Source organism: Cyrtonyx montezumae, unplaced genomic scaffold (assembly GCF_038088225.1).
Source record: "Cyrtonyx montezumae isolate F1298 unplaced genomic scaffold, pur_monq_1.0 scaffold_14, whole genome shotgun sequence".
NCBI classification, from domain to species: domain Eukaryota; kingdom Metazoa; phylum Chordata; class Aves; order Galliformes; family Odontophoridae; genus Cyrtonyx; species Cyrtonyx montezumae.
This window is the reverse complement of record NW_027071870.1, coordinates 13,642,201-13,786,379: the sequence shown is the minus strand read 5'-3', so window position 1 is coordinate 13,786,379 and position 144,179 is coordinate 13,642,201. Positions and strand designations below refer to the sequence as shown.

General features: G+C 37.1%; 2 protein-coding genes across 4 annotated transcripts; one reads left to right on the top strand and one right to left on the bottom strand.

The window, feature by feature from the left end:
* The first annotated feature begins 33,567 nt into the window (after positions 1-33,567).
* PFKP (phosphofructokinase, platelet) lies at positions 33,568-72,487 on the top strand. 3 transcript variants are annotated; one of them, XM_065731503.1, is made up of 23 exons: positions 33,568-33,785; positions 41,423-41,496; positions 45,589-45,666; positions 47,205-47,394; positions 49,837-50,002; positions 50,750-50,794; positions 50,875-50,983; positions 51,258-51,353; positions 52,548-52,640; positions 53,079-53,204; positions 54,164-54,228; positions 54,759-54,828; positions 56,816-56,962; positions 57,570-57,640; positions 58,077-58,164; positions 59,066-59,218; positions 64,620-64,772; positions 67,818-67,982; positions 68,745-68,806; positions 69,727-69,838; positions 70,665-70,764; positions 71,352-71,457; positions 71,954-72,487. In XM_065731503.1, exons 1-23 carry the CDS (start codon positions 33,701-33,703, stop codon positions 72,105-72,107), a joined length of 2,508 nt encoding a protein of 835 aa, XP_065587575.1. In that variant the 5' UTR covers positions 33,568-33,700; the 3' UTR covers positions 72,108-72,487. The 3 variants fall into 3 exon arrangements, with proteins under 3 accessions (XP_065587575.1, XP_065587574.1, XP_065587573.1); XM_065731502.1 differs by lacking the exon at positions 59,066-59,218; XM_065731501.1 differs by lacking the exon at positions 64,620-64,772.
* A 697-nt stretch (positions 72,488-73,184) lies between these two features.
* PITRM1 (pitrilysin metallopeptidase 1) lies at positions 73,185-98,755 on the bottom strand. The gene is made up of 27 exons (XM_065731500.1): positions 98,683-98,755; positions 98,246-98,348; positions 97,364-97,470; positions 94,932-95,083; positions 93,820-93,934; positions 93,574-93,670; positions 93,101-93,261; positions 91,718-91,844; positions 90,922-91,010; positions 90,331-90,459; positions 88,499-88,612; positions 87,974-88,070; positions 86,082-86,216; positions 84,141-84,279; positions 82,932-83,048; positions 81,915-82,047; positions 81,133-81,253; positions 80,247-80,323; positions 79,681-79,846; positions 79,460-79,560; positions 78,570-78,690; positions 77,759-77,830; positions 76,389-76,501; positions 75,783-75,908; positions 74,531-74,676; positions 73,834-73,936; positions 73,185-73,286 (listed from the first exon to the last, which is right to left on the bottom strand). Exons 1-27 carry the CDS (start codon positions 98,727-98,729, stop codon positions 73,193-73,195), a joined length of 3,102 nt encoding a protein of 1,033 aa, XP_065587572.1. The 5' UTR covers positions 98,730-98,755; the 3' UTR covers positions 73,185-73,192.
* Positions 98,756-144,179: the final 45,424 nt, after the last annotated feature.

Here is a 144,179-nt window from a genome sequence, read left to right as displayed (position 1 = left end):
TTGTATTTTGGGTGGGTGATGGAACCATTTCACAAGAAAACAAAGAATCGTGACAGTTCAACAGAAAAAAAAATAAAAATCCTTTCCTTTTAAAGGTAATATTGGGTTTCCACAGGCAGAAAGTGATCTGAGCCTGTTCTTCCCCAGAAACTTTAAAGTGCATGTGCTGTATAATTCCATGGATGCTTGTGTATTTAATGTTTTCCTTTCAAACTTGTATGTGACTGTGATTCAGATTGCTGCTGCTTAGTGGCACAGTGTGTACACTTGCAAAGAAAGCCATTATGTCCTAGTTTCCGGTTGTTAAATGTCTGAATTTCTATGTTCCCTTCTCAAGCAATCTAACTCCAGTTTTCCTAAGCCATCCCTGTGTTTACACAAAGCAATGACTTACTCTATATCTCACTGTTTTTACATGCCCAAAGGCTGGTTCAGGGCCATGCAAACTTCTGTGAAGCAAACATGGGATCAGTGGTCATCTGGCAGGCTAAGGAGTATGCATGATTTTGTACCACCTACATAATCTTCTTCCCACTGTGTATTATTGCTACTCTTCTCTTGACATGCTTCTGAGTTTCTAGACTTTAAGTGGAAATTCAAATGATAATAAAGTCCTGGCAGGTTCTTGTAGCCTACTATTCCCATGAATATATCACTGCCCATGCTCATTACTGGCCACAGTCTTGAACTGGCTTTCCTGAGGATCTGCCTCTTTCAGCTCATCTGGATGTAATAGCAATTCTTCTACTTGATCACATCCAGTTGTTACATCCAGTAAGTGCCATTTTTGCTTTTTGTTGTATGGTTTATCTTTTTCTATAGATACTAGTAGTAATTCCTCTTTGAAGAGTGAAGTGTTTATCAGTTCAGTGTAATGACATAGTGGTAGAGTGGTAGAGCACAGGAGTGATATGATAGCACTGAGCACACAGGAGGCTACGTAGAAGAGTTAGGCATTAGGGTAGCAAGAAACAGGCTGTAGGACAACAATGAAGCCCCCAGAGAGATAGACAATTCACCAGTGCTGAGTTAAGGAAATGGAGTTATGTGGCTCCTTACATATCTTACATACAACATTTTTGTGCAATATTAACTATGCAGACCAATTGACAATCAAAAGTGTGCAAAACTGTCAGAAAAACTGAAAATGACCTCAAGTGAACCCATAGTGAAGAAGTAACCATGAATCTCATACTACCCTGAGAAAAAGGAAGAAAAAACCACCACCAATATCACTCCAGGCAGCAACTCCCAATACAACTCTCTGCTACTTACGAGTTTTGTCAAAGATTATGAGAGCTAAGCCTTCCTTTCACAGCATCACTGTGGGTACTTTGGTATCAACAATCTAAATAGAAACACTAATTCGACACTAGAAGAAGAGGCTGGTGGATTGTTATAACTTATTTAATATGCATTAGGAATTTAAGAGAAAATGTCTAATGAAAGCAGTTAAGATTGGAATAGATTAGATATGGAAGTTGTAGAAAAGCTTCATAATTGGAGGTTTTTTTCATTACAAGTTAACCAGAGTTAACAAATGAATAGTTCAAATGGAGTCAAACTTAACTTGGGGCAGCGGGATGGAACAGATGGCCTCTTCAATCCTCTTTCAGCTGTTTTCTGAGATAATTCTACACATGATGCAGTAATATTTATTTGCTGGTTCATACTTTTTTCCTTTATTGCATCTTGGACTGAGGCTAAAAGTTTTTTATTCTATGCTAAAGAATATTGAAAACCTCAGTGACAGGTATGGAATCCATCTCACTGAGTGAAAAACAGCAGCTAAATGCTTCTGAAAGTGTCTAAAGTAAGAGGTTACTCCTGTATGTATAATTTTCCATTCCTTTAGTAGTATGTGATGAGTGTAGAACCTGTGAATATTCTGCTTGTAATGATGACACTGAGAAAGAATTTCATCAGGATGTTTCTTCTGTACTGCACATATTGCTGAAATGTAAGTTTAGGTGGATTCAGAAATATATTTAGTTAATCAGTATCCAATGTAACAGACAAAGGAAAGGAATAGAACATGTTAGCAACAAAAAAAAACAAACCACTATCAGTGGTCTCAAGAAAGACAAAATTTGTTATGGAATAGTTGTGGAGGACTATGGGACTGCATAAATTTTATTATAGGATGTTTTGAAGTCATTACACAGAAATATAAACCCCATTACAAGATGTCTGGGGAAAAAGCCAAAGGCAGTGGCAAAGAGCAAGGTGGGTGGGGGAGGAGCAGGTGTGAAGCGGAGGGATAGTCAAAGAGGGAACTTACAGGCAAGCCTGGCATATGGTCTCTGTATTGTTCTGTTTTTACATACTTTTTGTGCCAGGATGCTTTCTACTCTGTGGGTGTGCATGTGTGCATGTGTGTACATGCTCTGTTAGTGACCTTCAGGCTGGACTACGTAGGAAGTTTTAACTTCAGAATCTGGAAGAACTCAAGGGCTGAGCCTCTGACTGCATAAATGGAAGACTTTATAGGAATGGATCCCGTATATTTAAGAGATAACTGTACAGGTCAAACAGAATGAAAAAATTCAGTGAAATGTCTGAACATTTTGTAAGTCTTGCTTCAGTCTTTGCCTGCACTGTACATAAGAATCAATACAATTGAAATACACATTATACAAACAAGCTTGTAGACAGCTTCCAAATTTATGCATAAATCAATAGAAAGATAAAACATATTTCAGGTTTATGACAATATCATTAGCATCTGCATAGGCTCTACTTTGTTTTCATTAAAATGTATTGAAAAAGTGTAAGAAAATACTTAATATATGTTCAGTAAAGCAATGATAATGGGTTGTTACCTAGACAACTTGACTCATCTGCAGTACTGAAACCAAATGTTGAATGTCTTATAGGTGGAAGAAAAAGCTATAAAGAATATAAATTCTTAGGGCCTTCCTTTCTTTAGAGTTAACATTTAAAATATAGACTCTATAGTCCAAAAAAGAAAACATGTAAAAATAAGAATATTTCTTTTGTTCATGTGTAAAGGTAAAGATGTATGTTGTATATTTTATTTGTAGAACTGATGGCTTTTATGGGAATTTTTAATGCTATAGAATTTTTCCCTAATACAAAACATTTTTATCCTTTATTTTCAATTATTTTTCTTCTGTCACATGCCATCTTGAAGTCCACCATTTTACTGTTTTTCACACTGACTAGAAAGCTAAACATTTCTGTAAGAAAAAAAATATTAATCTAGGAACAGGATACTCAAGCAAGACCTAACTGTGCATTATAAGGTATCAGAGTTCCCTCTGCTGGAATGTTACGTTATTTCAGTCCTGAAATAAAACGCATACAAAAGTTCACTCTACTTAGTTTCAAACTGTTTCTGAAACATCAAAGAATTAACACTTTTGCTACTTTGAAAATAGTCATTCTTTCACTGCTGTAATGTGCATTGAAATGGAAGAGAGCAAACTAACACAGCCATTTTTGAGGCAAATGTTTTAGCAGTATTTGAGTTACAATAGAGCCACCTAGGTTTCTACTTCAGGAACATTTATCCAAGTTGCGATGCTTCTAAACCCCATGTTAAAGGAACTGGTATTAGCTGAGCACTTAAGATACTCCAGAGACCAAGTATTCAACTCCAAGTGTTACAAAAGCCTACACAGAAAGTCAGGCTCATTTGCAAAGTCTCCTATAGAACAACCCAAAATTCAAATTCCAATGGAACTTCAACATTATTATGCTGCACTAATCAGTATGATGCTAGACCAAAAAGTCTCGACAATGAGTTGAAAGAAACTTATGAGACTAAGAAATGGTTAAATAGCTGTCTTAATTGTATCACAGAAGTATAGAACTGCACAATCTTAAAAAAATCTATATATGTATGTATATAAATAAAATAAAACAAATATAGATAATGTGAGTAAAGACATCTGTTTGTGGGAAAACAATTTATACAAGCAGAATTAATAAACAGATTCTCCAGGAACAGCTGTGTGCTGAAGATTGTAGATGGGTACAATGAAAGGTCCTGCACCTGGATCATTGCAATCCCAAACTTGAATATATACAAGGCATGGACTGAGAGCAGCAACGAGGAAAAGAACATAGGGTTATTGGAGGATGAAAAACTGAAAATGAGCTAGCAGTTAGTACTTGTAGGCCAGAAGGTCAACTGTATTCTGGGCTGCACCAGAAGACAGCTGCCCAGCAGGGCAAGAATGGTCATTGTTACCTCTGCTCTGCTTTCATAAGTATTGCATCCAGGTCTGGGGCCCTCGGCCCAAGAAAGACTGTTGGATCAGGTCCAGAGGACAGCTGTGACTGTGGTTAGATGAGCACCTCTCCTATGAAGAAATGTGGAGGGAGCTGGGCTTGTTTATCCTACAGAAGAAAAGGCTACAGGGAGACATCGCTGAAGTGTTCCAGAACCTAAAGAGAGATTATAAGCAGAAGGGAGACCAACTTTTTATGTGGGCAGTGATAGGAAAAGGGGGAATGGTTTTAAACTGAAAAAATTGTGATGTTTAGATGGTATTTTAGGAGGAAATTCTTTACTTAGGCTGTGGTAAGGCACCGAAACATGATGCTCAGGGAAGCTGTGGATGATCTGTCCCTGGAAGTGCTCAAGGTCAGGCTGGATGGGGTTCTGGGCAGCCTGACCTAGTGGGAGGTGTACCTGCATACAGCAGGTTTTTGGAATTAGATTGTTTCAACTATCCATAATGCTATCAAATAAAGGAAGTCTTCTGGGAATTGGCATGATTAGAGGTAAGAAGAACACATACAAAGGACAATAAAAAATAGCCTAGTAAATAGGCTTATTTATCTCAGAAGAAATTTAGATTACTGAATTAACCTTCATACGGAATTAAGAGGCCCGAAGATGGAGTTATCTTGTAGTTTCTGTAATAGGAATACACTAGTAACAAATACAGAGAAGCTGAGATCTGCCAACTACTATGGCATTCTGTATAAAATGTTTGAGTAACCCAAACATAGTGTAGAACTGAGTGACTCTCTGTAGCACGGGTTCATTGCGAACACTGGCAAATATCAGAAAGAATACATTCAGTGTAAAAATGGAAAAGTATACATTTGAAGCAAAGTATCAAGTGGAATGTCTTGAACGGTTCTGTGTATATCTGAGTTCTTCCATACAGTTCTTGAAGTGTTTCTCCACAAGGAACTACTGATCTTGTGTTGGTCATGTATTCTCAGTGAATTAGCACTGTAAAAAGAATGACAGATTTCACCTGCATATTTCAACATACTAGACTGATGTTTTCCCTTTCAACATATGGCTCATTCCATACATTTACACCAGTTCAAGTTTCATTTCCCTCGTTTTATCCTGACATTTAAGGGACAACCTGTTCTGCTTCAGAAAGAATTTGTGGTTTTCTACATATTGCAACAAGCATGATGAAATATTTTCTAAGCTCTCATTTCCTGTATGATGCTGAATGTTTTATTCATTTCACCTTGAACAGCTTACGAAAGAGAAAAAAGTCAAAAGAAGAGATGAGCAGAAAGCTTGCTGGATGCAATAGAAAAGTACTCATTTAAGAACTGGAAATAACACTGTAATTCAGTAGCACTTTCATGTCTTTTTTCGGAGTTGTTAATTCTGCATTAACTTGTTACTAAGATATGTTTGTTTCTAGAAATTATAGTGCATTCCAGCAATAGCTGTATCCTGCCATTGGGAGTAAAATTCATGAGTAAATACCATTTAAGAATAGCCTATTGCTTCTGAAAACATTTTACCTGATTCTCATTTGTGAAGTAAACAACTTCTACATTTTTGCTTATCGGTCTAGGGCAGCTAGAGAAAATATTTATATTTAAGTTTGACTCCTTGTGGGAAAAAAAAAGAGCTGAGAAAACTCTTATGTCACAGTAAGACGTGCAAATAGAGATCTGGTTTAAAGAATAAGAAATCTTATTTCCAGGAGCATTTCACAAGGTGTCACAAAGGACAAGGCATAGGAACAGTACTGGCTGTTTGCTATGAAGTTCTTATCTGGATTATTATCAGTGTACCTAATGAGAATAAGAGTTACTTCTTTTCCCACATACATACTAATACAAGGCTTACAGTATTCAAGAAGACTGTTCCATATGACACTCCAACTCATTAAAAAAAAATATATATATATATATATATAAATTTATTTATTTATTCCCTATTAGAAGCACTTGAGAAGATAGGGAAAGATAAGTTTTAAGTACTAGTTTGGGGAAAAATATATCTGATAATTCTCTTAGGTTAGTGGTTACAGATGGGATTTTACAGCTGTCTAGGAAGCACTGACATATCTTCCTAAACAGTGAAGTAAAATTTTAATATCTTATTCTTCTAGGGTTTAAAATAGCATGTAACAACAGGAGACGTGTTCTACCTCAAGAAGCCAACACTCATGTGAGGCCTATTAATTACAACAGGTTAAGCCAAATAAAGTTTTCAAGTATGCTGGATCCAAAGATATCCTTTAAGTTTCGGCTTCTGTGAACACAACTTCTTCAAATGCAAAGAAGATTTTAAAAACAGAAAGGGAAATGGTGTTGCCTAATTAATTGCTGGTACAGATTAATTTCTTGTTCCAACATGGCTGAGGCATGCACTAAGAAGTAATAACAAGTAATCGCTCTGAGGTGTCTGAACACAGCCCAAGATATACATGAGTACAAGTTCTGTAGAAATGTTATTAACTTGAAGTATGGAATAGACCTTATAAATACTAAATCTTTTTCTTGTAAATTCAGTCTTGAAGTCGCAGTTAATCTGAAGATCTTTACCAAAAAGCATAGGATATTATCTTATTTTTAATTATTTAAATATAATAAGAATGCTCATGTATGGTAAGATTCAAGTCCTAATTTAATAGATACTGGATAAAAGAAAATGATTTCCTGACTGAAACTAGTTTGTTAACCTGGAATACGCATTCCACACTTAACACACTCGAAGGGAAAACTGTTGCTGTACAAAAGGATAAGACACTCAGTAAACACTGGGAGCTGCAAGATGAGACGAGTCTAAAGATGAATCACCAAGAATGTTTTGTTTAGTCTTTTAGTTGTATTCTCATTTATCTAGATCAATCAAATGGCAAAAAATCACAATGACCACATGCTAGTTTCAGAATTCAGCCAGTCACATTCTAAGTAATACATAACCTATCCAGTTCTCTCTGATTACACTGTTGTGCTTGCAGAGGTCAAAGCCTTTGTCTAAGAACTACGTTTATAATTCATTCAACTTATTCTAACAATAAGCTATACAGGAAGAAATGTAGAGGCCAATGATAATCATGAGATTTTTACAATACTGGTAATTATAGCCAGGTACCAAACTATCTGGGGCTCTTGTCTGAGCCAATTATATCTATAAATTACTGTTTACTAAAGAGTTACAAAGTTTAATGCAATACATCATCTTCAGCTTAACAGGCTAAGCTCTTAATTAAGTCAGAGAATCACACATCCAAATTCATGATGAAGATACTCTTGGCAAGCATAGCATTCCTGTCACATTTTAAATGTGTGTGTTTTTGTTTTTTTTTTTTTTTTTTTATCTTTTCTTTCTCACAGCACATCCTAATAGTCACACTGGAGAAATACAGTCTGGATATATAGGCCATGACATAAGTAGAAAATGAGTTAGACTAGTTCAAACTGTTGCAGTCAACAGCATGCAGGCCACCTGAACGTGAGGAACGGAGTTCCTCAGGAGTCAGTGCTAAGGTCAGTCTGCTTAATGATTTTTTTAATGACCTGAACAATGGAAAGCAATATAGTCCCAACAGGTACATAGAGAATATTATGCTGAGGGCTAGGGCAAGCTCACTGGAGGGTGGATCCCCAGTTGGAAGATTATCAACCGACTAGAGATATGGACAGATTTTATGAGCTTCAAAAAAAAAAACAAATGGGAACTACTCTAATTCGTATGGAATAACACCACTCAGCTGCACAGGCTGGCTGTTACCAGCTAAATGGCAGCTTTGCAAAAAGGCCTGTGGTCCTAGTTAGCATGAAAATGAGTCAACACTGAGCACTTGCGGTGAAGTAGACATACTGGCCTCTCTATTAGCTGTGATCAGCAAGGTCCAGGGAAATGGTTATTCTCTTCTAAACAACACTTGTGAGAACTCATCTGGAGTCCGCTTTTAAACTTTCCAGCACAAAAAAAGACATTGTCTTACTAGAACAAATTCAGCAAAAGAGTCACAAATACAATTAGGAGAACCGAACACAAAATTTGTAACTAGAAACTGTGAAAACTGGATTTGGTAGTATAATAAAATAAAATTGTACTGTGCTTTAGAAAAGTGAAACCTGAGTGACTTATGTTTTCAACTCAGTTATGTAACAAAAATATGAATGATAGCTATCAATTGTAACTTTCAACTGAATACCCCAAGATCAAGCATTGCCTTTTGAAATGCAGCTTTGAAATCAGAATTTAGACAAACTTAGTAGAGATTCTGAGATTAATTTGTATTACTACACATTGGAACTCCTCTAAATATGTAACTTCTACTGGATTATTCTAAAGATGTACTCACAGACAAAATCAGACAGCTGGCTTCCTGCCAGGATGCAAAGCTCAGTTCTTCCTTTTGAACTCAGCATAGCAAGGAAATGAGTCTGGGTACTGAGAAAGGAAAGAAACGAAAGTGTGTCAGATTTCATCTCAGTGTAGAGGCATGAAGTGTGGGGTAGCTGTAAAATTCCTCAATTCTCACTGTAAGGTCATATTTAGAGATGATCCATTTGTTGCCAGGAAGCACATATGGAATTTAACAAATAGCAATAATAAAACAATCCAGTCTGAAACTGGCAGCATTGAAATGTACAAATGATTGTCTATATCCTGAAATGAAACTAAGTAAGAACAACAAAAAAAACTGAGCTGTTCACTAAAAGGCTGTTGCTAGTTATTGTAAAGTGAAGTGTCTGACTTGTAGGAAGGGTGGAGTGTATCTCCTTGCACACTGTACTGAGAAAATTGAAACAACCCAGTGCTACTCTAAGTAAGAAAAATGAAAAATACTTAGCAACTTTGTGCTAAAGTTTAAACTCATCGGCAGTTCATTTTATGATGTTTTCTATGCAGAAATGAAAGTTTCATACAAATCATTTTCTAGGTTTTGTGTAAGGTCAGGTGCATACTTTCAAGGACAGTCTTTATACTGTGCCTTTCTGATGATGGTCAATTTTCTCATAATTACTCTGTAAAAAAAAAAAAGGAAAAAAAAAAAAGAAAGAAAAAGAAAGAAAAAGATTGTTACCGCAAGTCTAAAAAGACAAGCAGTGACAATCAGCTATACTGAGTAAACTGCATCTTTCAAATGACCATTTCTGGAAAATGAAAAATAGACTGGCTTTATTCACATCACATGTGATACCTCAGTTTCCCATTCATTTCGCACCTCAGCTAAGCTTTCCTAAAGTACAGTGACTGCATGGAAACAGAAATTGCAGAGTGTTTAATATATGTGGCAATTTTAAAATTATCCTCTATAATTTTGCCATTTGTAAGTGATTAAAAATATTAATGTCTATGAAAATCTCATTAATGTTTTCAGTCTTATGAAATAATAAGTGAGTGCACATAGTCCAAAACCCCATATGAATACTTCCCACAATAACTTGGTTCCCTTACCACATTTTGAAAAATCTGCTTTGAATATCATATTAATACATTTGCCTTGCGTGCATCACTCCCTAATTTAAGCACAATTTACCTGCACAAGGGCCATAAACCTAAAATATTTTATGACAAATTAGGCTTCCACTGATTACAAGATTTCACTTTACTAAGCAGAGATTATTTCTCCTACATGAAGCAAAATAATTGTTCTTTCCCAATAACTTTCTGAATACTTTGCATTCAAACAAAGAATCATAGAAACGTTGAGTTTGGAAGGGACCTCAGGTGGTCTTCCTATACACCACCCAGATCAAGCAGACACCTAGAACAGACTACCTAAGACAGTGTCTGTTAGTGTTTTAATATCTCCAAGGAGAAGACTCCACAGCATTGCTAGACAAGCACAGAATGCTTCTTGACAGAACCTCTTGTGTTTTAATTTGTCTTCTTCTCTTCTTGTCCTGGCAGTAAACATCACTGAAGAGAGCCTGGCTTCATCCTCTTTGCATGCTCCCTAATATCTTAAGGTATTTACAGACATTGATAAGATCTCCCCTGAACTTACTCTTCTCCAGACTGAATAGACCCAGGTCTCTCAGCCTCTCCTGATAGAAGAGATGGACATTTCTGTGGTCTTTCACTGGGCTCACCAGTATGACCAGAACTGGACACAGTACTCCAGGTATGGACTTGTCGGTCCTAAGCAGAGGGGAAGAATTACCTCCCTTGACCTGCTGGCAGTATTTTGCCTTGTGCAGCCCAGAACACTATGAGCCTTCTTAGTGGTAAGGGAACATTGCTAGCTCTTGTTCAACTTGATGTCCATCAGGATTCCCAGATCCTTTTCTGCCAGGTTGCTCTGCTACTGGCTGACCCATAGCATGTTCTGAGTGCCTGGAGTTGGTCTTATCCAGGTGCAGGAATTTCCACTTCTCCTTGTTGAACTTTATGAGGCTCTTGTCAACCCATTTCTCTAGCTTGCCTATGTCCTTCTGACTGAAAGAACCTTTGACTCATCATCCTCTTCTCCCAGCTTTGTGTCATCTGTGAACTTGCTGAGGGTACACTCTACCACATCATTCAGATTAGTGAGGATGTTAAACAATACTGGACCCATAACTGATCCTTTGGGCACACCACCAGTTGTTGGCTTCCAGTTAATTGTCACAACACTAATCACCATCCTTAACGACCAACTATTCAGACATTCCTACATTTGCTCATCCAGCCCATATCTCAATAGATTCTCTAAGACAATCATACAGAAGGTGTCAAAAGTCTTACTAAAATCTAGGTAGACAACACTACTAAGCCTTCAGAGTCCCTTTTGAAAACTCACTATTTTCAACATACACAAGCTTGTTTCTCTCTTTATTTGGTGGAAACCAATGGAATTTACTTTGTGTCTAGGAATCTAGCTGCCCCTGCAAGCTACATCTGCCCTTCAACTGCATAAATGAAAGCACAACCCATTAAGTTGCAGATGTTATCCATATGAAGGAAGAATATATATATTTTCTTGTTATCTGAATGCCTCAGTGTACCTAATGTACATTCCAAATACTGGTATGATAATGATAAATTTGTGTAAATCTGCATTAATAAGTCTAGAAAGATAGGAGGTATTTGAAAATAGATTTTCCCATTAATGGTTTCCTTGTAGCTCTACTTCAGTCTTAGCCTTTTTGCTATCTTTTATCAATTCTTTCCCAAAGCAGGAATTCCATCTGCCAAAGATAAAGCATGAGATCTTCTATTGAGAATTAATTGCTTTTTCAAAAAAAATATAGACATATAGGGCAATACAGATTTTTCATGTATCCTGACATAAATTCAAGACATCATTGTTTTCAACAATTTCAAAATTTTCAACATTGTTAAATCCATTCATATTCTAATAGTATTTATCTTTCAGTGTCTGTGAAATCCTATAGATGATGAGAATAAAACAGTAAATTGAACTGGATTGTAATCTTAAATACTAATTACAAAGTCACACTATACTGAATAGCTGAACTGTATAGACTAACAAAGGATTTTCCAAAAACAATTTTATATTTTTTTCAGACAGAATTGTCTTGAATAGAATAAATTGTTAGTAAGTGTTATGTTCATATATGCATTCATAGAAAAAGCAAATTCTAGCTGAACTTAAATTTCTTATAATTACAAGGAAAAAAAAAAGCGATTAGACATGGTCATCATCTTCAAGAGCAACAAATGAAAATGATATTTTAATTATAAGATCACCAGGTGATCTGCTCTTGCAGGAAGTCTTTTGAAAATTTCTCAAACTGGATGCCAAAATAAGCATGACTAAATGTTTCACAATACAATATTGTTAAATAGATTATATAAACCACAAAGTGCTATCAAACATTAACTCAGGAATGTCTGTACATAGAGCAGGATCTTTGCAAGAAACATCTTGCAGAGGATGAAATGAGTGGTAATTCTAATCGAGATACTTAACCTTCAGGAATAGAAAGCAATGATTATTAAAAGATATGGAAGGAAATGATACCAAAAGTGATAAGGAGGAATCATTCTCAGGTTCAACCTAGAATATTCACCTATTCCAATAGTTTGTATAATTATTTTAATTGTGGAAATTACAATTGTGAGAATGCATGAAAAAGAGGCAGCTTTTATTTTACTGAAATTTTGTGGATTTAAGACCACAATAATATTTGGTTAACAAAGAATCACAGAACTGTAGGGGTTGGAAGGGATCTCCAGATATCATCGAGTCCAACCCCCTGCCAGAGCAGCTCCCTAGCCCAGGTTGCACTGGTAGGTGTCCAGGTGGGTCTTGAACGTCTCCAGAGAAGGAGACTCCACCACTTCTCTGTGCAGCTGTGCCAGTGCTCTGTCACTGCACTGTGAAGACGTTCCCACACACATTTGTGCAGAATTCCCCATGCATCAGTTTGTAGCCATTCCCCCTCATCCTATCGCCACACACTGCTGAGAAGAGTCCATCCTCATCCCTTTGCCTCCCACTCCTTAGATCCTGAGTCGTCTTTTCTCAAGGCTGAACAGACCCAGGTCTCTCAGCCTTTCCTCATGAGAGGTGTCCCATGTCCTTTATCATCTCTGAGGCCATCTGATGGACTCTTCCAATGAGATCTCTGTATTTTTTTTGTACCAGGAAGCCCAGAACTGGACACAATAGTTCAGGAGAGGCCTCACCAGAGCAGAGTAGAAGGGGAGGACCATCTCCCTCAACTTGCTGGCCACGTTTTTTTTAATGCACTCCAGGATTCCATTGGCCTTCCTGGCCACCAGGATATACTGCTGGCTCATGGCCAGCCTGTCGTCCACCAGGACACCCAGGTCCCTCTCCTCAAAGCTCTTCTCCAGCAGGTCATCCCCCAACCTGTACTGGTGCATGCAGTTATTCCACCCTAAGTGCAAGACTTTACACTTGCTCTTGTTAAGCCTCATTTGATACCTCTCTCCTCACCTCTCCAGCCTGTTTAGTTAATAAATTCTGAAGAATTATTACTTTGAATCACACTTCAGAAAATACTACAAATTTCTAAAATCACCAAATTCAGCCTCAAATTCTGATATACATTATAATTTCCTCAAGTTTGTGTACTAGTTCAAATTATACTTTATCAATACCAAATTTCCTCTTTCTTTCACACTAAAATGTAGCACAATGATCAGGACAATAATGATTACTAATGACGAATAAATACAATATGATTTAAAAACTATTTTCTTAATGGTGAGTTACTGTTATCATTAGTCTTTACCACTCACCCTCAGTATTATATACCCAGTATCCTGATATTCACAAAAATCTTACATCCTGTTACAAATCTTCATTTAAATTGAATCGAGGTGACATAATACACACTTCTAAGCAATTAGAATATATTTTCCAATACATATAGCTGCAGCTGTCTCAACTAAGAATGCTACATATATTTAATTGTGATAGGAGTCTATCCATTTCACATTTCTGAGTCTCCTGTGTTACCTGCTAAGCTCTAGCTCAGTTATTTCTGCTTTAATTTGTAACAACTCCCTGCAAACCAAAAACCTTAAACTCCTCCAAGTCAATACAATACTGACTTTTCCATGGCCACTCTTTAACATAAGTTTCATTTTAGTTCTTTAAAGATGAGTTAGAAGCTGAATTTGTGTCAAGGTGAAGGTTTAAAGTAGATAATAAAGTCAAGGTTTCATAATTTCCGCAATATCCACTTTCTCAAACAAGTGAAAGTAAAATTTTTAGTTACGTTGCTATGTGGTTAGAGATTTAACATTATAACCTCAGTAAGTATTTTCAGATTACTTTTCCTGATTATCAGGAAATCACTTTCTTTTGTGTGCAGCTTTCACCTTCTGTGGATGTAAGGTACGTCGTTAAAAAAAAAAAAAAAAAAAAAAAAAAGAGTTCACACCCATGTCTAAGAAAAATGACAAAAGAAAAAAAAAGGGCTGGCATAGCAACAGTGTCAGTATTTAATTAACTCATTTGGGAAAACTAGCTTCATTTCCTCTGTCAAATCAGCACAAAAGGGCCAAAACACAACAGAAACTGTAGTTCTTATTCTCAGTAAAACTTCCATACCTTTTTTTATCTTTAATTAATTTTCTCTGCCATTTTTTTGTTTGAAATATTTTAATTAGGAACACAACAGAAGTTTAGTACCTTGCTGTTATTTTTTTAAAGGAAACACACAATAGAAGGAGAAAGCATTAAAGAAAGAAAACTAAATAATTTAAGATGCCTTGTCCTAGTCACTAGTAGAGTTCCAGTGCACAAAAGAAAATGACAAAATTGCCCAAAAGTATGAAAACTAATGTAGAAAGCTAAGCAGGAAGGAAATGAAGAAAATTTTCAAACAAAGACATCTTTTAGACATCTTCCAGACCATTCACAAGTCTATCATCCTGTCAGCAGCTACTGTCCATATTTTCACGATTAGGATTTTCCAGGGAAATATTACAGAGAAAAATAATAAAAGAAACACTAGTTTTGAAAGATTTTGAAAGATGATGTTTTAATTTCAGCCTCACTGCACTTGTTCCTTGAATATTCCCACCTCATCTATGTGATTCAGCTGAATGTTATTACAGGTACACTAATTTTTTCGGAAGAATAATTATGATTTAGTCACAAGATGCTACACAACAAAAATCTTGCATCTTCTATTGGTAATGGAAGAAAAGGGAGACAAAGATAAGGAGCACAGGCAATTTTCATGCAACTCTCCTCCTCTGCCAAAACACTTCTCAGAATTTTTCCCATGGAATATCCATGGAAGATGTATCATATAAATTACATTTTCCAATTTTTACTGATGTTAATTAAAAAGCCAACCTGAATTAAATATCACATATAAAGTTCAGGGTGCTACTGCTTAAAGATGCTTGCATTAATATTATTTGTATGTTAGAACCTGAAATTCAACCACCATGCTTCAGTATATAGAGAGTAATATGTGTAAGTCACTCTGAAAGTACTGCCTCCTATTCATTTCCATGGAAACTACAACAGATACAAAAGGCATAATAACACTGTATGACAGAGAATATTCTCCACTACAAAATATCAAACATCTTGTCTCTCACATAGCTGTTACCACAGATTAAATGCACCACAAACCATCTCAGTGTGCTATCATCCACCATTTGGATGTCAACTGTACATACCTATCCAGATACTTTACTTATCCACAGAAAAGTTACAAAGACCGTTCATAAGCCAAGATGTTAGGTGTCCTATGACAACTCCTGGGAGTTGTCAGTACTAAGTGTAGAGCAGACAAATCTCTACCATTTATAACAGAAAATTTGCAAAGAAAAGAAGTTATCCTGTAAAGGGACAAATTACAAAATGAAACATTAAAATACAGTCTTAACAAGCTTTCCAGAAGCAGGATGTTAGATATCTTGTCACTATTCAGAACTACTAATCTGTCAAAAAACTTTAAAAACTTGGTGCAGAATGTTTAATTTTCAAGTAGTGACGCTTAATATTTGGACATGCTATATTGCAGAGAAACTTAAGGTAATAGGATAAAGAGGTCAGACAGGTTTGAAAGAAGAAGGAAAATATATTTAAATGCCACAGTTGCTTTGAATTTTGAAAGGATTTAAAAGCCATAGGGAGAAAATGGAATGAAAAAGTATTATTATCGTTATTGTTGAATCAATTTTTAATTGTTGGAGATTAGCACTCTGAAACATAAATTCACTACCTTTAAATACTCCAACCTACAGCCAATTAAAGACTTCTGTAGATAACTTCATAGTACTTGATGTAATCTGGGGATTTTGTCTATACATACGTAGTTGTAGATATGCATGTATATGTGTGTGATGTATACGTAGATGACTGCATGTGTTTGCATCTTGTATTTATATGTAAATATAATTTTTACAGAACTCTAAAATAGATGTTCCATGGAACTTTTTTACTATGTTTGATATTACTTACACAAGCACAAATTAAAATTGTATGAAATTTTACATGTATTCATAATGTAAATACAGAAAATACTATTTATCCATATTGAAGAACAGGAAGATTTATATTTTATTAACTGTATGCAACTGTTTACAAACTATTAAGTGTTAATTATTAAGCTGGTGTAAAATTTCTTAAAACAAAAATTATTATTTTGTTCTTCTTCAGCTACCTAGTTTTTATCAGATTAAATAAAAACTTTAAAATGTGGCCTCTATGCCACCTACATATAAATACCTTCTTGACTGGAAATTGATGTACCTGAAGAAAAGGAATACTGAAAGAAGGAAGTTTCACTCTGCATCATCTGCTAAAAGGAGGCAGTCACATATTACTAAAGTGGGGAAAAAGTATTTAAAAGGGACTGAGACAGCTGATGGAATGGTACCCCAGGAGCTCTCTAGAAGTAGCACTGTCAGGAGCTGAATACAAGGTAGGTCCCTTAGATTTTATTTCTAATGTTTGTTCTACTAATTTCATTCTTCCATTATAATTGGAATGACAAATTAATATCACATCTTATTTGAAAAAAAAACACCTCATATTCAGAAGCAATTGCTTTAAACCATGTTACAAGTTATGGGTATTTATAGCAAATTTCTTAAAAAAAAAAAAAAAAAAGAAAAGAAAATAGTAGAACTTCCAGTAGTTTATATTATGTCAAATTTACAATAGTAGACAATGCCATTTTTTTTATAGACTACTCTTGTTTATCTATAAAGTAACATCAGGAAAATAAATGTTGTCTTTTTTTAACATTGTAATACAATTAACAAAGACAAAACAAAACACATCCAACCATTCATATATTGTATAGATAGTAGACTAAAAGTTTTCTTACTTTTTTTTTTCAGGTTATACACTGAATAATATACTTAGCTTCAAAATATTATACCATAAAATTTTAGCTCATCGGGCCTACCAAAGTCAATGTTATCTTCTACCCTCTGGAAACATTATGATTGCTAAAGTGCTGAGGCAAATTCTTATCAGGATAAAGTGGATATAATTGCACTAATTGGATTTAAGTCTGTGTTTAGGCATAGTTATGATCTTTATCTTTATTAGGAATACTACAGAGTGAAAGTGAACAATCGGGGTAAATGAAACCAACTATTCTTATACAACTTTACAACACTGTAAAATCATCCTGATTATGTTAGCCTACTGTTCAATTCTTTTCTCTTCCAGAGCTAGACAATGTATTGCCCCAGAAGCTTCTTCATCTTAACTGTCTGCTTTATTGCTACATCCCTTGGTAATCGACAAAGCAGCATCCACAAATGCTTTGAAATTGTGCAGTGGAGTGAGCTTTTAGAGGAGATCGAGAAACTTGTAAGTAATGTGTAAAATACCATCATAGTCTATATATGTAGTCTTCAGTCTTTCTTCAGTTTAGGTGTAAGATATTTTAAGTTATTTATTAAGTGCGTAATAATTGTGTGATCGCAACTTTTTTTACATTGCAAAAAGAATTATTTCCTTTCTCCATGAAGCCCAAAATCTTTTTTTTTTTTTTTTTCCATTCAAATTCATCTCAATATCTGGCAATTGTGTGTCTTCCATGAAAAGCTCCATGTGCTTCACAGAGGAGTGACAGAAGTCACATGTTTTAGAGTACAGTCCTCCAGGATTTCTGCAAACTTGCATCAGTTAAAGCCATAACACCATAATTTCACAGGGGTGAAAAGAGCTTCACAGTCACAAAGAAAGAATTTTGAGACAAATAATTTCTGATAGCAGTTTTGCCTTTTCCTCAGTACCTCCTCATACAAATTGAATGTTTGAAAGAAGTGAAATAGGTGAAGAGTCCTGCTATACAAGCAGAGATTTATTCCATTTTTGGAATGTGTAAGTCAAATGAATCTTTTTCACCCAACCTCATGATTTTCTCTATGGATGTAGTCTTTCATTGATAAGAGTTCGATTTATTATTTATTTAATGAACTCTTATATGACCTTTTTATGTGATAAAAATCTTACGTGTACTTAATGACACTAATGTTTTCTTTAAGAACAATAGAGGCTATTCTTTGGAGTGTGATGAAGTGAGCAGTGAAGTCTTGTGCTTCCCTGAGAAGATGCTAAAAGCAGTAAGTAGTAAAATAAATGTACTTGGTAGTATTTCATTGTAACAACTCTAGTTTACATAGATATGTACCTAGACATGAGACTTCACATTAGAGTTATGACATAACAAATTTCTAGTTTTAAATGGTAAATCAGATTCTTGACTTTTCACTGCAAATTCTTTTCCCTGAGAGTTTACTGGCCAATGAAATACACCTAGTCACATATTCTGGAAACCACAAGGGCTCTCTGCTATCCAGCATCAGCTGAAAACATAATACTCCATTCTACTTTGCAAGGAAACAGTCCTATTCAAAATAAGGTACTTCCACCATCACAAAGAAACTTTTCTTGGGCACAAATGATCTCAGAACACATTTTTGGAAATCAGAAATATCGAAGGAACATTTCCTTGCCTGTTTTGTCTCCTTTTGCAATTTGCCCTTTGCTCAAGACTGCAGAGATCATATAAAGTAAACTAAGTGATCATTTAGTCAGTAACCTGTTACCTTTTCAGTGTCAGATTCTGCAGTCCTATCACAAGCATTACACATTACAGTGAACTCTCATTTGCTTTCATAAACTATTCCTGAAAATATAAAGCGTATTGGGAAATAGGAAGAGAACAAAAAAAGAAAGGTGATAAGTTCTTGTTTATGTGTTTCCTAGCTTTTAAATTATCTTACTATGTGCAAGAAAAAGATAAGATGCTATTTTATTTAGTGTGCTGTTTATAGTAGAAAATTAGTTGCAATTAGTCTGGTGTTCTGGAATCTACCAGATCAGTATGTTAGGTTTGGTTCCAGTCAGAAATAGACCCCAAAGTAGCACAGATGTAATTTTAAATACTACTCTATACACACACATACTATGTGCATACAGTCCACATTCAGCTCAGATCTTCAATGTAGCAAAGTAAGAGGGTGTTTGTCTGAGGGTGCATCACCACATGAAAGCAGCTCATTCAGCCCACTTCCAGTTCACCTCTAATGAAGTCTCTTAACTCAACAGAGAACAAAAGAAGATACAATGCAATATTAGCCACTTTTCATGTTCCACCTCCTCTTAGAAAGACAGCTCCCACTCAGTAGATATGTAGTTGTGAGGAGAGAGCTGAATATTCCTACTCCCTTGGCTTGGATCTTAATATGTTTTTGACTGTTGTTCTCTTATGGATTATTCCTCACACATTGTATGTATTCAAGTATATAAAAGCAGATAAAAATGCAAGATATATTTACTTCATAAAATAGAGATTCCGTTTATGAAAGAGAAAATTTGGAAATTGCATACCTGATAAAAAGTGTTCAAGAATTAATTATATCAGGTCTCAGGCAATTGGAAAAGTTACCATTAACTGAAATTTAGGTGCAAACTTCAGAAACAAAGTTAGTCTCTATTTTTTTGTTTTTTGCTTTTGTTTGTGTAGGTTAAATATGATCACACAGCCATTGTTCATATACTGCATGAAATTGCTGAGTTTTTCAAGAGAGCAGATGCACCTTTTCAAAACAAGAACAATTTTCTACGAGAAATATATGAAGCTCATGCCCAGCTCAAGATTTGTGTAAGTACAATGTCTTACATGATATTCAAATGAGATTATAGTCTCTACTCAGCAATGGTGAGACTGCACCTAGAATATTGTGCCCAGTTCTAGGGCCTTCAGTATCAGATATATACAGATGTCCTGGAGCGTCCAGTGAAGGGCCATGAAGATTACAAAGGGTCTGGAGCATTTCTCCTGTAAGGAAAAGTTGAGATAGTTGGAATTGTTCAGCCTGAAGAAGAGAAGGATGAGGGGAGCTCTCATCAGTGTTTATAGATATCTGACTGGTTGGTGCAAAGAAGTTAGAGCCAAACCCTTTCCAGTGGTACCCATTGTTAGGACAAGAGGCATCAGGCACAAAAAAAAAAAAAAAACCATAAATATTCATGTCTGAACACCAGAAAGTACTTTTGTACTGTGCAGATGACTGAGCACTGACACTGGTTGATCAGAATGACTGTGGAATCTCTTTCTTGGATATATTTGTAAGCTGTCTGCATTATGCTATCTTTCACATTGACCCCTTCAGAAAGCTTGTAAGTGAGAATTGCATTACAATAAATGTCTATCAGATTTATCGAGTTATGACCATTTTAATAATCAGTTTTAAGTCTAACAGTTTGTTTTTTTTTTAATTTTCCATTAAAAATAACAGCTTAAGCCCAAAATTAACATTATCCACGAATCTATAGTGAAAGAGTGCTTCCAAAAAATGGATACGTTTGTGTCCAAGGTAAGTAGGCTGTTTCTCAATTCACATATTTTTTCTGCCATAATATGTTATGTCGTTTTTTATAAAATAGCTAAAAAACACTTTTTTATAACCTTTTCTTCACAGACAAATGATCACTGCACTTGGCAAGAGGTCCATGCACTATCAAGAGAGCTACTTCAAAGAATTGAAAACTACTCTTTCAGGAGAAGGTCAACACATTAAGAATGCTAGTTCTAATTAAATATTTTTAGGATATATTGTTCCATCAAGATAAAGTATCTTTTTTTTTTTTTTTTTTTAATAAAGGAAGTACTATACACATAGTTCTTATTTAAAAATACATGTTACTTATTTTTGTCAAGACGTTTTTTCTAACCTACTTATAAATTTGTCTTAATAAAAAGGATGCAAGAAAGCATGTAAATGTGTGATGTTAACTTGTTTTACTAAAAAAAAATGAGTGTATTTCATAATAAAAGATGGAGTAGGTATGGCACTCTCAACTTTATATTCAGGATAAACAGTGAGCATAACATCTCTGCACTTGTTTTGATTGTGCATCATAGGTTCATAGGTTCATTAGGTTGGAAAGGACCTACAAGATCATCTAGTCCAACCATCCTCCTATCACTATCTCTACCCAACTACTAAATCAAATCCCTTAGCACCTCATCTAAACGCTTCTTGAACAGCACTAGGGACGGTGCCTCAACCACCTCCCTAGGCAGGCCATTCCAGTGCCTGACCACTCTTTCAGAGAAAAAAAATGTTTCCTCAGGTCTAATCTAAATCTTCCCCGGCGCAACTTCTGGCCGTTCCCTCTCGTCCTGTCATTATTTATCAGGGAGAAAAGGCATCTATTTGTAATTCCATATCTGTCTGATTTCCTTACCACTACTAAATTTATTTATTTTCAATGCACTTCAAGCTTTCATGTGCAGCCCAGTACCTCACTTTAAAATTACTTTCCAAAATTGCCAATATTCAATTAATTCTTTCTTTCAAAAATGGCTAGGGAAGGGAGGGACAAACAAACAACAGAAAACCCTATGTCTTTTCCTAATGAAAGAGAGCTATTGGACAATCAACATTATGAAAATTAACCTTCTCAGATCTACATTTTATCTTCAAGTTCAAGGGCTAACATAGTTTTGATCATCCATTCAAGTTGGAAGTGATTTCCTCAGCTAAGTCCTCTCTATGCTCAGAGAGTGCAATCTTCCAGTAGCAAATTAATACCTCAAAATCACAGTTATACATGCAAGAATAAAACCTCTTTAATGAATTAAACTCAAACAATAAACAAAGTAAAATAATGCAAAACAAACAAACAAACGAATAGAAAACAACACAATTTTGAGCTAAGAAATTGCTTTTTTCTCTCACATCATTCTATGGAAGATATTGATATATACTGCAATATTTGGGACATAGACGCAAACTTTTCATCATGAAAGGTTCTTTGCCAGTACATTATATATAATGATAACACTGAGAGCACTGATAAATAAAATCTTAAAATTTCCCTTTCCATTACTTTTCCAATGAGTTCCTTGAATAGTTTTATTCCTTAAGCGTGGCCATTTCTAAATTGAGTTACCTTAGGAGGGTATAACTATTGTGATAATACATGTCTGAATATTTACTTTAACAGTCAGAATCCATTTTAATCAGATTAGAAAAGATACCTTCAATGCAGAAAATAGAAGTGAAGAAAAACAAGTCTGTGATAATAAAGGAGTTAACAGATGCACTGGACTGCAAATCCTCAGCTAATTAATCATTTAATGTTTCATATTAAAATATCTATCCAAATATGCTGCCACAGAGGAAGATTTATTAGGATTAGGAATTTTTTAGGCATCTTGCAATGACTTCCAAGCAGCAGCTACTGAAAGATATTTTAGTTCCTGCTGGAGAAATTATACAATTCTAACCTTTTTAGATTTTCAGCAAAAAGAACTGTCCCACTGTATGTGGGAGCATATTTTTTCCCTGTATTTATAGGTATGCTGGCAAATTAAAGCAATATATGAAACTAAGATATCTACCTTAGTTTAGTCATATATTATCTTATAATATATGAAACTAAGTTATCTGGAGGAAAACAATCACAAAAATCACTACAATACACTATTTGCGCCAGATGGTGCAAAATATTTTGGTCTAGCAAGGATAAGGTCTATATGTTAAAGCCTGTTTGTATGGAACAAGGCAGTACCTGAGGTAGCTTTTGAACTTTTGGTAATGACAGGATGATGAAAGCATAGGCCAGAGGTAATGATACCAGTTTTTCACTTAGGCAATGAAGAACTAATTAACAACCCTGATTTTATTCAGTACAAATGCAACATGAGTAAAAAAAGTACTAATGTGTAGCTATCATGAAGAGCTTACTTTCTTTTTCTCCCTCCCCCCCAGAAAGTAGCATTCAAATTTCTAAAACCTTTTATGCTTTTTGTAAAAGAGAAATATTACTCATTATCTTCTAGCAAACAAATTGTGTAGAATAAAACAAAGGGAGTTAGAAGAAAAGTTTTAAAAAGGAAGAAGTATAAAGGCCATAATATCTACCAGCTTTACTCAAGACTGATTCATAACTTACACAATCTGTTGTTAATACAGCAATAAAAAGAAAAAATGCCATCCATCTCAACATTCCAAATAAATGCAGCGTAATGCCCTCATTATGTTTCAGTACATGAGCATTTTGTGATTGTACCTGTTTCTCTGAAGCAACTAATACATTAGAGTATTTTTGAAGTGATGCATAAGGATTTCCCATCCTTATGAAAATAGGTTGGTTGATAAGTCTTTGAATACTAACGCCTCCATACTTTCAATAATACATAACATCCTCTTTGTGTTTCAGAGGTTGTTTTGTTTGGGCTATAAACCAACACTAAATGCTTTCCAAGAAGCACTTCAATTTATTCTGGTAGTGACTTGCAGAATTTATTCTGCAGATGTAAATGAAGGGGGAAAAGTCTTATTGAATAAATACAAGTTTAATTCAATGGATAATAAGAGCTAGTAAATAAAACAAGCTAGTAAATAAAAAATAGTAAAGAATAAAGTATTTTACATCTTTCCGTTTTCACGAATAACAAAATAATGAACACTCAAGGTTACTATAGAAATTAGTATTTTACAGTAACTTACAAAGCTGTTTCAAAATTGCCTTTCATATCCTTATACTTCATTAAGTCATAATTAATACTTTTTCACGCTTATGTATTCAGATTCCATTCTTTGGTGTAAATCCAGAAGCTATTTATTTCACAAAATTTATGAACACTTAATATTAAATAAATTAAATAATGACATAAATATACAAATTATGAGATCATTTTTCCTTATTCATTTGCTCAAGTGATTAATTTTTTAGTAGCTATAAATACTGTTCAAAATATGCTGAATGAAATAACTGAAATTATTGAGTTCAACTGAAAACAAAAAAAAGTCCAGAAGTACATCAGTGCTAACCAATAAACAATGTTTTGTCTGAATAGAAACTTCTATTACAGATGCCAAAGGGAAACAGGAATAGTAAGAAACGTTTTATAACTTCCAAGTAAGTGGTTGTTATCTTACTGTAATTAAGTTTCACTAGGAACCCTAACCCACATCAAAGTGCAGCCTGTGCTTCAGACATGATTTGCTACAAGGGTGGAATGGTTGTAAAACTGAAGTAGCTTAATTATAAATTAACAGATGATAAGTCTGTCCCATATGCCTTCTTATTATTGTTCTTGTGCTGGCCACATCTCTCCCTCCAACAGATCATGTTTTTCCAGTAAAGGATTGTTACTACATTTTGTATAAGTGGTTGCTGAGTTACTGGTGCCAGAAGATACCATGTAAGGCATTGCTGCTCCACACTTGGCTGCAGTAGTCAGACATACTCTAGAATTACCCTCAGTTTCGTTTTCAGTGCTAACCTGTCTCTATAGCAACATCATATCACTTTTTCATCCACAGCAATGTAGACTGGCCTCTTCCTGGCATGCCAGGCTTCTGGAGGAAAGAAAGTGACTGCAATTTCACTTATTTTAGCCTCTCCATGCTTCCATAGATTCTTTACCCTGGAAATCTAGGTAGCCCCTTGGATTTATTCTATCCAAACTATAAAGTACTCCGTGTGCTCATTAGTCGCAATCTTGCAGAGAGACATTATTAATTCCTCTGACTGTGCAGTAAATTTCCAATAAGGATTCCAAGTTTCTAAAGTTACACTGATTCTTTCTTAAAACAAAAAGATTTTTTGGAGCTGTTACCACTCAGCTGTCACCCTAATCAAACATCTAACCCCCATAGATGCTTTCATCATGTAATGCACACTATACATTTCCATGCAACATATTACACCATAATCACATGTATTACCACTTTCGACACCGGAAATCGGGGGAAGAAGTCAATAATTTCCATACATGGATCTTCTAACTTCCTGAGGAAAAAAAAGTATCACACCACTTAATGAAAACATTGTATAACTTGTGTTATATGTGTTCTAATGACTGAATGAATGAACCAAAATTTTACCACATCAATTTTTTGATGCTGGTAGATGAACATTTTCTCTGTTCTAGAGAAGGTTTCTCCATATTTCAGGGATTGAAGCACATGATATTATTTTTAAAGAAAGCTATTAGATCTTTTACAGATAAAGCAGTGCTTAATTAGGTGTATTGGACCTTTATTTATTTGTTTCTTATGATAAACTTCTGTTCAAATTTGGGTTCAAAACCACTGAGTTCAGTGCTAGCTAAGGTCTAAAGTGCAGTGAAATAATTCAAGCTGTTCTCATAAGAAAATTACAAATAGAAGCATAAAGTACAAAACTCAGAGCAGTAGTTTTTTAATAGTCTGGAAATAATTTTCTGCACTACTGTTTTGTTTTGTTTTTCACAGCTATAGTTTATCATGCTAGCACTCAGATACAATGAATTTTGAAAACTAGAAGAAAATAATATTTTCTGAATACTTTTAATAAATAAGATCTACATCTTTTCCAAAAGAGTAGTCAGAAATTTATGCCTTCGTTCATTTGCTTATTTGTAAATTAATTTAAAGATAAATTAATTATTCCATTCTGATCCAACTATTACATTCATTGATTATCTTAGTTCTTTACAAATTTGAGTATAATTTTTAATTATAGAATCACAGAATAGTTTGCTTGGAAGGGACATCTTAAGATCTAAATTCACACTCCTCATCAAAGTAAGGTCACCACTGAATTTCCGACTTTGTCAAGGTAGGTCTTGAAAACATCCAAAGCAGAAATTGTCAGAAAAGTGAACATTCCTCATAGTAGATTTCATTCTATTGTGATTCTTAATCTTTTATTGCAATATGACATTTAAGAAAATATTAAAACATTTTTTGCTAACAGATATTATCTCTGCTTTCTCTCCTCCTGAAAACATTAAATATGCTCCATCTGTGTCTCATCACAGAAATCACCATTCAATTTATTAACCACATGTTGATTTCTTTGACGTAATGATCCTAATCTAATGGTATTACTCAAGCATATCATAAAAAGACTTCGGTCACTTGCATAAATAATCCAAGAGTAATCTCTCTTATCAGATTTCTACAGTATTCCAAGGGATAAAAGCCAATTACAAGAAAAAATAAATAAATAAACATAAAAGCCAGACATTAGTTATTTGCTTATGACTAGTACATACTTATATGCTCTTGAATACTATGTGCCACATAATTTTACAACATTACTAATTCTGTAAATAGTAAGAGCAGTTTTTCTTTTCCCTCAGCTCTGTTCCAAAATTTAAATATATGCATTCAAAGGATGCATATAGATGCATTCTTACAATAAATTATGATTAAATACATTTTGAAGGGACTAGGAAATAGTACACTCAAAAATCATGACATTCCTGAAGAATCAATCTATGTTATTGTGTGTTATTCATGACATCATAAAAAATAACAAAAATAAAAGGTAGACTGTTTCTTGAAATGCAAATAATTTTGAACAAGCAATTAACTTAATTACTTTATTTAAACACTTGCAATTTCTCTCAGATATTCCTGGCTACTAACACACAAGCTGTAGTGCAGAGTCCAATCAACATTCATCTATGCTTGCTGAAAGTTTATGGAGACCAGTCAGTGGATGTGAGCTCAGTGATGTGGTGGGTGCTGTGTTTCAGCAGTGGCAACAGTGGCATGAAAGACAAGCCAAGTTATGGATAGGTATGTGGATTTATCCAAGTGTGGCATTCATTTTTTTTCATCAGTGGTGAAAATGCATAACTAATGGCAGTGACTATGTTGAAAAACAGTGTTTTGTAGCTGAGAATTTGTTCTGTCAAATAGTGTGCTCTTTGTACCTGTTGTAGCTTCCATGGAAATAATAGGAGGCATTACTTTTGGAGTGATCAATATATAATAATTGTATTGTCCTGTTAATTCAATATTATAAAATTCAAAACTTTGCGAAAGGTAACTGCCATTTTTATATTTGTAGAGCATCAGAAATTATATTAACAATGAAATGCAGTTACACTTACCAAACCAATTGAAGTAGTTTAGGTCAGATCATTACTTATTGTAGTCCATTTTTTGAAACAAAAGAGTACTACATAGCTTTAAGCAGCATAACAGAGAATAACATTTCAGTGTTTATCTGTACTTTTTTGTTGTTATTTTGTGTGTGTGAGAGTGTGTATTTTGTTTGCTTTCTGTTTTTATGTTTTTTGTGATACCCCATATTATAAAATGGGGAAGAGGCAGACCTTCCCATAAAAAAACCTAATCGATACCAAGCTCTTTCAGACTTTTTTTTCCTTCCAGGTACTTCCATCAAGTCTGATGAGGGAAAAAATGAGAAGCAGCTTCATGCCAAATGATCCATTTGGCCCCAGTCCACATAAGCAGTGAGCTGATGTCTCCCATATTCATGCATTATTCTAACCAAATTTGTCTGAGGAATATCATAGAATTAATTTTCAGAGAACCCAATATCTTCATCTGAACTGACCTCCAAAGTTCTCAGTTTTTATATAATTCAGCTTAGCAATTGCAGCTCATGATGAGAAATGAGCACTCCTTAAAACAGCCCCCACTTTAGCAAAGTGCATTGAAGCCTTCCATAATCTGTCTTGTCAGTCAGCAGGATACTTTATTTTTGTATGAGCATGCTCTAACTCTCCTGTTGAAGCTCTTGCAAGGATTGATGAATTCAGAAATAATGTATAAAGGAGAATAGCATCTAATAATCAAGTATTTAGGGCACCCATCTAGAAGAAAGAAGTTATGTGTACCAAGCAATATTGTAAGGATTTTTTATATTATGCAATAAATTACATAAAAATGAAATTCACATCATCACACAAATAGTAAGAAATATGCTCAATAATTGAGACAATTCATACTGCTTAAAAATAAATCATTAGAAGAACCATATTCTGAGAATAGCATTATTAATCCATATTGTTTTCATGTGAACTATGAACTTCTACACTTGGTCCTACTCATTTCACAACCACACACATACCTGTTGTGGGTCATAGCACTGCAAGCTTACAAATTATCCTGTGGCACAAAATGATGGCTCAATGCTGAAGTTCTCTAGGTGAGAAAGACAGACTTATGTATTCTTCTCCCCTAAAAGAGAAATAATTCAGTCAATTTTATGATTCATTACCCATTTAATTAGTATGTTTCCTCTTAAAGAAATGACTGAAGCAGTTTTTTCTGTTTCTGAGGTCTTTTAAATGAAGCAATTATGATACATGTATGACTACCACAGCTCAATCATCCCAAGCCTAGTATATCTGACACAATCCATCTTTCATAACACAAATCTTCTTTGATCTGCATTATTTTGAGTGGTGTTTACCTCAGTGTTGAATTTTCCTAACCAATAAAATGAAAAAATACACTTTTAATGTAAGAAGTGGACTCCAGAGTTATATGGATCACGTCAAAACACTCAAAAACACATTTTAAGATTCAGATGTATATATATTTTTTTAAAGTGTGGGGTTTTTTTTTTTTTGAAAAAAGCAGTGTTTGAAAGTTAGGTGACATAGAGTCATAGAGTTATAGAAACATTAAGTTTGGAAAAGACCTCTAAGATCATCCAGTCTAACCATCAGCCCATCCCCACCATGCCCACTTTCAGTTTAACATCCACATGTTTCTTGAACACTTCCAGGGACAGTGACTCTCACCTCCCTGTGAAGCATGTTCCAGCAACTGACCACTTTTTCAGAGAAAAAGTATTTGCTAACAACCAACCTGAATCTCCCCTGGCATAACATGAGGCCATTCCCTCTAGTCCTATCACTAGTTACATGAGAAGAGAGGCCAACTTTCACCTCACTACAACCTTCCTTCAGATAGTTGTAGAGAGCGATTAGATCACGCCTGAGTCTCCTCCAGACTGAACAGTTCCAGCTCCCTCAGTTGCTCCTCATAAGACTTGTGCTCCAGACCCCTTGCCAGCTTTGTAGACCTTCTCTGAACAAGCTCCAAGGCCTCTTTCTTGTAGTGTGGGGCCCAAAACTGAAAGCAGCCTCACAAGCATTGAGTACAGAGGGAGGATCACTTCCTTGCTCCTGTTAGCAATTCTATTTCTGATACAAACCAGGATGCCATTGGCCTTCTTGGCCACGTGGGCATGACACATGTTCAGCAGTGTCAACCAATACCCCCAGGTCTGTTTCCTCTCCACAGCCTTCCAGCCACTTTGACCCAAGCCTGTAGTGTTGCCTGGGGTCGTTGTGGCCAAAGTGCCCACAACACTTGGAATTGGACCCAGCACTTGGACTTTTTACACCTAATCCCATTGGTCTCAGTACATCTATCCAGCCTGTCCAGCTCCCCCTGGAGGACCACTTCCTCCCAATTTAGTACCATCTACAAACTTACTGAGGGTGCGCTCTACACCCTCATCTATGTCATTAATAAAAATATTGGACAGGTCCCAGTACTGACCCTTGGGAAACACCACACGTGACCAGATATATGTGACTCCATTTAACACCACTCTCTGGGTCTGGACATCAAGCCAGTTCTTTATCCAGCAAAGAGTGTATCTGTCCTGTAGCTGATATGGGCAACCAGCTTCTCCAGGAGACTACTCTGGGACACACTGTTGAAGGCTTGATAAAGTCTAGGTTGACTAAGTCAACAGCCTTTCCCTCTTCCACCAGGTGGGTCACTAGACCATAAAAGAGCTCGGGTTGGTCAAGCAGGACCTGCCTTTTGTGAACCCATGACATCTAGGCCCCATCTCCTGTGATTATCCCACTCACGCCATGTGATCTCCCTCCAGACGATCTACTCCATAACCTTTCCTAGCACCAAGGTAAGGCTGACAGGTCTGTAGTTCCCCGGATACTCTTTACAACCCTTCTTGTAGATGGCAGTCATACTGGCAAGCCTCTAATCCTCTGGGACCTCTTCAGTTGGCCGGAATGCTGATAGATGATGGAAAGTCACTTGGCTCTCACCTCTGCCAGCTCCCTCAGCACCCCTGGGTGGATCCCATCTGGTCCCATGGACTTGTGACAGTCCAGGTGGAGTAGTAGGTCTTTAATCATTTACATTCAAATCATAGGGGAGGGGGGGGTCATTCTGCTCCCCATCCAAGACTTCCAAGTCAGGGGATAGGGTACCCCAAGGATAACTAGTCTTGACTTTTAAAGACAGATATAAAGAAGGCATTAAGAGCCTCGCTCTTTTCCTTATCCTCAGTGGTCACATTCCCCACCACATCCAGTAAAGGATGGAAATTCTCCATAGCCGTCTCGTACTGTTATTGCAGTTATTATATGTCATTATAAAATAAAATTTTTTGTTCCGTTTTACTCCAACAGCCAAGATGAATTAAAGATGGGTTTTTGCCTTTCTAATTTATAGAAAATTAGAGAAAAAATATAATTTAAAATTAAAATTTATAATTAATAATTTTAATAGAAAAATTATATATAAATTTATAGAAACTAATAGAATATTTTCTATTAAAAAATTAGAAGCTTCAAAGCTAATAAGTGCTGAACAATATTTATTGGCTTCTATAGTATTCTATATAGATGGTATTATTAGTATATTTATAGTTCTATAGTAACATCCTTATTCAAAAATACTTTATCTAGAAGTTGACTTGCTCTCACTATATCTCATTGTTAAATTTTTGAGAAAAGCAATAACATTTGGAACTTCATCTTGTACATACTAAAAGTTGGAAAATGATTAAAAATTAATTCTTCTACTGCGTTACCCATGCAAAAATCTTTTTCTTATTCAACAAGTTTTTTCTTACTAGTTTACTAGTTTAACTTAATTTCTATGAAAAATGTGTTAAATAAAGTATGGGATGTATCCCCTACAATACTATATCCAGTATAAGAACAGTTTTGTAGTTCAAATGAATAATATTTAACGATATTGGCACAGTAAGTTGAGGCAGGTAGAAAATGAAAGTATTTATTAAGGATCTAGCAGGATTGTTTAGGCAGTGATAGGATTAAAAGATGGACAAATAGCTTTGATCTAGGTGGAGCATGGGGAACATATAGGCATAAGAAAAAGAATGCAGTAGACTATCGGCAATGGTGAGTATCAGGAAACAGTCAAAATCCATCTGTGCTGTTCCCATCCTGTTTAAACTGACTGAATATAGTATTTTAGTAAGAGAAGAATTAGAGCACCTAATGTAGAGTACAGCTTGGCTGCTGAAGTTTTATTCATATAAGTTTTATATAGAGTTTCTTTATTATCAGTTTGAATATGTCAAAAAGTCTATTTTCTCAGTGTCAGTATGATTTATATATCTGTACTTAAACTGCATTGCAACTATATCCCACAAGGTTAAACAAGATTGTTTGCCCTAACAGTCTTCAATATTCAAGCCAAGAAATCAGTCCTGGAAATGGTAGTTCCATAAGTTATCTTAAGCACATCAAGACTGTCTCCAGAACAAACAGTTCTACATCATTTCTTTCCTCCCACCTCTGTCATTAATCTTTACACAGTCAAAATACAATTCTCTCCTGAGAGCTGTTCTAAAGAACAATGAGTAGTTGTAATAAATGATAAAAGCAGTGAAATTGTAGGCCACTTCCTAGTTAGACACATGGGAAAACAATTACACTAGTTACAAAGACTGAATTCTTTTATGTATAAAAAAAAAAATAGATACTTTCAGAAAACATATCTCCATAGCAAAAAATATATATTTGGAAGTAAAAGGGACATGTCTACTTCAAGACCAAATGTAAATGGTTTAAGAAAACTGAGTAAAATAAGTCAACACTAAAGATGGGCTAAGTATTTGTATAAAAGCAGATAAGTGCAAAGCTTCCTCAAAGTATTGCTCAGATGAGAAATTATCATCTCTTTCATCCCGAAGTTGTTGTGAAAAACGTATATTAGCCTAATTCCAATCAATTTTAGAGGCAGTGTATAAGCTTTATAATTTAGCTTTTCCAGAGCTACTCTTAAGTAAACTGATGTGATTTCATATCAGTCAAAGTGGGACTTCATAGGTGTTTATATATTTCTACAATAAAAAGTTTACCTTTGTTATTACAGTGCATTACTTGGGGATATCTTCAAATACAGGGAAAGAACACAGCAAATTCCCTACACGATCACTAGCACAGCTACTCATACAGAAAAAGTACTCTAAGTATGAGAGCTATTTGGAAACGTGTCTGTTCCATTGTCAACACACTCATCTTACCTTCTGAGATTTGCAAATACGAATTGCCCACATAATAAGCATAGACATTTCTTTGCACGTACAGTTTCTGGAAGCATTTATCTCTGAGTAATATTGACTGAACTACTTAAATGACTGTACGTGCGCCTGTGACTGTGTGAAAGTTGACAGGATGAGAACATGTATTTTTTGAGTAAGAATTGTCTAATGTGATGTAGTTGTTGAATTAAAACAATAATTATTACAGCAATTAAAGTATAAAACTTGAGTCAGCATGTTGCTTTCTGTACCTGACTCTCCCAGACTTTGTAATTTTGGGCAAGTAGCTTAGTTCCTGATTCTGCAAACGCTTTTACATACGTTTTACTTTATTCCACAAAGAATTGTTTCTGGAACAACACATTAATACTTACATAAATTAATAAAGTCAGGGTCTTAAGCTATTTCTGCTTTGACCACGGGAACATGGCACAATGAAGCAGAACAAAAGGTATAGCAAAAGGACAGGGCTTCTATCCAGTTTCTCTCATTTGTTTTGCCTCTCCTCCTCCCTTAGACACAACACGTGTCTCCAAGCTGTGAATACTTATAGACAGAGATTTCCTTTTCCCTTTGTGAGCCTGAATGCCTCTAGATGCCACACAGACACCCGGGGAGGGAAGATAAGGAGTGACAAAGGATTCGTGAGCTTCTACTGCCTGTCGAGGCAGACAACGACCAGGCCCTATGACATAAGCCACACCATGGCCGAAATAAGCGGCTCTGCTCCTCCAGCGAGAGCTGCTTTCTTCACTAGCTCAGTCCTCTCAGCAGCAGTCGAGAGGCCGAAAGCGACGCTGCAGTGGAGCAGTAATAACAGTGGGGACAGGCAGGGAAGGGAAGGATGAGCCCTCGCAGGAGGGGATTCCCCCCGTAGAGATAAGCCCTGACATCAGGTGGGGCCGAGAGCTCCTCGCAAGGAGGGGCTCCCCAGCAGCGGCCCCACGCACCACGGAGTTGCTCAACTCCCTCCGCCCCCTGCCCAGACGCCAGCCATGTTCCCCACACACCCCCACCCGGCGCCCCTGCGCCTCCCGCTCCCACCTGCGGCCCCTCCCCCGCCGCTCCCCCACCTGCCCGCTTCCTCACGAACGTCACCGCCCACTCGGCGGCGCGTTCTCCCATTGGCTGCTCAACCCGCCCGTCAAGCGGGGCGGGGCGTTGGAGGGCGGTGCCGGGCGGGCTGTCAGCGGGAGCGGCAGAGGAAACGGCGGTGGTGGCGGGAGGCGCGGGGTGCGATGTGGGCGCTGCACGTCTGAGCTCACTCTCTGTTCCTTCGCCGACTTCTCGTTTTGCTTTTTTTTTTTTAACCTATTGAAACACGTTCTGTTAATACGCTCCAGCAGCCTTTTTTTTTTTTTCTATTTGTTTGCTTTTTATTTTTTTTTGTTTTAATCGGAAGCCGTATACTTGACAGAGCCGCTTTCTCACGCCTCCGGGGCCGAGCCTCACCACCTCGCTCCTCTGCTCCCCTCCCCCCTTCAGCCATGGATCACCAGCCCAAGTTCTTCGAGAACCTCTCCGGCACCGGGAAAGCCATCGGGGTGCTGACCAGCGGCGGCGATGCCCAAGGTGGCTGCGGTGGAGGAGCCGGGGAGAGGGCTGGAAGGGAGGCCGAGGCGCGGGAGGCAGCGGGCAGCACGGGGGGGGAGGATGGTGTGAGGGAGGGAGGAGCGCGGGGAGCCCGAGTGGGAGGCGTGGGGGGGCTGCTCGGGGTGGGGAGGGGCTGCGGTGTTCCCGTTCCCTTTGGTCCTCCTCTTGCTGTGCTCGCTGAAAGCCGTTCTTTTAGCTCGGCCTCATCCGTCCCTCCCTTTCTCATCGCGTGTCTCGAAGCGTGGCCTCCTCCGAGCCTGGCGGGGCAGAGGCACTGCGGGAAGTTTTCGGCACCAAAATGTCTTCACGTCGGGAAATGGTGGGGAGCGGATGGCTGCTGGGAGCCGGAGGAGCTGCGTGGCTGCTGCCAGCCCTCGCCCCATCCGCTTCTCGCTGCGTGTTGGCAGCAGGAGGGCTTTCCTGTTCCCACCCGTGACTTAGAAACCTCGGGTGTTGCTTGGCTCTCCCGCCCAGCAGGAGCACGCTGGAAACGTGTTTCACGTAAATGCCTGAAGTGTAGGGGGAGGTCTAGCCACGGGAACAAAAGACCTATAGACTTCAAAAGGAGGAAGAGCCTCGATCGCTGTATACTTAGCTCTGAAGTCGTGTTTGCCTGCGCTTTCATTTCCCCTCTTCCACCGGAAAATCTCACGTAAAATAAGCTTTGTCTGTTGATTAGGGCTCTAAATCGCCATTTATTTATTTATTTTATTTTCATGCTGCTTAACAGGACTCCACTTTCGTCAGTTAAGTGAGGATTGCTTGCAGCTTTCTTTGCTGAAGTTACAACTATTTCGTTACTGTTATTTGCAGAGAGCGCTTCGGAAATACTTTAACTTAAAGCAGTTCCTCTAACACGCCTTTCGAGGGGTTAACAAAAAATAAATGAAAATGCCGCCTTATGCGTGGGCTCGGTACTTTAAATACCAGCACTCGCTGCCCTGCACGTGGACACGTGCAGGGATCCTGCCGCGTTTGGGGCATCCTCCCTATTCTTACAACGTGCGAGCAGTACAAGCAGCGCTCTCCTCTCCTCGGTGCGCCCCCGGGCCGGCAGCTGCACGGAGCGGTGCCTCCGCTCTCCCTCCCCGCCGCCGGTGCGTACGTGATCCGCGGCGAGTCGCTGCGGATTCCGCCTCCTTGCGTCATCGGGGCTGGGAGAAGCATCCTCCCGCCCTCTCCCCGCAGGAATAACGGGGAGTCCCCAGTTTTACTTGGATTATCGGGGATCTTTCTAATCGAGAGGGCAGGGGTTCTGGTACCAATCGGAGAAGGAAACAAGTCGATGACCTTAAATGGCTTCTCTCTTGCTCCACAGTCAGGTTACATTTGTTCAAGTTTTATCTACGGTTTGCACTCAGAGTCATTACTTCCACTGCTAAATGATTCCAGAAGGAACTGTGAGTCAAAGCTTCTCTGTGTTGATGGTCTGGTCGCCAAATCGCCATTTTAACTTATAAGCGTGACAGGGCATTGCCTCAAGCAGCAGTAGCGTGTTCAGCAAGAGGCTGACTCGCTTCCGCGTGTCTGGGGATTATATAATGCATCAGCAGATGCATCTCTTTTTATAAAGTATTAATCTCCACTTGCCACTATGTGAATTAAGGCACTTAAGGGACTTTCAGAATCCATGGGTAGCATCCATACTATTACACTGCAGTTGCAATCTGTCAGTTATTTACACAGAGAGGTAAAGACTAACAGCAGTGAAAGTTGCTGTCTGAAGAGTGAGGTTGTTGTGAAGACTAAACAAAGCAAACTGGGTGGCTTCCAAGATATTTTGTAGGCAGCTTTATTGACTTAACTAAGCATAGAAAAAATGCAGTTTTAGAGTTTGATCCTTTGGACTTAATGACACAACACAGCCGAGTTTCATAGACCTTAACTATCTTGAGAACAACGTAGATGTGTAAAATACAACCTCCAGTCTGTTTGCATGCCAGGTTAGGCGTAGGACAAGGGACAAGATGAGTCATGCCTTGTCAAGGTCGTTTGCCCTGCGTAGGGCAAATGTTCCAGAGAAGTTATGAGCTATGAGCAGAAGGAAATACGGCACTTTTGCTGCAGAACTCTTTGAAAACACATGTTTGAGCAAAACTGTAGGCCAGAGAAAGCTACTAACTGAAGTAGGCAAGAAAGTGAAAACAGAATAGTGCTGGACTCCTGTTTTCTTTCAGGTTTTCTAGGCAGACATCAGAAATATTCAGATTATCTGTAATGCAAACCAACCTCAGCAGGAAAGGCAGTGGAAAGAGCATCAATTATAGCTGCAATAAACATGAGTCTTCATCTCAGTAGGTGCCTTGATTTAGATAGGTGGGCAGTAAATCTTTGCCTAGAACAAAATATGCTTGATAATATTTTAGAATACAAGTTACTGCCTTTGCAGCTGTTGTACCTTTGAATAATTTAGCAGGAGTAGCATTATGTAAAATACACAAGCTTTTCTATTTGTAGGACAGTTTAAAGCGTAAACTACTTTCTCACCTTTGTGGTACTTCCTTGCAAGGTTTTTTGCTTGTCTTTTTTGAGTAACTGTGGAATATTAAGGACTATATATTATGTATGTACCAAGCTAGGGTTATTAGGATTTAGTCATCGCATTTTGAACACAAGTGTATTGTTTATGGTGGGGTTAAAGAATGTATTAGCAGTTTATTTTACGTCGATACACTATTTATAACATTACACTTCTTTTATGTTTATGCATAAGATGTGTAAGTTCTAAACTTAACAGGCCATTACTTTATCTAGCCAGCTAAATAGTGAACTAAAGCAAGTATTTTCTTCCTTAATTTTAAGTACCTTGAGAGGCAAAAGAAGTTCAGACCACTGCTCTCAAAGTTCAGGGGTTAATTCAGTTTCTGGGCTATTTCTAAATTACGGCGACTGCTGCTCAGAAAGGTGAACTGAAAATGGGTTTTGAGTCACTCTTCTGTCATCACACTGTGGCTTTTGCCATGATCTGCTTTAAGTACAGTGGCAGAATTTTTTGCTGGCTGCTGGTGGTTTACCTTGGACAGTTTCGAAAGCTGAAGATCACTTAAATTTGTACAACGTCCGGTCAGACTGCCTGACAGGTATGGCTCCACTGCAAGCAGTCATATAATCTGAAAGCTGATGGAAGGCAGTTTTGTACCATTGGAAAATAATGAGTTTGTGTCTGTTGCCCGTCCTAATAGCTTGGGATTATTATTATTTTTTTTTAAGTGATCACATTATTTCTGAGACAAGCTCAAAGATTTAGTGTTGTGGAAGATAGCAAGTAAGGAAGGGAGAATATGGATTACCTGGTACCATACCTGGTACCATACCTGGTGCTGAAGTGAAGATCTGCGTTTCTTTGAAGCATTACAGGCTTACCAAAGATGTTTCAAGGCAGATTTAATATAGTAGCATAGATATACTGCTCTGGTCATGGTCGCTTACATTGGAAAAATAAATTGTAGTTGCTGAATAATACTAATAAAACATGCTCCCTATGATGTCCAACTTGTAGATATATTTGTTAACACTTACGTGGTTTGAAGGTAATAATAGAGGCGTCTTTCTCAGCAAATGATTCCGTGCTTCTACAGACATAGACATGTACAAAAAACATTTCACATATGGATGCACATACATATATAAGTAAAATTAAGGCTTATAGTTGTTAACAGATGAGTGTATCTGTTTCAAGATGTTTGATATTTTGGAGGAATTGCATCTGTAATTCTTAGCTTGAAAGTAGACTTAAGCTTTTAAAATCTTGTAGTAGATACGTATCTAGTGTAGAAGTTATGTAAGTATTTGTGCAGTACAAGGTTCTGATCTAATACAGTGTTACTGTCACAAAAATGATATAGTATTCAGGTATCTAAAATCACTACTGTGATTGTATGCAGTAATATATTACATAATAAAAGGTAAATGGTAAAACTTTGTTCAGATTTTGTATTTGGTTTTTATCTCATCTTTCAGTTTGATGAGTATAGTCTCTTAATTCATTACAAATGCATCCATTTATGTTCCTGAATGAAGTCTTCTGGTTGATAGTAGTTTGTGTCTATAATATTTGAGTTTCTTATTCAAGATTATAACAGAAATATGTAGTTCGTGGTTTAGCAAACATGTTTAAACCAATACCTAACTTTAGAATTGGTAGCACTTAAGAATTTCTTGATGTGTGCCCAAATCGTGTTCTGGACTTTTCCTTTGTCAGTATTACAGTTACCTAAATAAACACTTCATTTAGTCCACTAATGCTCAACACAGTATAGCATCTTAATTTTATTCCAGCTCCTCTGATGTAGTTCTGTATGCAGTCATGAGACAGAAATATTCTTTTGAGAGGAGGGATTGTCTTTGAAATAATTTAAAAAATTCAGCAGTTCTGTTTGTAATTCTGCTATGAAAAGCTGGAGATTTCAAAGACAGTTGAATAGACAATAAATTCTTAGACGGTTTTACATAATTTCTCAAGTTAATTCAGGTAGTTGCAGGTAGCTTAAACATTGCTGAGTCCAAAAGGACAAAATAAATCATTTCTTCTATCAAAGGCTTTAATGCAAAAGCAAATGATAATTGATAATTGAGAAAGAATTTGAATATTTCTTATGTTATTAGAAACAAGCCACAGACAAAAACATTACTTTTGAAGCTTCTTTTCTAATCCTATATGTTTTATCAGTGCAGCATTTATTACTCAGAACTAAATTCATGATTAACTGGATGAATGTATTTTAATAAGCATAAAATTACATTTCATAGATATTATGGTAATTCACAAATACTACTGTGGGATTCCACAGATAATGGAATAGAGCAGCGTTCTGTTAGACAGGGTAGGCAGAGACTTTATGAAATGCTCAGCATTTACATGCTTGAATCACTGTAAGCAGCTCAGTATTCAGATTTAGATAGACATCCTCTTAAACTCTAAAGCTTCAATGTTTTGCCTGTGTTTTGAAGATATTAAATCACAGTATGCTGTAGTCCTCAGCCCTCACAAAATGCTAGATACTTTTGCAGGAGCTTGCCAGTAGATGCCCAAACACATCGCCAAATAGTAACAATGTCTGTTGCATGAATTCACCGAGTTTCATTGTGGGTACTGAAGAAGTGCTTTCTGTCTGTAACTCCTACTTCTTTCCTGGGCTTTTGCTCTCTTTTCAGACAGGTAAATTAGTGAGCCTTACCAGTTTTTCATATAAGACGCAAGGAAATGAAGAAATACTAAAAAATGTATGCGATTATATTATGCATGTATTCATGTGAAGAACATTAATACATTTTTCATTTTGAGAAACAAACACTCTGTTTTACAAGTGTGAAAGTTAATCAACATTTGCTGACTAATTTTTAAGGAAAAAATGTTATGACAGAATTTGGAGTAAGAGCTACCCTTCTTTAAGATACACCATAAAGGTGTGATACATGACCAATAATACAGAAATATAAGTAAAAAGATGAGTGTGTGTCTTTAATAGACACTGTAATCTTTATATTTCATGTCTTTTTTGTCAGAAAAAAAAAAAAAACAACTCTTTGACTTAACTTGCTTGGTTCAGACACCTTTTCTATGTTTCTACTTGAATACTTGGAATACAAAGACAGACGTTAACACAAGTTAACGAGTGAGATGCGCTGTCTTTGTAGCTGAACGTGCCTTACTACTTCCCTGTGTGCGAAACGTGAGGGATGTCAGAGCTGCTCTGAAGGTTCTTAAAGGACGCAGTTCTGAGTAGACCTTGGTGACTGACACTGTACGTCCTTCCTTCAGAAAATGAACTTTCTGGCCACTCTTTTATGACTTTGCAGTGATACGGATAGTACAACAACTTGTTCTTACCTCTTAGAAAACAAAAACAAGGCAAAAGAAAAAACAAAAACCTGGAAACAGCAAACAGTTCAATTAATGAGTTGAATTGTGCAGTGGACTTTAATGAAAGGAGTGCAATGGTGGTTCATTTTGTAACTTGGAAAAATGGAAGTTTTTGTCTCTGTTTTCCAGAGGACCTGGTGTGTGTGTGTTACTGTCTTTTTTCATTATTGTTTGTTTGAAAATTGTTTCACTCTGCATAGTAGATTTGTTTTAATTTGAAATTTGGCATGCTAACTTTTTTTCAGCACAGCTTCTCAAAAGAATTTCTCATCTTTTCCTTGGCATCATCCAGATCTTGTTCCAAAACTGCTTTTGATTTTTGTGCTCAGCCACAGGGCAGAGGGGCAATGAGAGAATTCTTGCTATTATTTCCTGGTTCCGAATTTATGGGAAAACAGTTACTTAGTCTTAAGGCTAAGTGCCTTAAGTATATAAACAACAAATCAGTCTCCATGACTTCTTGATTTTGGCAGGCTATTTTTTAAGTTATGTTTTATATTAGGCGATGTTAGTAACTTTCTGGTATGTATGGATGATATCTCTGAGAAAACCTTAGTCACATTTTTTATTCAGTCAGATAAGTATTTAAACTCAATCTTTTATTTTTTTTTTTCCCAATAATGGCAGAAATTGTAGGGGTAGATCTTTGCAGCATGTTGTGTTGCGGGTTATATACTGTAGTTACCCCATTTTTTGTCCAGGTTGGTGAGTGTTTAATGCCTACATTGAGTGGAGTTCACCTACTGTTTTGATATTTTGATATTACTGAATGCAGCAGGTTTCGAGAATTTTTATCCATGCTTCTGGCATCCCCTTTTAACTGCTGAGCTGAGGTTATTTCGTTCAGTGTAGCCTAACTGCTGCTTTTCTATTCAGGCTTTGTGTAATCTCTTTTGCCTGTGTAAGTGGTAAAGAAGCAAGTAGTATATTTTTTGTGAACTTAATTAACAAGTGAGGTGGCACAATATCTGAAGGGATGTATTATGATAAAAATTCATTTAAAGCATATTGGAGAACTTCCACTATTGTTCAGGAGATCAGGTGTTTTATCATTGGACTTGACTGTAAGACTTAATAATCATTTATTAGGTGCATGAGCAGAGAGTTCCCATGTGAGACTTCATTTCAAGGAAGCATGTAGACATTTTTCTATTCATTGCAATGAGTCCAAAGAAAAAAGCCATACACATTTGTTGTGTTGTTTTACTACTATGTTTTTCTTTCTTTTTAAGTGGGCACCTGTCAATATCAGGAGCTTTGGTTGTGCTCCCAGCAGAATACTGGCTGTATAAATTTGCATTATTTTGGAGAGCTCAGGAAAAAGCTATTGTAGCACAATTTTCCTTTCAAGGAGCTACATGTTGAATGTTTTACATTTCATATTGAAAACTAATTGTGATAACTTCCATTCTCTTTCTGGTTTAGTAGGTCTTTAGATGCTGTTCTACTATCAGCAGCAGTTTAATCGCTGAGCAGTGTGCATGCTGGCATTCATATCATTGTCTTTGATTCTATCCCAGTTGAAGCTAAGACAATCGTTGTATCAAAGCAAATAGTTTTGCACTCTTTGTATTCATGGCCTGATTGCACTGTCATTAAGCAAATTCCTGATTAAATACATGCTGATCATTGTCTGTCTTTAGGAATGAATTAATGTTTTGGGCTTTTAAATTTGTTTTTTAAGGGCACTGGAAATAAACAGTACACACACAAAGGCAATCAATACTAATGTGATTTTGCTTGTTCTTAACAGGTATGAATGCTGCTGTGCGTGCAGTAGTACGCATGGGAATATATGTGAAAGCCAAAGTCTATTTCGTTTATGAGGTTGGTTTTTGTTCCTATTCATTCTGTGTCTATCTTCTGCCTCTACTTGAGTAATCTTCTGATTGTATTTGTGGAGTCTGAAGAGCGAGTGGTATAGAATAAAAAAGATATTGTATATACTATGACCTTTATCAGCATTTGTTTTCATACTTAACTATTTGTGGAAAATGCTTTTCATGTGGTATATGGTAAATCTATTTCATTTAAAATCTACTTTTTATAATATATTGAATTCTTTATGTGCTGCTATAAGCCTGAAAAAGTTGTGGTTGTTCCTCAACTGTTGCTCAACGGTGAATTTAAACTTTAATACACATTGATGTACTGTGTACTTAGATGTTTGTCTGGCCCCTATCATTTTAACTTAATTACCTCCTTAAGCTTAGTTAAACTACTAATTTTTAAAGTCTTTGGCTTTTTCCCAGGTTGAGTGGCATTGTGGTCCCCATTTCACAGATAACACCGAGAGCTTTTTAACAGCTCACTTTTATTTTTTAACCAAGAGTTCTGCAGGACTTGTGCCATCTTTCCTTGTTTAAGTACTTGCCTTCTCTATCAGTAGCATATTCAGACATAACATTTTGTGGTTGAGGCTTTTGACTGCCTGTACATGAAGACTGTTAACCTGCATAACAAGTTATTTGACACAAAAATGTGTAAGATAAGTTTAATATAAATTGAAGTATACTATCTGAGCCTTGTAGACCTAACTGAAATACACTTTCAGTTATTTTAAAATGTAAAGATTTCCCAATTCAGTAAATTCTTCTCAGCAAAACAGTCATTCTGTTAACTTTTGAATTCCTTTGCACCTACTTAAAAGTATGTGGCATACTTTAAAAAGAAAAAGAAAACATTTGTGGGGCAAAATCCAGTAGGCAGTGCTCCTAGCAAAATCTGTTACTAATGTGATTTATCAAAAGAAGTTTGATATTATTAATGTGATTTATCAAAAGAAGCAATGCTGGAAAGTACTTTGTTTTCTGTTTTGTGCACGCAAAATATACAATTTAGCTTTAAAAGGCAGCATTTTATCTGTCTTCTTTCTCTGCTTATTCCTAGGGTTCATTTACTAAAGAGATGTGAAGTGTATTGAAATGCAAATAAGTAGAGCACTGTGCTGCAGAATTCTTTTGTCCTACACTGCTACAGCAAGTAGCTCTGAATACTTAGTGTGTGCTAATTATGTGACCAACTTCTAGAATTCTTTCAATCTACAACTGTTCTGAAGGCTTGCTGAAATGGGTCAAATACTTTTGAGGAAGTAGGGTGTTTTTCTTATCTTTAAAGGACAAAATTTGTTTGTTTTTTTTGCTACCCCTAAATTGAGAATTAACATCTTTATCATTCATGCTAGAGTATGTTTGTTACCATTTAAAGGCTGTTTTGTATAATGGAGATTATTTGAGTCATAAATTTCCAGAGAAGTGCTTCTGTTTTTATGAACTTACAAAAAATTCCATTATAAATTATCACGCTTTTCTAACAATTACTGTAATTTACTAATGTGAAGTTGTCATCTGAGACATGCTGACTCCCATTTCTAAATCAGCCTATATCAAAATCTTCACTCCATTTCTGGAGTGAAAGTCAGTTGTAGAAATCAAGTTACTGTTGAAGTCTTGATTATTGAGCATTGATGTGTTTGGGGGCTGTGACCATTTCCAGTGCTTGACCAGTCTCTCAGTAAAGAACTTCTTTCTGATCTTCAGTGTGAACTTCTCCCGACTCAGCTTTCATCTTATCACTGATCACTAGGGAGAAGAGATCGGCTCCCGAGGACACTGTAGACAGCCATGAGAGTTCCTCTCAGTCTTCTCTTAAGTTAAACAAACCAAGTACTCTCAACTGTTCTTTAGATGTAATGCCCTCCAGTCCTTTCATGGTCTTTGTTGCCCTACTTTGACAAATATTTTCTTAGTGGAGCCAAAAACAGAGTAAAAGTTCTCAGTCTTTTGAAGTTGACTTTGTTGTAGTTGTAGTACACTTGTTTTTTTTTTCTACCATCACTTTTGTCTTCCCTCCTAATAACTTTTGCAGTCTAAAATCATCCATCTTCTACAGCTGTGGCCAAAACTAGGTCAGCATTCTAAGTAAAAAACCAACTCCTTTTTCCCATGCTTCTTTCAGAGGTGAGAGAGACAATTATTGTAAATAAGCAGTCAACTAAAACTGATTTTTAAGGTGTTTTTTTTTTAATCTTCTGAAAGAAACTGATGTTGTGATGCTATTTAGGCAGACTTTGATTTCCAGAACGGGGTTTTATATGTAGGTGTGTGTTTGTTAAATGAAGAAGCCCACACAAATATTATAAATATTGAAACTAACTTTAGAATGAAAATAATAGTTAAGAAAGATCCCTGACAAGCGACACTTAATCTTTTTTTCATTTAAGTGGGCACAGCTGAAATTCATTCTGTTCATTTTTTGAAATAGTGCATATTATACACAGTTGCCCTGATTTCACATTTCAATCATGTTAACATCTTTTCACATTTAATACCAGCGTTGAAACAGTTTGGAGTTACCCCCAAAGAATAGCATTGCATCATTTCCCAATCTTCTCCAGACTGGATTCACTCTTTAATACCTATTGATTTATTTCACTTATCCTTTGAAGATCTTAAGAAATGAAAGCACAGTACCAGGTTGCTGTAGAATAGTTGGAATGCAGTTGGAAGAATCATTAATACAGTCCTTGTTCTTGCGTGTTTATATAGAGAAACTATCAGAGAGTTGCAGAATGGTTGGTTAAAGTTGGAAACTGCTGTAGCTGTCCCTGCTTGAGCAGGGCTTTGACAAAATGACTTCCATTTGAAATTGTGCTTTACAACATAGAACCAGTTTCAAGTGATGGTTTGTTCTTTTCCTCTTTTCTACGTTTTAGATTGGTTAATAAAATATGAATTAGCAATTTTCATCCACAAATACGCTGTTACTACAGCATATCTTTACTACAGTATGCCTCTAATACTTTCTTGAATGCAATATGATTATTTTTCCTTTCAAGTAAGAATAATAATAAGGTAATAGGAGCAAATATATGGACTGCTTGTATTTTCACCATTTTAAGCACAGCCTTTTGTAGTCTATTACAAGTGCGATATCATGATACACTTTCAGGGTTTATTGCCCATGTTTTTCAGTGCTGTAGTTTTCAAAATGAACACAGTAGCTTTCTGTCTTGACGTAATGAACTTTCTGCATTGTATTTGTTTTTGTTCATACCTCTTTGATAATTGTACTGAGTTTATTAGTCTTCAGGCTCAGGTGGATACGCTGAAATGAATCTGACTGAGAATCTTTGTACTTTCCCAGAAAGATGTTGCTATGTATCTTGTATATGCACACACACATTCAGAAGTATATTGAAATTATGTAGCTTAAGTGTCTAGTTTCCCAGCTTGATCTTTAATTTTGAAGGAATTACACAAGAAGTGTTTCAGCTTCAAGACACCTATTTTGGATGTGTATACACTAGTTACATACTAAAGGTATCTGGAGAGTACACAAAATATTGAAAAGATCTGTTGAATGACATAAATTCAAGGCCGGTCAACTACCTAGCTATTTCTTTGCTGTTACTCAGTCATCTAAAATATAAATTCCTTAGTCTCACTGAGCAAAAGCTTGTAACACTTTCCCTTTGAAATCTGTACTAGAATCCTTCTGAGCTTAATTTGAATAACTTTTGTGGGAGTCTGTGTTTTATTTATCCTCACAACCTATTGTGTCAGTGAGTTGATTCCAATTTTTATAGAATAATCGTATACTATTTTATGATACAATATTCTAGTATTACCAAGTTATTACTTATTGGATAAAACCTCTGTATGCTCTGGATCATCCCACATTAGGTGTTTCTGGTGTACAGTGTCAGTTTTGCTGTCTTCTAAACATACATGCGTCTATATACTTCCTGATGTGATACTTGCTTGGACATTATATCCTTTAAATTAATTAAAAACAGTGAATTAAAAGATAAATTAGTAATTAAAAGACTTTGTTTCATTAAAATACACTCGGGGAGTACTATTACAATGGAAATGTTATAACTTTTCAAATAAGACTTCTAATACTTTACTTTTTTAGGGTTACCAAGGAATGGTTGATGGCGGCGATAACATTGTTGAAGTTTCTTGGGAAAGTGTATCAAGTATCCTGCAAGTGGTAAGTGTTAGGGAGAAGGTGTAGAATCTAATCATCTCTCTTGCTTTTCCAATATGAAATAAAATTTCAGATCCTGGTTAACAATTGTGATTATAGAATTTTATTTATGTGATAACCGAGTACCAGCAATATGTATTTTCTTTAATGTGGTTGCCTGACACCTTAGGAAGACCTCAGGGATCTCAAATGTGGTATCATAGAATCATAGGGGTTGGAAGGGACCTCAGGAGATCATCAAGTCCAACCCCCTGCCAAAGCAGATTCCCTACGCCAGGTCACATAGGTAGGCATCCAGGCAAGTATTGAATATCTCCAGAGAAGGAGACTCCACAACTCCCCTGGGCAGCCTGTGCCAGTGCTCCGTCACCCTCACCGTAAAGAAGTTCTTGCGCACATTCGTGCAGAATCTCCTGTGCTGCAGCTTCTGTCCGTTCCCCCTTGTCCTGTCTCCACACACTTCTGAAAAGAGTATGCAAAAATAATCTTGAAAGCCTTTGTTCTAGATCTTCAATATCATGTGTTGTTGGCCTCCTGAAGACTTACTGACAAAGATATTATAGTGCCAAAGTACAAAATAAGCACTTGCCTTACAAAATATATTTTCTTACAAAACCCTGTTGGCTTCCTTTCTAAACAAATCTACAATTATAATTTCACCCATTACTATAGTACCAAAATCCACATTTTTAATAATTAATTTATTATTATAAATTAGTTATCATAATTAATATATAATATTAATCATAATTGATCCATAATATATATTTCTATTTCTTTTTAATTAGAACAAGTTGTAGTACATTATTTCAAATGCGATCTCTTTTCTACTTACAACTTAATTTTTTTTAAGTATGAAAATATCTAGCTTAGTGTGTTTTCTCAGTTATATTACATTTTGAAAATGTCCACACATATACAGAGATGTTTTTGGCATTTTTGAAAATAATTACTTTTTTTTTTCCAGAGGAAGGTTTTTATTTATTTTTTACGTCATATTTGTTTATGCAATGTATAAATTAATGGAATAGAAAATTGAACTTTCTTCTCAGAAGTTCTGTGGAGGCATCATAAAAGCTAATTTTTAACGTTAGGGATGGATATAAATTTTTTGTGCCTGTCCATAAATTTCATGATATTAGTTAAAGACAGTTGTACTGAATCCAATTCATCTGAATCTTGACTACTTTGTAGTGTATCATTTGCCTTTGTTATCATATATGCGTAAATATTAGATAATTAATTGGAATGCTACTGAAATTAATCCCAAATAATTTATTTTTTTGTTTCAAGAGTAGCTCTTTATCAGTCATTGTTGAGTGTTTCTCTTTTCCCTAGTGAGTGCATCCACTCCTGAGAGCGTAATTTACCACGAGTTTGGTAATTGTTTTCTTTACTTTTTATTCACTGTAGAATTAAAGTGGAGATTATGCTACACAGTATCTACTCTTCATTAATGCAACTCAATAACAAACAAAACATCCAGTGCTATACTGGGTTATAGATTAAAACTGAGTTCCCTTTATGTTCCCTTTTTCTAGGGAGGTACAGTTATTGGTAGTGCACGCTGCAAATCCTTTCGTACCCGGGAGGGTCGCCTGCAGGCAGCCTACAACTTGGTTCAGAGAGGAATCACTAATCTGTGTGTGATTGGTGGAGATGGTAGCTTAACTGGTGCCAATCTCTTCCGTGAAGAATGGAGTGGACTTCTAGAAGAGCTATCACAGAAAGGTAAGTTTGCATTTAGACCCAGCAGACTTACAGCTCAAACTCTAGAGAAGATATGTACTGTAACTACATATTCACAGACTATATTCAGAGGATATTTCTTGTGTTCAAAAACCAAATGCATGTGTTAAAAGTAATTACACATCTCTTCATAATTTAATAGTTTTTGATCTCTGTACATCCTTTCCTGTATGCCATGTTGAGAAAGACCAAATAAACTACTAGACAACTGCTTGTGTGGTTTGTTTTCCCAATTATGAACCATTTTCAGGGCCTGAACTTTAAACCTTCTACTTAAAAAGCTCTTTTTTTTCAAATACAAACTGAAATGATAATTTATCTTCTACAACAAGTTACATATTTGGTTGTTATTAAATTATATTTTCCTGCCTATATGCCTCTGTTTGTTTGAAGTGAGAGCATAATGTCAGTTGGTAAAAATGTGTAGAGCCTATTAGTCCTTTTGGAGAGCATCCAAGAGAATGTTAAGCGGAAAGTAAAACAGAGCAAGGTTGTATAATGCTGTGCTGATGCTGTATGTTATTCAGAACATTTAAGTTTTTTTCCTAGGTTCCATCAGTTTCTGTCTTCAAAACTACTTAACCAGATGCTGTTGTCAGTCCTTTAATCAATTTTTCTTCCCTGAATGTGTAGTGTCTTGTGAAAATGCAAGATTTTTGCTGAATACATTCTGTAGCAATGTGTTCCACAGCTTCAAGGAATTTGTGAAGATTGTGAAGAATCTTCTCCTATTTATTTTGATTGTGCTGGTTTCTAGTTTCATTTGGTGTCTCCTACTTTTTGTCTTAGGATTGATCAGTCACTGTTCTGTTTCCTCTGTGTTTGCCAGTTGAGATTTTACAGCTGTTGCACTTTTTCATCTCTTTTCTAGAAGAAAGAGTCCTTTGCTTAGTTGTTCCTTATATAAAAGTTACGTGTCTATGATCATCTTTGTTGCCCTTCTCTGAACCTTTTCCAGTTCTACCATACCCTTTTTGAGGTGGGGAGGACCCGAGCTGCACCCAGTATTCAAGATGAGGGCAAACCGTGGATCTACACAGTAGTATAATGATCTTCGTTTTGTTCTGTTATTTTCCTAATATTTTCTAATATTTTGATTTTTTTTTCTGCCTTTCTTTGACTGCTGTTGAGCACTGGTGCTGATTCATTAATGGAAACAGCATTTTTTTTTTAATGTTAGGATATGTTTTTCATGTGGATTAGTTTACATTTATCTACAGTGGAGTCCACCTGATACTTCACTGGTCATTGTGTCTTGCTAGTCTTCTTTATTTCTTCATAGACATCCCATACCCTTAAGACCCAGATTCAGATTGTTCAGTAAGCTCAGGCTCATTCCCTGTTATAGGTTATTACTGAATATACTGAACAGTAAAAATCTCAATAGTACTCCATTGGGTACCTTCCTCAATTGCAAGAATCTGCATTTACTACAGCTTTCTGTTTTTTATTTTTCACCCTCTGTTTCATATAATCTATTCCATGCAAAAGCCTTCTCTAACATGCTGTGACTTCTGAGTTTCTCAAAAATCCTTTGGGGATGGACCTTGTCATTGGCTTTTAGGTGATCTAAGTAGACTGTGTCAACCAGATGTCCCTTATTTTTGCAATTTCACTTACAGAACACTAGAAACACTGTAAAACATTCTGTGTATTGATAAAAAACATTTGACTGTTCTTCAGAACACTGTATTAATATGCAAGAACATTACTTATATTTTCTGTTATGATTTCTAGTATTTTCTTTGGTATAGACATTAAAAGTATGTAGTCTGGAACCTCACATTAAAAATCTGTTGTTACATTTGCTGCAATCTCCTCCACAGATATTAAGGTAGTTTTAAGCACTGAAGCAGCTAAGATAATTTGTTCTTGAGGTCTTTAGAACTCTTGGGTGATTCAGCATCTTCTCTGATGCCTGTGGAAACTGACAGTAGGAGCTTTTCTATTCTATTTACTTATTAATCATGAAATCAGAGCCTTTCAGTGATGCAGAAGTCTTAGAGAGTGTAAATGAGGTGTTATGATTGCTTGCATATGCCTGCTTGCATCCAATTTGCCCATTTTTGCTTCTTCATTGCATGTCAGACACTGATACTCCAAATTAAATGTTATTATATCACAGCTATCAATTTTAAGTTCGGTTACAAGATGTAATAATCTGTTGACGCTTTTGAAGTGAACTGAAAAGCTCTTGTTTCCCTTCTTGTTGTTAGGAGTTGTATGCAGGATTCTTTTGGTTGGTTGGTTGATTGGTTTTCCTTTATACTTTTGACTAACCTTGTTACTTGAAGCATCTAAATTGCGGTTAAAGTTTGGGTATGTTTAATTTGTAGAGCAGCCAAGCAATATATCTAATAACGTTGAGTTTTATTAAGTTTAATCTAACTTAATCCAGATCCTTCTCTGGATATTTTTTTACAGGAAAGATTGATGAAGAGGCTGTTAAGAAATATGCTTACCTTAATATTGTGGGAATGGTCGGTTCCATAGACAATGACTTCTGTGGCACTGATATGACCATAGGTACTGACTCAGCCTTGCACAGAATCATAGAAGTTGTGGATGCCATCATGACCACTGCACAAAGGTAAATCGTGCATGTTATAAGAAACAATAATACATGTGTGGTTGTTTATGCTTCAAATATTTTTTCCTGTTGCTGTGCAGTAATGGAGGGTATATGTTCATCTTAAGTTGTTAGGTGATTGGTATGTATTCACACTCAATGAATACTATGTATGTCTTGGTTTATTTGCTACTACTTTTTTACCATTCTTGTCATTGTGTTACTTCAAGCATCTGATTGCAGAGACTGTATCAGCTTTAGGGGAAGGCTTCAGTTTTTATGTTTTATGTTTCTATCTTTCCTAGATATAATTCTAGAGAAGATTCAAACAGTATCCATTTGTAAACTCTTCTCAGGCAGAGTATAAGCAATTAAATTATATTTTTATGCACTTAAATGGATATGAAAACTCTTCTACAGTTGTATCTCTAAAATTCTTAACTGTGCACTTATGTCACTTATGTTTCTAGAGGATGTTCGCTTGACTACTTTTATTTATTTTAGAGTGAAGTGTAATGAAAGTAAATCGGGTTTATAAAAAATATGCAATTTAAATACAATGAATAAATATTTAAATACATAATTTAAATAATTTAAATTTAAATACATAGTTCAATATGATCTCTTATTTTGCCAATTAATTCTGTGTTTGATAACTTGGCAAACAGAGACCCTTTCTTGATATTAGCTGTCCAAGAATTTGGATTAGATTTCTGAGTTGCAGCGAGTTATTCTTTCACACGTTTTTTTTGTTTGTTTGTTTAACAGCCATCAGAGGACATTTGTTCTGGAGGTTATGGGGAGACACTGTGGGTATGTATTGTCTTTATATTTTTTTGAAACACTAAGAAATCGAACAATAAGTGTCTAATTATTTTTGTTGTATTTATTAGGTATTTAGCTCTTGTCAGTGCCTTAGCTTGTGGTGCAGATTGGGTATTTATTCCTGAATACCCACCAGAAGAAGGATGGGAGGATTCAATGTGTGTTAAGCTTTCAGAGGTAATGTATCACTGTTTTGACTTTTTGTGGGAACCTGTTTAAAAACAGTGATTCAGCAGTCTGATCAAACCTTTCAGCACCTTTCCTAATTCCTTTGATGTTTCAATTCATCAATGAAAAGCCCTGAATGTAAGAGAACTTTGAAGTGGTCAAGTATAAACTGTGAGGAGGCAAGGAGAGGGAATGTTTCTTAATCTATAATAATTGCTTTTAAAATCGTGCTGTGATTTTTTTCCTTTTTGCTCATATGGATATACTCTTGTTTTTACTATAGAACCGTGCACGAAAGAAAAGGCTGAATATTATTATTGTAGCTGAAGGAGCTATTGATTGCCACAACAAACCAATAACATCAGAGAAGGTTAAGGATGTAAGTGTTAATATCCTTAAGGTGCATTTTCTGTTTGTTCATAATAGGAAGGGTTTTTTTTTGTATTTTTTTTTTTTTTTACTAACAGTAGCATTTCTATAATGTAAATTGATCATACAATTATAGAATGGCTTGGATTGGAAGGGACCTTCGAGATCATCTAGTTCCAACAACCCTGCTATAGGTAGGGACACCTCCCTGTACACCAGGTTGCTCAGAAGCCCCATCCAGCCTGGCTTTGAGTACCTCCAGGGAGTGGGCATTCACAGCCATGCTGGGCAACCTGTTCCAGTGTCTCACCACCTTCGCAGTAAAGAATTTCTTCTTATCTAGTCTAAATTTACCCTCTTCCAGTTTAAAACTATTTCCCTTTATTCTGTTGCTACCCGCTCTTATCAAAAGTACCTCCCCAGCTTTCCTGTAGGCCCTCTTCAGGTACTGGAAGGCCTCTATAAGGTCTCCTTGGAGCCTTCCCTTCTCCTGGCTGAAGGGCCCCAGCTCTCTCCACCTGTCCTTGTAGAGGTGGTGCTCCAGCCCTCTGATCATCTTTGTGTCCTTCCTCTGGATCTGGATCCTCTGGATCTCAGTGTCCATCTTGTGTTGGGAGCCCCAGGACTGAATGCAGTACTCCACGTGGTGTCTCAAGAGAGCAGAGTATCTCTCTGGGCAGAATCACTTCCCTTGACCTGTTTGTCACACTTCTCTTGATGCAAGAACAATCCATGTAAAACAGATTCTTAGACGTATTGCTGGTTGTATTTTATATTTGCTTTTTTAAAATCCAGATTACATTTAAAGGGAAATTATTTCAGTGACTGTTAATTAAGATCTTTTCTATTCATAAAATAAGACAATGGTTCAAAGCATTTCATTATTGTATGTATTGATAATGAGTCTGGACATCTTTTCAAATCAGTAATTACAGATGTATCTAGATACAGTATTGCAGTTTAAGGAATAGGTTTGTCATTATTAAATAAGATAAGCTTTTAGATTGGGAACCTAAAGTTTAATTCTACTCTAGGAAAAAAAGTCTCACATAATGGCAATGAAAACACTACAAAAGTTGACATATTAATAGTGTAATAATAAAAAATCTCACATACTGTACATTAACACTTGAAACAGAGCAATGCATGAGGATATAAAATAGTTATGATAAAAAAGCCATTACATTTTGGAATTTTTTTGCAGCTTGTGGTTCAGAGGCTTGGATTTGACACCCGAGTAACTATCTTGGGTCATGTGCAAAGAGGTGGGACTCCTTCAGCTTTTGATAGAATTCTGGTGAGTGAACCTATAATAACTTGTTTTGGTACCAACTGATAGAAGTAAATAATAGGCTTTTACTTTCTTCTCAGTTGATCATTTGTGGTGGTTTCACACTAACTAGCTGAACTACACCTCTGTATAGATTTTTTATTTTTATTTTTAGGAGAAGGATGTCTCAAATTAACTGTCTGAAAATCTCAAATTTAGAATGGTGAAGAGCATTGTGTTTAAAAAAATAAATTCTGCTGTAGGGCTCAGAAACAAAGCTGCAAGGATGATCATGCATGTTTTATAATCCGATGTGGTATTAGGCTTCTGCAACTTTACATGAAAAAATATATTTTGTTTTAACTTTGATTTTGTTTTAACTTGATAAATCTTGAACAGTTCTGTGGTTGGAAGGCTTTTGCTTTTAAGTGTTTACTTGAACACTAGAACATTTTCTATTTTCAGGCAAGCCGAATGGGTGTGGAAGCTGTGCTTGCACTTTTAGAAGCTACTCCAGATACTCCTGCCTGTGTTGTGTCCCTGTCTGGAAACCAGGCTGTCCGTCTGCCTTTGATGGAGTGTGTGCAGATGGTGAGTTTCTGGCAAAAAGATGTTTTACTGTTATTCATTAACTATAAGAGAGCACTGTGTACTCTAATCAATGGTCTGTTGTAGTTAAAATGCTGATGGGAATGTATGCAACACTTAACTTGTGTTTTGGAATAATGAACACCATGTGTGTTCTGTTATTTCTTTATTGGTAGCTTGCAAATAGTTAATATTTTTTGCATATAGTGGAAGCATCTGATGAATTCTTACATCCATTTATACATGTTACACATTGTTCTAATTTCTCAACCAAAGTTGTGCAGTGCTACCTCAGTTTAAACTGAGGAAAGAAAATGCAAAATTAATATGCTTGTTTCTCCACGGATTCATCAGGTGTCTGTATTTTGTTCTCCTCCTGTTCACTGAGATTTACGATAAGGTCATAGAATCATTAAGGTTGGAAAAGACCTCTAAGATCATCTAGTCCAACAGTCCACCTACCACCAATAGCGATAATCACTATTAATCGGAGAGAAGAGGCTGAACCTCACCTTGCTGCAACCTCCTGTCAGGGAGTTGTAGAGAGCAATAGTGTCTCCCTTGAGCCTCCTCTTTACCAGACTTCTCCAGAGCCTCAGTGTTTTTTGTGTTGTCATGAACCCACAGCTGAATACAGTACTCAAGGTACTGCCCTACCAGAGCTAAGTACAGAGGGATGATGGTCTCCCTGGTCCTGCTGGGTACACGAGGATGGTGTTGGCCACCTGGGCACACTACTGGCTCATGTTCCACAAAGGGTCGACCAGCACCCCCAGATCCTTTTCTTACATGCAGCTTTCCATCCATTCTACCCCAAGCCTGTAGCTTTGTTATTTTATGTTTGGAATATCAAATTTTCATTTTTTCCCTTTAGAAAATTATTTTAGAATGTCTGTTTACAGAAATATTAGATGAATAAGTTTTTCTGTTACTCAAATGTGTTCAATAATTGTTTTTTAAAGACTCAAGAAGTACAGAAAGCCATGGATGAAGGAAGATTTGTTGAAGCTGTGAGGCTTCGTGGGAGGTATTGCTGCTCATATCGGTTTATTTGCTCTAGAAAATGCTGCATTTTTCTGCATTTTTGCTGGCATTTTTTATTTTAAATAAATTAATTTTAATCTATTTTTGTTTATTTAGAAGACAAAGGAAGAATTGCTTAAAGCAATTGAAACTCTTATCTGTATTTAAAACAAACAAAAAAACACCACGCAAAACAAAGAAAACAATAGTTCTGATGACTAAGATAACTAGTTAGAGAAAAAAGAGCTGCTGTCATGTTTGAGCTAGCTGATTGAAAATATGCTTGTTTATCCAGGGTTTTGAAACCAAACCTGTTTGATAAATGTATTTGTAAACAGCTGTTAGTTTTCCTACAGTATATATACTTACACATTAGTAAATAAATATATATTATACATAGGATTTACTATCTTAAAAACACATTCTGTAAGTTAAGATACTTTCGAATAGCTTAGGCAGAAGTTAACTATTTCCTTGAAAATAGGTATGTATTCAAAAACTTTGTAATGTTTATTTTCTCAATTCGTTATTTAGGAGCTTTGAAAACAACCTTAACACCTACAAATTACTGTCACACAAAAAGCCAGATGCTGAGCTTCCAAAGGTGAGGTGTTTTTAATATGTACAATGCCTGTCTGCCGTTGGGGTTTTTTAACAAATCAGCCTTTTTTCTCTCACCCTCCTTAGTACTCTCTTCAAATCTGTTATGTAGGGTATTTTATAAAATTAGTTAAATATTATAATGACAGAGAAATGCTTGCAACAAAAATTTAATTATAATAATTTTTTTATAGGGGGGACATAAATCTCTCCAAAAATAATGCCTCCTATTTATTTCAATAAGTAACACGGTAACAGTACAGCACAATATGCACTATTTGGTAGAACAGATTCTCTGCTATGGAACTCTGTTTTTCATTATATTCACTGCTATTAGCTATGCATTTCTGCCAGTGATGAGCAAGAGTCTGTTTTGTTTTGCCATATCCTTTTATGATGGACGACCCTAGAAGGAGTTGCAGGTCATTTGGAATAAATAATGAGTACTTGGATTTGACTGCACCATCCAAATCTGTTGGAGGGGAATTAAAAAGCAGATAAACTGTTGAGAAAAAGGCTTAGCTGATTAGATCACTAGATCCTACTGGATGCTTTCCTTCAGCTGTGTTACTGTGTCCAAATATTTTACTCGTATGCTTCCTTTGCCTTTTTTTACAGTCGTTTGATTGTATTAAAGTTTGAACAAAACAAAGAAAAGAGCATACATCCTTTTATTTCTTTGTTTGACTAATTGTTGTTTAACAGCTGCTGTGTTTATTGTTTGGTGTTTGTTTTTGTTTTTTATTCCCATCTTCCAGCGTAAAGCAAGTAACTTCTAGATCTTCTCCAGTACTAAATTGTTAAAATTTTGTCATATTAATAATTATAAAAAAAAATGAAATCATTGAATTGGTGTAAAGCATGATAAATTTCAGTATATAAGCTCAGACTGTCAAATCTTGTGCTTTTTTCTTTTTGTATAGTTTGTTATTATTCTGTTTTGTTTCATTTTGCTAAGCATGTTTCCTGAAAGGTCAGGCATGTCAAGTTCTAATTCCTTATTTATATTTTGCTCTCAGTATAAATTTTGAAGTTGTAAGTATAAAGCAGAGTATATAAACTACAGTGCCTTCCTCTGATTTAAATGGATGTTTATTTGCACATGATAAAAATGTAATTCATTTTGGGTTTCAGTGATTCATATTGTCTGACCTTTTCTTAATCAAAGACAGTGGTCTGTGATTTATCTAGTAATGTTTTATAGTTCAAGTAATGCTTCATGTACTGAAGTATGGCATTTCACATTTCACAGTTCAAATGTACATTATGTAGCAAAATACTACTTTTGTTTTTAAGCAGAACCTTCTCTCTTAGATTATCTGTGTTCTAAGTTAAAAATGTGTACTTGATATATCATACTTTTCTGTTTGGATGGGAAAGACATTTACATGCAACACCTATAAAACTTGCAGGAGTGGATGACACTATATATAAACAATCAATTCTGAATCAGTAAGAAATGCTTTAAAATCTAATGTTCATCTGAAAATTTCTGGTGGTACATCAAGATTCTGAACAATCCTATTTCCTGCTATTCCTCTAGCTTCTCTAAAAGTCAGGCTGGTATTTTTAATTTAAAAGTTGCCACTGTGCATCTCCACTGAGTACATGTGCCTAACTGTTACAGTGCTGGAGTGAACAAAATCAGTTCTTATTCTTTTCTGAGATATTCTAGTTGTATATTGCAAAACTTGAGTAAATAATTTGAAAGTGGTTGTACAGCTTAGGCAATTTTGTTTTTAGCTGAGCCAGGTTATAGAAATCTGAATTGCCAATCAAATGAAAATGCACAACACCATATAAGATTGTCACAAATGGTGGGAATAGGTTTATATACGTTCTTGCTGACTTCACATTTTCCATGGTTTTTTGTTTTGCAGTTTTCTTTCATACATTCCAACATTTAACATCTGTGTATGATGGGAAAAATAGAATGAACATGGTGTAGAAATAAAAGTCCTTACAAAAAAATCATTGTTTTTCTCTTGCAGACCAATTTTAATGTGGCAGTCCTAAATGTTGGTGCACCTGCAGCTGGAATGAATGCTGCAGTGAGGGCTGCAGTGAGAGTTGGCATAACTGAAGGCCATAAAATGTTTGCTGTCATTGATGGATTTGAAGGTTTTGCTAGAGGGAAGGTCAGTATAGTATTGTATTGCGCAACTCTTCCCATTCTATCATCTTGGTCATGTTCTTGGAAGATGTCTTCTGTGGCACTCTCCTGAGAGGCGATTCTTGAAGTTATTTTATTTCATGAATTCCTAAAACACAGATTTTTATCTCTGTTCCACATCTGTTTGAGCCCATAGATTCGTTTATATTAAGTACTAATATTCACTTGCTACAGAGCCATGTAATTAGTTCAGTGGGTTTTTTTTTGTTGGTTTTTTTTTAATGCCTAGCTGGAGCTGTATATTCCCAAAACTAGTATAAGCAAGCTAGCTTTAGAAGCATGTGTTTCGTGTTCATTGAAAGAGAATGTGAAAATAGGGTCATATGAAATGAGGCAGGGATTGTCATGATCTGGAGAAAGAGAGAACGAATAAAATGGGATGAGACTGGTAAGAAATAAAGAGAAGTTAACAGCTCGATTTTTTTCTATTTTTGCCAGTTTCATTTTTGATGCTGTGAAAGTGCCCAACAACTTCGTTCAGCAGCTTTACATTTAGTGCACATTGTTCGTAGCATTCCAGAAGTAACTGGATAATCACTTAACTTAATCTCCTTTTTTGCTTTAAATTAAAGATCAAGGAAATCAGCTGGGGAGATGTTGGAGGCTGGACTGGTCAAGGAGGATCCATTCTTGGTACCAAACGGTAATGTCAATATTTTTCCAGTTCCTGTGTGTAATGAATGTATAACTGAATGCTTTTTTTCCTTTCACTGAGTGTTTTAAATCTTTCATTTTTAGAAAGATAATGATTTTTTAAATTTTAAATTCAAATTTTGGCATCCTGATAGTACTGTACCAGTAAAGAGAATCAGAAAAGAGAATGAAAATGGGAGTTGGGACCTCACCTGAAAAAATTTGAGGTACTTAACTCTTAGAAGGATTAACAACCTGTATTTTCCTCATGATTCCTGAACATGGTTTCTTACCATCAGCAAGTCAGGAAAGAAGTATTTGCTGGATAGATATGTAAAATGAAAAATATTTTATTTCTGCTGGAAGTTACTGCTTAATAACCAGTTCTTATTGCTGCAGTGTTTGTGAAGTGTTTTTATTTTTTCTTTTGATTTAATAATTTTCAGTACTCTTCCTGCAAAGTATTTGGAGAAGATTGCTGACCAGATGCGCACTAACAACATTAACGCTCTTATGGTTATTGGTGGATTTGAGGTACACTGAAGATTCAATTTAGACATAAGTAGAATACATTTCCTGACACACACAAAAAAAATTCACCCAATCTTCATGTAAAGAGAATTTGTTTATTACTTATTTTATATACAACTTCAATAATGTTTAGGATCAGAAATTTTAGTGTCACTAATCTTTGTGGGAAGCTGACATTTAAGACAATGACTGGAAACTGCAAAACAAGATATGCTAAATGTATAAATAAGGTGATATGGAATTATGCTATTTTTCTTTTAAAAATAGCAACAAAAAGCAATTTTACATCTGTACTGTATCAGTACTTAAAACACTACTCAGAGTTATTGAGTAGTAGGTATTGTACTATGGACTTTTTCTTAAGATATTCTTCTTATGGTAATACATTTCAAAATCTAGTTTTAAGATACGTTTTCCCCTCCTTCCCCCCTTTATTTCATGTTCATCACATTTTACCATTAGGAGTGGTCTTATTTCAGCAGTGTATTTATTAGTCAATTGTTTTTAGAGAAGAATATGCTTAAATGCTTCTTCCTAAGGTATGAATCATCCATTATTATAATTTTTTTCCCACTGTTGGATGCTGATACAGTAAGATTTCAAGTGAGGAGTACCTGAAGATTGGGGAACTATCTATTATGCAGTGTTTTTGTTGTACAAAACAACTTCATTACGTCAAAATCATATAGATTTTTGAGTGTTCTGTTTGTTGATTATTTTCAAATGTGAGCCTGTTTTTAACCCTTTGTGTGTGTATCATATTTTAGTGGATCCTTACTGTTCTGACTTGCTGAAGTGTGTTGTGGTAGAAATGGCTCCCCCTGTGGCCCATTCCATTTTCTCAGTCTATACCTTGCCCTTACTGTATTCATCCTGATTTTCACCCAATGCCTGTGCCCAACAGGCATACCTCGGACTTTTGGAATTGTCAGCTGCCCGAGAGAAATATGATGAATTCTGTGTTCCAATGGTTATGGTTCCTGCAACAGTATCCAACAATGTACCGGGTTCAGATTTCAGCATTGGTGCAGATACTGCTCTGAACACTATAACTGATGTAAGTCTATTCTGGTGTATGCGCTTACTAACAAAGCAGTTCTGGTTAAAACTGACTAAATTGGCTAGAGTTGGATATTTTTATAGACCAGAACTTTGGAAATCTAATCTGGGAAATGCTGTAGTTACTTGATATAGCCATGTCTATGGTACTTATTTGGAAGGCTAGTTTTCTGATATCAAAATTTGTTCTGAAACTACAGTGACCTTTGAATTCCTAAACTGTAAAATAGGATTACGTATACAAGTATACATACATTGTATACAGGACTAAAAAATTCTAAAGCTTGGAATTTATCATTTGATACACTGTAGAGGAATAAATCCCTATTACATATAAGATTTCTTTACAACCAGCAGTTACAGGTCCCAAGTGAAGCTTATTCTGTTCAGAAATGAATCCTTATATATGAAATACTTCTGTAGTAATAGCAACTATGTGTACTCTAATAATAAAACAAATCAGTATAACAAACAGCTGAGATACACTGTGATGTATTTAATAAAAAAATGCAGTAATGTAAATGCAAAACGCATCAGTTAAAACTGAACTCAATTGGATAGAATGAGAATTGTCAAATAACCACATAAAGGATGTTTACATTTACAGTTATGAGCACATTTACAGTTCACCTGAATCACTTCAGAAGCATTAATTTATTGTACTTTTGCTAAGAAAAGCAGTTTTGCTTCTATATAATGACATAATTTTGTCCATGCAGCGACAATGGGAATGTTTCAGTTTTATGTCTTTTCAATATTATGTGTAGATGCATATGCATCACAGATACATTTGCAGATTGTCCATAGTTTGTTGAATGCGCAGGAAGTCTTAATAAAGCATTCCTCTTAAAAATAGAATTTACATTTTTACTCACAAAGTAATTATTTTTCTTCTTTGTGACTTTTTCACTTATTATACATACTGAGCTACATTTTCCAATGTTAAAAATAAGGAACGTGATGTTCAGCTTATGTAGGGACACATCTCAGATTCATTTTGAAACTGAACTGCCAGTTCTTCTACCACTTAACTGTGTATGCAAAATTTAATCACTGTATTACCTTGAGAAATTTCAAGGATTCCTCAAATGCCATCAGCCTTGAGAGCACTTACATAATTTGCTCCTATTGTTTTCATTTACTGTAACAACATAAATATTTTTATATTCAGCAAAATAAACCCTGAACAGATTTCAGTTTGTCAACTTATTGCCTTGAACAAGACTACAAGCTAAGCAAAATTTGCTTCGAATGTAGCTTTGATAGACAACTTAGGTTACAAAGGTTGACTTTTTTCCAGTTCTGGTAAATAAAAATATCTCCAAAATGATTGTGGTGAGTAAAGTGACTGTGCATGACACCTACTTTTCTCTTTCTTCCTCCATAATCTGTGTGTTTACTTAACTGCTTTCTTTTTATAGGTTATTTCCTGTAGAGCAGGATCTTTCTTCCTTTCTCCATGCTCTTGTTGTGTTTTGCTTTATACTTGGATTCCTAGATATCATATGACTTCATTAGATAATAAACTGTCATTATTTCCATATTTTCAATGCAGTAGTTGAAAACTTATTAATCAGAAAGAACAGATTGATAGCTTTTGTCTTGCTCTTTTTATTTTGCCTAGAATTTTCTCTGAGATAAATATGAAATGTAATGACTTCTCAGGATTTAGATTCAAGCCAATAGAGAATTAAGTTTGTTCTTTTCTTGTCAAGAAGACTTTCATGTTGGAAAAAGAACTCTGCTTAGTATCTTTTCAGTTGCCTCCTCTAATTGTTTCAGTGTGATCCTCTGAACAGATAATGAAAAGTGTTTCCTTTTTTTCTTCTGTTACATGTTCAAATTAGGCTCAGTAGTTACTCACTGTTAGATGAACAAATGTGTCACAGTATAGTGCCTTCAGATTAGCATTTCTTAGGTTTCAGATTAGCACACCTAAATGTTATCATACTTAGTTTTCCTGTGATACTACTTGTATTTCTGCTTTATTGACAACTTTCTGTAAGGTAAGTACATTCTTCTTTGCTGGGTAATGAGGCCGTGTTAGAATTTGGTATTAGTAGTCATTTGTCAGTATTAGGTTGCTTGAAAATTACAAGGGAAAGCAGTCTAACAAAGCCCAGATCAACCCCTCATTGACTTACATGTAAGTTTGGCATTAACTGTTTATTTCTAGGTGGATTTAGCAAAGGTAGCATATAATGTGTAAATAATTATTTAGATCTTCTGAATAAGGTGATTAGGTGAGACCAAGACTTGTCCTAACTCATGGATAGTGGATGGTACTTTTCTCAACAGCTGTGACAGATTCTTTGATTCGTGATTTTTCTCCTTCCATTTGTATTTTAAAATGTAGGCTTTTAATCAGTTGAGTAGTAGAACGTGAGTTCTTTTGAACATCATTTAAAATTTTCTTGTGTATTCTATTTTCTCGTTAGTTTAAGAAGATGAGTGAGAAAAATTGTCAGTGAAAACTCAACAGTATCAAATAGCTGGAGAAACCTGGAGGTTTTTGTATGTGAGTAGGTTTTTCTTAAGGCTTTTGTATCTAGGTAGACGTAATAAATTGTTTAGAATTGCAGGATAAGAACGTGAATTTGGAGTTTTGTCAGCAAGAAGGTAGTTATTTGAATAAAAATATGTATGTTCATACTAGTAATTCAATGAAATGAATAGAGCATTATTTCTGATAGCAGTCTTCTGGAATGCAACAAGAAAGAAGTGTTCCATTATTTCCACACAAATATGAAGGCGATGTATTGCTGGGTTATTTAATATCCATATAAAAGAGAGATTATTTGTAAATGCTGTGGGTGAAACTAATACGTAGAAATCTACTCTGTACGTAGAATAAATACAAAGTTAATTTTTTCAGCTACAGAACATGGGAAAAACATGGAGAAGATGAAAATATAGTTTGAAAAGAAACCCTGCTGATGGGCTAGTGGACACTGATGGAAAGAGGAATAAACCAAGCCAGTGTATGGACTGGTAGACTATGCATTTGATTTAGGGCATGTAGAACTGATGAACTAGAGATGGAGGACATAGAAACCTAAAAACAGAAGAGTCTAAAAGTCTGCTATGCTCAGAGAAATGACAGTCTGCCTTTAATTGAATTCAAAGGGAAGAGAGTACAGGCTGATCAACTGGTTGTGAGAAAAGGAGCAGCTTCAAGAAGACCCTTCACTGAGGAATCATGAAAGCTTGTTAAGTGATCTTAATGCAATCTTTTTGCAGTTTTCTTGAGAAGGATTGGCTGCTTTCCTGTATTCTGGAAATTATTCACAATGTTGATAATAGCATCTGTGACTGAATTAATCTGAATCAGGTGGCTGAACTGGCTGAAATTTAACTGTTGAAACTAACCATCCCATTAAATTTCAGTCAGTCCTAGCAATGTGGCTGTGGAGATCTGTCAGTAAATCCAGCCCTTTTAATGACCTTTTGCATTAGCTCAGCATAAATTAAACAAGCCACAGTCTCACTACGTGTATTTTTATAAGGCATCTTTGATTCTGCCTGTACCCTTCTAAGTAATAAGAAAGTAATAAAAAAGTATGCAAAAATAAACCATATTATTAACACAGTATAATTATCCCTCTGTGATCTTCTGTAGTCCTCATATGAAAATAAAAGAAAGGAATTGTAAAGCTAATATTAAAACCAACAATTACTTACATTATATAATTGTTAACCAATTTTTCTTTTTGGGGGGGAAGTATTTTCATATTTTCTGCAGCAGTGCTAAGACACAATCATCTGATGCTTGTGCTTGGTGGAGGTGCAATCTTTGGATATGTTTGCTAAAATCACTTGCATCAAATGAAATGGCAGTATTTAATGCAAGTAAAACATATCTTAACATATCATAACTAACCAGTTGTGTTAGTTACTGCTCTAAGTTTTCCTTCCACTCAGTTTCCCAAAAGTCTCATTATAAAACTTTTTGGAGAAACTTATCGGTGTTTTCTTCTATTTCTTCAGAAAGCCCTATGGTTTTACCACCATTTTATTTCATCCGACTCCAAAGTTCCAATTGGCTGAACAGAGCTAGGCAATTTCTACATAGAGAAATACTCTCAGTGAAGTCTCATTTGCTCAAGGAAAATCCATGCTGCTTCTCAGAGTCAGAGCTACGTATCTGAATTAGCAAGATTTTTAGCAGCTCTTTTAGATTATTACAGTCATCATACTAGAAGTGCACTGAACTTAGTTGAAAGTTGCAGTTCCAAAATATACCTAAAGTTGGCATCAATTTTAGAAACTCAATTTTCACTTCATTCGTGTACTGTCATATGTACTATCTTGTCACCGTGTGAAATTTGTCTGGAGAAAGGAGTCTGCAAGCAGAGCTCTCATGGGTGAATCTTTTCCCCATCACTTTCTTCCAAGTTATTGCTTAAATTGGCAGCTAAGTAGATATTTGTGGAGATAATGTCCTAATAATTTGATTTGCTTTTCTGAACTGATTTGAGCAAATGACTGGATGAGACTTCTGTGAACATCATTCTTTTTTGGGAGAAAGACATTAACCAAGTGGAAACGTACTATGTAATTAGGCTTTCTTGTTGAGAGTCATTACATAGGCAGTTTGAAAAATTGCCACGCATCTAAAGAAACACTGAATTAGTTGGGATTAGATAGAATTGGATTAATGTAACTTAAAGTGTTTACTTCAAGCTGTTTGTAAGTTCAAGTATTTTGATCACTATTAGGAACACCTAGTCCTTTTCAGATGCTAATTTATTTTGTAGTGTTTGGAATCCTCCCAAGAACATACAGCTGCTTCTACAAAGAATCTTTGAAATATACCTGTAAGCTTTAAATCATCCATGTGCACGTGTTCTTGGATTTTTCTGGACGTCTGTCCAGTCTGTGTCCCTCGAAGCAGATGTGTGTATTGATATAATCTTGAAAAGTGTAGGAATTTTTTTCTTCTCAGTAGAAATGGATGTGTGTGTCTTGACTAGATAGGATAAGATAGTGTTTAAAAAAAAAAAGCTCTACTTTTAAGTATTTCCTTCAAACTGCAGGTGTTCTTCTAGTTAACTTTCTGAACTTAACATGTTTCAAACTGTTCTTTAAGTGTCTTTTTGTAGAGATTTCCAGTGTACTTCTATGCTGCCTTTTTCTGCTAAGTTGCTTCAGACCTTTAATGCTGTGCACACTTCATATTCACTCTGTATTAACCTGCACTAACCTGCATTTCTTCAAAGAGCATTGTGCCAATGCAACCCCAGTGCACTGTTGTGGTATGTCCAGGATGCACCCCCAATAATCCCACCAGTTGTTTTTGGGCCAGTGGGCAGCCAAATTTACCATCACACGCAAAGAGTCATTAGCACAGTAATCCAGTGACAAGGAATGTATCACTCATACTTGTACCACTGCTTCAGGCCTATGAAAGTTGTCTGCAGCTACATGAGGCGCGTTCCTGCTTTGAGGAGTTTTGTGTTCCTATCTGTGTGTTGCCTGCTACTATTAGCAACAATGTGCCAGGCACAGACTTTAGCATTGGTGCTGACACTGCCTTGAATGCTATTGTGGAGGTAAGACTACCTATCTTTTAAAAGTTAAGATGATAAAATGCATAAGTTCAGGATACTTAAAGACCTTTAAATGTCTGGTGTTCTAAAATAATTCAGCCACTGTCATTCTTATGTTTTAGAGGTTTTTTTCCAAGACTGCTAAAATAATTATAATTGGTGTTTATCCTTTGAGGGTTCTGTTTTGTTATCCAAGTCTACTGCATTAGTGGTTAAAGGTTTTTTCTTGTTTTTTGTTTTTTTTCTGAAAATAAGATTTTACTTTTCTAAAATTTCATTATATTTTATTTAACTGAAGTGCTCCTCAGTATTATCTAGCTGAAAGATGAAAGACGGTGTTGTTGATAAACCCCACTTCTGTTGCATGGGCCAATGAGCGAGCTTAGTGTAACAGAGCATTTTAAATGCAGAGTTAGTGGTAAACACCTGAATAATCCTATGGACCACCTAAGGGCTAACAGTTATGTTAAGTGCATGGGAAATGTAAGGATGGCACAAGTGGTTAAGTCTGTCACTGATGCTGATTTGTGGACAGATTTTGCTATGAGTGAAGCTTTCCATTTTGGTCAGAACAGTCTGCTTTTCCTCTTGGGTACAACTGCTGTATGGACTCTTTAATTCTTTATATTTCATAAAGTCTGCTGAAACAACAGAAAAGGGATGTGAGATGATAACTGATGCGAGTAAACCTGTGAATAGCTCTGAGTTTTATTAGAACTCCCATTATCAATCCATGTAAATAATTAGGAAGCAATTGACCGTGAAAGTTTGAATAGAGATCCTGAGGTTTCAGAAATGTGGATTTGCATTCCTGCTCAGGTACTGACTTATTCACATAGCTATTTACCTACAGGAGCTTTTATAATATGCAGCACCAGAATACATTACAATTTGGTGGGAAGTGCAATACTTAACTTGCAGTTCTTCTAAACCAAGAAATATAAGCTCAGTGTAAAAGCAGGTTTTATGTTTTTGTTTTTTATTTATCACAATCACTGGAAGTAAGAAATTTCAAGTCTCACCATGACAGTGCTGTAGGATATCATGAGACAACAATGTGACAAGACACAGTACTGCAAATCCATAAAAACCTTGGAAGACATTCAGGGATTTGAGAGGCACAGGAAGAACTGACTTGTGGTTTTAGTACCTAATGCTACCACTGTCATGATGGTGGTTGATACTGTATTGCTTAGAAAAGTTTTTAAAGATGGTCTACAGCAGGCACATGGATGGACCTAAATGTATGGCTGCTACATTGCAGAAGACAACCACTAGCAATAAATACATCTGTACACACAGTGATACATATCTTTCCAAGCCTTGAGATATTTGATCTAGTCTGATTTAACACATCCTGCAAGACTTGAGTCAAGCTGCTGGGTGAATCAAGAGCTCTTTAGCTTATTTGTAACTGTCTGAATTTCTTTAAAATCCGTCAGTGCCATTTTGGTATTTGAGTATTTCTGTATGCCAGCATTCTACAACAGTTCTTACAAAGCCACATCTGGAATGGGAAAGCCAAGTGATTGTATACACTGTCAAGTCCAAGACAGGTAAAAGAAAAATGTATTGAAAAAACAGTGAAGTTCAGCCTAAAATTCTTAGTTTACAGAGGTACTTTCTGCTTAGGGTAACAGAATGTGTCTGTCTTCTGAATGCATTTGTGAGAATTCTGCGTGTGTGTGTGTGTGTGTGTATGGGGGGTGATGCATGCATGTATATTTAATAAAGTACACACATGAGATTACATGCATCTTTTTGTCACTGAACCTAGGTGAATGCATAGTGATTTTAGTCATTGTATGTTTAACATTATTAATTTTTTTCCTCACATATAATTTCAGTATTTGTTATGTGTTCAGTTTGGTATATTTTTGAGCCTGATACAGCTCTCAATCTAAATTTATGCTCCAAGTCCTACTTTTAATTATCTGATTTTGATATCTGGTTGTAAAAATCTATGAAAGTGAAAACAGCACAAATGTTAGAGGATCTGTAACTGCTCATTCAGAACGTCATTGAGGCATGAGGATTTTTAAAAATTCACATAATTCAAGTCTCAAAGTGATTAAATTGCCAAGTGCTCTCCTACAGGGACATTCTGAAAGAGCTGGGGCTGTTCAGCCTGGAGGAGAGAAGGCTGTGAGGTGACCTGATAGCAGCCTCTCAGTATCTGAAGGGGAGCTACAGGAAATAAGGGGACACTCTTTAGCAGGGTCTGTGGTGGTAGAACAAGGGGAAATTGCTTCAAGTTTAAAGGGTTAGATTTAGGTCCGATGTAAGGAAGAAATATTTTACAGTGAGGATGGTGAGGTTCTGGAACAGGTTTTCCAGAGGTGTAGTGGATGCCCCATCCTGGCATTTCAAAGTCAGACTGAATCAGGCTCTGGGCAACCTGATCTGTCCCTGTTCATTGCAGGGAGTTGGACCAGGTGACTTTAAAGGTCCCGTCCAACTCTAAGGATTCTGTGATGATTCTGTGCTTTCATTTCTTATTTTTACCAAACGGACACGATGTAGGAACAGTGCATCCAATTTACACAATTTTTCTTATCACCAACTACTGTATAACTATTCATTTATTACTTAATCTCTTCCAGAAAGGAAGCATCTTTGTCTAACAACTTCAAAATAACTTTGAACAGTTGCTGTAGGAATGCTTCCATTCCTGGAAGTGGTAGTTAGCTAGAGTGCTATTACTAATACACAAGTTGTGTAAAAAGCTCCCCTATATTTATTAGTATCTCAGTTATAAGGCTATCACAGCCTGTTATGTCCTTGCACAAGACAAACTCATTTCTCAAATGTAAAACAAAAAAAGTCTCAAATGTTTTGATACTAACAAAATATTCTGACTATGTTGCTTACGTATGGCTTATAAAAAATGACCGTATCTGGTGACTGATATTGAAATGGGTTATGATATGTTGGAATGCGGTGTACTTTTTAATGAATTATTTTATCTCTGTGTGACACAGAGTTGCTTGGCACACACCAAAATATAAAAGTTGAGTTTTTAATTTGTAATGCGTTGTCTTTGAGTAGACGTGCGATCGCATCAAGCAGTCAGCCAGTGGCACCAAACGGCGCGTCTTCATCATCGAGACCATGGGCGGTTATTGCGGGTACCTGGCCAACATGGGAGCCCTTGCAGCAGGAGCTGATGCTGCTTACATCTTTGAAGAACAGTTTGACATTCGAGAGCTCCAGGTATGCAGCGTTAGAAATGTTTTCCTTATTTTTTTTTTTACTATCTGATTGTATTGGCCACTAAACATTATTAGGGGAATTGTTTCAATTTTATTCCTCTGATTGAAATTCAAGACATAACTGAAAAGAACTGGGTAGTTTCAGAAGAAAGATGAGATAAAAAGAAATGCCTTTTCCTCAGCTCGCTCGTCAGAATGCTCTACAGTCAGAAATTTAAGTGATGTATAATGAAACTGATGTTGACTTTGATAATCAAATTATGGATAATGTTTTTTGAGGTGTTATTAGAATAAAGATGTCAGATTAGGATGGGGCTGCACAGGGGTAAGGTGATACGGTACTTACCTGTGAAGAGGCTTTTATGGTGGTTGGTGCCAGCTGCTGTCATGGACAAACACAAAGCTGAATGCACAGTAGAATACAGGTTCTATTGCAGGATCTGATCATTTGTGATAATTTCTGTACGCTTTTTGCGTATTAAGTTTATCCAACTTCTGTATGTGTATAGCATATGAAACATAACTTAATGTAGCTATTTAAAATTAAGTTATTTGTGATGTGGAGGAAGAAGTTATTTGTACCCCAAGGTGAATAGCCACACACTGTATGTTTTCCTGGAAATCCAAAATTGATTTGAATTGGCACATACTTGATGTGGAATCCTTCATAGTTAAAGTTCTCAGGATAAGACAATGTGTAGCCTTATTAAAGTTGTTTTATAGGGTTCTGCATGGCTTTTTAAAATAGCTTTGTTGTTCCTAGGCTAATGTGGAACACTTGACTGAAAAAATGAAAACCAGTATCCAGCGTGGTTTAGTGCTGAGGTAAGCAGAAGTACTTCCAATAGATGCAGTCTGATTTCAGTGCAGTGAAAGCTGTTCGGCCTCTCATGAAGATGCTCCAAGTTCATATTCCTTGGTTGTTCCTTTAATACGAGATAATTAGCGAAGCTGTTGCTCCAGAAGGCAATTCTGGGAGCTGTCTGGAAGCTGAAGTCCAAAACTTCCTTCTTTCTATGTAAATATATTTGCTCTGTGATCTGATGCTCTGTACTATTTTCAGCCTGTTCTGTCATTTACTACAGATTCTTCATAATGTGTAAGCTACAACATGTGTACATATACGTGGTACAGCCTTTACTATGAAAACTGTACTTAGGTTGTACAAGGTAAAAACCTTTTTGAAAAGTCATAATCCTTTAAATGTATTTTTAAATGATACGTTCATAGGAATCCTGAACTAGTCTACAGCTTCTCACTCTCTTTCTTCTATAAGACCTATTTTCAGTGTGCTGAGTAGCAAAGAGGTGAAAACTGAGTGCTATAGTAAATTGTGTAAGGAAACCACTATACTTGTATGGATTCTACTGTTAATGTGACCAAGATAAAAAAAAAAAACAACAAAAAAACAACAAAAGAAACCCTTGACATTTACAGTATCAATGATGAACAGACAGGTGTCATTCATTATCTATGCTTTTATAAATTATATACAGTTATGTAACTACTTGGATTATGCATCTTCCATCCACATAATTAATTTGTTGGAATTAAAGAGGTATTTCTCACCAAGTTATTCAGTAATGAAATCCAGCTGGACTGTCAGTATTGTGGGTGTAGTAAAATAACACATTCATGAAACATGGAAGCATCCAAGTGATGATGATTGCTGGTTTCAAGAAACTGGGAATGTCTTTACAAATAATAGTTGATTTGCTAACAGTGTTTGGCCTGAACTGTTACAGAAATGAGAACTGCAATGAGAACTATACAACTGACTTCATCTATCAGCTGTATTCTGAAGAAGGAAAAGGAGTGTTTGACTGTCGAAAAAATGTTCTGGGCCACATGCAGCAGGTAACATTCACCTTAACATTTCCAGATGTGCTCAACTTTATATCCATAAAGAGCACGCACTATTCAAGTATGTCAAATTAATCTGACTCAGGATTGAAGAAAAATAGATTTTTGTTTGTAGGTAACTCAGAGGTGTTTGTTAACATCAAATGTTAGTGTAATTTCTTTTTTATGATCCATAAAAAATGATTGTTTCTTATTTTTGTCTATATTAATAAAATTACACATTTTTCATAGATCCTACAGCTGTCTTGTATTACATCTTTAGAACATACCTCTCTACCCATCTGTAACCTATCTTCTTTGAACTCTGAAGGAGATAAAATTTGGTTAAGAAATTATGTGCAGGTGGATTATCCTGGTGGAAAAGCCAAGGTTCAGCTATTCCGTACCATCTCTGTACCTTCCCCCTCTTTATCTGGCTGTACTGCTGGCAGTGGGCAAACCTGAGTTCCTTATTTGTCTGTGTGAGCTCACGATACTGAAGAGCTGAGTTTCTAAATCGTGTGTTTTATTTAATGCTGAAACCAGGTTACCCTCCAACATGTGAGAGCATGGTGGTGGTTTGTGATCAGCACTGAGGGAGCCGAGGATCACAGAGCAAACAACACCCTCCCTTTATCTACGTGAGAAGTAGTATTGATCCCATGAGAATTCCACGCAGGAGTAACAAACGTTAAATGTTTCCGCCTATTTCCGGTGGGATTTTCATTTTTGTTTGAGATGGGGAAGGCAGAGGTGAGAGGTAGAGCAGGCTGTTAGCAAAGGTGACAGGTAAAATGAAAAATGTAAGGATACTAATTAACTCTGTTCAATTTTCACACAGGGTGGTGCACCTTCACCGTTCGACAGAAACTTTGGCACAAAGATTTCTGCGAAAGCCATGCAGTGGATCTCCAAAAAACTGAAAGAGACCTACCGGAAAGGTGCGGGAACGCTCGGGGCTCTCTGCTGCCACTGCCGGCTATCAGTGTTACCAGACTGCTTTCCTACAAACGCTTAGGAACCTGTGTTAGTTTGTAAAGCCAACAGCTTCTGTGCTGGAAGTCTTAGGTCCTTACTGTTCAGTAATGTCTCGCTGTGGTTTCTGCTCTAAGATTCCCCTTCCCTGCTCGATATTCCTGCTGTTTTCTTACTACCTTTAAAAACTGATAGTGTGATTGCAGTTAATCATGTATGAAGGAATTGCTGACTACATAGTTACATCTGTTCTTCCTTTTTGTTTCATGATGGCTACATGGGAGACAGAAGAAGGTAATATGTCTTCTTTGGGAATTTTTGTAAAGTACTATTTACTAAAATCCAATTTAAATCTGGATGTTCAAATTCAGTCTTATTGTTTATTAATTACACTATTTTCGTGGCTAATCACCAAAGACGAACTTAAAAAGATCCCCTAACCCTATTAAAATACTAATTGCTACTCTGTTAAATATACAGTAATTGCAACTAAGCTCCCTGCTTCCATACAAGTGTGAACAAAAAAGATGCTGAATTATTTCATTCTTTTTAGGGAAAGTATTTGCCAACACGGATGACTCTGTCTGCTTGCTGGGAATGCGTAGACGCAACCTTGTTTTCCAACCCGTAGCTGAGCTGAAGAATGAAACAGACTTTGTGTATGTACACTCTTCCATTGCAAACATCAAAACAGGCTTCCTTACACCACATCAAATAACATCTTTGTCATGGAGCTAACACACATCATTTGCTGACTGTTTTATTGTGCTTTTGTCTCTGACTTACATTCAGTGATTCACTTTGATTGTTCACTTTCCAAACACCTCCCTTAATACTTTCTACATACCCTCCTTATACTTTATTAACTTATCTCATTACATTTAATTCTGGGAGCCTGCAGTCCTTTCTCATTACTGTTTGTGGTGATGCATGGAATTGGCTTACTGCTGATAAAGTTCAAGTGGGGCAGCATTTGGGTGTCTTAGATGCTGCTATACAAAATACACCATCTAGTACATTCTTTACTGTTCTGTCCCCATTTGCTCCTGTTCATAAAGATTATTTATTAATTATTGTTAGTACTGATGAAGGAGCTGTGGTTTGTCTTGGTACTGAGTAATGACTCCTTTTCTTTTTCCTGTCCCCCACTTACAGACATAGGATTCCCATGGAGCAGTGGTGGCTGAAGCTGCGGCCACTGATGAAAATCCTGGCCAAATACAAGACCAGCTACGATGTTTCAGATTCAGGCCAGCTGGAGCACGTTGCCATGCACAGCCCGAAGGAAGCAGAAACTGGAGCCATCTAAAGAGATCGTTTTTAGGTTGTTGTGATAGATGCACATTGTGAGTAACAATGCTTTAGAATCGTTACAGCTTTGTTTTGTAACATTTAAGTTATTGTACCAGCACTTTATGTGAAACATGACAGTCACACGTCACACAGATGCTTTGTCCTGGATTTGTGTTATGTCTGAAACAAACCCTAGCCTCTAAACAACTAAGCACCATCTTACTGATACAGAGTGCATAGAGCAGTGTTGCACTTACTACTCTTCAATAAGTTACCCCCACTGCACTTTGTTCCAGAATCCTTACACCCACAAATAAGCGTAGCTGGCTAGCTTTGTGATAAGTTACAGGATGTGCTTACTGTATCTGAAGTGAAATAAAGTACTGTTGCAAACATCATGAATGTGACGTGTCAGACTGTGCTCAGCTGCTTCTAACGCGTGGGACACGGTGCTTCATGCAGAATCCTCTTATAGACCTTAGTAAAAGAAAACAGCATCTGACTTCTTAACTTCCCTACTCAAGACATAGGACTGCAGTGCCACTGTCTTTCATTGCTGCGTTGGCAACTGAGAGAACTTTTCAGGAACAAAAAGAGATTCAGAAAAGCATAATGTGGGCTTTTTTCACACTTCTTTTCTTACATACACTATTTATTCGCTTACTGTGTTTGCCTTCACCATAAACCTGGCTTGGTGTGAGGTGGAATGCACTGGGACTACCTGGGACAGTTAAGGTGGAATTAACATAAAGAATGAAACCAGTATAAAAGAGACACAGTTCTTTATATATCCAATAGCAGACATGTTTTCAATCCAATGCCATTTAGAACTCGGAAGTCCTACAGATACAAAAATATTTAATTTATATAGCATCCATACGTGGTGGAAGGAGTGAGTCCTGAATAAAATATTAAAGCCTGTCTTTGCTACAAGAACAAAATGAAGAAATCATTCCTGCTCTCAATTACTGTATGGTTAGAACATTTTTCTACAGTTTTAAGTAGCATTTAAGCCGGACCACAGCTCAGTTAAAAACTAATCCAGAAAGCTAACGTAGTCCCAAAGATGGGCTTGTTCTGTAGCTCTTGTTCAGCAGCTACTCATCGTTTGACCCACGAGGGATCTTTGGTGATATCTGTATTTTCTGGGCCAAGTACAGCCAGGCCCCGAGTGCTCTTCCCAACTGCAAGATACCTGCAAGAAGGAACAAAGAAGTTACTGTGACTACCTTATACAAGCTGAAACTATTTCAGGAAAAAAAGCTGTGGGATACGCAGCCATTATTTACTTTTACAACACCTTTTTGGCTTTACAGTGTTTTTTCCCCAGTCACCACAGTACAGCAGCCAGAAACAGCCTATCTGTTTGAGATGCTGCACAGGAATTCAAGTCTAAATCAGCACAGAGTGGCAGGAGGCCAGAAGAGCCAACTCCTTCAGGCAGGAGGTGGAAGTCAGAGCCGACACGCTCTTTGTGGAGTTCTGGGCTTCTCAAAAGCAAAACAATCCTACACATTCAGAATGTAGGAGGGAGGTGACATCTGCCAGAGTGCAACACACAGGATGTAATTAAATCTCTCTGGGTTACAAAAGCCAATAGTGAAAGTAGGGCAAGAGGCCAATGAAAGAAAGACAAGAACTTAATTGTGGCAACTTTTACAAACTCTTCACTTTGTTGGGCTTTTGTGCAATTTTTAAAGCATGGAGCTTTTCTCCCCTCCATAATCTGAGCACAGACTTACTCGTTTGCTACATGAACCAGGTTGTCTTTGTTAACAGCAAAAAGCTGCTCTCTGTGTGACTGCTTCATCTCATCTGAAAGCCCATACAAGAAATGGTCCATACCTGAAAGAAAACAAAGCCACATCTGCAATAACATACTGGAATCCCAGCTACAGCTACAAGCACGAGGCACAGACTAAGACAAGTACTTGTGCGGGAAGGAAAGAATTGAGACTACGATTTGAGAACTGTTCTGAGACAGAATTTAAATCAGAAGACCGTAGGTTAGAGCTGGGTGCATTTCTGAGGTATTAAGAGTTACCTATTTAGAAAAAGAATTCACTGATTCAGTTCTGTTTCAACTTCTTAAAAAAAGTGACTTGCATAAATAAGTCATTAGTAGTTATAAGTGTCTGGAAAATAATCCCTCCAACTTCTGAATAAAAAAACAATTTCTATTATTGTTGCTCATATTTAACTCCAAACCATTGTTTTTTTTCGACTATTCTACCTTCATCTTCTTTCATTCACCTACCATCAGGGAGCAGCATGAATATACATCCAGTCTCTCTACTGCGTAGACAAAAAGGAACAAGGGGAATCAGCATCCACAAAGTGCAAATTTTACCACAGGATTTAGTGCAGCACACTATTTTCTCTCCTTTAAATTTAAAGGAAAATAAATATCCCAGAGCTGAGAGGACGGTGAGAACGTACCTTTATCTGACGGAGCTATCGGTGCATCTACAGCAGCAAATACTGCCAACTTGGCTTCATCAATATCTTCTTGTGTGAATTCTCCAGACTTGGCCCATTCAACTGCTTTTTCAAATGTTTTCAAGGTGGCTAATGAATTTGGGTCCCTTAGTGGGGAAAGCAGTAAAAATTACCCACTTGAGTCTTACAAAATGAAGTACGGTAATTACTCCGTTACTTCATTCACTTCACCATGCATTACACAAAACGTGCACGCACCAAACATTTTACAACAGTGCGAACCAACCGTATTTTGAATCTGAGTACACAAGGGCAGCGCAGCTTCACACAGCAGTGTGCAGAGAACTGGTACCAAAGAGATGGTAAAGCAGCACTTTATAACCCGCTGTCAGTTTGCTGCAGCAGCTTAGCAAGCACAGCTTCCATTAAGAACAGCAGCAGTATTTATGATATGCCGTATCTTCTTTACGTTGCTTTTCCTGCTACACCTCTTTCTGCTCTCTGTAGAACAGGTGCAACAGGTCAGCAGCTACTGAAATACTAACCAAGACAAGTCCAACCACGTTGAAAACTGCAGAGAGGCAATGCTGCTCAGATTGTAGCCAGGAATGTTGCCCAAGTACTGTGCTAACCTATCTTTGGTAAAGAAAACCATCTAATTCTACCAGACTCATAACATTTCTGGTGGGGATTATAACTCATCTTCAGTACTTTCAAATCAAACTTCATCTGTAAATGCCTCTGCAAAACTAAAGCAGGTTAACTGTTCCAGACTGACAAAAAGTGGCAGAAAATACACTTTCTCCATTCTAGTTCATTCCCAGCAATGCTTTCTGAAGGTTTTTTCTGAATCTCTGATGACTCCAGCCATGGTCACCAGAAGGGGCTGTGTCTTTTCAAAAGCAAGACCAGAGGAAGCGCCCTTCTGCTCCATGATCTCAAATGCTTAAGAGTCTCCTCAACCCATGACAAGATCAATGAAAACCTGTCTTACATAAACCTGGTGCAAAGGCAGCACTGGTTGCTACACCGGCAGAGATAAGCTTCACTTTCCCAGGGATAGAAACCAGAGCAACCAAAGAGAGGTTTGTTAACAAAACTAATACACATTAAGCAATTAATCTTAACTGCATCAGTGCTGAATCACTTTCTTGTCACTCAACGTTCATTTCGATTAATTTATTCTTGAAGGAGAGCTGCAAGGAAGTCAAAGGTGCATGCTAGTGAGCAGTGCCCTCAGATAGGAACTTACCTGTAGGAGTAGAAAGTGAATATTCCATTGTGACTAAGTTTAGCACCTCCACCATAAGCCCCTCCTTTCTCTCTAATTTCTCTGTGTAGGAACTTCGATGTCATCAACCGTGCAAGAATTCGAAGGCTGTAATGAGAGATATAATACAAAGATGTTGAATGAATTGGATAACAGTAATATTCTCAACTGCTTCTACAGTAATCTACAACATTAATAAAAATTTAATAACAGCTGAGTGAAGTGACACAGTTGTAAGAGTTGCTACTTTGGAACAATCCTTCTTTATTTCACCTTAATGCAACACAAAAACAGCCTCCTCACTGCAACTCTGCTACATGCAATAGGACTGTCACTTCAGACACACCTTAGTAAGCACAGCTGTTATTTGGAAGCTTGGGGTTAGGAGTCCCAGGCTACTTCATCCCAGCACTAACTAAAACAGGGCATTTATGGACCTATAATCATGCAAAGACTGTAGAGAATGCATCATAAGTACACCACGAAGCTTTTACTGACACTCCATTTTCCATGGTCAGCCTAAAACATCCTGTTTTGGTTCGTGTTATGCAGCACACAAACAAGCTCCCTGCTGGTTCTGCCTCCTACCTTGCATAGTCTGCAGCTGTGTACGGAACTGTTCGAACGCATTCCCCGATATAGTTCACTGGGAAAGGAAGTACAAAATGGGTCTTCATCGGGCACGGTTTGAAAGTAGGATCCTAAGAGAAAAGAAAGCATTATCATCACAGCAGAGATTTCCTCTGAGAACTGGCTTTTTTTGGTAAGTGAACCTCTGCCAAACACAGACGCACACAGCTGCTAAAGCTGCCAGCTGACTTAGGCTGTGCTCAGTGACACTCAGCTTGCCCCCATTAGCCACCCAGTACTATGACTGGAAACCAAAGTGTGTAGATACTGCACATGAGCTACTCATCCTTGCTCAGCAGCTTCCCAGCCGTCCATGCAATACGTTATTACCAAAGAGTTTTGATATGCTTACTTGCTATGCCACACCTTTACTGTGACCAAACGAAGTGTTCATAACTCTCCACTTCTGTGTCCATCACACTTGAGTCCATCTCTTCAACTACACGTACTGAATCCTGAGCACCCTTCTCCCCACAAGGAAAGCTGCTTTATGGCAAGCAGCAGCCACGTGCGTTTCACAGATCCCCTGCAGTAAACCTGATTCTTATTTACAATCATATAATCTCTTAGGTTGGAAAAGACCTCTGAAGTCCAACCAACAACACGACAGACCTCAACACTAAATCATGTCCCTTAGTGCCACCACTGCACATTCCCCAAATACCTTCAGAGATGCAGTCCCCTCACATCAAAACTTCCAATCCTTCTCACATCTCCAAACCCCTAAAGCACTCTTTTGTTTTACACATATATTTATGTGCTTACTTAACTAAAAACAGAGCCTTAAACACTCCCAAAATCTCCTGTTGTTACATTTCAGTACTCCCAAATGTTTCTCAACTCCAGAGATTTGTTCCCAGCCCAACACCCCGCACACCTCTGCAGGGTTGGGCCAAGCACAGCAGTGTGTGCATCATTTGTCAGCAAGCAAAACCTTGGGCTGAGCTCCCACTGCCTTTTCTCCATGGAGAGCTCATGGTATGCCAAGTTGTGTTTCTCTCCTACATCCATAACTAAGTTTTCACTTTTACTGAATTGTCACTGATGCTTTTTTGTCTGGTGTCACTCAGACAGAAAATGATTTGGGGAGTAAAGGAAATAAGTAGGGGATAACTAGGAGCAATAGTAGACAGACTGGATTCTGAAAGAAACAATTTTTACAGTATCTTATTTCCTGCAAGCATGGACATGAAGCCAGCTACATGACCTTCAAATCAGAACCAACAGGAAAACAGCAAAAAGGGACAGATGGATGAACAAGTTTGAGGAACTGTTTAAATTGTACGGCGTGGACATAAATTGGTGCCCTCAACCAATAACATACTTACATTGATTAGTTTCCTTGTGATCTGCAAACTGTTAAGCACTTCGCTTCCCACAGGTCTGACTTCTGAAGATTTCTGCAAAAGATCCATCCCTCACATTAAAAGATGATTTGATTTAATCTAAGAATAGTATAAATGCAATCCCTACTCCCTCGGATTTCCTTTGGTAGCTTCTGAAACCACCATCAGCCCACATGTCTTCCCAAACATACACAAGCTACTTGATTATTTCTTTATATTTGTATCTCTAAGCGAACGCTAAATAAACCTCCTTTCAAGAGTAGTTCTGTACAGAAATACACCAGGAGAAATATTAAATAGCCCCCAGGAATTTCAGTTTGTTTCCTTCGCAGGTAAGGAATCAGGAGTCCATTCCAGTTCCAGAAATTAAGGCAGTGTGGATTCTCAGTCAACTAGATTGAACCAAGTATGATCCGTTCCAAACATCCCTCCAAATAATGAAGCAGATTATTTCCCATTTCCCTTTGGCCAGCACGCCTAGTAGCACTCAGCTAACAAGAAATTAAAAGCTTCACGCGACAGAAGAATGAAAAGTTAATTTTCATTCATCTCATACGTGAGCAGTCACTTCAGGGTAAGATTTGACAGGTGATCTACAGGATGAAGGCAAGCTGCTATATGTTTTGCCACAAAGGCAGCCTATCACAGAGCTGACCTGTGAATTTATTTAGACATCTTTGTAGGAATAAAGTGTTTGAGTGCACTTGTTGTCTTCTGATTGAAAATCTGTCGTTAAAGATGATGGAATTCAGTTGTATTTGATGCATTTGTCCCAGGTAAAGTGACTTCCTACCTCAATCACATGGGGACGGACAGGTTTTCTCTCCTTTTTACTTCTAGTTATGCCCTTTATGAATTTCTCTACTTCTTTCGATGCCTCTGACATCTGCTGAGGTGTTGCATTCACAGAACATCTGTCAAAAGACATTATGTTTTTTAGTATCTTTCTGTGGCTTTCACAGTCCATTTACAATTGGCACCACTACACTTAAGTGCTTCCTACTGAATCTCAGAACATTTCATCTGTGATCATGGATATCCTTTATCACAGAAAATAGCAAAATGCTCATACAACATTTGATATGTCCAAAGAAATTCAGTCTAATTATTTTTTTCTCTTATTTGCCCCAGTAGCTGTCCACTGATTTTTGGCACAAGGTGAGACTACAGAGATCTCACAAAACATCTACTCTGTATTCTCTCTCTAGGAGCACAGCTACTGTGATTTCACACAGCACACACACCTCGGTCATTTTATTCATCATTTTCTTCTTTGCCAAACAATCTACTGCAATTTAATGTTAATCAAACTGAACTACTTTTGAAACTAATGCACCTTATTTTTTCCAATTGATATATAAAGCAGGTTTCAAGATGTCCCTATTTTCTATTGAAGAGGAAAAAAGTTGAAAACTAAACTATATTAAACTACGACAATGCAATATAACAGTATTTCTCTTGGGCATCTTTCAAGGTTAAAAAAAAAAAGGCAAAATATTGATGGAATATCCAAAACATATCCAAGAATATCACATTAATAGCACATAAAACAGAGACTGAACATTTCTGCACTATTTCCTCAGGTCTTCTGTTTCACAGCATTCCAATACTGAGAAAAGTCCACTGACAGGCCACAGCCTCTCTCAAACCACAACGTCTCTTTTTGTTTAAGCCAGAACTCACCTGATGTTGTCACTGTTTAACAGATACTTCTTAATGCGTGGCAGTTTGCGTAGGATTGGTTTAATATCAGGCATTTCTGCGATTCTCTTCATCAACTTCACCTGCACAGGAGGGGCAGAAGGACTACAGATGAAGTCATTAGAAAGACTCAACAGAAATTAGCACTGACGTTCCTCAGTAAAGGACTTGAGCCTCACTTAAAAACACCATTAACTTTTCACCTGATCCATCCCACTGAACATTTCCTGCAGCTCTCCAGAGGGTGTAAGGTTTTTGCTGGCCCTAACAGAAGCATATAAATGCCCACATTCTGGAATCCCATTTGATAGTTCCTGGGCAGTCCTCTTAACCAGCACTCTAAAGTGTTCTTCCTCCTCAAATCGAGGGCTGAAAAAGAGTAAAAGCAGGTCTTTACATCTCAGGCAAAACCACACCAATGGGCTTAAATAATACTGCATCTTTCAAGAAAGAGCCTTCAGACCATCAGTTCTTCATTCAATCCATTATCCAGTCATGCAAAGGATGGAGTACTTAGATTTGCTGTCTGGACATGAACCTGGTCTAGGTGGCCCTGTCTGACTGGGCCTTGACCAGGTGGCCTCCAGAGGTCCCTTCCAACCTCAAACATTTTGGCATTTAGAATCTGGGAGTCACTCAAAGAGTTACGAAAACAAATCTCAAAGTAAGATCTGTAAGAAGCGATTGGGGCAGGAGGGAAAAGCAAACCCCCAAAACCATGCAAAAATAAAATAAAATAAAGCAGAACCCAAAGAACAATGTACAGTACTTGTTAAATATTTCACTCCATAAATGCATCATGTCTGGCAGATTTCTATCCAAGCACAGAGATGAAAAGAGCACACCCTGAAGGAAAAAAAGAAAACATACACAAAAAAACTCCTTTGGACAAATAAACTAAAGCAATGGAGAAACGTGCAAGAATGTTTGTCACAGAAGCGATGCAGTGGTGCCCACCTGACACTTCACAGCACAAAAGCACTTCAGTGCAGGCTGCATTACTATAATCGGAACAGATAGGAGATGTGACAGATCCTCACACAAAGCAAGCCTACTGATTACTGACTCTCAACTGTAAGCAGAAGTTTAGAAACCGTTTTACTTGTACTTCATATGAAGAATAAGGAACTGTTCTGGGGATGAATCTTTCTGCCAAAGAAGTGTCTCTACCTCAACTTCACGATCCATGGGGAACAGACTACAGAAAGCAGATCCCAGTAACTCTGAAATACTTGAGGATATATTCTTTGCTAGAGCTACAACGCCCAACACTAAGATCTAACAAACCTGGAAACACTGAATGTTTCTGAATCACAGTTAATAGTGACATATACACATTAACAGCATTTCCTATGCACAGCACTACTCTATTCCGTCCTCTACTCTTCCTTTCTGAAGAGTTTTACAGCACTCAAGAATCTAACTAGATGTGAGTGAAACATTGCCTTGAAATGGATGCCCGTGCCACACACTTCCCATAATACAAAATATTAACATACTATCATTGTCAAATATATATTTTGCCCCAAAAGCATAAGCCCATTCATACAATGCTTTCAACACACGTTAACTGATGCTCCACAGGAAGCCCTGAGTGACCTTAACTACAGAGCTGTTACTGCAATTTAACATCAGTAAGTTTATGATTAATTTACCTGTTCATACACATCCAGGTGTGAATCATCTGGAATGATATGTGGGCTGACAGACATCCCACCTGTTTTTAGCTCTATCCTCTGGGCTTGTTCCCTGTAATCAAGGGCTCCACATCCCAGCCTGTGAAAAATAATCATACTTATTTCCATTTTCACTCTATGGCAAAACCAAGGCTCACACACCAAATGTGAAGGAAGCTTCTAGGCAAACACAATTTAGCAACTAAGCAATTTAAGCAAACGTAATACTTCACAATTTATTTAAACAGAAGTGCTACACCAAGCTATCAACCCACTGCAAATTGAAAATGGGGTACTGAAAAGGGTGCTCAGTGTACAGGCTTACTCTCAAGGTACATATGGAATTAGAGTAGCAGCACCACATAAGCTGTTATCACTACTAAAAAGAACAGACTCCTTCTGGCACAGTGACGCTCTTGCCCCTTTGCATTTCTCTGATCACATCATAAAACTAGACCAAGAAAAATCTACATGAAAACTTGTATTTCTGCAAGGCAGTTTTTCATTCAGATAAAATTTCCCATCTGTTTGGGGAATGCCTGTGCTGACACCGGGAAACAAAGCAATGCAGAAACTGATGAAGGCTAAAGGAGTCAGCAACTCAGTGAGGAGGGGGAAGAATCATTGGTCCAGCAGTACACCAACTTAACACTTGTCTCCTTCCTACAAGGACAGCCACTGAAATTATTAGAAGCAATATTAGTTCAGTGAACTGTGCTCTATCTTAACAGCTTTAGCTTCGAGCAAAGTAAAGGTCTCACTTTGTAATGACGTTGCAAAACAGTGGCACATATGGTTTCAGTTCCTCAGGAAGAGTGTTCAAGCTGGAAACAGCTCTGAAGTACACAACCCCATTGGTTGGCTGAGTACAATACTGGACAGGAACTTCATCAGCTAGGGATGAATAAACAAAATAAGAACAAGTTTCCTCTGTAAGTACATGAAAGCAAAATCCAGTACTTGACACTTGCTGACAATTTTAGTAGAAAAGTTTCTGTTAAAAGATTACTACAGAGCAATACCACCTGCAATATTTTGGCACAAATGACAAAATTGAGACTATGATTTCTTGTTTCCTCTCAAGCCAGGGGCAAAAGAAAGACAACTATTAAGATTCAAAGACACTATTCAAGGACAATTAATGAGAGACTTCCCTTCTCCATGGCTCCCTGCAAGTTTTACTTTTAAAACTAGGTAGGAGGTAGGAAGAGAGCACAAGCAAATGTTCCCTGCACCCTGGACAATGCTGAAGTCTTTGGAAAGCAGCAGGATTGCTCAAGAATAATTGAGCATACCTAGCGACTTCTCTGACTGCAGGGCAGGGCAGGCAGTGAGAAAGCTGATCTTTCTTTTTTTATATTAATCTCACCCAAAGGATTCTAGGTACTCTGTGTTTAAAACTTGATTCCAGTCTATAATTCTGAAGTCTAAAGCTGCCTTTTTATTAGAGACTGGAAGCATGGGAGAACAAAAAAGCCAGGAGTTACGTGGTCAGGACTTCTGCCTGAGCCACAGTGCTATCACAATTTCTTTTGGGTATTGTATTTAGCTTGTTGGAATGCCCCTGACTTGGACAAAGAGTCAAAAGTAAACAACTCAGGCCAAAAAGACTGCCTTTTCCTTCTCCACATGCTACTGCTGCTCACAGTTCTGTTTCAGAGTATGACTGTTTATTTACAGCTAAGGCACACACATTTCTCTGAGATGGAAGAAATGCAACAGTTGGGCTAGTAGCTGAATAACAGTTCTTCTCAGAACAAAATACTGGTCATACCAACCTGCAAATGTTGTCTCCAGCACAGTGAATGGGATTTTGGGCTCAATGTCAGACACCTGCAGAGCTGGTAGACAAGAGGTATCCTGAGGTTTGCTTTGAAGATCAATTAATTCCAAACCTAAGAAAGAAAGCAGAATAATAGGGTTCATCATTTTCATCTTTTAAATCTACTGAGGTGATGCAGATCAGAGAAGCATACATTTTAGTGTAGCATCTTCTATCAGCTGTTCTTACAGATATTGCACTGGAACAAATTCTGTACAAAATTATGTCAATATCAGCAAACAGAATACTGTATCTTCATAAATTCTCTTTCCAAGCCATCCTCTTCTTTCACATTCTGCTTACAGGTGTTATTTCTTCAGGGTTTGAAATATCTGCCAGTTTGTTCTGTTGTCCAGCTCTGCAAACAGCACTAGGCAACACAGACCTTGGTTCTAACCCACAGGAGATCTTTCTCAAGTGCTGTCAGTACGCTGATGCAGCAAAACCATGGTGTGTTACCTTACATTTCAGCCTCTTTCACACTCTAGCTGGCTGCCTTTAAGAACTCTCAATTATTTTTGTATGTAGACAAACTCGCCTGAAAGATTCTGCCTTCTCCTGCTTCCCTCCCACTAACACTGCTTCTGAACATCAACTCAATTTTTTATGAGATTTCTGTGTCTAGATCAATGTTTTCACGAAATGAAATGACTGCTCAAGATTTCCAAGTTATTTCTCTGAATAGACCAAACAATATTACTTTTATAGTTGGCTTTTTAAGTAGAAAAGCTAAGAAATATGATTAGAAAATGTAAACTTCATAGAAGCATGGAACAAACCTCAGATGCTCATAAACAAAGAGCTTTAAGGTAAATGGTGGTATTAACCTTGTACTAATTGCAAATTAACAGGGAAAAAAAAGGCAGACTACAATTTTAAAACTTTTTTTGTTCTGACTGTGGGCTGAAATCTTTGATCATTCTGTTTTCTGAGTGCTAAAACTAATGGAATATGCCAACCATATAATTTAGTACAAACTGTATATATAACACATATATTACACAAGCTACCACCACCAACAAAAAAATTATCCAGTCCAGAACAAATGCTGGAATGTGTTTGATATATTTAAAGATCTTAAGACAGTTTACAGAGCAACAGCTTAAAACAACAGGGCGTATTTTTAAACAGTTACCCAAACAAAAACATGACTAAGTATGTTAACCTTTTTCAAATATTTGGGATTTCTGTTCTTCAGAAAGTGCATTGACCTTCTTTTTCAGTTTTTCTGCTTCCAGTTTTGCTTGTTTATCATAGTAGTCTTCCTCTGGACTCATGGACAGAGTCAGTCGATGTGGATTATCCTGCAGGAATGTATCCCAAAACAGAATTATTAATTCTGAGGGCTCCTGTGTTACCTCAGATTATTGCTTCATCAGAAGATCAGAACAGCCCATGCATTATTTAGTTTTGCCACGTTATCAAGAGAATCGCAGACAGGCCATTTAAGCTCCTCATTTAATGAAGAGCAGACTGCTGCCAGGGAGGAGATGAGAAGCAACTTATCACATGAACAACCATGAACAATTTTTGGTGACATTTTAGTATGGAGTCTGATTCCCCTAACAGCATACAGCACTTGTGTAATTAAATCAAGGTTAAACACTGCGCACAACAGTACAGAGCAGCACACCATAAGTTTTATCTGGAGAATGTTCTCAGATGGGGAATCCAGTTAAATGCAGGAGAATTTCATTAAACATCTCATTCAACGTGTCCACGCTTGAGTGCACAGAGATCCCATATGATGTAAACGTGCATGCCTTATCCTGCTTAAGAATGCCTTACAGTCTTGCTGCCAAAGAACCCCATGAATTATGCAAGCATCAGAACCAGTCAATTTCTTTGTTTATACACTGCACTGTGGAACTCTTGTAACAAAATTACTCAGCAGCTTCCATTTTATATAACAATGGGAGGCCATTCAAAAAGATGGTGACCTCAAAAACGCCCTTTTCAAAGTAGGAGTCAAACAGTAACATCTGTCACCGAGACACACTGTCAATAATTTGAGACAATCTAATCAGAATCCATTTTATGAGCTCATTTCCTCTGTGGTTATATGGAAAGACTTAAGGAAAAATGACTGACTACAGAGTTAAAAAGTAAAATGCAAAATTAATCAAGGACAGAAGAACAGCATCTTCTGATATCAGAAAATCCAACAATTCTCATGACCTCTACTGAGTAGTGTTTTATCTTAGAACACTCAGCAGAACTGCACAGTAAAGAACATACTCAAAAATACCGTGTCTATTTTTCTTAATACAACAGCCAGAATCTTGACAGCTCCTTACTACTTCCATACACGAATAATGCCTTTAGGAAAACAGATGCCACTGTTTTCTGTCACTTTTGAATATATGTGAATGAGCATTTACTCACAGGTAAATCGAGTTGGCAGTTAAGTATAATACATGAGTCCTTCAAAACAACTTCAACAATTTAAGGGAAACAATAAAAAAACAAAACATCACCACAACAAAACAAAAACAAGAGACTTCAGCATTGCTGTCACTGGATTTTTTTTGTTGTTCTGACAGTAGTCAATGCTGAGGGCTTTGAAACTGTTATAATGTATTTGCTGTTCTTGAATCTGCAAGCACTCTAATAGCTGAACGTACACATAAGGAAACAAGGGAAAGAGCAGAAAGCAATTAATGCCATCTGCAGAATTCAGACAACTGAACGAACGTGAAGTACACAAACGCAATCTTACTTAAACAGCCAAAGCCTTTTCAAGGAAGAAGAGAAAGCTCTGACTACGCCAATTCTAAAGAACACAACCAGGCCCATAAATCTGTCCATGTGTTTACTTCTCAATTGCCCCTCCATAGCATCAGGCATCACAGTTCAATTAAGCAAGAGTAATTTACCACTGTCCTGGTACATGCACTTCCAAGTGTCCAATTTGCCAACTTATCCAGTCTTAAGAAGTTCTTGCTTCAACCGTTTAAAATTAACATGCTTCATTAAAAAGCACTGCTGTTCATCTACACCCAAAAGCAGACAGCCTGAACTACTCAGTATCCTTCAGTTCAACCTGAAGTACAAAACTGCCATTCAAAAATTAAGACTGCAGCTATTTTTCTGAACACGTTCGTACCTTGAAATACTTCTTAACTTTCTCCTGTAGAAATGTGGGATTTTCTTCAAGGCATTGCCTGAACCGAGACACTTTATCTGCAATCTTCAAAAGCTCCACTGGATCCCCATCCTGATTCCAGCAGGAAGCGATGTACTGAACGGGAGGAGGGCAGTTAAATAAGCAAGACAGTCCATGTGCATTTCCATAGCTGGCAGCATCTGCATTCCAAAACTACCTTAACAACTAGACCTGAACAGTAGGTTTGTAATAACTGAGGAATGCTTTCAATAGATTGAACAGAACTGTAAAGCTGAAATATTTATTCAGATGAAAGGACTATACCATCAACATAATGTGTCCTTGTCCCCTCTATTCTCTCAGCCGATTTTAACAAACCCACTTCCTTTTTTTGCATAGGGGTTTATGGCTGTATTCTAAAAATTCATGGCAATATTCTTTCCTCTTCCCCTTTTAAAAACATTTTTTTCAGCCCAAGAAAGAAGGAAAAGCAGAGGTGGCCACAAAACAGTGTATGAGTATCATAGTCTCATTCACCCTATCAGTCTGATGAAGTGACTTATCACCAGCAGTGCCCCACAGGGCTCAATTCTAAGGCCAGTTCAGTTCAACATTTTCATCAACAATCTGGATGCAGGAGTTGAATGCAACCTCTGCAAAAGCTTCCAAATTGATAATAACTGAGAGGTAGTATTGACCCACTTGAGGGACAAGTGACCTTGCTGAGGGATCTGACAGACTGGAGTTTTGTGTATAGAGAGGAAGCATGAAGCTCAACAAGAGAAATGCCAGGAAGGAGTGATGCCAGAGACAGGTACAGAGGGAGGCAAGCAGCTGGAGAGCAGCCCTACAAACCCCAGAGAAAGGTGTTCAGCAGGCTAGCATGAGCCAACAGTGTCCTCTGTCACCAAAGAGGAAGAACTGCATGTTAGGGTGCATTAAACATTGCACAGCCAGCCAGAGGCAATTCTGCTATATTTAGCACCCGTGTGATTTTGCCTCATATATTGCAAACACTTCTGGTAACCAAGGGTGGATGTCAAGGCAGTTGAGTGTGTCCAGGGAAACAAAAGCTGGTAAAAGGTTTGGAAGGTACAATCTATCAGAGGAGTCTGAGGACACTGCAGTTCTCTAGCTAAGACAGAAGGAAGCTTAGAGGTGACCTCACAGTTCTCTGCAGCTCTCAAAGGAGGGAAAGCAGAGGGAGGTGTTGATCTGTTCTCCCTGATAAAATGATACTCCATACGCTTTCCACACAGAATGTAAGAAGAAAACGGTATCTGGAGACTGTCTGATTGTTTTCAATAGTTGCACAGATAAAAAGTAAGCAAGCCAGAACAGGCTGCCGTTTTAAAACACGATTTCTACAGTTTTAAGCACCTCAGAATCAAAAGAAAACCTACAGGCTAAGAAGAAAAGCTACCAGTTACTGAATTCTCCTATTTAAGTGAAGAAATCACAGAGAGCAAAGTCCTTCCAGTAGTAGAGTTAGCAATTCTATTTAGTAAATTACAGGGGCACAGGCCTAAATTCCAAAGAAAAATACAGTCCTCTGATTTGATTTCCAAAGAGATAAGCAATTGGCCAAAACATACCAGAAGTCAGCATTCCCCTCTTACAAAAGTTATCAGTCCTACTGCAATCAAAGCTTCTATTCAGGCAAAGACAATGGGTTCATTGCCTGATTAAATCATAAAGTGTGGAGTCTAGCAATAGCTTGGAGATTGCTGAAAAGAACAGATGTATACAATATGACAAAGAAAAAGCCATAAAGCAAAATGTTTTAGGTATCATGAGCCTACAAAATGACCCCATATTTTATAAAGTTGTATCACACAGATTTCTAACCCGTTCCTACAGAGAACATCACACGAGCACGTGTACAAACTTACCGACGTCAGGGCAAGACCAAAGCTCGTAGACTGATGCTTCAGCTGGATTTCAATTTTGTGAAGTAGAGCTTCAATCCTATCTTCTTCAAATCCTTTCCTTTGAGAAGGAGCAAAGAGAGAAGGAAATCACATCCATTAGCACTAATCACTCTAAGTGAAGTTATGAAAATGAATTACAGCATCAATAAAGGAAGCATTACAACATGAGATCTTACACACTGAATTAAAATTGATAGGAAAATCTTATCACGGTGCATTGTTTAGCAAAACAGCACCAACATCATTAAACTCCTGAAGGTTATGCTGATGAATATGCTCCAGTAGAGGAAGTAGCAGATAAGAGTTTTAAGGGTAATGAACAATATAATTACTTCTTCAGTAGATTTTTCTGAAACTTAATTAAAATTTCAAGGCATATTAATACCGATACGTATTCTTGTATTAGTAGTTCCATATATAGACACACATCTAATTGCAAAAGACTGTGTGAGAGAACAGTATTCTCAAAAATTTAACACTACTCACGCAATAACTTCATCAACTGTTCTAGCAATAATCTGTTTCACAGTCTCAATGTCTTTCTCAGCAATTCCCTGTAGGCCCACACTGAAATAGGCTTCCCTCGTTGACCCATTAAACCTAGAATAAAACACATTTAACTCAGCAACAAGTTGTAGAACATAAACATTAAACCTTCCAGCAAAGTCAAGCAGGAAACATTCTTTACACATACACACAGAGATTATTAAACTCTCAAAAAAAATTGCTGAAGAAATTGAACTTAAATGCACTTTTTGTTCAATTTAAGTAGTAGCAGCACATTGTTAAGAAAAGATACAGAATATGATATTAGAGAAAGAAAAACAGTTGGAGAAGGAAGTTAGTCTTTTCTGTTCATCTCCCAGTTCATCAGTATGTCCCTTCAGGTAATAAAACCTCTTAAGTGAAAAATTCACCTCCCTGTAAAGCTGAAGACATATATTCCACTTTTAAGCAAGCTAGCAGAACAGTATATTTAATTAATGCATTTAAAGAAGTCTTTGTAGAGTAAGTGTTGAAGATTAAGCATTCTGTTTCTGTTGCTACTGCTTTCAATAGCACCCAAGGGGAAAAAAAATAAATAAAAGAGTTTTGCCCAGGCTGTAAGGCACATTTAATTATAAGAACTTCTCTTTACAGAAACAAACTTACTTGCAGAAAAATGTAGCATTTAGCAGTTTGGATCAACACCAGCATACAAGAGGCAATCAGTGTTAACCAAACCTAAAAATCCACTGTATCATATTAAAAAAAAACAAACACCACAATAGATTCAGTGGCAGACTCAGATGTCACAGTCAGGAATACCCATCTCGGGCTCATCAGCACAGTCACTGATGCATGCTAAAGACAACTCACTGTATGGATGAAGACATATTAACTTACAAAAGGCTTAGCTGACAAAACATGCAACTAAATCACTCCTTCAGTGTTTGAAGACAGACACTATGCCCTGTGGTATCAAGATAAGTTCACAGCACTGGCACTCATGACACAGGACTTGCAGCAAACCCAAAAGAGATAACTTCAAGCCAAGTAGATTATCCCAAGGCATTACAATCATACTTTATTATTATGTTTAGGCTTAGTACTCAAACATCTGAGATAGTGGAAACAAGGCACAATTTTAGTCTTTATCGAGTCTAATATCAGTCAGATGTTCATGCCCTGAAATTGTTTATTTCTGCTGACAATAAAGGCAGGCTATGATGAGCAGCTGAGCCTGTTAGTGAAGTTAACAGAACCCACTCATTTGCAGACTGCAGTGCAAGGCTAGCTTAGTAGACTGCTTGCAAACACTCCATTCCAAATACATAAACGTTGGCATACATACCCTTCTGCATCGTGGAGATGACAAATTAATTAATGGTATCTAATTGCATAAAAACACACTCGTGCCAAAACAATCTAGTACTGGCTAGTACCAAACCAAAGAATTAAAATAAAAAAAACACACAAGGTAACCGTGCTTAGAAAAAGCAAGCAAACTCATTTTTCGTTCTTTTGAGTAATACCAAACACAAAAGATGAAAAGTCCATGTAAATTAGTGCACTGAAGGCGTACCATGCTCTTATCTACACATTTTTCTTGTTGATAAACAAGAAATGGTAGCACTTTCTTTAAACTTAACATGCTTCAAACAAGTTATTGACAAGTCAAAAATTACACTTGACAATGCTTTATCAGGAGAAACAACTCAGATACTGCATCAGAAAAATCTGATGTCCATATGAAAGATGACTTCTTCGAACTTGATATTGGTTAATACCTTTTCTAATATTGTTTATAGTGATGAAAATTAAATTGTAACACTCACCCAACATCAGGAGAAAAATCTGTACCAACACCAGACTCAATTAAGGCTTTGTAAAATGGAGAATTTGGTCCATCAACCAATAGTGAAGACAAGAGGCTTAGCGTGAACGTTTCAAAAACATCCGTAATGCTGAAAAAATATCAGTTATTCATAGCTTGATTTTTAATAACTAACACCAAACAGCACTGATTTCATTTCAGAAAAGTTACTTCTACAAAACAACGAAGGGAGGGAACAGAGAAATAATTATCATTTATGAACACCCCATCAAACTTAGGAAATTAAGAGCTCTGGGTTTTTCACTCATCATAACTAGCACTTCTATAAGCTTTGCAAGCTCAGTTTGTATGCAAAGACATAAGAAGTTACAAACAGGGCTAGACAGAGAAACTTGTATATGGAAGGCAACTGAAATACAAAGAAGCCAGTTTTCCCAAAGCCAAACCCATAGAATAGTTCTGTAAGAGAATGATTTTCCTTAACTCTACCTGCTAGAGAAGAAAAATTCTTAGCAAATTGCACTTTCCTTTGTTAAAGGAAACCAGTTCTCCCCTACAGGGTTGATTAAGTATTTCATTTTGATAGACTTACTCTGTCAACAAGTAACTGATGCTCACAGTTGTCTGCTTGGAAGGATCAGCAGCAAATGAATCTAAGCCACACGTTATATGATGCTCTTGCTGTAAAGTAGAAAAAAAGTACATTGAGTCAGACTACAAATAAAAAAAATGACTGTTTACATCTTCAAATCCTCCTTGCAAGACTTAAAATAATTTTGCAGATATTTACTCATGTATGCATACGACATTTACTCAGTATATCCTGAAAAACTAAGAGCTGTAGCCCCACTTTTTACAAGAGGAGAAATAAAGAGGATCAAAAGATTATGTCTCTATCTAACACTGAGCTTGGTTTCAAAAAAAAGTTCAGGCTTCCAGACAAACTAAGGAGGAAAATAATTTAAATAAATGGAAAAACCTCCTTGACACCAACCTTTGAAAACATAGCTAACCTTAAAGAAGCATATCCTGATACAAAGTATTAATACTCATATCCATAGTTCTAGATGGTTTACAGTAATAAATGCTATGGATCTCCAAATGCTGAGGGCATTTGAAAACTGAAAAAGAATGAAAATAAAGAAAGGTATGGAATAATTACATTACTGAAACCCTAAAGTAAACATGCTTTTTTAACCCCTTTAACAACAAACAAGAAAATTTCAGCTCACTTAATACAAGTATACTTACAAACAAACAAAATAACCCCAGCAGGTTACACTAAAATGCTATCCCATCATACTCAAGTTTCTTCAATTCCACTATTGGATGTGTACTTTATATTTTATTTTACACATACAGAGATATATTTTTAACTTAATACTTACAGGCTTATCCCAGAGTTTCTGTTTTGGGATGTCAGTCTTTGATTCAATTCTTTCAAATTTTACCAGTGCTTCCTCATGAATTTGTTTCAAATGTTGTTCCAGGGGAAAATTACCATAAGTGAAGAATCTGCATTTCAAACAAAAGTTCAGAATTACGCATCAGATTTCTACATTAAATAAGTGGAGACAGTTGGGTTTGTTGTTGTTGTTTTCCCATTCTGAATTCCATGTCATTTCCAGTGATTCTGCCACATCTACAAGGGATCAGGCTTTGAGGAAGGTTTAAGACCTATCATAGTCTGCCACGTACATAAAACCCACAAATGTGCTGGTAAAATTCCACAGCACTTTTCAGCCTCTGTCTTAAGCTCTGACATCCACACAAACTTGAATTCAGTTAGTTGCAACACTGCAAGAGGAAAATACTAGCAACTGGAATAACTCCAGAGCAGGGATGTTACAGGAGACACAGTTTTTATCATCCTCACACATCATATATAAAATAGGATTATACATTTCTCAACTGATCTGTAAAACACAGCAGAGTTCTGCAGGTCAATCGATTTAAGTACACTCCCATACCTACAAGAAACATTACTAACTTCCAGCAGATTAAATATGAGCATGGGCTATGTCTGAGGTAAAGGTTACTCCTCAATTAAAATCTAAGCTCATTTACAAGTAAATATTTGAAATGATGAAAGAAACAGAAGATGGTAAATTCAAAATCACATCACAAGCTGATGTTACATAAATGAATTAATAACACTATTAATTATAATAACTGTAACACATTAATAACTGATCACAGAATTGGTACAGAAGAAAGAATATCCTCATAATTTTCAAGTAAACATTTATCTTAAAAGTACCAACAGAATTAATGTCAACTCAAATAGATAACCAATATTTAGAATGCAGTACAGTAATGTGATTCAGGAGCAAATCAGCAGTCATGCAAGCGCGACTTCTTTTTAAACTTACAATCTCAGCTGATTTGAGTCTTTGGGTTTCTATACCCTTTATCTGTGCTCCTTAGCTCTACATTACTGCCAAGTACTTAAAACACATTGCATTTCCTTCCATCACATGCAGAGAATCATCTGAAAAAACTCTATACAAATGATCACAATCAAGCAGCCACACACAGTTTAGAAAACATACATCAGCCACCACTCATTTAGAAGTCTCTGCCTCCAGTTCAACCTTTCTCTCTCTATATAAAGCAAATTCCTTTCTTTGATGCCATGCTAGCTGCTGGAGAGTACGTCATCTAAGTTGCTGACCAAGAAGTATGGAAATACTGTACAGCTCCCCTCATAAAACAACAAACAATGATAACTCACTATATAACCTACTAAGTTAGTCACAAATTTCAGATACCTGGAATTGCTGGGATGATAATGCAAGGCATGGAACTGTTTAAGCTGCTCCCATGTAAGATCAGGAATACTTAAGGGATGTCCACCAGATACTACACCATATGTGTGATCAGGAAGGAGTTTATTCTGCAGGTGCTGTGCAAATACTCTCTCATTATCTGTCTTAAGAGAAGAAAAACACCACATTTTAGTAAAAGTCATTAATGCACATTTTAAATATAAAAGGTGGTCAGTATTAAGACCTAAGTTCTAACTTAACACAAGAACTCCCTGCATATGCATTTTCTCTATAGTCCTATGTACTCTGACAAAATTAACTATGTTATTGTGTCAACTTGAATGTTTTACAATAAAATCCATTAACAAGGTGCTCCTTTCTATGCAAAGGAATGTTCAATAGCCTAACCTCAGGAATAAATGTTTCACAGTTTGCTGACCTTACTGAAGAAATAAGGAGAAATCCACAAAACTTACAAATGCCCCTTTCATTTCATTAAAAACAACTCCTTTGAAAATCAGAGGTGTCTGAGGATCAGTTGGGTTCTCGTGTTCTAACCTCCAACCTTCTTGCCTGAAAAAAAAAATAATAATAACAGGAAGCACTGCTTGGGAGTTCAAGAGATCTGTTTGCTTTTGTATTTCTGTTCTTAAATCTAAAAAAACCCAACAATAATAATAAAAAAAAAAAAAGATTGAGTTTGCTTTTTATCTTAAGCTTACCAGAAATCTAGTTGCCGCAAACATGGAAAGAAAGCTGCATCCAAATACACTGACAGGAGATTCTGGAAATCCTTGGGATTTTGTGTTGAAAATGGATAGAGTGTGTAATCACTAGCTGCACACAAATAAACATAAAAGAGACAAGAATTTTTGAAAGTCTGAGCTATTTGTTCTCATTTGTATTTATTCATTCACCAATACAAATAACTGGTAAAAAAATCTAACTGAATAATATATTTACACTGCAATTATTTATGTAAGCATATAAACAATTACCTTTTTGTGTAAAATAAAGATCTAGTTCTACCTGGCCTTTGTAATTCCCAAACCAAGGAGATCTATTTTGTTGCCTTGCCTTCTTAGTTTTTAATTCCTCATACACAGTTAATAATAATGGCTCCCCCCAAAGGGAAAAGAATCACCGAATCGCTCAGGTTGGAAAAGACCTTCAAGATAATCCAATCTTCATCTAACCATCCTACCCTAACTCTTAACAATCACATCCCTGAGAACCACATCCAGACGGATTTTAAACACATTCAGAAATGATGACTCAACCACCTCCCTGGGGAGCCTGTCCCAGTGCTTAACAACCCCTTCAGTACAGAAGTTTTTCCTGATATCTGACCTAAACCTCCTGGTGCAACTTGAGGCCGTTTCTCCTTGTCCTGTCACCACTGATAAGAGACCAACCCCACTCTCACTGCAATCACCTTTTAGGTATTTGAAGAGAGCAATAACGTCTCCCCAAAACCTCCTCTTCCCGAGGCTAAACAGTCCCAGTTCCTTCAGTCACTCCTCATAGGGCATACTCTCCAAGCCCTTCACAAGCCATCTTGCCCTTCTTTGGACCTGCTCCAGCACCTAAATGTTCTTTCTCTATTGAGGTGCCCAAAACTGAACACAGTACTCGAGGTGGGGTCTCACCATTGTGGAGAACAAGGGCAGGATTACTTCTCTAGTCCTGCTCACCACATAGTTTCTGATAGAAGCTAGGAGGATGTCACTGGCCTTCTTGGCCACCTGGGCACACTGATGGCTCATATTCAGCTGACTGTCCAAGAAGATCCACCTTATTCATTTTCAGCAACATTTATTTACTTTGGGCTCACCTGTGAATGCGTTCATGAAGGTGGATAATGATCTGTTTAACATTTTAAAGAACGGATCTCTGCACGGATACTGTTGAGAACCACACAACACTGTGTGCTCAAGGATATGTGGGACCCCAGTGCTGTCCATTGGAGTGGTTCGGAACTGTAAACTGTAAAACAGACAGTACAGAGAGGAATGCACTTATGTGCTCTGAGAAGCCAACCTGTGTAACTGAAGTAACCTGTGTAACAAAACTATAATAGTTGACAATATCAACAGCTAAATTTATGTCCTACTTCGAAATACAGTCTTCAGTTAATTAGGTGAAAAGCATACATATACACATTTTTTAAAATCAAAACATTCAGAAAAAGTCTGTGGAAGGTTATGGTAAAAAAATAAGTTTTATGTCTTACAACAACATGTCAATCTATTAGGAAGTTTACTTAGAAGTACTGGACTTGGAAGCCATTGTATAGTTAAAAAACTATGATCTAATCACTATCACTGAAACTTGATGGGGCCAATCACAACTGAAGTGCTGTACTCAATAGCTATAAACTACTCAGAAGGGGCTGGCAAAGAGGCAGAAAAGGAAAGGTCTGTGGATTGTCCTCTGCAGGGAAAGAATAAAAATAAAAAGGATAGAATGCAAAGACAGCAATGAAACACAGGTTAAGAGCTTATGAATGAAAATTAAAGGCCAAACGAACTAGCGTTTACTACAGGCTGCCTGACCAAGGGAAAGATGCTGATAAAGTGTTCCTACTTCAAGTACAGGCAGCGTCACACTCGTAGGCTCTTATCATGCCAGGGGTCTTCAATCACCCTGACATCTCCTGGAAAAATAGCACAGCAAGCACTAAGTGGTCCAGGAGATTCTTGGAGTGTACTGAGGATGAATTCTTAAGACAGGTGACAGAAAGTCCAATGACAGGAGCAGCATTACTGGACCTGTTGCTTACCAGTACAGATTAACTAACTAATTGGAGAGGTCAATAACACTACTTACAGCCTGGGCTACAATGATCAGGCCTGTCAGACTTCACAATCTAGAAGGATATGGGACAAAAAAGTAAAATCACAATCTTGAATTTTAAGTGAATTTTCAGTTGTTTAAGGAAGTGAACCACTTTGGAAACCATCCTCAAGGATGAAGGAATAGAAAAGAACTGTGTGCTTACTAAGGAAACTTTTCTTGCAGCACAAGGCCTCTCAATTCCCATGTGTAGGCAATAGAGCACAAGATCAGCATGGCTATGTAAGGACCTCCTGGTCATGCTGAATTTTAAGACAAATGCACAGACAGCAGATGTAGAGACATACAGTCCTGGGCAGAATATACTAACACTGCCCAAGAATGTGGGGGTGTGATAAGGAAAGCTAAGGCACAGCTGGAGCTGAATTTGGAAATGATAGTGAAGAATACAAACACATTGGTTGTAACAGGAAGAATAAAGAAAATGCACCCCTCTTCCCAGTAGATAAGACAGAACTAGGGACAACCAATGTGGAAAAGACACAAAAAAGGTGTTCAATCTTTTCCCCTCAGTTTGTACTGGCAAGCACTCTTTCCACATCTGTGATGTCTCTGAATGTCACAGCAGCGTATTGGAGAATGAAGTTCCTTTCATTGTAATAAAAGATCAGGTTTGAGACCTGAGGATCCATGACTCCATGGGACATGAACTGCATCCCAGTGTCCTGAGGGGAACTGGCAGATGCAGTAAAGCCAATCTCCATCACACTGGAAGAGTCACAGTAGGCAGGCAAAATTCAGAGTGACTTAAGAAAAGGAAATATCACATTCATTTTTCAAACTAGTAATAAGGATCACACCAGGAACTACTGATCAGTCTCACCTCAGTGTTTGGTAAGATCATGGAGCAGATCCTCCTGGAAGTTATGTGGAAGCATAACAGAGACAAGAAGGCGATTACAGAGGAAAAACATGGTCCCATCAAAGACCAATTTAGCCTGTCTAATCTAGTGGCTTTCTACAAAAGATTGACTGTGCCAAGAGACAATGGAAGCTGGCCCCACTGCTGCCTTCCAATACCTACAAAAAGGTCACGATGAAACAAGTTAGTTGCACAGGTATAAGTGATAATAAGGATGGTTCTAACGTGGTATTAAGAGAAAAATAATCCACATAAAGACAGTTAAATCCTGGGAAAAAAAGGTGCCCAGAGAAGCTGCAGAACCTCTGTCTTTGGAAATTTTTAAGGCCCACATGAATATCTAAGAAACTTTGTTTAAGTGCTGATCCTGTTTGGAGCAGCATGCCAAACAACAGACATCACATCACCTGTTACAATCTTAATTACTGTAAGGAAGATCCACAAAGGAAATATTATTGTATTTGCTACCACAGAAAAAATCCAGTTACGAAGCTGAATTACAATGTATAAAGCACAGGTTGCTGGATGTGATACGTGATATGCTTTACCTGAATAGATTATTGGAATCCTCTCGAGCAACGTGTAAATATCTGGCTCCTGTAACATCATGACTAAGCTTCACTGCAGTCAGGAACAGCTCGGGAACAGCTGTAACCTGTATTGGAAGAAAACATCTGTATTACAAAGTGACTGCCAGACATTAAATAAATAAAGGATAACATGGCAACAGTTAGCTTGCTGATTCTTTGTTTCACGTTTTATTAAGTATCACCGTATATTTAAATAGAAAATAAATCAAAAATCTAAACTACACTACAATCAGAGAACTATACTCTTCTGGTATAGATATTAAGACTAGAACAAACTGTTGAAAAATCTAAGGAGAAGGCATTTATTCACATATCAGAAGGAAACTAGAAGAACTCAATTCTGCTACTGGTTCTGTTACTGCTAATGACTGCAAGAATACCTTCATTCCCTACTTCAACTTTTTTCTATTAAAATAAGTAAAAAGAAATTTCCCAAATTATTCCTATCAGAAGTTTTCAGCAAAGTAATAAAAGCAGTTCTGGGGATAAAATACTACTTATATAATAACTGGTACTTATTATACTCTTATAAACCAGCACACAGTGAGGTATCAACCATTTAAACTTTTAGAAGGCCACACTGAATGGTCAATGTCTGTAGCACACAGATACGCCCATGGTGCAGCATTTACTCAGGAACAGTAAATCCCCACAGGGACATGTGCTAACCATACCTAAAGAAATCAGACACAGAAGGATAAACAGGAGCAACTACTGCATCATTTTTAACAGACCACCGACAGCATCTACAGCATACAAACTGTTGGCCTCATTTTGCCATATCTTCCATCAAGGGGAAATTTATCCACCCCAGCAACAGAAGGAAGAGGCAATGCCCACCTGAGTTACCGTGAAGCCGTGGATTTGTTCTCCAACCCTATACTGCAGCGCCCGTTCGTTGGCAGAAATGCTCTTCCACCTCCATGACTTCTGGTTCAGAGACCTAAAACGGCACATCTCCATCAGGCAAAGAGCATCAAAGGACCACAGCAGTGGGAGCAAAGCATGCTCCCTGCATCTCGCACTGGGGCAAGGAGCAGAGGGGCAGCTGAGCACACCCCGCTGCAGCCCCGGCGCTGAGGGGCAGCCAGCCCAGGGCCTCCTGACTATGACAAGGGACAACACACCATTCTCCGCCCCTGGACTGAGCTTTTCTCGGGGCACAGGCCGCACAGTCATGCGGGCAGCGAGCTGAGTGCCGGGCAGGCAGCGCCCGTGGAGCAAACGATGGAGCACCCCCCCCACAAACCGCTTCCCTGCTTCATCCCCGTCCTCACCGCCCGCGGCTCAGCAGCCCCGCGGCCGCACGGTAGCGGCTCCACATGGCTCAGCGTCCCACAGCAGGCCGGCAGCCGAGCGGACGGGCCCGGGCCGTACAGCAGCGCAGGCGCCTCAGCCCCACCTGCATTGGCGGCAGCGAAGGAACGCCCCGCCCGCCATGCCGGCCCGCCCCTGCTGCGCGCCTCAGGGCGGCCGTGGCGCCGAGGAGCTGCGGCGCGTACGGCGCGCTGTTGATAAGAGGCTCGTACTAGTGCCCCCCAGTCGGTGTCCTGATGGGGCCTCAGCAACGCTGTTACGCCCACCAGTACATCACAGAATTTCATAGCTCGCTTTCACGAGGCCTGGCCGCCGCATTGCCAGGCCCCTTGCTCCTACACACAGGAGTCTGGTTGTTTACTTGGACATCAGAGGTGTGATGATGAGAGGACGCGTGTGAGCAGCTCCGCACTGCTGTCCCACACTGCTCGGCTTCACGTCTTCATCTGCTATGTTGGCTGGAGAAATTTTAAGCACTCTGGGAATGTTTATCCTCTCCAACCTTCTCCACCTCTTTGCTGTATTCCTCCCACGCTTTGACGCACTCTGTCCATCTCCCTCCTGTTATACTCGTTTATTTTTTTCATGTAATTTTTCCCATTTCATTAATTTTTACATCAAATAGCAAGGCTAATAACTTGCTCTAGTTAAACTCTGAATGTTGTGCATTAACTTATTCAACCTGTCATCTATCTTAATTACATTTCTTTCTCATTCATTTTTAAGCCCGGTGAAAAGATCCAGTAACTTGTGAAGATTCAGAGCTCTGTGCTAGTGAATGTCATTTGTTTACTGCCAATTTTCTTTGTACTTGATTTACTCCCTACGTTCTACTATTAGATGATCTTAGAGATCTTAGATGATTTTCGAGGTCTTTTTCAACTTTAATGATTCTTTTATTCTATCTGGGCAGTATTGGTGGTAAGTTGGACTAGATCATCTTAGAGATCTTTTCCAATCTTAATAATTCTATGATATAACTCACAGTATTTTTTTTTATTTGACCTTTTTTCTTCCATTCTTGTCACTCCAGTTTCATAGAAACTGCTTTCATTATGTTTCTAGGGATTTACACAGTAAAACAAAACTGGTATGAAGTTGCACATTTTTTCAAGCTAGAAGCAAAGAATGACGTAAGAATGTAATGAAACGTTTTCAAAAGAATGAACATATAGAATGACTTACTTCTGGGATTCACACAGTGTGAGTTTACACTGCATAGTATAATTTTCAAGTATTTACAGATATTTTCATATATTTATAGTTTACTTTCTTATAGTTCCAACAAATTTGACTTACAGCAATCAGCAATTTTTTAAAGACTTACTTATATATATATATTTCTGTTTACCATTTGGCTTCTTAGTTTTACTAAGTTTCCTAATTTGACCATGAGCTACTGTCTTTTTTTTACAGATTTCTTGTCATCAGTATTGAATTTGCTTCATGGTTTCTAACATTCATCTTAATGGAGCATCAAGTTGGCATTCTACTGCAGACATTTATTTATTTTTAGTTGATGTTTATGTTGGAAGGATGATTTACTGGCTGTCTGTTTTTGTATCACTGACATAGCATTTGACAAGCAACCTTTCACAAACTAAGCGAACATGATTGGGCAGAATTTCAAAATCTATCAAACATCATTCCTAAACTTTAATCACAAAATGAAGGTGTTTTATAGTACGCCTTACAAACTTTAAAATGCTTTTCCTTTTTTTTTTTTTTTTTCTGGTATTGTCTATTATGTATTTTACATATCACAGCTTTTTGTCTGGGTAATTAAACAGAAACGAATGTATTTTTTTTTCATAGTCTTGCTGTGTAAGATTATTACTGCATTGTCTTGTATGAATAATAGGACATTATGTTACTTGTGAGTGTACAGGTACACGTGTGTATTTACATATTTAAACATTACTTTTGTATCTTAAGAGTTCCTAATTCAGATCAATCTCAGAGCTGTGTAACAGCATAACAAGTATAAATTGATCTTAGTTTATTTGTCTTGACAAATGACTTAAAATGGTTTGAATTGCCATCAACAGATCTTACTGTCAGTTATTTAGTGGAAAATTTTAACTAGCTGCTTTACATCAAAGAGCATTTTAATTGGTGGAAATGAGGTGACGATTTCACCTTCAGTTTGAATAAAGGGATGCCTTTACTAAATTAAATACTTAAGCTAAAGATTCCCACACCTGTACTAGTTTAGCTCTTTATTTCAGAATACTCAACTAAAACTGCTCCGGAATGAAAACACTAATTATGTTTAAGTAAGAAATTTCATTATTTGCTTTTTCTTGGAGCAGAGTTTGGTCCCTTCTGCTTGTAACTTTCTACCGAGTTAAAATCTTTGAAAGATGATGCTTGTTGCTATTGTATAGTACATGCTTATTGCAGTGGTATAACTGTATTTTATAAAATGCTCTTCTACCATGCTTAGATCTCAAAATTTCTGCCCCCACAGAGCATGGACTGTGACTGCATCTGCATATTTCTTCCAGAGTTCTCCCAGGAGTGAAGTTAATACAAATGATTTTCTCTGTGACCACTTGTGTTTTAATTCGTCAGGCAGCTGAGCATTACAGAGCCACTCTCACTCTCCCTCTATGGAATAAAGGGGAGAAATGAAAGAGTTAAAAGTATGAGAAATCTTGGGTTGAGGTCAGAATACTTTAATGAGAAAGAAGGAAAGAAAGATAAGAGAAATGAAGTGGGAAAATGAAGTAAGTAGGAAAGAGAAGAATAAAGAAAGAAAGACTGAGAAAAAGAGAAAGGAAATAATTAAAAAAAAAGTGATGCACAACCCAGTTTCTCACAACTTGATGCCCAGCAATGGCAGCGCTCACCAACTCTATGGTATGGGATATCCCTTTGGCCATTTTGAGTCAACTCTCCTCATTTTGTCCTAACCTCCTTCTTGGAAGAACAGCGTGAGAAGCTGAAAAGTCCTTGACAAAGTTATTTAGTAACAATTAAAACAATGGTGTGTTACCCACATTATTTTCATTCTAAGTTAAAAACACAACACGTTATCAGCTACTATGAAGAAAATCATCTCTTTCCAAACCAAAATTGGGACAATGCTTTACCTTCCCAGGTGAGAAGCAGGTGATTTTCTGCATAATCATCTACTATCTGTTGTCTTTAGCAACATAACACTTCTTATAAAATTTAGAAATCGTGAAATTAAAACCATACCTAAGCTTCTGAAAAACAGAAATATAAAAAGGTTATTGTTGTTATGTCAGAAATTCTGCTTTGTCAGTGGAAAGAATAACGAGGAGACTATTTGCTTGTTAGCCCTTCCCTGGAGGCAATGAATCAAGGCTCTGTGAAGAGAATTCCTGGCAATTACATGGCTCTCTGTAAGCTGAAAAGAGTAAGCTTCATCATACCAGATGCTCTGGTTCCCTCTGTGCGCCACCCATCATATTCTTGATAAAGGATCTGGTGAGCATATATACGTTTGAGAAGATACGAGCATGAGCGCAGCTTCAGCATTATCTTGAACATCACTGCACCCTTTGCTCGTATATCAATTTCCAAAGTTAATCATGTTCCTATTTTTGAAGGTATTCTCAATTAATTAATTAATTAAGCTTGCGCTGCAGATGTTAGCCAACATTCACTGACATGCTAAATAAGTATTTCATAAAGCTGTTTGGAGAGAGGTTTTTCAGGCCTCAGTGTGCCTCCTAATTTGCTCTGTGTTTCCTTCTGGACAATATTTCAAGTGAGTGACAGAACGAGATAGAAGTTGATATTTGTGCTGCTGCTGCTGCTGCTTTTTTTACTTATTTCCTACCTTCCCAAATGCCTGTTTAGCCTGAAGCTGAGACTTCAGGGCACCCAAAGGCCTGTTAGTAGGAAGCCTGTCAGAGACAGATGGAAGATTACTAAATGTGTAATACTGTAGTGTGAAAGGGAAGTAGATGTTCATCGCAAAGACTTTATAGGAGGAAATGGAATGAAAACTGCACGTAATGTTCATTACAATGATTTTTGGACACTTTTTCTCAAAGCTTGCAGGCCTTCCTTTGTATTGTACTATTAAAGTTAAGAATACCTACTATTGCTTCAATGCTAGGAACAAATTTTATTTCCAATGAATTATATGAGAGAAGGAAAGAAAGAAATTCTTGTGCCCTGCTTTTATGACATACAAAACTTCTTTCTATGGATGATTCTGTTTGGAAAGATCTTCCTTTGCTGGTTGCTTGTAATACTCAGAAATATTTGCTACATGACTTACATAGTTTTATCAGCCTCTTAATTCATCCCTTTATGGTTTAGAATAAATCCACTTTAACCATTAGTAATGCTATTTACTGTGGAAAAATAACAATAACATAGGTAATCATGAATTACATCAGTCCATCTTTGCCAAAAGAAGAAAGACAAAAGTATCCCTATTTACAAATTCCACTACTGTCTTCTTAGACCCATTTAAAAACTACAATCCATAACATCAAGAAAAGGATGAACAAATAGAAAACTCTGCCATCTGCCTCATTCTTGATACTTACTGTGGAGATACTTACTGTGAATTTTCTTTTAGCCCTAGTTGGGTTTTATTTCATTTCACAACGTCTTTGTTATACCAGAGTCAGACAAGCCAGAATGGAGATTAATGCTGGGCAGATCTGGTCTCTCACAAAACTCTTAACGAAGTTCTCAGTCCTGCTTCTGTCACCCTGCTGACAGAGAGCCTTTATTAAGACCTTAACAGTGCAGATACACATATAGCACACCTACAGGCCAAAGTACTCTCCTACATAAAGAAGTTAGGGAATTTATGCAGAGTTTAATTTAAGGCAACTGTCTGCCTGTGTTTACAAAACTCTATGTTAGATCCTGTGAAACCACAATAATGGAAAAAAATATATATATCTTTTAGGAAAGTAAAACATACACTGGGAAGAGATGGGACCTATTTCATGTTTGATTTTGTTCAAAGCAGTTGGAAAACTGTTCTTCATCTCTTTACATTTAAGCTGCCACCTGCTGGAAATAATTGTTTCTTATTATATCTTAGCACTCATTCTGGGAGAAGGGAAGAAGGTAAAAAATATTTAACCATGACGTTTCTTTCAGGTTTTTTGTTTTTTTTAAACAAACAACAACAAAAACTAGTGTTGGGGTAGCAGGTCATCTGTATGATAAAAGGCATCTAACAATTACAGAGCCAGAAAAAGTTCATAAGAATTAAGGTCTACATTTGGCTCTTGGCGTCTTCTAATCCCTCTGAGTCCTTAAGGCATAGCTAGGGGAAGAAGACTTTCAACTTAAATTACTTGAAGCAGTGAGAGAGCTGTATTGAGGCAGTGATTTTAGAATATGAAAGTGTACCGTGTACTACTGTGTGTGCAAGAAGGGCCTTGAACAAGTCTGAGGGTAAAAAACCCTCAGTAACCCTCAGTAAGCTGGGGAGTTGCATAAGGTGATTATAGCCTAACCATCTTCAGTTTATGTCCAGTTGCCTTTGGGTAAGATCTTTGAGCAAACTATCTCCAAAATATTATATAGTATAGCCTGGATCTGTACTCCAAATGCCAGAGAACCAACTCTTTGCTAATCTTCAACTTTTCTTATTTGAATGCTAGTTTGAACACTTAATGTACTCAGTAGGGTGTTTTCTGGCAGGCTTAAATAGCAGTGATGATAAAAATGCCATATTTGTATCTCCGTCTGCTTTAGCTATCAGAATTTTGTTATGCGAAGAGGTAGGTGTTTAGACAAGTTGTTCTGCTAGCAATAGATATAAACAGATATCATTTCTTGTTAACTACATCCTGTACTTTGAAGTAAACCAATTCCCCGCTATCTGTCCCCATATTGCACTGCTCTCAGGGGCATCTCATCTCTTCAATGATTTTCCATTGCCCATGACAGCAGTGTAAAATCATATGCTGCAGCTGATTTGGAATGATGCGTGAACAGATTGCACAGAAAACTGAATATAAAATGCATGAGTTCTTCCTGCTTTTCCCTCATCTGAGCACTTAAGTTGTTCTACAGCTCATCTGTCTCTTTTAACAAAACATGGAATTTAATGTCCCTGAGACTTCTGCTCTCACCAGATTCTATTGCAAGTAGTCATTTAGTGGAGGAGAAGGGAACTCAGTGACAGACAGGAAAAGCATGAGCTGCAAGTCTAACTGTCTTAGAAAACCAAGATAAAAACAAATGTACAAACGATATAAAGTAATCAAATCATTCTCCAGTTCACTGGCTGGTTTTTTTGTTTTGTTTTGTTTTGTTCTGTTTTGTTTTGTTTCTTTGAGAAAAGTGAAGGAATGCTGTATCTTCAGTGGTACTTTATTTTAGATTTTTGACCATCCTTACACAACTTTAAAATACGACACAAAATGCATCTTGACTTACACTTCATTATTATAAATAAGTGCTAAGCAGAAACAATCTGTATCTTCCACTGCTAATGTCTACATCATGCTGCAGTTGGTCAGCTCTTATAATCACATTCTAGACATGACACACAATTAAAACTTACTAAATATCTGTATTTTTTACTATCATTTTGCACTATTGAAGTAAAACTTTACAATATGTGTCATTGTTCTGAAGGTTCAGAGTCAAAACACTTCAGAAATGTTGAAGATGGTGCATATTTTTTCATTTGCTCAACAAACTTGTTTTCAGTTAATCTTTTAAGTCTCGTGGACCAAAAATATCTTCTGACTTACATATGGTATAGTCAATCACACTGAAGTAAGTAGAATTTCACAAAGCAAATGTTGGGGAAGCATTTCCCCATAGATTTTGATGCTTATAGTGCTTTTCCCTTAGCTTTCAGCTGTGCTGATAGCCATCTGGAAAGGGAGGTGCACAAGTATGGTTACCAGGACTGCACTCACAGAAAGGCAGAGAAGCATCAAAGCTTGAGTGAGAGGATAGCTGCAGCTTTTGCAGTCCTTGCATTCCATCAAGAGTGTGAGTAGCTTTTCTTCCTGCAGCAGTGGCTTTCTGCTGTGTGTTACTGGCAGATTTACCTAAGTAAGGCTGCAGAACTGAGCCAGGGTTTTATCATGCATGTTTTATTTTACTTAAAATTTTCAGGACATGTAAGTCTATCTCCATTGAATAATCCATGAAAGCTTCAAATAGGCTGTGTGACCTAATCTGCTGAATGATCTTATTCTTTGTCAGATGCAAAATATTATCCAAAGTGAATGAAAAGAGATAGTTTGAAGTTCTGGAAAGATGTCTCAGGAATGTATGAACATATTTGTTTCATCTTCCACGTGTAAGCCAAATAAAGAGCCCATTATGATGTATTCCACATAGTATACAGTTTATTATGTTCAGCAATATGTCTTTCCCATCTTGTAGTAAAACGAAGTATTCTCTTTTATCTCTGTTTCTGATAAAGACCTGCCACCTTTTACTGCTTAATAATTGAAGTCAACCTGCTACAGAAGCTCAATGTTGGAAGACTGCCTGCACCAGTAATATGAAAGAGAATCAAGTTATTATTTTTGATGGCTTCAGTAGTTATTAAAACTGAAGATTGCACATCATGACTCCAGGAACCTTTTAACTCTGCCACAGACTTATGAAAAGAAACCCCAGCCTTCCTAAGGTTAATGGTTACTTCTGCATCATTTTAATCTCTACTTCAGTAATCATGTCTCCGTTTTGCAGTTTCACAAGGAATTCATGAGTTACAATTGCTATTATTATTTTACAGATGAGTTAATGGTTTCCATTAATTAATCACCAGAACTCCGGAAAAAAAAATCGTTTTTGTGGTAATCATGTAACACCTTTGTGATGGGTCCCTCCCTGACATGTATGAATGAAACTTCCTCCGAAGTTCTCATAGAAACACTTTTTACAGATACAAAATGCAGATACAAATTTATTTGGAATTCAAATATATCTTTATCTTAATCCTTCATTATTAAATTCAAAAAGGATAATTTTCATAAATATTTATTTTGTGTAAAATTTTTAGCTATGAATACTGAATTCTTAAGCTCCAACATAAGTGTCAGCAAAATATAAATAATATCTTTTCATTTTATCCATACTTTATATTTCACATTACTGTATTTAGCAAGACTGAAACCCTATAAAATGAATACCTAATGTAAAAATCACAGCTAAGCAGCACTGTAAGTGGCAGAAGATTAGGTCCCTAGATCAAAAGCTGAGCATAAAAGTGAACGTGATAACAACTTTGACTTACTCAACTCTTAAACATAACTTATGTGTAGTTGCGCTCAGATGAGTGTAGTTGCATACAGAAGTACTGCTCTGGGCTGGAGCTTTTGCCCCCTCATGGTTTCTGTCCCATTGTTATGCTAAGCTTTTCCATTGTGATGACTCAAGCACGTGCAGTTTGCAGTTTCTAAAGAGAACCAACAAGATTTTCAATAGATGGAGTTAACATACACTCTGAATGCCAAATATGACACCATTAGAAAAATAACTATACATGCAAAAATCACTGAATGTATATTCTCCAGACCTGATTAGAGATACCTTTCTTTCAGTAGTCCACCAAACATGCTTTTTGCCTTCAGATAGCCATGTCTAAGATATTTACCTGTGTGTAAATCAAGCACCCATATAGATATATTTATCATACATCTATAAAAGAATTTAAATAAAACATAAAACATACAAAGAATGCATCCCATTTTAGATGTAGATCCTGCTCTTCTAATGTTGGCCTAAAACCTTCTTCTGGTACATCAGTACTTTCAGAGGGAGGTGATGTAATGAAATCATGAGAAGGCTGCATTTATTTGCAGAATAAGGCAGTCACTTTTTCTATCTCAACACATTCTTCATTAAGGAAGAGGTTAATTCCAGCTAGGAAAATATATTTTCATTTTCCGAAGTATTAGTTTTCCACATACAGACTTTGGAATATATCTCATGGGTAAGATTATTTGGAGAGAAGATTAATAAGAGAATTACATAATGTTATTAGTAAGCAATTAGCATTCAACTGAGCCTTAAAATTTAGGCCTTCAGAAACCCTGGTTGAATGTGCATTTATTACAAAAGTATAAATAGCAACTTGTTCCTAAGTGCCATTACATGCCATGAATTTTTAAGTGCTTTCTCTTAAATGATGAGTTTAGCCTTGCTTCTGGATCTTGGGAATACTAATTTAGATTATTGACTGGAGCTATCAGGAAAAAAAAATGCTTTGTGCTACGTGAGTAGACTGAAGTTTTATTATACACAGTTCATACTGGGATAAAACTGGGAAATCGGACTGTTCCTCAGATGGCAGATTTTGCCTTCTTCACAGCTTTTATGGAATAGTTATTGGCAGTGGAGAATTTTAGGTCTGCATGCTGTTAGATTTTGAATTAGCAAGAGGGTCATCATCTCCCATCTTTCAGGCTTTCTGAGACTGTGAAGAAGTCAGATGGAAAGTTATGGAATGGAACAGAAGGTAGCTGAAGACTTGTGCTGCCTACAGGAAGGACACTGAGGCTGCATTCCTGTCAGCAAAGCAGCCCTGGTCAGGTTCTACATGAGGAAGGATGTCTCCACTTAGAGCAATGCTGGGCCATGGGCAGCAGAGCCTGGCAGAGCTTGGCTTGTGCTGGGAAGGAGAAAGACAAGAGGTAAAAAGGCAAAGCTGCGGGAAAGGGTGATAATATCATATTTAAATGAAACTGAGGAGACTGACAGAGCTGTTATTCAAGCAACTGCACCCATTTGTTCCAGGAAAATCACAATTTGCAAGTTTATAGCTCCAGAAATGTCTGAATCATTTTCCATGATAACTGCTGGGAAGGCTCCTGCTGGTGAGTCACCTCCTCTCTGCCTTCACCAGTCACAGGAGAGCAGCAGGACTGGAGCCAGGGAGCAAGGAGGGCAATGAAGCGATGTCAGCAACGTGAAGCCCTTTCGCACCATTCTCCGTCTGCGACAAAGGATTTGCGAGTCTGAAAGAGGCTGTTGATCACTAATCCTCTAGAGGGCGAGTGCTCCCTGTTTTATCATACAACCTCATAGAAGCAGGATTTTGTCCTGTCTTACTGCGCAGCTTCTACCCTTGTCTCCTTTAAAAATGATGTTATCGCCCTGTCTTATGCCAAAGCCTCAGATTAACCCTTGCTTTTGTGTTGGTCACACTGCTGGTTTTTGCTTCCTTCCCCTTACCTCCTGCATTGCCTTATTGATTGTGCTGCTGGCTAAAAGAAACCTTCTGTTGACACAGTTGGCAGGGAGACAAGCTGTGCACTTATATCTCATTAAGTTGGTAGGATTACATTCTGAAGTGAAAATTTGTCACTGCTGCAAAATGATAAAATACCTCCTTCACTATACACCGTCTTCCCTGAAAATCAAGTGCAGTTATTGCATGTGCAATTTAAAATTCACTTTGCAAAGGACCTAGGTTTGGACAGAGTGATTTCACAGAATCACAGAATAGCTTGGGTTGGAAGGGACCTTAAAGGTCATCTAATTTCAACTCCCTGCCATGGGCAGGGTTGCCAACCACTGGATCAGACACTAGATCAGGCATGCATCCAACCTGGCCTTGAACACCTCCAGGCATGGGGCATCCACAGCTTCTCTTGGCAGCCTATGCCAGCACTTCACTTCTCAGTGAGAGATTTCCCCCAGACATTTCCACTAAAACCATGGAAAATTCACAATATGTGGTAATGGCTGCATTTTTCTTGCTTGCCTTTCCACAAAGCTATCCATCACATGACTTAGATGGGAGATCATTTTACATGAAACTTAAAGCAAAATATGGCGGGTTTGTAAATGGAGCCAAAGGGAACTATGTTTTAAAATGCTATTAAAATTCTAACAGCTCAGAAACATGAGGCTGCAGTTATCTTCAGATAGGAACAAAAAGCATCTTGCAGATAAGGATGTGTTTGTATGGTATGAGACAATGGCGTGATCCTAATTCCTCTGCCAGCTTCAGCTAATTTGGTGCAGCTCACCAGGAAAGTGCATTACCTTCAGAGACACTTGACTGAGTTACAGAAACTGTCTGATTCTCTTAATATAACAAAACCCATCCCTAGGCCTAATTGCAACATGGCACTGATGCATTTAAAATGCTTCTGGTTCTGCAAGTAGCTTGTCCAGCACTCCACTGCCTGGTGCAAATATGCCTGGAATTAATAACACAAACAGTCATTTGTGAAAAATTGAGCAATGATGATGAAAAGCCCATGAAAAGATGGGAATCCTGTGTATCCTTAAGGCTGTAAATGGTATTCAGCACTGAGTGACCTGAGTATTACTAGGAATACCAGTTTCCTGAGTGCTGTTCTTTCTTGTCACTAAAGAACACTGGAAAAAAATAATAGTGATCAAAGACAGTATTTGTTAATTAACAGTTGGCTAACAATATTAAGTCTCACATGCTCTGTGTGTTTGGTTTTGTGTATCAGTTAAAAACTTATTAACTTAATTTTGTGACACATAATACAAATACAGATATCTCGTTGACTATTTCTCTAGAACTGAGAGGACCCATGAGAAATGTCCTATTCTGCTGTCTGGAGAAAAGGCAATTCACAGGAAAAATGACAGAGCTTTGGACAAACAACCTATGAGTCCAAGGCAACCAACCCTGAAGAGGTTCTGCAAAGCTGCCTGCTTTGGCAGATTTGAAGGACATGACAAATGAGAAGTGATCAGAGAGCTCTCAGCTTCGTATGCAAGCAAAATATACGTTGGTCACTGGTCAGTGAATGTTGCCCAGTGTAAAAATCAAACTTTCATTAGCATCTTCCTGTCTTCCAAGGGAGAAGGCACTGTGAGTTTCAGCTGGCAGCTTTAGCAGATAGATCACAGGTGCCTCTATATGCAACATTTTCTTGAGGAAGTGAAATGTAGTTGAAGTGAATCAAAGGTTCTGCCCTTTGCACCCTTCAGATTTTCAGCAGAGGGAATCTTTAGTTGTCCTGTGATGCAACAGCTGGGTGAGTTTTCCCATGTCTGTTCAAGCTCTTGCACACCAGTAAAGAATTTAAAATTCTAATTTACAGTAAAATTTATACATATATGTAAACAATGTGTTTATTAGTTGATGTGTTTAAACACCATGATTAAAGATCAAAATCTTCTTGCCTGAAGGACTTCACATGCAAATGAAAGGACAGTCTTTGTCCCCAGACTGGCCCAGGGAAATCGAATTAAAATACTTCCCCATTGTGAACTATGATTAAGCAATGCCTCAAAATAAGCATAATGAAAACATTATCCATCATTTTCAGTTGTGGATTTTTAATTAAATTAGGGCCTGACCTATTTGACAGTTAGCATGCGATGATGCCTGCGCTAGTGGTAAATAAATATCAGTTTGACTTTGATACAATGAAAGCCTTTTTAATTCTTTTTTTTTTTTTTAACTGTTAAGACCTGTATGCTTGGAACCATAGTGATGTCAAACACCTCCTGCTGTAATATATATCCTGAATGGAAATCATTATGGGAAGTTCAATACTAAAGAAAGGGAAAAGGAACTGGTATTTTAAGTGAAAATTCTCAATGTATTTCCAACCACAGTCTTGAGGCAGACAGAGAACCAAGGGACACAGGGTGGCAGCACAGATCAGCAATGCTGTCTTCTGCGTATTGGAAACTGAATAAAAGCTTGTGCAGAAATTTGTGCTTTTTATTGAGTCTATTTTGTACAGGCCTTATTGTCACTGTGTAATCACCCCCCCTTAAAAATTATTCACCTTAAATTGGATTGAAGTCAAGCTAATCTTCTATGGCTCATTCTGGTTCTAAATAAAATCATTAGTGGGAGCTAAAACAAGCTCCTTGTCTAGGGGATGCTCATTTTGGAGCGGAGAAAGTGTGGAAACCCAGATGAAATCCTGGCTTTGCTGAGATCAAATATTTGGTTTGATTTGTAATGGACTTCAAAGGGACAAGGTTTTCAGCACAAGGTTAGGATTTTTAGTAGGTCAAAGTAAAGGACAATAAGATTTAAATCATTTAGTCAGTCACGCTTGAAGATAGTGTGGCAGAGAGGTGGTCTAATTTCCCTGTCTTTATTTGAATATCCCAATCCCAAATCCATATTCAGTCACTTAACTAATCGACCTGACTCACAGGGGTGCTGTATGTTTGCATTCTCTTGATTTAATGCAAATATCCTGAGGAAGCGTGTTACATCACCTTTAGGCAGCATTATTACTGGAATTTCTATGATTTAAAGGGCTTATGTTAGCAAATTTGATATATTGTTTTAATCTCTTTGTACTTCTCTTGTGCAGCGATACCCACAAGGGGGAAATTAAGCTGCTATTTCCAGGAGAAGTAAACTTAATATTTATTCCTTCATAGCTAATATACAGAAATTCCGATTCATTTTTGTGTTAATATTGGCTGCTGCGTGTCTGGGTTTCCATCTTACAAAGGATATAGCTTTATGCAGCTGCTTAAGTTTAAGCATGTCAGTTTTTCCATTGAGGTCCATGGAGTGACTTCTACATTTAAACCACATGTTGGCAGGATCAGGGGCCCTATGAAATATTTTGTGAGATAGTGCATGTTTCTCTAAATTCTGTGACTCAGCAGGGTATAATAAATGAATAATGACCTTGTGTTTTCATGTTACAATGTCAACATTGCTTTAATTTAAGTCATTGTATTTATTTTCTCAGGAACAGAGTTATCATTTAACAGTGATCTTGGAAAAGAAAAAATATCATTTTTTCTTTCATTCATTTAGTCATTTGTTCTTTTGTGTGCATTCATCAGTTGTCCATCCTGAAAGACTCTGCGGTAGCTGGAGATTCAATGGAATTATAACATCTCAAGAGAAAAGCAGCTGAAATCTGAACAAATGAGAGAAGAAAGGATTTTTAGTCACTGTTACCACTCTTTTCACTCATTTTGACTGACATTCACTGAGCAGCAGTGTCTCTAAACATCCATATGAGAAGATAGGTTTTACTTTCTTGATACAGCTAACACTGAAAATAGGTGCTTTTTTTATACGTTTTATTTCTCATCTTTTGAATTAAAACACCCTAAAACATTTCACTCATCCTTTAAATGCTGCAGTAAAGATAAAGGTCTAATGCTTTACCTTCATATAAAGGTTATTGCAATAATCTCCTTGAACATTCCCTTCAAAAAGCTGACTTTTCAGTGCCCTCTATGTCTTCCTTACAGTCTTTCTCCTTTGCTCCTGGACATCTTTGTTTTATTCTCTATCACCATTTGTTGGCAATGCCTATAAGCACACTGCTTTGGTCCAAATAACTGCACAGTGTATCTACTATGTATTAGAATCTATTAATTCATTGAAGACAGAAAAAGAAGTTAACTATAAGCAGAAAACATTCTGCAGTGGCTTGAGACAATCAGTGTCAGTGTCAAAAGGAGGAAGGACATTTACACAGCATATATTATGCAGCTCTAAACTCTTTCTTCTCTATGCATTCTGAGCACATAGTCCTTATGATAAAGGTTGTAAGGGGATTTTTAAATTTATTCTTCGTGGCTCCAACCTACAATGCAGTGCTGAAAGCCCAAACTTCTGAAATTTTGGAAGTGAGGGCTGGTTTAAATTATCATAGATCCACTGGAGTCTTTCTTCAAACCAGCAAATTCCTAGTCCTTAAAAAAAAAAATAAAAAAAAAAAAGGACAATACCAGGACAGCATTGTGGTATATATGCACCTATTCCCAATGGGAATCTGAGATTTCATACATTTTGGGTGTATGTAGGGATTCATTGCTAAGAAAGCAAGCTTTATAATTAGAAAAGGAATAAAACACTTTGCTAATAATAGTAAGGTTAATATCTGAAGGTCTAATCCTGTCGTATTCTGATGCTCTCTCTCAGATTAGATGTTAAATTAATTTCTTAAGTTGTCAAAATATCTAGAGATAATTATGACTGAATTGCCCTCAGTATTTTTATTGTTCTGTTTTAAAGACTGGTTAACCATTGAAATTCCGCACCAAATAGATCCACTATATTATCTCACCTCCAAGAAAAAATTATTCAAGATTATTTCAATAGCACATCTGAGCACAGAGAATTTTTATGGAGATGTGAAGTATAATGGGTAATCTGACAAATGTTTGAGCACACCACCTGAATAGCTCACTGCCTTCTGAAAGTAACAGTATGTTTTAGAATAGCCCAGACTCAATTCATATTGATCCACATAAAAAATAATGACCAAGCACACTGTTTCAAGAGAATTAATCCAATCTCTTTCCCTACTTCTCTTGTTGAACCCTCAAGAGAGAATTATGGATTTCTTATACTGTTATGCTCATTCACTTACTATGTGGCAATGACCTACTTTCTGTTTAACACAATGAACACAGGAATCTGAATGTAAGAACATACAGCATTAGGCTTATGCATATATTGTTCTGATTGTCAGAGATAAAATCTGACATCCAATAAATCTTTGATCTTGAAAAGAAATGGTGCTTATTTGCATCTAAGTACTTGCAAGAAATTGCAGTAATCCAAATGAAGAATCAAAGCCAGAGCAGCTTTCTGTGGGTAATTTAAAAATACTAGACAAAAGCAGTTTGGGTTTGATTTCCTCAGATAAGCATGGTCACTGAATTTACACTAGCTTAGAAGAGTGGCTTCTTTCAAATTCCCTGTGACTTTGCTTGTGGTCATTGGAAAATAAATGCTTACTTAAGTGCTATTTGTTTATTCTTTGCAAGTCCCTTACTTGGGAAGGATGTAACTTGCAAGGGAATGTTGATACACAAGCCATTCTATGATTATTAAAAATGAAAGACTTGTCATTTCAGTTGCTAAATCTTGCACATGTACTGGAAAGACAGGTAATGAACAGCAAAGTGGTTTGGCTTAAAGACTCAGAATTATGGGTACATATGTTGACATGTGTACTGTGTTTTACGTCATCACTGTTCTGGTACAGGGCAAAGCTGTGCTTGATTCTGCATGTTCTTATGCCAAGCAAATCAATTTGCTTGTGATGTGGAATGATTGCAATCTTAATGATTGATTGCTTTCATGTGAAGACAGGGAGAATCAAAAATCTGAAAAGAATTTGAAAACTTGTAAAAAAAATTCAACTGCAAAAATTCTCTGGAAATTAAATTTTCACTGGAAGGAAAAAATATATTTTTAATGACACCGGATTTTAATAGGAATGTCATTTTAAAATAAACATCAATATTTTACTCTGAAGCACTGGGCGATATCTTTTGACAGAACTGACTTTCAGTTTTCTTCAAGTTTATATTCCTCAGAAAAGAAAGCAGACTCTAGTATGTATGGATTTTGATCAAATTTATTTTGCAAGGGGTATTTTTATATTTCTTCTTTTGGCCAACATTCCTACAGTGTGTCTGCATAAGATTTCTGGAGAAGCTGGGGTTTGCTCTCTGTGGATTATGAACTCAGTCTCGCTCTTGGTTAGTAATTAGGGCTTATCTACATGAGAACTTTCACCCAAAGATGGAGTTACATAGTACTTATCCTGGGGTGGATGTCCTCATTTTCCACTATGGTAAGTAAGCCTGTGAGTCATGGTTGCCCAACCACATAAGTTAGAGTTCTCTACTGAAATTATTTGAGAAGCTTAATTTATTTCCAACTACTCATTTAGAAAGAAACTATGTAAGTGGAAAAAAAAATAACAGTTTTTCTTTTTAATTTTTTGACTAAGCTTTTGTAAAGCTGAAAATATTCATAGGAAACTTACATTTTTATGACTTCTGTAATTTTGGAGAAATGAGGTGGGTTTTTTTATTATTATTATTTTTTCCTTTAACTTGTTTGCTTTCTCATATTTAAGAAAAAAAATGTTTTCTCTTGAATGTCAAAAGACCTTCATTACTGATACGAGGAGGTTCAAATACAAGTTCATCTGGGGAAAAGCACCACGTGTCTATTTTTAACAGCGCAGATTGAGTACAACTTTTCACATTCTCTTGATTCAAACTACCTAACCAACTTTGCTCATGCTGTAAAAATTAATTAGCAGCTATTACAACATTCCTTTTACTTTCTGACAAGTTACATGTATATAATTATAGTTTTACATTCTTTAATTCAGCACATTGCATCATGTGAACCTGTATGGTAAGTGAGAATTATTGACTCTGTGTTTTCTAGCGATATTAATGTTCAAAGTCACAGCAAAATGCCCTTCATATAAAGAAGTTTAATCCTACAGTAATTAGGTTCTTCTTTCATCTTCACTCATAAGACGGAAGAAGAAAAAAAACAAAACACTAAAAACATGCAGTCACTGAATCACTCTTTCCATGATGACTGTAAGCAAACTGATTGACCGCAAACTTTTTGAGAGAGTCGGAAGAAATACTTTCATGTGGTCTGGCTCTCAGAAACCATGTTTTAAAATATGTCATGTATGAAATGAATAATGCTGGAAGTAAGACTGCTACACTCCAGCCACTTTGTTCATCGTGCTTTCTAAGCTGATTGAAAACAATCAGTTGGAGAGACCTCTCTGTATGGAAAAATGGCACAAGGGACCCTTACTATGATATGCTATTTTCATTGTACTATGCTAATTGAAGAAAACTGCCTTAATAGTACAAAATGATATTTCCATATTAATTTAATTAATGTTCCATAGCTAAATAGGCAATACACAAAAACACATAGAAGATATTCAGAAAGAACTTATGGAGGGTATTCAAGCAACATTCCAAAAGAGGGGCTGAGGTTTACAGTTTCCCTGATTCAGGTCCTGCTTAATGCCATTCAACAGATTTTCTTCATTCTTTTCTAACTTTGTAATATAACAATCAGTGACTGTCCCGGTAAATGAGATTCAGTGGAGACAACATTGTGAAGTGACAAATGCTTCTGAAAAAAAGAAAACAGTATTTTGGGACAGAAATCTGAAATTTCACTTTGAAAGAACAGGAACAAATAACAGTAAAATCTCTTTTAGGTCTGTCCTGAGTCACTCAAGTCAATAGGTATCTTTCAAATTAACATTAACAGAATTTCAGTCTAAACTGCCATAACCCTGATTTAAAGGACAGCAATGACATTATACAGTGTGGAAAATATAATGCCTTGATCAGAACCATAGTTTTATGTTTCCTGATTCATTTCCAAGCTCTGTTATATTTTCATGTCATTTCCAGTTGTTTTCAAAGAATATAAAACAGAGAGAAACGTAGCACTATTGGAGTGTTCTCATTTATTTTGAGCATAGACTTATTCTTTAAATAAATATAACTTTACTGATGGCATTAATTATAGTTTATGTCTCACTATTAACTGTGGGAAATTTACGTTTTCCAAATTTTGCTGCAGAAATTTACCCTTCTTTTTTCTCAAAATGTACAGAAACATGCACTTCTATAAAAAGGGAACAGTACTTTAAGTTTGCTGGTGCTATGTTTTTACCTGGTAACTACTGAAATGGAATTTAGGTAGTTAGCACTGCATTAAGTTTGGCAGCCGTAAGAGTTATACCATTTGAGGGAGGGTCTGTGTCTTTACTGAACATAGCATTTTTCTAGCACTATGTGCAGGTTTCTTAAACACACCTACAGCCAGCTAAAAACAAACTGATGATTCTGCTGTTAAAAGCCCCAGAGCAGCTGCTGAAGGAAGCTGAAGTTCAGCTTTCACTGGTGATCCCAAGCCCATGTGGAAAGTGGAAGGGCTCCCAGTGACTCCAGCCTGGGAGCTGAGCCCGTCATCACAGCAGCTGCAGGACCGACTGTGTTCTTCCGAACTTGGAAGAGATTCACTTTCCAAGCCTCTTAAATCTTAACTTGTTCTGCTTAGATTGCCTTCACGTCTGCCAGTAAGTGCCAGTTACAAAGTGGTTTCCTGATCAAGGAATGAGGCTCAGGGTGTCAATGAATTTCATAACCAACCCACAAGAGGTTACCATTTGATTGGGTTTAAACCAGTAATCCAAGCTGAATGATTCTGCCCAGTTATGAGTTTCCTATATCATTAGAGCTTCCACCCCTGGGCTAAACATATCATCATCAGCTTGTATTTTAAGTTAAATGAGTATTTTGGAAACTTAATTTAAGGTAAAGTAGCAGCAGGAGGAATGAATTAATTTTGTAGCCTTGGCAGAAAAATGGAAACTGGACAAAGTAAAACATTTCAGCTTTTCTGGCAGGATTGTAAAGCAAAGCTATGTTTTTAAGTAGTCTGGCTTTTAAATAATGCATGTAAACTGTACATCAGGTTTCAGTTCATTCGTCTGGTTCTTCATGTGATGAGATTTTTGCAAAATCTTATACTTTTCACAGGTAACCTGAATTCAAGCTTTTCCTTCAGACTTTGCAAGAGAAAATGTTGAAGGTTTATCTTTCTACACTTCTAAACATGTAAAGCAGCTTTTTTTGTTGTTGTTGTTTTTCAGGTTGGTTTTTTTTTTTTTTTTCTATTAAGAATCTTGTTCATAATTTTGCAAATATATTACTGGAATGCAGAGTGAAAATCTCCAAGGTCATCCATGTTGTGAAACTGTGAATTTAAAGGAGATGATTCTATCACTGCCTCTCACTGCCTTTATCATATCTTATTCCACCATCACATAATTTGTTTGTAAACCTTTTATTCTTTCTCCACTGTAATATTAAAATCGTTTTAGAAATTAGTAATGGACCAACGGATTCTCTTTCCTACTGTATTTGCCTATAAGCAGAATGGCCAATTACTGGAACCAGAAAGACCGCCGGCAGATTTTCTAAGGTCAGAGCAGTGGGAGATCAAGGTAGGTTTCAGATACATGTTATAAAGGAAAGGACTAGAAGGCAGGAAGCAGGGAGCTGATCTCATGCCCAGATGTTTGGCAGAGCTTCCAAGGTCAGCCTGAACAGCAGGACAAGAATGGGCTGAAGGCTTACACCAGGGATCCTAAGAGAGGGGCTAAACTTACAATGAACACATACCCCATGCAGTTGACTCTACTTCCTGGTAATACATAGATCACTCCAAAAGTAATTCCTCCTATTTATTTAAATGGAAACTATAATATATACAAAGAGCACAATAACACAAGTTGATAGAGCAAATTCTCAATCACAAAATGCTGTTTTTCAATATTGCCCACACCTGGAGGAAACATTTTGCACCATGTGCATTCACAATTTCCCCTTTCACAACACACTGGGAATCCGGCAAATCTCATACAATGATATGCAGTGAGCAGGCAAGTCTGGATCTGGAACTGAATGGGGTTGTGCTTGTCCAACCCTGCACAGCTCTGCCAAGTCACAAAAGGCGGTGGGGTTTACATGTGCTCTGTCTGGGACAAATCTTGATTCCACCTGAGTGGAACAAACAAACCTGAAGATGTGAGTGGAGCTATGGATATGCACTATTCCTCAGCTGCAAACTGAAAGAATCTGTGAGGAAAAGTAATAAATATAATAATAAAAAAAATCATGTGGTAATGATTTGTAATTCTGCTCCCCATATTGCGAGCAATGCCGAAAGTAAATTGATTATCTCTGATAGAAGAACAAAAAATAGGGGAGACAGATGAAAAAAAGGTACAAATTAAAATCAAAGTAACAAAGATTGGTAAGGGGTCATTTCGTGCTAAAGGAAATGAATGATTTTATTGTGACTCTTGAATCAAATTTTGCAAGTTTACCAATTTTTTCCCTCAGAAGAGATCCACCTAATCTCTTACAAAATCTGTTTTAAGTTTTTTTGAAGGTCACTTTTTTAAATCTTCATTTGTTGTAAAAAACAAGTTCTGATAGATACTATGAAGACAAAGAGATATCAAGAGAGAAAAACCTATGCTCTTTAGTGAGATGATAGAAATTCATTATTCACAGCTGCATACACACATGATTTTGAGTTCTAACAGCCAGCAATTAGTTTAAACAGTAATACCACCAAGGGAAGCATAACTTAGTTAAAATTTACATTTAAATGAGATCATTTGGAGAAATCAAATGCAGAACAATCTGTTATTTTTATACAACATTTCATAGCAGATTTTCTCAGTAAAGTATTTCTCACAATATAGTTTTATTACTTGCTGGTCTGAAATTATCATGATACATTTGTACTTGAAGGGGGAAAAAAAATGTTTAATTTACCATTTTTTCATTAACAACCTGATGCAGAATATTATCTCTGTCCAGAAAAGCGTATTAACTGCATTCAACTTAAAGCTCGTGCTTTGTGCCTTGGAAAGCTAAGCTCATGTGTTATGGTTTTTGGTTTGTCTGTTTGTTTTGTTTTATTCTGAACATAAATTGTAATTCTAAATGCATTTACTTTGTCTGCTACAGGGATATACATTATTTCTCTGTGCTGAAGCTCTTTGAATTTGTGAGCTATTTTAATTCTTGTAACCAGTTAAAAGCCAGCAACGTATGATCCAGTTGTAAGACTATGGTGACTTTTTTGCTAGACAGAATTATTTTTAGATTTGACTGTGAGCTTCAAGATTAGAATAGAAAGAAAGAAAGAAAGAAAGAAAGAAAGAAAGAAAGAAAGAAAGAAAGAAAGAAAGAAAGAAAGAAAGAAAGAAAGAAAGAAAGAAAGAAAGAAAGAAAGAAAGAAAGAAAGAAAGAAAGAAGAAAGAAGAGAAAGAGAGAAAGAGAGAAAGAGAGAAAGAGAGAAAGAGAGAAAGAGAGAAAGAGAGAAAGAAAGAAAGAAAGAAAGAAAGAAAGAGAGAAAGAGAGAAAGAGAGAAAGAGAGAAAGAGAGAAAGAAAGAAAGAAAGAAAGAAAGAAAGAGAGAAAGAAAGAAGAGAGAAAGAAAGAAAGAAAGAGAGAAAGAAAGAAAGAGAGAAAGAAAGAAAGAAAGAAAGAAAGAAAGAAAGAAAGAAAGAAAGAAAGAAAGAAAGAAAGAAAGAAAGAAAGAAAGAAAGAAAGAAAGAAAGAAAGAAACTTTTGTACTTCTGCCTTCTATTTTTTTTCTTCTTTTCTTTCCTAATCCAAAAATGTGGCCATTATTACAATTTAATTTTTCCACGGAATTAAAAGTTTCTAAGGAACTGAATCTATAAATCTTGATATTCCCAAGTGAAAATAAATCCATTCCACTTTGTTCTGATGTGAAACATTGAACTGCACATGCCAATGAAGTATTTCATAGAGTTCCTGGGATCCCTTTTCCCGCTTTTTCTCTGTATTTGGGCTTCCTGTCTGGGTTTTGTAACACAGCATATGCATGTTTTAAGAATTCTGGAGAAAAGCTGTCTTTGCTCTGTGACAAGACAGAATTTCCAGCTGATTAGCTTAAATATGGTCCAGACTAGGAGTGAGAAAAAGCATCAGAAATGCAATACCCTGTAAAAATACTTTTGAAAAAGTTTGCCAGAATAAGACCTTAGTAAGACATAATAAGACCTTAAGACTGTCACCCACTACCAGTCTGGAGTCATTAACAGGGTTTTTGTTGTGATCTGTGTATTGGAATGGTTACGTCGTCCTTTGTCAAAGTAGATAATATCTGTGGCCTATAGGTGAGCATAATTCAGAGGGACTGACAGGAATGCAACTTGAGCATTTATTGTCAAAAATACAGGCAGTTGGGACTGCGTTTCTGACTGGAAGTGTTGAAAGAGTGTGGTATCTCTGTCCACGAGCCACTTTTCTGCTAAATAAACTGAGTAATTCCATGACAGAGTGGGCCAGAAATTGTAATGGATGACTTCATTATCTGTTCAGCACCAGGAATAAGCCAGTGTTTTGTGTGAGACACAGAGTGACAGATCTGTGACAGAAAGCAATCTATAAAAACATGACAAAACAGCTAATAATAAAAAAACTGTTGCTTACATAAAATAAGTGGGTCTGGAATATCTGAACTGGATTTAAATTAGTAGTGAGGAACTCTGTGCTCTATTAATTATGGAGCAATCACTTTTTTCATTTCTTACTTTTATCACTATTATTTTCCTTCCTTTTTGTTCCTTGGATTTACTGTGGCGGTTTTTAATACATCAGCAGCATGGCATTCTAAAAACTAAATTGGACGCTTTGAGCTTTCTTTTCTCACTACTAGACAATGCTAATAAAGCCTCTCTTGAAAAGCATGAGGTAAATCTATTTTGAGATGGGTAGTTGGATGGGAACCAATCAGAACTGTGCCAGCATGAAATCTTAAAAAACATACCAGTGAATGGTCAAGGCCAAAAATGATGTAAATTAATGAAAACTTGGCCATCCTCAAACCCGAAACCCAGACTCATCACTCATTCCAGATCACCGCTGCGAGCTCCAGTGTAATAAAACAGAGTTTTAAACAGTCTAGTTTTGACATGTTTATGCATTAGTGATGCACTCTTGTCTCTATCTGAAAACGACCCTCTGGCAATGTCAGCAGACAGACAGAACAGGAAAGGAGAGGCATGGAGGCATTGTCTCTGATGGTCATCTGTCTGCCCTGGTCAGGGGATGGTAGGGCTGAAGAGGCAGCCAGTTCCAATACAGCTTGTGCCTGTCTTGTGCTTAGGTCTCCTGTGTAGCCAGCCTGGCCACTTACAAATAGCAATAAAATTCAGTATTAAAAATATCCCTCTGAGGAATTTTAATAGCTGACACTAAAGCTCAGAATGATATCATTTCTTGAATTAAGAATTTCTTTTAGCTACTAAGTCAGTCTTTTTTTCAGCCTCTTAAATTTGTGGTTTCAGTGTTTGTTGTCTGTTTCAAACAGGTCTTTGCAAAGAACCCCAGGCTTTCCTTCTTCATTATCAAAAGTGACATCTTGTCAGGTTTTATAGTAACAATTACCAAACGTTTTAGCTAACAGTTATTAGAAATCTGAATTCAAATAACTCCTCAGGCTTTAGTGTTTTCTTTATTCAGCACAGAATATTACTACACGAGGCATTGAGGCTGGGTAGAGTTATGTGTGATAAATATTTGGTTACTTGTCTTGGACAGTTAATATCAACTGAGCAAACTCAAAAGCATGAAAAAGCATCAGGAGGAGTGGTTCATTCTACATAGGTCTCTCCAAAAGTAGTGCCTCCTATTTGTTTCCATGGAAATTGGAACTGATACAAGTAGAACAACAACACTATTTGATAGAGAACATTCTCAGTCACAAAACTCTATTTTTCAGTATTGTCACTACCATTAAATGTGCATTTTCACCAGCAACGAGTAAATGCTAGCATGCCCAGCATAACATGCTCAGAAAAATCTGCACCAGCAGAGATGACTGTCGCCATTGCTGAAGTCGCCATTGCTGACTGCCGCACAACCCACCACCTCACTGTGTTCACATCCATTATTTGTTCTCCATCAATGGTCAGCAAGCATTGAAGAATATCAGTGGGTGCAATCTTTTCTTCATGGAGGAATTCAGTTTCTTACCTTTGCTTCATACACACTTTCATGTCAGATACCATTCTATCAGACTGCCCCTCTGCTGCCATCTGCCATGAAGCAATAACATGCAGTGGAATATTGTCAGGAAGGTTCAACCTCTCCTGCCATACCTTCAACGTCTGCCTCTGATGTAGTGAGCCAACATCATAACATAGGAGGCATTGCTTTTGGAGCAGCCCTTTGGGAGCTAAAAGAACTGCTGGCTTAAAGGACTTTGGATCAGATGTTGGGCTAAGAGCAGATTTTCAGGTAGCTCTTCTCCTGAGCATTTGTGTGTGAGAGTGTGAGTCAAACTGGAATTATCTCCTTGCTCTGAGGTAGTTTTGCTGCAGATTCACCATGAGAAAAATAAAAATAAATATCTGAATTGTCTATACCAGTATACGTTTTTTTTTAATACTAAATCTTTCTTCCTTATATACTATATGCAAAAATGGGCTTTTTGCTGTGCTGTTGTAGTTGTTGCCCCTTATGGCGCTGACCATGTCTTGAATGTACAGTCCCCAAATCTACAAACAAGGATGTATCGATCTTCAACTCATTCCATACAGAAGAATATTGACTTTGTGAGAAAAGTGGTACGTGCTATGTGCATACACTGTTTCCTTGCATGCCATCAAACACTTTCCTTGCACAAGCAGAAGTATTTGGTTCAAGAGAATAGTGTATAAACTAAATACAAATATAGACCTGATGTGTAGCTTCTAGAATTCATACCCAAAGGTTGATGTGTGGAACAAAGTCATATTTGAAACGTTGCACTGGATCTTGTGATCCATGGTGGATAAATTAGCCTTCTCATCTTCAAAGCTCAACTTAAATTTTTTGACTTACTTTTTTTAATTGATATTCTGATTTCTAAAGGAATCACTTTTAGGGCATTTTCAGTTTTATATACATCTGAACTTTCAAACATATAAAAGTGTCCTATGGTTACGTTTTTTAAAATGAAGTGAAACAAACTATCTTCAGTTGTTTACATGAAGAATTACATTTGTGTATCTGTTTCACTCCTAAAAATTTCCAATTTGTTAACTTTCTGTTCTGCACTGGAAAGGAAAATCTTCTCAGTACACATAATATTAGACTTCAGAAAATGGGCTGTATCTTTCAAGGAGAAGCCATTACAACACAGAAAGGTACAAATTTACGACATTATTTGTTAGCAGCTTTAAGAAATTTGTCCTGTTTCCACTGTTACTGGAAATGAAAGATCACATCTTTTCCCAGTCAAAGCTCTTGTACTGAATTATTACTTGAACAGATAGATACTACCAACTAACCAAATGGTGTTGATTCTAGTTCAGGTGAACAGCGCAAGCGATAAAAGACATTTCCTTCTCTGGGAAATGGTACCCAGACTTTGGCAAGCTATCAGAATATTCATGCCTCAGTCAAGAAGCCAATGCCCAAATGACTTAGAAGTGGACAGAAGCCACTGACCTGTCCTTTGGTCACGATGGTGAATAAATGAAAACATGCTCTTCCCTTGTCTACTTTATAGGAGCTTTGTTCCTCCTGTGCTCTCCCAGGTCTGTGTGAAGACATCACGGCTGCTGCCAGGCTGCACACTCACTGCACTTCCAGCTCAATTCTGCTTCAGCAAATTAGAACTTGGTGCAATACGATGGATTTTCTACCACCAATTGTATCAGAGTGGTAATTGAAAATGAGATTAATTCCTGAGGAGATGATACTTCTCACTCCTGGTTTTGCTTTTAGCTATTTGAAATGTAAAATAAACTGGTCATGTTCATAAAAATTTCAGCAAATGCTTTCAAGATCTTTCCTTGTTTGTTTGTTTGTTTGTTTGTGTGTATTGGTGAAATACAGGCAGATTGGAAGCTACTGGTGATTTACGATGTTAATGGTACCAAAGACTGTGCTATCATTGTAAACCATGTTATAATCCATGGTTCATACAGATGCTGGATTCTGGACTGAATTACAGTTTTACTGTTCACATACAGTGCATTCAGTGCCATTTATAATGTAAAAGAACAACTCCAGAGTAGGAAAATAGATAAATATATGGCATTACTTGTAGGAAACTAGAATATTTATCTATTTCAGCTCAAAAAGGTGTCTCAGGCTTTGATTTAAGAAGGAAATGAATGTAATAAATCAACTGAAGCAGGGACCTAGATTAAAGATGAGAAAACTAATGTGGCCAATATAAATGTGTTTGAGTGAATTTACTTATTTCTGCATATTTGCAAGGTTGGGTTCAGCAGTTGGTGTAGGACCTATCCTTATTTTTCTTGGTAACAGAACAGACTTACAGGCACCATGATGTTGCCTGGTCTATAATACAAGGAACATTTCATTTTAAATAGAATTCTATCATATTAAAGTCCATTCTACTTAAATAATGTGGCAAATCAATTTCTGTTTCTGGAACACTCTGAAGTGTAGTATGAACTGGCTAATCTTTGTAGCCACAATTCTGAATTTATTGTTTCATTGACTCAGGACTCATAATTCCCCCAGCTAAGTCAAATGTATTGTATGTATGTTCTTACATGCATTCATATACTTAGATCCCAGAAGGTGGTTTTATGTATGTATGTATTTTTATACCCTCACACACATGTATATGCATTATATATATTCACATATATACATCTATATTGACACACATATTCATTGTAAGTATGTAGAGAAAATAATGTTCATTTTTAATCTGTTCTTTTATTTACTTGGGCCTTCAAAAATAGCATATTTCATATTTGGTCACCAATATTCACTGTCCCTGGTTTCACTAGAGTTGTTTTTCCTCTTTCTTTTTGATATTATTATTATTATTAGTAGTAGTAGCAGTAGTAGTAGTAGTAGTAGTATTTGTAAGCTTCAGCCATTTTATCTGATTTAACTATTTGAAAATTATTTCATTTCTCATGAATACAGTAGTGGAAAGAAATCATAAAAGAGAAATTGAAAACACTGGGAGAAAAAAGTGAATAAGAGAATGTGATAAAAATATGTGAAATAATAAACAGTATAGAAGAGGTAGATCAGGAACATCTGTTTCATAACACAAGAATATGTGAACTTCTATGAAATTAGAAAGTGGTAAATTCAAAATAGTTAAAAAAATACACTGTTGAACAGAGGAAATAAATATTAAAGCTTTTTGCAAAAAAAAAAAAAGCTTTAATTCTTGCTGGTAAGGCCGAAGACTTAATGAGATGAAAAGGTTGCTGAATGTTTATGTAATTCCTAAGAATGATCCCCATTTAGAGTAGTGAATGCTAATATGGATTCTGAAAGATTTAATAAACTTCATGATATGAGTTCATGACAATCTTTGTCATTACTCTAGATATGTCCATCAGGGATTATATTTCTTCTGTTGTGTGAAGCATCTCTTCCTGTGCTTCCCAGGGAAAGGACTGTGGATGAGACTGATATTCCTATGTCAGTCCTTAAAGCACTAACATTAGAAGTGTGTATGTGTGTTTCTGGGAGTCCAGAACTGTGAAGTGATCATTTTATAGAATTATATGATTGACACCACAGGCAGGTACTGAGTTGGAGAAGAGTTCTTACCCCCACACCTACTGCTCATTCCTCCCAACAAGTTTCTGGGTGGTTAGCAAACTAGAAAAAGGTGAGTCTTCATTTGTTCCTGTTCCAGGGAGGTGATTAAAACTGATATAACATGATTCATAATCATGATTCTTGTGGTGCAGCTGAGGTCACGAAGACTTGTGGGGCAGCAGATTTTCTTAAGCCCCTTTGGAGGAGGAAGAAAAAAATACTGAGTCTAGAGCTCACAGAAGTATTATGAAATGCATAGATCATGAATTACATATGACCATATAAAAACAAGTAGGATCTCTGGATTAAAAAAAAAAATCAAGGAAGATATCTCCTAAATTTATAACATTATAAGCATTTAATTTTGAAAGGAAATGGTAGATTTGCAATGTAGTGCAGAGGGATAGGCCACTTCCTGTTCATTTTTATTAACAGATGAATTATGAATTGTTTTCATTTCTTATCAGCACTGAGTTATTTCAAATATTCAGATATTTCAGTCCTTACTGTTTCAGCCCTGGCAGAGTTCCCCCTGGTTCTGGGCTTTTGACTGGATGATGTGCTTAGGCCTCTAAGACTTGGCTCACATGCATTCAGCACCTTGGATCCGATTCATCTGGCTGAATATTAGCATCTACCTTGGACATAAACGGTATGGATAATGACAAGTAGCGGACATAGAGCCTAACTTCTGAATTTGATTGGCCTTTATGACACATATGTGGGAAGTGTTATTTTTCTATTATTTTTTCACTAGGTTCAAGCAAGTTATACAATTTCCAAACCAGCCATCCCTAATTTTTGCCTGAAACAATGAAATACTTCTAAACATTTTATTAATATAATACTTCTAACATTTTATTGAACACAATTTTCTTTTAAGATTTTGAACAATAGGAAGATACTTCTAGCAGTTCGTGAATTTCTTCTAAATTCCTCTCTTCTCATGGTCCCTTCCTCTTTCCCTCTCTACTAAATACTAAACTACCAACTTCCCCAGTGCCTTTCCCCAGTGTCCTTCTCTTCCCTTTCTTTCCCTTAGCAGCAGATATCAATACTTTAAGTCTATATCAAATCTTCAAACTTGAAATATTGGCACGTTCTAGACTTTAGACATTGCTTTGTTGAAAAGAGTTTACTATAAACAGATGATCAAGGTTCAGGTGATAATTAAGGTTTGATGACCATTCATTATTATCCATATGCCAAATGCATATTCACTTACAGTGGAGTGATGTCAATATAGACCAAAGGCAGGAGGGAAGGCAAATGAACATCACATTCATCATGACATAGTGAAAAAAAACCCAGTACACTGTTGTGCATAATGAAACACACCATTTTTCATGATTCACATTATAGTTGTGGACTAGCCATCATTTATTACTTCCTTGTTTGACTAACCTTCAAGCAAACAAGTGTAGATCTGACATTATACCTAGGATAATTATTATTTAAAATCTTCCATCAGTTCCGTATGTTCATGATTTTTCTCATCTGTTCTTGATTTTCTACTGAATAGACACAAGTCAAGAGTTTAGCTTGGGAACAGCAAAAACTGCTTGACTTTAAAAGGAATGATAATTCTACAGGACTTATTTTTCACAATAAGCAAAATATCTTTGAACCTTTTACTCCTACCACATTAGTATATTCATATACATATGCAGAATTCTTGCTGAGCCTCTCCATTCAATTTCTAAGATTTATCCAGAGAGCTCTCTACTTTTTAACAAACATGCTTAGGGATTGAGTCTTGAGATAGAATTTGCTAATGCAGCTCTGATGTTTTAGCAGATTGTGCCCTTTAAGTCTGAGTGAAATTCTGTTGCAGAGATGATAAAATAAGCTCAGTTCAGATTACACATTGTGAAATCTAAATCCAAGAATGATGCCCCAAAGCATTGCCCCCTCAAATCAGATGAAACACCTGAGTACAAAAAGAGTGACTGCAGTGTCACAGGAAAAGGGAAAATCAAATGGGACTGAATAACCAAAGAAAATAAAAGAAATAGAAATGTTTATACAAAAATAGTGTTGGCCGTTTTAAGAGGACAAATGTTTACATGGATGCTGGGTGCTTGCTAAAGTCACTGCAGGAATTCCTTTCCCACAGCACCTAGAATCAACATTCTGACTGAAAAGGGAGAATAAAAAGGGGCATTCAATTTCAGAAAACATATATTTTCCTGGAACACATATCATGTCTTCAAATGTGGCAATATACTTCTAGTAAAATGGTAATAAGCATAAGGATAGCCCTGTTCCAGTGAACAACCTCCTTATGGTTAACCCTACTTGTACTCCCTGTTTTAACTGGATTATACTGCCTCACAGCTGTCTACATTAGCAGTTCTGACATACTCAGCAGCAAATTAGTTAAAATACATTTTTGATTTTTCAACTATGAAAAAGTTTCCTTGCATAACAAGGTCAAGGGACTCTCTTCAGAGTGGAAGAACTCACTCTGTTTTCTCTGAATGATGTGTTAAGAACATAATGAGGACTTTAATAGAGTATAAATCTTCAAGAAGAAAACATTTTTTTACATCATTATCACATGCCTTCTGGATTTTTTTTCCAATCTGTCTTATAAATCTTCATTGAGATGAGTCAGTTCCATGTTACTGTAGCTGTCCTCAGGTACTTTAGAATAGTGATGCTATTTCTTGCTCATTAGCATGCAATGCCCCTGTTATAAATTGTGGTTAAAGTGCCAAAATAATGAGTCAATTTCACAAGCTTAGGTTCACCCTAATTAATATTTTAAAATAGTCAGAGAATGAGATAACAGTTTGGTTACTGTCCAGGCAAGTTATCTTGCCCTTCTGAATATGGCCAAATACTGTATATTGATCAGAAGTTAGAAAATGCATTTTTATAGCTTTTAAACACACATGAAAGACCATAATCTTTCTGTAGCCTTCCTCTTTTTAAAAGCAATCTTTAAATATTTTTGGCTTTAGTTTAAAGGCAAGAATAGATGTCTGAGTAATGATTAAAATAAATTCAGAAAGGCATTCCCTTTCTTCTCTGTAAATGGAAGGTGATGAGAGATTAGTCAGCGTCTCAGATGAGCTGACCTGGGAAATGGTGACTTACTAGCCTGTGCAATTATATTTAGTGGAAAAGCTCTGAGTTTGAGGATATCTGGATGTAGGAGGCAGACAGAGTTTTATGTTATGATCAAACGTGGCAAAGGTTCTGTTATTTGTAAATTCCAGTTCCATTATCTCTCCCTGAATAATGATGACTTGTTTTGATGGCATGTCACGAAATACGTGCCTCCTAAGTTAGGAGCCTGAGCTCTAGAAGGGCAAACGTGGGAATGAGATTAGAGGAATGCTGAAGTCAAAACCCTGCTCTGCTGCTGTCAGGTTGTTCTGTGGCTAGGGGAAATATCAGCAGCAACTCAGCCCGTTTCTCTCCATTCTGAATATTGCCTACTGTTTTAAATGAAGCATTTATTATGGATGATGAGAATTATCTTATAGCTGGGCACTGGAAGAATGGTTTCAGAGTGCAAAAAAAACCATGTAGTACCAAATAGTTGCTTGCTTCTGGCTTCTTTGATGTCCCTGAATCCCAGTTTATGTTTGCCTGTGTATTTATCTCAATAAAAGCATCAATCCCGTGTATTTTTATACCAAATCCTTCAATAGTTAAACAGCCTGTTGAATGTAGAAAGTGTCCAGATAGGGTTTGTGATACATCAGTCATCCCTGTTCCATGAACTCCTACCTTCATCTCTATTTTCTGAGGTTTTATGTGATTTCTGGGTCAGATCCTCAACTAGTTTCAACTGTCATAGCTCCAATGAAGTCAGTGACAATGTCTTTTAAATTAGACCTGCAGGGCCCGAGGATGACTGCAGCCAGCTGCATCAAGCTGTCATATTTCACAACATCGTATATCAAAGCTAAATGCAAATGTTGCTCTTGCATATGATACAGTGCACAGAAGTCAATCAAACCCAGCCAATTTACATCAGCAGATTAGCCTGCCTGCTATGTATAACTAAATACCCAACACTCAAAAAAAATAAAATAAAATAATAATCAGGAAAGGGAAAAAAATCATGCACGGAACAGTGAGATCATGGAGGACAGACACAAGCTTGTTCCACGTTTGGTTACAGTGTTTTGAACAGTGGGGCAAGAGGTGCTCCTGGGGTTTGGCTTTATTGCTGTCACTGATTTATTGAATGACCTTGGAAATGCTTTTGTGCCTTACTGACCATCTGTAGCAGCACTTAAATGCCTTGCAAGCTTAATTATTGTTTCTAAAGCAGTCTAAAACAATTCAGTAAAAGACATCATGTCTGTTTAACGTCACATTATTTTATTTGAGATCCAGAAATGTTCAGAATTTGAGATGCTGATAAAAACATATGTCACATTTCAGTAATTCTCTGTAAGTTCCTTAGGGGAAATACTATACAATAAAATCCCATGAAAATCCCATGGTACACTTCCTCAGATACTGTAGTTTTAAGTTATCCGAGACTTTTTTCGATCTCAATTTGAGGGCTTGTCTCAAATTCCAGCTGCTTTTGTAATTTCTGAATTAGGGATGTCATCCAACTCCCACGGAAATCAAGGGAAGGACTTCCAATGACTTTACAGTATGCTGGAACAGGCTTAAAAAGAATATTTGTGAACAGCAGCCATTAAGAGGCATTCATGCAGTACCCTTGTGTTTCACAAAAGAGGAGAGAGACATATCTGTCAGTGATACTCACTTTTAGTGGCAATTAACAGGTGTTCTGTATAGAAGGGCTAAGCTATTTAGTAAAACAAAATAATCTACATTATGTTATGAAAGAGGCAAATAATTTTCATATGAAGCGATGCAGCATATGATGCTACTGTACATCTGGTTACAACAGGAAACCTTCAAGTCCCAGTGGCCAATTTGTCAGTATTTAACAGTGTGGATCTAATTCATTTTTTAGTTTATGTACAAAGAAACCTAATCACGCTCTCCTGTGAAATGTCAGAGTGAAATTCTGTTGTTTTTGTTTGTTTGTTTGTTTGTCAGTATGTTTTATTTATATTTAAAGGCATGTTCCTAATTACAGTTGAGGCAGTAATTTGTAGAGGGCATGTAATTTGAAAAATTGAACAACTTGTCTTTCTTTTGATAGTAGTATTTGCAAAGTCCTTTCTTGACTGTAATAGAAAAGGATAATGCAGTTTTTGATCAGCAGCAAACTGCTCAGGGACACATAATCCGTGCATTAAACTATACAACCGTTGGGTAATTGTGAAGTTACAAGAGAAAATGAAAGCCATCATTTGTCTTCATGTCTTTTGAACTGAGTGTTCTGGTGTACCTAAAGTCTAGAAATTACGTTGTGCACTAGGATAAGAATCACCATTGCTCTGTAGGATCTTGGCTGGGTGCAGGAATAACGAGCATAATGTGGCACACACCAAGGCAATACTTGTGCACGGTGGCATAATTTGAAGATTTGCAGATTTATGGCAGTTGGCCCTTTGTCTCTCTGATCTTGTCTCACCTCTCACTTCCAGGAAAACAATATGTTCAGCTTCTCCACACTGTGGCTGATCTGTTGCTAAGTGCTTATTGCTGTCACATTTGCCTAAACAATCACAATAAACAGCATTATTAATTGCCTCTCTATAAAGCACTTCTAAACTACAAACAACTGAATATATAATCCTGCTTTGTTCTGTTTGCAGCACATCCCTTAGTGGCTGAGTTCCTTTCTTGCTGCACAGGAATTGCACCCAGCAGACTCCAGAGCTCTGCTGTTCAGAACATGTCCAGCACAGACTAATGGAGGATGGATGATGTGCTATAACCATACTTCACTGTGCCTTCCTTAAAGCAGAAAAAGACTTTAAAGAGGCCAAAACTGGCCCCAGAAGATGTTTTATGAGAGACTGAGCACAAATGGTCTTACAGCCTGGCTGAGCATTATAAGGGGATTTGGGAATGCTTAAGGGACATTACTAATACTGAACTTTGCAAACTCTGTCCTTTTTGGGGACCGGTGATAACAAGTCTGTCCTTCACAAAGAGCTGGGCAGATTCAGGCACAGCCCCTGCATTTAGGCAACAAAAATAAAGCCACACTTGTCCCTTCTTCCTAACCTTGAAAAAAGTAGCCAGGATCCAACTCAGGAAACATACAACTGAATGCTTAGATAAAAGAACTAAATATCTCCATTGGCAGCAGTAGAACTAGACAATTACTGGGAGGTCTGTTCCATAGTACAGTATGTGTCCTATTCTTGCTGCTGATTATTCCCCCTGCAGATTTATTAAATCAGGGGTTATTTTAGGCAAATCCATCCTGAAATCCCAGATCTGTCAGAAGGCTTCTGTCTGGAAGAACCAGAGGCTAAAAGTAAGTGCTACTTAAGACCAAGGGTAAGAGTAATTTCCCTTTTAATATCAAATTATAAATCAGGTGTCTGTTCTGCCTCAATAATATAAAAGCCAGAGTAATCAAATTTAGAATAGGATGAAAGCAGAACATGCTACTTTGCTCTGTCACATGCTGTGCCTAACCTATATACGATAGAAAGAATCATCAAACTTAAGAGATGCTACATTAAATTTATATAACATTTGCCAGCAGAGGATTTTCATTTAGAGGTCTAGAGACAGTTTCCTACCCATTCATGCATATAGCTCTTATTTATAGTGCCGTGAATGACACGAGTCCTTGTCTAAGAGAGCTTATTTCTAATCAGACAGAGCTATAGTAGTGATGCTTTTGGTTGCCTAGAGAGAATAACAGCGACAGTCCCAGCCTTTGCTTTCTGGTTTTCTTCAGCATGTCTGCGATTTTTGCAGGGCACAGCAACAAGGGATGAAGCGAAGCGCTCACTCAGCACCGCTGACGTGGGGATGCGGGACCGGGGCGGCTCCGCTGGGTGTCAGTGTGGGACTCGGAATGGGCGGGCGTGGGAAACAGCCTTGTTAGGGCCGTCAGCATCAGCTGGAGAAAAATGCCCCCAGAACAATAACTAGGAAAACGGAATACAAATTACGTTGTCTTTTCAGGAAAAAAAAAAAAAAAAGAATCCCATATGAGTTTAAAATGTGCCAAAAATAGAATTTGAATTTATAGAAGAAATGCATTGGTAATTATGTCCTCATCTCAGGAGATCCATGCAGTGAACTCAGGCTGGGAACTGAATGCATTTTAGGAAATAATACTATAATAAAACTGGATTTTGCTAGTTTTTTGGTTTTTTTCTTAAGACAAAATGATGTGTAGACTGGAGGGGGGAGGGGGATGGGGAGGGGTGAAGTCCCCCAAGCCCACACTTCCAGGTGGAAGATATATATATATATATGTATGAGGAATATCATAAGATGGCAACAGGGAGAGATTCATTCACCATCTGTCCTGAAAAATGGGTCGGAAAGACTGGAGAGTAAGGAAAGTACACTGAGGAACTGCAGGTTCTCAGCAATTTCTTTTCCGCCAAAGAAAGCAGTTGTGAATTCAGCCCGTCATTCTGTCCGGTTCTGCTAGCCTTCTTCTGTGAGTCAGAAGCCAAGGTTTAAAATGAGGAAGCAGATCGTGCAAACCTGCTTAGAAAGAGACAGTGTAATGTGCTTCAGTATCAAGGTATAAGGAAATAAAACAATATGACTCTAAGGTATTTTCACAGTGGAGTGATACTAAAGATGAGTTGTGCTTTTGCATTCAGCGAGACCACATGGTGAGTTTCCACTGGATACGCTGAAGTACCTGAGTGAATGAGAGAGTGACACAAGCTGGGGTTGGGAGCAACCTCTTGGATCTAGCAGATCCTCTGGAATCTATGCAGCACCCAAATGAGATACTCCATGTCATAAAAATAGGCTATCTTTACATTAGAATCATAGGATCACGGAACGGCTTGGGCAGGGCTACCACCCAGCAGATCTGGCTATCCAGGGCCCCATCCAGCGTGGCTTTGTGCAACTCTAGGGATGGGACATCCAGAGCTTTTCTGGGAAGCCAGGGTAACTTCTTCTAAGGTGACTTAATGATATTACTAACACTTGAAATCATCCCGTGGATTCATTATCATCAGTATTTTCTCATCAGTAAATTTACTCACAGCTTTTTTCATTACTTTTTTCCTTTTTGTTTTTTGGCTGCTTATACAAGTATTCTGGGTATGGATGCAATATTCGGGAAGTTATGTGTGTGCAGTGTGATTGCTGATATCAAGTGTGTTTCCCAAAAGCACCAGATGCAGTTCTAAATCAAGCTGAGCCTCCAAGCTTTGGGAAGTGGCTGATATCACAGAGCCTCAGGAAGACTGTAAAGAAGGTGCTGCCAAATGGCACACATCCAATTAGCTCCCTCAGTGGCATATTTAGGACAATTAGGGGAGACTGGTGGATGTGGAAGAGTTATGGCTATGCATTCCTTTCCCCCTCCTCCTCTCTTTTCTATTTTTTTTTTTTTTAAGTTTAAGATACTATACAAGCTCTATGTTCGGAAACATATGGGGTTAGATAGCACTTCAAATTTCATCCTGTTGACTCTAGGTAATAGTGACATTGCATTCTTAAGAATTAAAGGCAAAATATAATTACGAGAGGCATTATTTTGTGTTTAGCAGAGCACTAAATTAATGATATACGGGCATGATTCCGCTGGTGCACATCCCTGTTACTATGGCAACAATATTATGTCATGTGAGTCTGTCCTTGGTGTTACTTAGAGCAGCAAGGTCTCAGCAAGCTCCTCATTTATTTCAGAGACCTAAATAGGCACTTTCTGTGTGCGTGGACTGAAATCAGTTTTATTATAGCTACAAATGTTATATATTCCATTAATTGGTTCTCCTATGTTATAGTGTTAATTTACTTTACTTACGTAGTGCATTAGCATTAACATAAAACAGATAATTAGTGAACTGCAAATGACTAATTCACCCATATTGTGCAAATTCCTCTTTTCATATTCAAAGCACTGCCTTGTGCTCCAACTTCTCCAGCCCCAACCATTAACCTCAAGGATTTGCGGACCAAAAAAGGAGATGGAGTCAGTCCAAGAGGAAACATTCCCATCTCCAGAAGCACTATCTACTGATTCATAAAGAAAGAATGTCAAAAATCCAGCCTCTCTCCTTCCCCCATCACTTCCCTTTTGAGCTTCTAAAGAAGAAGCAATTTTGAGAAGAACTCCTGCTAGGGGCAGAGGGTGTCAGGTTCAGTCCTGTTTTCCAGCAAGCAAACCCAAGTTCTTTGATCAGGATTGCAGAGTCTACCTCCAGTTTGACAATGAATTGCAGTGTGAATAAAAGTATATCCTAAAGACTGTATCCAGATTGGATTTTGATCATTTTGATTTATTGTTCTGTTTTTCCAAATGTACTTTGATTTGCTATAGTAACCTCTGTAATGTCTGAATCAATGTCAGCGTACAGCACACTTCTCTCAGGTTAATGCAATTGCCTCAGCTAATTGGATTATTCCGCAGAGCAGCAGCCAGCAGATGGCAGCCTGCCTGTTACTGCTTCAACTAATGCATTTTTTATAAAATATGGGAAAGTAAACCAAAGGTCCATCCACTGTGTGTATGCTGAGGGAAGGAGGAGGGGAAATGTTTTGCATGTCAGAACGTAAAATTAAAGGAAAATACTTTTTTCTTTTCTTTCTCATAACCTAGATTAATTAATCTGATTTGTTCTGTTATCAGTCCTGTTTGTACTAAGCTACGTTGAGTCCTGGTTAAAACAAAATGATTTTCCTTTTCCCCTCCCCCACTTCATGCTTTGCATACGTTAGAGAAATACTCTGTCTCCAAAGTACCAGCTGGCCAATCAATTTGTCCTGAAATTTACAGCTGGGAAGTTCATCTATTAATAAGAGGTTCATTATGTACCAAAAGACAATTAATGATAACCATATATCGAGATACAGACTGTACATAAAACCATACTCCTCCCTCTAAGAAAACAGAATAGAGCTCCAACATGAGAACTACTGAGTGAAGTTTTGTGTCGTCCATTCTTTTTAATTCCTGGAAATGCAGGGCATGATCCTCAACTTGTGTAAATTGTGATATCTCTGATGAAGACAACTGGAATGACTTGAGATCAACAAAAGATGTGACTGTAGTGTTTCTTACTATTATATCTCTCTCCTTTTTGCTTTCAAAAAAAAAAAAAAAAGGCTAATAAAGGGTTTTTCTATACACAATAAAGAGTGACATTTACTGTTTCAGAGCAGACTCGTTGCCTTGCTCTGTCACTTCCCTCTTTTGGGGCTGCAGAAGATCAGCACCTCCTGCAAAGGGGAGCTCTGTGCTTGTCTCTGGATGTCAGTGAAGACAGAAAGTTTGATGAAGTATCACTGTTTTATCTTTCACTGTTCCTTACTCAGGTACGATGAAGACTAAAATAAGCAGCACAGACAGACATTATTCTGAGAAAGAGGCCTGCTTAGCTCTTCCCAACCCTTTCTCATCCTTCAGTCATCCCTTAGACTGATTTTTTGCTTAGAAAGGTTGTTGACAAAACGGTGCTGACTTTTATGGCTGAAAATCAGGATGTAAAGCAATGTTTTGCTCCATCTCCACTGAACATCATGGCCACTGAGATTATCTCAGCTCACTCTCAAACAAGCCTCCTTCATGCCTCAAACAATAGGCAGAATCTTCGTGACATTATACCAAAGAAGGAGATAACCTAAATAACTCAGAGAAGAAGTTACAGTTGTGTACAGTATTCCTGCCACATAATGCAATCTTAATTCATACAAATGGTCCCACTGATTTTATTTGGGTTGCTCAAGCAGGCTAGGCTTTCCAGTGCTAGTGCAATAAGTGCTGCATGGTCAATAAACCTTTATGATTCCTTTTCAATCTCCTTATTTCTGTCAAATCTCTACTTAAAATTTTTCTAGCCTAATGTACATTAAATGTTCCCTGACAGAAACTTATATTGTCACATTGGTTCCATCTTTCCATTTGCCTAACAGAAAGTGAAATATCTGTTCTGGCTGTATACATGACATAAAAAGACCATGCTCTTAATAAGCAAATAGAAAAATAGGGATTTCTATGTTCCTGTCCCACCTTTATTTGCTGCCTCCTCCTTTTTTCCTTTTCCAAATGAAACAGCTTGATGTGCAATTTGGTAAAAGTGTTAAAAGGCAAATTACTAATCCCACTGATAATACTAAGAATTAAGGAAAAGTAGCAGTAACAAACAATCATGTTCCCTTGAGCAAGCACTCAAATTAAATCCTTAGCATGGCTGCCTTTCTTCTTTCCTTTTCTCAACAACAAAAGTTAAATACTGCATTATTTAGTTAAATCATTTTAGTTAGGTCATTTCTGCAGGCTACATAGGTTAGATGATTATTTGTTTCCTTTTTCAGATTTGCTATTCCTTTTTAGTTACTACTGACAGTTTCCCCATCACCACAGGGCACATTCTCATTGGAAGGCTGCTGGTGCAGTGGATTTTATTAATGACCGTAATCTGCTGTCGTGTCAGTTAATACCTTCTCCAAGTGGTGTGACAAGGGTTGACTGCATCTTACAGTGATTATGGGAGTCAGAAATATGTGTGAGAGGTAGCTCTCCCCCATAAAAACTGTTTTGTGGTGAGTTTTTTTCTAGTAGAGAAATATTAAGGAAATTGCGCCAAGGACTGAGAGCAGTGGGAGCCTGTATCAATTCCCCCTTGCTCTGTAAATTTGTCAACTTTGAGAGCCTCTTTTAGGTAATACTGTTATTAATAAGCTGTTACCAATACAATATATTATTCTTATTTAAAAGTAACATAAGATAGAAAAGACCTAAGCCAGCAGAGCAAGGACTTTCCTTGATTCAGAATTAACAGGAGATAGAATTTTGAAATTAATAAGATACTAAACTTGATCTTATTTGTCTAACACCTCCTAAAATGCTCCCCTCTTACACAACGCCTCAAAGAATTGTTATAAATTAGGAAGATACAGACTTTGAATTCCTTGAGACAACAGTAGTATTTCTCTTTGAGACTATCCTGATTTTTCCAATAGAACATAAATCCTGAAAGTTAAAAAAAGAAAATGCTGATCAGATAACACTGCAGTGCCTCAGGAACACTGTCTGCAGCCCAAGCTTCTTGAGTAGGTATTTCTGTTCACTTCAGAGTTTCAAAAGCCAAGTAGAACTGCCTGGCTGCAAAAGGTAGGATATGGGATAAGTAATTCTAGTTCTGGCCATTTAGTTTTTTTGCAAGTCAATATGAAGAACGTTTGAGGCTGAAGATGTAGCTGGCACCTGTGCAGGGCACTGCTTGTTTAGGAAGTTCTTAACATGTATCTTCATAAAACTTTGTCACAAAAGATTGGTTGGCCTTGTTTTCCTCAAAGGAATCATATTTTATCCAAAATACATTGTAAGATTCTCTGTTCAAAAAAATGCTTCTCATGCAACTACAAATAAAGAGATTAATCACAAACAAATCATATCTTTTGCAGAGATTAATGTCTCTTTCAGAAGAGGAGATAGAAAAGTTCCCAAAATACATTTGGAACTGGAGTAGAGAATAATATCTACAGACAGAGCACAAATATTTTAAACCAGGCTTCTGAATTCTTTGTAAAGTCCAGAAAACTTTTGGAGCACCCAGACCTTTCTCATCTGAGTAGGAAATTGACTATTTTCAGTCATTTGTTGATGTCTACTGAAACGTCAAAGAAAAAAGATGTGATGTAATTCTAATTGTTTCAGCAAGGATATGCCTGTCTTGTAGGAATGGGAACTGGAGCACCAAATTCATCTCTGGATAGTCACAGAAATACAGAAACACTCTGTCAATAACAAAATGTATTCTTTGTCAGTAAGCACTAAATTCTCACTGCTGGGCACAGGGGATCTTCAAAATGTTTTTAAAGCAATCTAATCACTTAGTGTTTTATTATTCTTCATGATCATTTGAATTCCATTGGTTTTGAGTCCTTATTATTCCTTTGCCAGAGACACTCCCTCAGTGCCCTGACAGAGACTCAGGAGGTTTCTGGACTTTTGTTCAGCAGTCATGACAGAAGGTTAATAATAAAAATAACCAACCTTGGCAAAGCGTCAAATTGGATGAAAGGAACCGCCTAAATTCATGCATTTGCCAAGTAAGCTGGCACAGAACCAAGATGAATGGTTACAAGTTGTATTAGTATTTCACAAAGAAAATAGCTCAGCTGAAGATTCAGAGCATCTCTGAGCCATGGAAAGACACATTCAGGATTTACAACCCCATTTCATAAAGGAAATAAAATAGATTTCACTGATGATGGATCGAATTAATACTGCAAATCTGGGACAATACTGGTTTTACCACATCCTGTTTCCTTATAGGAAAGACAGTTCAAATTGTTGTGGCTGCTCAAGCAGATGTTCTACCATTCCCTTCAAAACCTAGAAGATAGGGCAAAATTAATTCTCCTCCTATTTGCACCAGTTTTAGCAGTTGCAGTATATCTGATACTAGCATCAGGTCTAAACCATAGCATGAGGCTCAAATACATCTCATTCTTGGCACTATTCTCATTTTATGTCAAACTTTTCTCTTCATTAATAGTAAGAAAATGATCACTCACACTGAGGAATTTTGCAATTTTCACACTGAAGTGCATACTAAATGACAGCTTCTCTGAAGAACTACTTTGTGAACACTTAGAGAAAGGCTTTGGAGACCACAACATAGAATAAATATCCGGAACTCTTTGCTGGCTATTCTTCTAAATGTGAACTTCTATACATATATGTCTTTTATAAAAACAGTTGAGTTTTAATACTTCAGACTTCTCCCTATAACTTGTTTTATAAGGCAGGAGATCTGAGTATTTGTTCTGTTACAGAACAGTGTTTTGCAGTTTCCCCATAAATGCAAAGTTTCCAGGTTAAAGTCACCCAATACTCATTAGAGATATTCAGAGCAGAAGTAGTCCTGGCTATATTTTGGGCAACCTTGCTATCTGTGTAAATTACCTTAGTCTTTTAAATCTCTCAGTGGATTCTTATGCTTCCTATCATTTTAATAACCTTTCCTAATCTATCTCACACCAGAGTTTGTAAAGGCAGCATTTTATTTTTTAATTTTTTGGTAGACTTGGGATTTCCCCTAAATATCTTCTTGGAGAAGGGAGAAAAGAGTGGAGTAGGTACAGTGTGTTTGGAATTATTCTGTGAAGGATTTCTTGAGTATGATATGAAACTGGGTGGCAGTTAAAGTTTTGTTTATCCCAATCCCATGCACATCTCTAAAATTAAATCAGTGGGTGTGAATTCCTTAACTGAAAATCAGATAATTTTTAGAGTATATCAGTTAAAGAGAAAAGAATCTGATGCAAATCATTAACATTGACATCAGTCACCAAAGTATACACATTGTGACTAAATCCATGGGTCTACACAAGTATCGTCAAATAATCCACTGTAGCAAAGCAGAATGGAGTGAGATGCTGACTGAGCTCCAGTGTCTTGCAGAGAATCTCCAGAGCTGTTGTCAGTAATGCAGGATTGTTGTGGATTGTTGTTTCTAGGTAACTGTAATTTCTACTTTCTGACACATAGAGTGTGTTATTCAGTCTCAGAGGAGAAGATTGAATGCACCAAGTTCATCATGACCCAAATATTTAAAACATTTATTTGAGTTCACTTTTCTTTATTAAAAAAAAAAAAACTTTCTTTTTGCTTATTGTTAACCAACACGTCATTGTGAATGTGTTCTATGACACAAGGCTCTTTTGAACTAACAAAAGCGTCAAGAAACTTTCTTCTAAATCTGATGTAACGCATACTGAGGCAATATGCTCTAATTTTGTATCAGTGACACTACTCAGTAAGCATTACATTTGTTTCACCAGTTCACACATGGTCTGTATTTATGAATCTAACCACCTTGTAGGGGTAACTTGCTTTTAGGCTAAGCTGCTCACCTATTATTATTATTATTAGCTTTACAGTTTCACCTACCGGTTCCAAAACAACAAGCCCATTCCACTATTATGAACACTGTGCAAAAGCACAGTAACAAAGAATCAAACAGATTGTTAGAAAATATATTCCCCCTGTTTATAGTTGACTTGGTGTTCTCATTTGGCTAAACTAGGTAAGCTTCCTCCCATATGTATGTTGTTATCATTGCACAGTCTACATGGTGATGCACACATGTGAAACAGGAAGTTCCTGTAGTTTTGCTGCTACATCTTTGTCTTTTTTCTTTCTTCTGGGACAGGCTATGTGTGAGCAGTTAGGAGAGGAGGAAATTGAACATGAAAAATGTAATATGTTCCCCATTGCATGTGAAACTGCTTAAAATCTTCATCAGTGACTGCGATGATAGGGCAAAATGCAGCCTCGGCAAGTTTTCAGATGGCTCCAAAATAGGGAGAAGAGATGGTGGTACAGAAAATGGATCTCAGCAAGCAAAATTCATAAAGTGAAATAAAGAAAAGTGCAAAGCAAGAGGATGGAACAACCCTGTGCAGCAGTCCAGGCTGTGAACTGACTGTGTGGGTGGCAGCTCTGCAGAAAGGCCTGGAGGTACTGTTAAATAACTGACTGACAAAAATTATCAGTGTGATCTTGCAGCCAGGAGAGCTAACAGCATTTGGGGCTGTTTTAGCACAGAAGTAAGCAACAAGTCAAAGGAAGTATTTTTCTTCTCTGCACAATTGTTATGGTTTTACAATGCTTGGAAGGCCACATCAAGAGCAGAGTAATGTGCTGGAATGAGTTCAGCAGAAGGACATTACAGCTGTCAGGAGCAGGAGCACTTGCTATGCAGAGCATCTGAAAAAGTTTGTTCAGCCTGGGAAGAAAATGATTATTGCTATCTTCAACTATCCTAATGCATGGTCTTACACAAGACTTTCTGTTCTTAGAGATGGATAGCAAAAGGACAAGAGGAAATAGTCACACATTATAAGAGAGAAAATGATGACCAGAAATAGAGAAAAGAAATTTGTAGTGAGCAGAAGAAATTGATTGATCTGAGGGGTTTTGGGAACTCCATTTTCAAAGATATTGAAAATGTGGCAGGACAAGACCTAGAGAAAACCAGGCTAACTTTTAAGCTACCACTATTTTTATTATGCGATTGGATTAGGTGATTTTCAGATAAGTTCATAAGTTCATAAGTTCATAAGGTTGGAAAGGACCTATAAGATCATCTAGTCCAACCATCCTCCTATCACTATCTCTACCCAACTACTGAATTAAGTCCTTTAGCACCTCATCTAAACGCTTCTTGAACAGCGCTAGGGATGGTGCCTCAACCACCTCCCTAGGCAGGCCATTCCAGTGCCTGACCACTCTTTCAGAAAATAAATGCTTCCTGAGGTCTAATCTAAATCTTCCCCGGCGCAACTTGTGGCCATTCCCTCTCGTCCTGTCATTACTTGTCAGGGAGAAGAGGCCTACCCCCTCCTCACCACAACCCCCCATGAATTATTCTGTGACCATAACTTATTGCATGAGATTAGGAAAATGTTTAGTACAATCTAGTACACTAGTGATAAAAAGGCAAGTCTTATTCTGGAAGGATGTTCATCTATTATTACCAGAAACAGCTATTTCAGTATTAATGACTGACAGAACAGGTATTTTCTGGCATTTAATGACCTGTTCAGTCTGGAGAAGTAGCTGAGAGTCCTTTACCTGGCTCATCATTAGCTGACAGAAAATTACCAACTTGGAGAGAACTAGCACTATTGTAGGCACTGAGAACATTTGAAAGAAGAAGAAAAAAATGCTAATGAGACTAAATTATTTTCTTACTTACATGATGTCAAGAGGTTTGGATGTGTATTACTACCAAGAGCAGCTTTGCAACCACAATCTCTTCCTCCCTCCCTCCCTCCCTCCCTCCCTCCCTCCCTCCCTCCCTCCCTCCCTCCCTCCCTCCTTCCCTCCCTTCCTCCCTTCCTCCCTTCCTCCCTTCCTTCCTTCCTTCCTTCCTTCCTTCCTTCCTTCCTTCCTTCCTTCCTTCCTTCCTTCCTTCCTTCCTTCCTTCCTTCCTTCCTTCCTTCCTTCCTTCCTTCCTTCCTTCCTTCCTTCCTTCCTTCCTTCCTTCCTTCCTTCCTTCCTTCCTTCCTTCCTTCCTTCCTTCCTTCCTTCCTTCCTTCCTTCCTTCCTTCCTTCCTTCCTTCCTTCCTTCCTTCCTTCCTTCCTTCCGAGTTCCTTCCTTCCGAGTTCCTTCCTTCCGAGTTCCTTCCTTCCTTCCGAGTTCCTTCCTTCCTTCCTTCCGAGTTCCTTCCTTCCTTCCGAGTTCCTTCCTTCCTTCCTTCCGAGTTCCTTCCTTCCTTCTGAGTTCCTTCCTTCCGAGTTCCTTCCGAGTTCCGAGTTCCTTCCTTCCTTCTGAGTTCCTTCCTTCCGAGTTCCTTCCGAGTTCCGAGTTCCTTCCTTCCTTCCTTCCTTCCTTCCTTCCTTCCGAGTTCCGAGTTCCTTCCGAGTTCCTTCCTTCCTTCCTTCCTTCCGAGTTCCTTCCTTTCCTTCCTTCCTTTCCTTCCTTCCGAATTCCTTCCAAATTCCTTCCTTCCTTCCTCTCTCTTTTTCTTTCTTTCTCTCTTTCTCTCTTTTTCTTTCTTTCAATTCATAACCAAAACATTCTGACACTGCTATGACTACTGTG

Coding starts and splice junctions, on each gene's coding strand:
- PFKP (XM_065731503.1), top strand. CDS start 33,701: ATGGATCACCAGCCCAAGTTCTTCGAGAACCTCTCCGGCACCGGGAAA. Junction 41,497..45,588: donor AAGTCTATTTCGTTTATGAG/GTTGGTTTTTGT, acceptor TTACTTTTTTAG/GGTTACCAAGGAATGGTTGA. Junction 58,165..59,065: donor TGGTTATTGGTGGATTTGAG/GTACACTGAAGA, acceptor TGTGCCCAACAG/GCATACCTCGGACTTTTGGA.
- PITRM1 (XM_065731500.1), bottom strand. CDS start 98,729: ATGTGGAGCCGCTACCGTGCGGCCGCGGGGCTGCTGAGCCGCGGGCG. Junction 86,217..87,973: donor TTGGTCTTGCCCTGACGTCG/GTAAGTTTGTAC, acceptor CCTCCCGTTCAG/TACATCGCTTCCTGCTGGAA. Junction 84,280..86,081: donor AAGTTAAGAAGTATTTCAAG/GTACGAACGTGT, acceptor ACATTCCTGCAG/GATAATCCACATCGACTGAC.